Source organism: Myotis yumanensis, unplaced genomic scaffold (genome assembly GCF_028538775.1).
Source record: "Myotis yumanensis isolate MYYU_CA2020_CCGP unplaced genomic scaffold, mMyoYum1.0.hap1 SCAF_8, whole genome shotgun sequence".
Classification (NCBI taxonomy): Eukaryota; Metazoa; Chordata; class Mammalia; order Chiroptera; family Vespertilionidae; genus Myotis; species Myotis yumanensis.
In genome coordinates, this window is record NW_027223759.1 from 42866127 (window position 1) to 42988022 (window position 121896).

The 121896-nt window shown below is 37.9% G+C and overlaps 2 protein-coding genes across 4 annotated transcripts in view; both read left to right on the forward strand.

The window, feature by feature from the left end:
• Nucleotides 1-2615, forward strand: part of ATP5MC3 (ATP synthase membrane subunit c locus 3) — a 3218-nt gene extending 603 nt beyond the window's left edge. Inside the window, exons 3-5 of the mRNA XM_070422713.1 lie at nucleotides 963-1040; nucleotides 1560-1753; nucleotides 2355-2615. Coding sequence (XP_070278814.1) covers nucleotides 963-1040; nucleotides 1560-1753; nucleotides 2355-2469 — 387 coding nt within the window. The 3' untranslated portion in view covers nucleotides 2470-2615. The remainder of the gene's footprint in view (nucleotides 1-962; nucleotides 1041-1559; nucleotides 1754-2354) is intronic.
• A 10127-nt stretch (nucleotides 2616-12742) lies between these two features.
• ATF2 (activating transcription factor 2) lies at nucleotides 12743-121490 on the forward strand. 3 transcript variants are annotated; one of them, XM_070422716.1, is made up of 15 exons: nucleotides 12743-12887; nucleotides 26291-26381; nucleotides 34506-34580; nucleotides 37023-37092; nucleotides 44739-44835; nucleotides 48126-48244; nucleotides 48383-48511; nucleotides 50964-51142; nucleotides 51639-51753; nucleotides 53709-53795; nucleotides 69660-69809; nucleotides 75636-75842; nucleotides 83879-83984; nucleotides 107560-107680; nucleotides 120231-121490. In XM_070422716.1, exons 3-14 carry the CDS (start codon nucleotides 34549-34551, stop codon nucleotides 107649-107651), a joined length of 1383 nt encoding a protein of 460 aa, XP_070278817.1. In that variant the 5' UTR covers nucleotides 12743-12887; nucleotides 26291-26381; nucleotides 34506-34548; the 3' UTR covers nucleotides 107652-107680; nucleotides 120231-121490. The 3 variants fall into 3 exon arrangements, with proteins under 3 accessions (XP_070278817.1, XP_070278816.1, XP_070278815.1); XM_070422715.1 differs by lacking the exon at nucleotides 120231-121490 and having other exon boundaries at nucleotides 107560-107911; XM_070422714.1 differs by lacking the exons at nucleotides 107560-107680; nucleotides 120231-121490 and adding an exon at nucleotides 89790-92348.
• The last annotated feature ends 406 nt before the right edge of the window (nucleotides 121491-121896 follow it).

The following is a 121896-nucleotide window of genomic DNA, read 5'->3' on the forward strand; positions in this document are numbered from 1 at the left end:
CAGGCGCCCGGCGGTGTAGGTCAAGCCTCCTGCGCGCACGCCCTTCCCCCTCCCCACCCCTCGGTCGCGCTGGGGGGTCGGGTGGGCGCGGAGGCGGGGGCGCCGGGAGGGCAGAGGGGCGCCGAGGCCTAGGGCGGCCGCCGTGCTCTCCGGGGCCTGCCTGTAGGTCAAACCCGCTGCTGCAGAGGGAGGGACTTCGCCTCGCCCCGCGTGGGTGGAGGAAGGTGGCGGAGCAGCCGAACCTCTTTCCTCCTGCCTCTAGAATGCCATTTCCATGACCATTTTGGAGGCGTTCGGGGAAGTGAAGACCCGGGGGGTTTGTCCTACGGAGTCCGATCTCGGTGCCGAAGGGGTTTTCTGTGACCTTAGTTTAGTGGACGCTCAAGGGCAGGCGGAGCAGCTGGGCTGGAATATGTCCTTATGGTCAGAGTATTGCACCGATTAGTCTTACTCTGATATGGAATTGCTTACACTGCTTTTTAATTTTATGATTAACTGACATATTGGAATGTCTTGGAAACGGTGGGCGCTCCTATTAACGAATGTGCCGTTTTAAATAAGAAGCTGTTAGGGTGACACTCTTAATAGGCGCATTTGTTGGTCCACTTAAACTTGAAGAATGTGTGGTGTTTATTGTCGTTTTTCTGATCTGAATTGTGACACCACAGTAATTAAAAATTTTAAAAGCCATACATATTTTTAAACTAATTGTTCTTAGTTTTGTTCAGTATATTACAAAAAGCTTATGAAGCAAGCTGTAAAATTTCGTTAGCAACTTTGAAACTATTAAAATTGCTTCATCTATTGAAAATGACCAAACAAGCCAAGATAAGTGTCAGTACAGAAGTCATGAACTTGGACTCATTTTTCTTCTTGCTTTCTTAGAACTCATGGTGCAGGAAAGGTCATTGAAATCTTACCTGTATCCTTACTTATTATGTGGAATTTTCTTTCATTAACAGATCCGAGCTGGATCCAGAGTTGCATACAGACCAATTTCTGCATCAGTGTTATCTCGACCAGAGGCTAGGACTGGAGAGGTAATAGTAGTAATAACAGAAATTAAGTGACACTCCTAAGTAAGTCTTACGGTTTTGACTAAAGTGAAGTGGGTGGGGAAACAACCTCATTAATGAATGGCTGGAAGGCAATCCTTTCTATCTGATAATAAAATGTGCAGAAGATAAGCCAATAAAATAAACTTCTGTATCCAAAACTTATTCACCTGATTTGGCTAAGCAATATAGTCAGTATGTATATTTAAGTGCATAGGCTTGAGTTGTCTATATTTAAGATTATAGTAGCTGCAGTTATTGAAAAGCCTACTCTTACTAAAAAGCATATGCACATACTTTGTTTCTTAATTTTCAACTCTCTAGGGTATAGATAGTGTTATTTTGCCAGATTGGATTTATTTTAAGCCCTTGATTGTGCCACATCACCTCCTATTCAAACTTGGCTACAAAAGAGAGAACTAGTTATCATTTTGACAGTATGGTAATTGAAATAGCTAACTGTGGTGACTGACTTGACCTTTGCCTTTATTTCTTGTTCTCTAGGGCTCTACAGTATTTAATGGGGCCCAGAATGGTGTGCCTCAGCTAATCCAAAGGGAGTTTCAGACCAGTGCAATCAGCAGAGACATTGATACTGCTGCCAAATTTATTGGTGCAGGTGCTGCAACAGTAGGAGTGGCTGGTTCTGGTGCTGGTATTGGAACAGTCTTTGGCAGCCTTATCATTGGTTATGCCAGGTAATTTCAATGGCCAAATAAGAGCATGCTTGAAATAGTTGGAAACTTAGAAAAATAGCTAATTTGTATAAAGTGCCCACTCTATGTCTTGCATTATATTTTAAGGGCTTTGCACACATTTATGTCACTTAACTCCCCATTTGTCCTAGCTAGTAAGTGTCAAAATAAATTTTAACTCAGTTTGACTTCACAGTCTACACTCTTAATTGTTAAGCTATATTGGGAATATAATTAACAGCACATTCTTTAAGAGTCAATTTCCATTTTATTATGTAAGACCTTATTTGTAAACTATCAGATCTTAAAAGGTATAGAACCTAGTTTCATAGGCATAAGAAGAATGGTTGGTCTTCACCCAAAATAGATGAAGACTAACCATTTATATTGACATACAGAGTCAGCTCTCCCCCTTTTCTTCATATGATTAGGATTGAGGAGGAAGGAATGTCAAAGGCAAAGCAAAAGAGAGCTAGACGAATATTCTCCCAGTATTTCCAGTTTACAAAGATCCCCACACTAGTAATCTGATTATTTAACATTTACCAAACATTGAAATTCAAATGATATTTCAAAGTAATAATGTGTTGTGTGTCTTTTTTAGAAACCCTTCGCTGAAGCAGCAGCTGTTCTCATATGCTATCCTGGGATTTGCCTTATCTGAAGCTATGGGTCTTTTTTGTTTGATGGTTGCTTTCTTGATTTTGTTTGCCATGTAACAGAAATTACTGCTTGAAATGTTGGCATTCATATTAATTACGGACGTAATTCTGTGTACCTTACTGTGACTCCGAGCACTATAGTATTGGTGTCATGGAAATAGACATTATTTCCAAAGTCATTTCATTAAAGATGAAAACTTTAATTTTTGCTGTGATTTGTACTTCCCTACATTTAGATCATCACAAAGAAGGACATGCATAGGCAGATGCTGTACAAGTCAGAGGGAACTACAGCCGTTGCCTCACTGATGAAAAAGATCCTAATGTAATTTTTATGGGAATTCTTTTATATAGTGTCTGAACATTGTAAATTATAGGGTTTTTGATTCATTAAAGGAGAAATATTTGAGTGCTTTAAGCTTCTATGAAATATGATTAATGAAACCAAGATAGTTAATTGCTCAAGATGGTTTTGAGTTTTTAAGGGCTAACATGAATTCAATACTTGGAAGCAGGATCACCTTCCAAGAGTAACTTCGCTGGTCTTACACAGCTGGGTCTAAAAACATGTCAGATTTTAGGAATCGAAGCCTTGCTACAGGGGAGTAGAAAGCAATTTTCACTTTTCATTAAGTTATAAGCAATTATGTGTCTATGATGAATCTTATCTGTCTTCTGAGAAACAATCTAGCAGCTAGTTTCTTGCCTAAACAAGGCTCTCCTTAACCAAATATCAAAAACTAAACTGAATTGGCTACATTTTAAAGTCAAACATTGCTAAAGCATTGCTTATCATTGATACTAACATGTTTATAGTAGGAGTCTTGGAAATAAGAGTTGGCTTAACAGTATTTTGCTTATAATCTATACTAATAAAAGGGTAATATGCTAATTAGACCAGGAGACCTGGACATCCTTCCGGACAAAGCCATGGTGGCAGGGCCAAGGCAGAGGCAGTTAGGGGCGATCAGGAGAGGAGGGGTGATCAGGCTGGCGGGGGCGAGCAGGTCAGCGGGGTGGGGGGGGCCAGTTGGGGGTGAGAAGGCAGGCAGGGGCAGTTGGGGTGAACAGGCTGGCAGGCAGAGGCAGTTAGGGGTGATCAGGCAGGCAGGCAGGCAGTTAGGGGTGATCAGGCAGGCGAGCGGTTAGGAACCAGCAGTCCCGGATTGTGAGAGGGATGTCCCAGATTGGAGAGGGTGCAGGCTGGACTGAGGGACACACATGTGCACACACACCCTGCACATATTTCGTGCACCGGGCCACTAGTAGTACATATTGCTTCTTGGTCAAATTTTTCCTATTAAAAGGAAGAAAGTAGTGCTATTATAGAAAGACTGAGTTTTCCCCCATCCTCAGTTTCAGGGTTTTCATGAAGGTTAGGATGACAGTTACTAAACCTACATTTTACTCCTTTAATGCCTTCTGCCTAATTTAATTTCAATTGAGTCATCAATTACCAGGGTTTCTCAAGAGCGCTGTGGAAAGACCACCTCCATCAAAATCACCTACAATGTCTGTTTAAAATAAAATTCCCTAGGTTCTGGACCTACTGAATTGGACTCTTGGGCCATGAGACTCAGCTGTCTGCATTTTTTAGGTTTCCCAAGTAATTTTTGTGCACACTTAGAGAATCACTAATTTATATGTATCCTTCCCACTTTCTATACTGTGAAATGAGTCCACAAAGAGCTAGAGCTAGAACTATTACCACCTTTTGGTTAATCATCTAGTCTATAACATTCTTGGAGCCTTCACTATTTTTTTAATAGTATTACCCAATATTTCAACCCCAATGTAAATTAAAATTATATGATCAAGCAATTCCACACCTTAGTAAATACCCAAAATATTTAAAAACAAGTGTTCAAACAAAAACTCGTGTTCAAATGTTCAGAGCAGCACTATTCACAATAGCTAAAAGGTAGAAAAACCAATTGTCCATCAGCTGGTCAATGGATAAGCAAAATGTATATCCATGTAGTGGAATATTGTTCAGCCATAAAAATAAATGGAGTACTGATACATGCTACAACATGAATGAATCTTGAAAACCTGGGTAAGTGAAAAAAGCCAGACACAAAAGGCTGCACACTATATGATTCCATTTACATGAAATAATCCAGAATAGGCAAATCCATAGAGACAAAGCAGACTCCCGGGGCAGGGGAGATGGGAAGAATAGGGAGTGACTGCTTATGGGTATGGAGGTTCCTTTTGGGGTAATAAAAGTATTTTGGAACTAGATAGTGGTAATGGTTACACAATGTCGTGAAGGTACTAAATGCCACTGAATTGGCACACAAATGATTAAAATGGCAAATGTATTTTACTACAATTAAAGTACTATAACAATGTACGTAGTATAAATCATACCACATTTTTTAAACCTAGGAAAACGTAAATTAACTAGTCCTCTGTTCCAAGTTGGTTTAAATAAAATCAACTTGTATTTTAAAACATCTGTTCTTAATACTGTTTTGGTGGTTGGCTGAAGAGGCCTGAAACTGATTCTGGAGCAGGTCTCTTGCAAGAGGTGTCCCTCCCTGAGGAAATACAAAAGTGGAAAGGAAATACCTGGGCTGTGGCTGCCTGACTTCCATGTTGCTGAGCAAAACAGACTTTAGAAAGTATAATGAAGTATAACCACAGCCTACTTTACCTAGAAGGCAAAGGACATATTAAATGGTCAATATCCTGGAGTATATCTCTACTATACTTTCATTTCCAGTAACAAGTTTCTGACATTGAAATACCTCACTGGAATACATCGACTCTGACAGCAGAAATGTTTATTGTGCACCATCTTATAGGACAGTGATGGTGAACCTATGACACGCGAACTCATTTTTTTGGTTGATTTTTCTTTGTTAAATGGCATTTAAATATATAAAATAAATATCAAAAATATAAGTCTTTGTTTTACTATGGTTGCAAATATCAAAACATTTCTATATGTGACACAGCACCAGAGTTAAGTTAGGGTTTTTCAAAATGCTGACACGCCGAGCTCAAAAGGTTCGCCATCGCTGTTATAGGAGGTACTGCTTCCCTTAGTTCATGAGCCTTACAAACAAATAAGCTTTTCACCAGCTTCTTAGTTTCTGAACAGAGGCCAGTAAGATATTTTCACATCAAACAAGTGAATTCATATTGATAGGAGTTGGGTCTTTTAATAAGTCCACGTTTTCTAGGCATGCGTTCTTTTGGTGTTATTACCTTTCCAAGTTGCAGAAATGTGATATTTTTAATGCATTTGGGATTGACTAAAAATACAGGCTTGAGTGTGAAATGTATATTTGAACTAAAGAGAAACTTGTCGTGTAGCCACAAACACTAGGTATGTATGGAAACAACTGAAACTCAGAATGGTGAGTTCCAGAAGGGGAGCAGTAAGTACTCAGATGTTCAGAGGTGGCAGAAAGAATTTCCACTGATGGAATCCTGTGAAGAAATGTAAACCTCAAGGAACTGGTGAGATGAAGACAGGCCCCAAGAAGGGGGGTTATCTTGGCTAGTGGTTGCATCACGAAAGGTATGTGAGAAATAAAGAGCTGCCTGGGTACAGGAGGGAAGTAGTGTGAGGTAAGGCTGCAAAGGTAGACGGGCCAAATTATGTAAACTGGCAGGTATAAGAGTGTGTGTTTCATTCAGGCGACTACAGCCAGCCTTTGAAGGTCCGAGTTGTGTTTTAGAAAGGTTAATATAAGACCAGTGTGTGGGATGGACTAGGGCCAATAACAATTAGTGGTGGCTATAGTACCTTTGCTGAGGTAATGAGGGCCCAGCCTAAGATGGTGACGATGGTGTGTGTGTGTTTTTTTAAGAGTCTACAAAAGTATCAGTAGGATTTGGTTGTCTAGATCTTGAGAACTAGTTAGGGGAGGAGAGGGTGTGTACATCAAAAAAGTCACTTAATCCTGATGACAACTCTGCACAATTGGGATTACTTTCCAAGATGTAGAGAAAAAAAAATAGTCGCAGTCTTTGAACAATTGCCCAAATCACATAGCCATTAAGTGACAAGGTCAGGACCCAGATTTAGATCTTCCTTGTTTCCAAAGTCCATGCTTTGGTTTTTAGTGATTATGGTAGGGATGACAAGGAAAAAGCTGATTTGGGGGGAATGAGTATTTTGTTATAGAATTTTTTAAAGTATATTTTTATCGTTGACAGTATTACAAATATCTCCCATTTTCCCCCACTTTAGCCCCTCCTCTCAGCCTCTATCGCCTCCTCCAAGTTCACTACCCTATTGCCTGTGTCCTGCATATAAGTATATAAGTTCTTTCGTTTACCTCTTCTCATCCTGTTACAGAATTTTAAATACAAAATTGAAGTACAATCTTACAGAGAGACTTGTGGGCTTGAAAAGAGGAAAGATGGTTTATAGTAAGGAGTAGATGTGCATAAAAGAAGTGCAGAGCAGCAGTTAGGACCCAGCTCCAGGTAGATAACATGAATTTATAATGAACCTACAATTTGTGGTCACTCTGATGAGTGGCTAATGTTGGGTAGAAATGAATGTCATTGAAGTTAAGTTTAAGGAAGAACTGTAGACAAATGAGAAGTAACATTTGAGAACCAAATAAACTATACTCATGCTTCTGCCCTAAGTATTAATTTCTATTAAGGAATTTTAACCAATATGGTTTGATTTGGGTGATAGGTGTTTGGGAGAGGAAAAGGTTGTATTGTTGTGCTACTATCCTCTGCAAAGCCTTTTTAAATAATGTGACTTCTACAGGTGAAATAATAAATGAGTTCAATTTTCTACATGCTGTGCATATGTTAATTTAGCACTTCCGTGGTATAACTTTACTGATAATATTATAGACTTAAGTCCCAAACACAGAGTCCATCAATAATTTGCTCAATTCTTTATTAGGGGCAATTATTTTTCAGATCTAATGCCATCCACCTCTGCCTTGACAAATATAGCAGTTGGATTGTCTCTGTCAGTAGCAACATTATACCTTAGCTTTGATATAGAGATAGTTAATCAGTGGTGGCCAAAACTTACAGGATTTATAAGAAAATATCTTTTTACTAGAGGCGCGGTCCACGAAAATTCATGCAATCGGGGGGTCCCTCAGCCCGGCCTGTGCCCTCTCGCAGTCCGGGAGCCTTCGGGAGATGTCCGGCTGATAGTTTAGGCCTGCTCCCACGGACATCCCTGTAGAAGCACACTGACCACCAGGGGGCAGCTCTGGCCCCACCTCCCAATCGCCCCTCTGCTGTAGGTCACCACTGTCCCCCACTCCCCATTGCTGTCCCCTCCCTCTGCCCGCTGGCACTCACCTTGGCTGGCCTGGCGCCGCCCACTCACAGGCCCCGCCCCCCACCAACTTGTTCCACCATTTGGTCAATTTGCATATTAGCCTTTTATTATATAGGATAGCTTTTTTTTTTTAAAGATCACATGAGTTTATTATACTTCTCTCTTCCTTCTACCCATTACTATCCTACCCTCTTCCTCACCCCCACTGTCCCCAACACATACAAGCTCACTTGTGCATGTGTTTATAGGCTTTCTGGTGATATGAATAGCATAATATACCAGAACATTGCTACTCAAAATGAGGTCCAAGGATCACCAGCAGCAGCATTGGCATCACCTGGGAGTTTGTCAGAACTATGGGTTCTAGAGCCTTACCCCAGAACTTCTGAATCAGAATATGAATTTTAACAAGAATCCCAGGTGATTTGTATATACATTAAACTTTGAGAAGCAGTGTCCAAGAATACTAGATACCATGATTCAGACGCCTTATCTTTCAAAACGCTGTCAATTCATTCACTGGAAAATCTTTCCCCCCTTCCCACAGGAATGTACTGCTAATCCCGTGATTCTTCAAGTGTGGTCTGAGGACTGCTGAGGTTTTCAGGAGGTCCTTCCTTTTCCACTTACATAGCTGTGTGAGACTAGATTCTTGTCATATTCTTCTACCAAAGCAACATATTGCAACAGGTCAAATGCTGAAGAATGCAAATATAGGCATACCTCTATTTTTTTTAAAAAATATATATTTATTGATTTAAGAGAGGAAGAGAGAAGGAGGAAGAGATAGAAATATCAATGATGAAAGAGAATCATTGATTGGCTGCATTCTGCATGGCCCCTACTGGGGACCAAGCCTGCAATCCGGGCATGTGCCCTTGGCCGGAATCGAATTCGGGACTTTCAGTCTGCAGGCCGATGCTCTATTCACTGAGCCAAACCAGCTAGGGCTAGGCATGCCTCTTTTTATTGAACTTCACTTTATTGTGCTTTACAGGTGTTGCATGTTTTACTAAGTGAAGGCAAGACCCTCCACCTGCAAAAAGAATACGACTAACTTTATTGCGATACTTGCTTTATTACAGTGTTTGGAACCAAACCCACAATATCTCCCAGGTATGCCTGTATCTTCTATTTCCCTAGGTCACATCCTTTCAGTTATCTCTTTATAATCCAAAAATTGGCCCAGGCTCCTGGTCAGAATCTGTACTTTCTCCTGACCGATGCTGATAATCTAACTCTTCTTAGAAATTTAGTACTGTAGAGCACCTTTCTCGAGGGAGTTTAAATATTAAAAAGAGGAATTGACCTGAGACTAACCAGGACTTGTAAATCCTAGAGCTTTTGATTGTTCCACATATTAGCGTGAGCTAACATTCTACAACTGACCTTGGCAGACTCCTAAGGGGACCCATGGTTGTTGGCTGCCTTTCAACAACAGCTTTTAGTCAGCACTTCCCAGCCATGGAGATTCCAGGATCTGCTCCTCTTATAGGAGAGTCCCAGGGTTTGCTTCCTCAAATAGCTACAGGTTAGCTGAGTCTTTCAGCCACTGGACAGCTCAGTATTTGAGAGTATTGAGAGGCTGCCCCTTAATATTCCCTTAATACTCATAGCCAAAGGGCAGCTCAAAGCATTTATCTACCTCTGTAGAAATATCTGTAGCTCTCAAGTCCTGTAAAGTCATATAAAAGAATTAAGCTTATAATACTGCATATTATTACACCCTTGCTATATTTTCTCCATAGCACTTACTACCAGTATTTAAATCTTATTTTCATACTAGAGGCCCAGTGCATGAAATTCATGCATGGGTAGGGTCCCTAGGCCTGGCTGGCGATCAGGGCCAATCAGGGCCTTCTGGCTGCTGGCTGGAGCCACTCTTCCCTGGCTACTGGCCTGGGCCTCCCTTTGTTCCGCACCGCCCCCTGGTGGTCAGTGCATGTCATAGCCAGCGATTTGTCTCCTGGTCAAACTCCCAAAGGGACAATTTGCATATTAGGCTTTTATATATACAGATGTATTGTCTCACTTTCCCTATGACAGCCTCCTTCAATGACTTTGTCTTGTTTATAGTTGTAGCCTCAGCACCAGGAATAGTGCCTGACATGTTTATGCTCAATACATCTTGGCTTTAGAGTAAAGAACTATATAGAAACAGAGGATCTGATAGACAGTTAACCCAAGAGGCTGCATCCAAGGTTAGAAGGTAACTAGAAAGAGCAAGTTATTAGTCTAAGGGCCCAGGCTAGTCTTGGTTCCTAGCATAGGAGTTCATGGCTTTAGTATTATGTGGGCCTCAGGTTGACAAATAGACTAGCCGTGAAGGGTAGATACTGAAATGCCAGGCAAAATTCTTTACCCTAGGAGTGGTTCTATCTATTTTTACTGATAACTTAGTGTGGGGGAAACAATATAATGTTGACAAGTCCTCTGTCTAGTGAGTGGGATATGAGAGATTGGAGCAGGCATTGATATGAAAGATGAAAATAGAGCCCTTAGATTCCATTCTCTGTCTCTGGGCTGTTCTCACTGAGGCCAGCATAAACTAATTGGTATGATTTAAAGATAAATACAGCCCTCTAAATTTTTTTCCCCACAAAGCCACACACAGTACTAAATAATACACTGAGTGGCCAGATTATTATGACTGGCCAGATTATTATGACTACCCCATCAGTACTTCATTGACACTTCCAAAAATACTGAATGTTGAAAACTTCCTAAGCAAATACTCTCAGGGTTTTATTATTATTATTTGCATAACTAATTCACTTCATTGTACTGATGGGGTGGTCATAATAATCTGGCCACTCAGTTTTATTTTGAGAAACCAAAGGTTGGGAGTGGGAGGTGGACAATGGTCCCCCTGCACTTGAAATTCTCTGCATAGAAATTTCCATAGTGAGAACAGGCACTGAGAGGTAACTATAACATAGGTCATTTTAGCAATGTGCAGAAAAACCCTGGGCTGTCAGATATAGGAAAAGATGACCTGCCATGGATAGAAGCTACTTAAAATAATCAATTGTAGGTATAAGGCCACACTGTTTTCATCTCATCTCTCTGCTATCAGATGGGTGGATACTCTTGCCTTGCCTTGTCCATCCTTTTCATCACACACACACACACACACACACACACACACACACCTGATCTCACTGGCAAAATTCCAACGAATGCACTGTACTGGGTTGCATCTTGAGGATACCTGTGAAAATGCAGAGGCTCTTTCCCTGAGTCCAAGGCAGATATAAGGGGTGCCCTGGAGTATGTTTAGCTAAAGACAAACTAACACCCTAGCCAGTTTGGGTCAGTGGCCTGCGGACTGAAGATTCCCAAGTTTGATTCCGATCAAGGGCACATGCCCAGGTTGCAGGCTGGACCTGTTAATGTCCAGTGCCATTACAATTTCATTTATGCCGGATACCATTATTGAATTGCAGGTTCATTAACTCTCAAATACTATTCCCCACAGTCTTCCAACAATTTCAGTTCCACTTTGATTTAGAGATAATGTTTGTGAGTAAATTTTATGTTATTCCATAAACTGTATTCATAATTTTGTTATGGACTAGAGATGAGCACTTAATAAATGAAAAAACAAGATACTGAAAAGACTTCCCATTTATCAATAATGCAAATTTTCACAGGGGCCTGATCATACTTCTCAATTTATGCCAATGTGTATTTATTGAACAATCAATATCTATACACTTAACATCTAAATATTTAAGTTGTATAGATAATAATAGAGCAACATTAAAAGAAATAATTTCAGCACTGTACTTATTTTGGTGTTTTTAGGAGTTTATGTGTGTCAGTGGCAAAGAAATAATACAGGGGTGGGCAAAAGAGGTAAATTACCAGCCATCATTACCTAAAAGATAAATCATAAGAAAGGATACAAAATAATAAAGAACACAACACAATAATTAATAAATAAAAATACAAAAATAAACCCTGTGTTTTGGTACTCACAACTGAAAACCTACTTTTGCCCACCCTTGTATGGTTTCTTTTGTCTCTCATGTTAATTTAACATATTAAGCAGTGGGATAATATTGTGGAAAGAGTGCCATTTCTAAGCCATATTCTAATTGTGTCCTTTGGTCCTCTCTAAAATAGTTGTTGTTTTAAGGGTTGAAACTATTTGTAATATTGATACGTATCTATAACTACTAAATAAAGGAAAATTGATAATATAGGATACACCAAAATATGGAAGACTTTCTCTTACAAACAAGTTCTTGCATTGTTTTAAATTACTGTTATAGAAGGCATTGTGTTTCCTTTTACTAGACGCTTAGGAGCCGGAAGAATCTAGTTATAGCTTAGTAAAATTCGAACAAACGCCACTGAGAGCGAAGGCTTTTCCTTTTCTTTCCAGAGCTGACTTATCTGACTTTCCCGCTTTAAGCATATCGGGGGTTTGGGGTTATTTCCGGCAAACTCCGCCTCTTCCAAATCTCAGTTCCCCGACGCTCCCCTTCGCAGGCTTCAGGGTGGCAGGAAGGTGGGCTCAGGCGCGCGGCTCCCACCGCTTTATACCTTCTTCCTACCCACGGCCGGGAAGTGACAAAAACGGAAATACGGTGCTCCCGGGGCTGGGCTGCGGGGACTCGTCCCCGCTCTCCCCCCGGCCACTCGCACCTTCCCTCCCCGCACACGGCCAACTCCTTCCCGCGACCTCCACGTCCACCTGCTTTAGTGCCCACACCCAGCCCGCCCCCAGCCGGCTGCCAATCACAGGCTTCCGCAGGTCCTGTGCTACCAACACACTCCGGTTTTGGCTCCCTGGTTGCGCCCCCTCCAGCTCTGCTTCCCGCCCTTCGTGCTCTTTGTCCAATCACCAGCTACCGAGTGTTCCTTGGTCCCCGCCCCCTCAGTCCCGCCTTCCCGAAGTCCCGCCCCTTCCTTAAACATGATGGAATCACCTGACACGGAGGCGCTCGGTCTGAAAGGCAAGGAGGGGCGTGTGCACGGAGGGGCGGGGCCCGAGGAGAAAAGCGGGGATGCCGGGAGAGGGCGGGGAGAAGGGTTGTCAATCCGATCTCGCGAGAGAGGACGGAAGCCTGTGGGAGTCCGTGGCCTTTAAAGTGCCGTTCAGCCCTTTCCTGCAAGGGTAGTTTGTAAACACGGCGGAGGTCGGGTCTTCCCGGCGGCAGAAAGAAGCATGAATTAGTGACTTAGACAGGTGAGTAGTGATGGGGAGAGGGCCGCAGGACTGGAGACGGTAGGGATATGGAGAAAGCAGGCGCTAACATGGCGACGCCGCTCACCCTGGTCCCCACCCCCCGCTTCCCATCACCTCGGGCGCTCCTGCCTCAGTGCCTGGTCCTCCGGGCGGTTCACGGTGCTGCCACCTCCGCGGCCGCACCGCGTCGGCTGCAGCGCCCGAGCGGCGCGGCCGGCCCGTTAGGTAACTGCTCTTGGTCGGCCCGGCCCCTCCCCGCTCGCGCGCTTTCCTAACGAGGAGGAAAAAGGGATAACGGCTCCTCTTAGACCCCTCCCCCCCGGTTTATCTTCTTCCGTCGGTTCAGAGGTTCCCGGGCACAGGTCGGAGATGCTCAGGTTTCAGGGAGACGGGCCTCCTCCAGACCTTGGATGCAGCAGGAAGAGGCTTGGCTCGGTCTCCCCGCCCCGGACTCGGAGGCTGGGGACGGTGGATGCGATGGTGGCGGGGATGGAGCTGAGGGAGGCGCGGCTGGAACAGGGTCAGGGGTTCGCGCTGCGGGGGACGCGCGTCTAGGACAAATGGTACGGAGGACCCTGGAGTTGGAAGTCGGCCTTTTCTGCCCGTTCTGCCCTCGCACACTCCCGCCCCCCCCACCTCCACCCCCACCCCCACCCCCACTTCTTCCCGGCGGGGCGGGGCTGAGGTGTGGGTGCGTATTGATGATTGTATTCCCCCCCAACCCCCACATTTCACCTCCCTGGATGGACTGCGGAGTCTTAATAACCAGTCTTAAAACTGGTGAAGCCAAGAGCAGGTTATTTCTGTTGGGAAATAACCTGTGTTTTGTATTGAAGCCCTAGGGACCAGAACCGAGTGTGTGTGTGTGTGTGTGTATGTGTGTATGTGTGAGTGTGTGTATGTGTGTGAGAGTGTGTGAGTGTGCGTGTGTGAGTGTGTGTGTATGTGAGTGTGTGTATGTGTGTGTGAGTGTATGTGTGTATGTGTGAGTGTGTGTATGTGTGTGAGAGTGTGTGAGTGTGTGAGTGTGCGTGTGTGAGTGTGTGTGTATGTGTGTATGTGAGTGTGTGTATGTGTGTGTGAGTGTATGTGTGTATGTGTGAGTGTGAGTGTGTGTGTATGTGTGCGTGTGTGAGAGTGTGTGTGTGAGTGAGTGAGTGTGTGTGTGAGAGTGTGTGTATGTGTGCGTGTGTGAGTGTGTGTGTGTGAGAGAGTGTGTGTATGTGTGCGTGTGTGAGTGTGTGTGTGTATGTGAGTGTGTGTTCTGTGTTCACTCATTGAACCGACCCTGGAAGGAGGAGAGGGTGTAGGAGCTGGGGACTATTTGTGTGCCCTCATGTGGTGTGAAATTGTCCGCGTTAATGGGGAGTCTTAAAACTGGTGAAGCCAAGAGCAACACTGAAGTGCATATGATGGAGTAAAAGGATTGCTCCTGATGGATGTTAGGCCTATGGGCTCATCCTTAAATTATAATGTGAAAGCTACAATTTCTTAGGAATTTTAAATCATGGAAATCGTAACAGCGCACGAGTTTAATGTATATATTTGAAATGAGAACAAAAACTCTTCCTCTGAGCACATGTCCTGTTGGAAGAAATTCATAATCACTGGCATTGTCAGCAATAGCCTTTCTAGGCATAATCTTTAACCATGTATCCTTGGCCTTTTGTACCAAAGCTGTGAAGGTGAGAAGCTTGTTAAAAAGTCAATCCTATGGGGTTAAGTGCCCTGAAAGACACCTACAGTAGCAATTATATCTCCTAATTAAATGTGTTACACTGACTGATGAATCCATTGCAAACATTTTTATCAAAATTGCAGGAACACTGATGTAAAGTATGTTAAAAAATAGAGGATCAAGAAACAGAGTCAAGAAAGTTCATGCATCTCCAAGGCCACCAATTGAATTACAATTAAGAGTCCCAGTCTTGCCGTAACCGGTTTGGCTCAGTGGATAGAGCGTCGGCCTGCGGACTGAAAGGTCCTGGGTTCGATTCCGGTCAAGGGCATGTACCTTGGTTGTGGGCACATCCCCAGGAGGAGGTGTGCAGGAGGCAGCTGATCGATGCTTCTCTCTCATTGATGTTTCTAACTCTCTATCCCTCTCCCTTCCTCTCTGTAAAAAATCAATAAATATATTTAAAAAAAAAAAGAGTCCCAGTCTTTATAAAGTAATTATGAGAATCTTCCAAATTTATGGTGTGTATGTCGCTTTCCTAAAACATGTTTAAGGTTGCTTTGATAAGCTGCTACTGCCATTAAGTTTTTAATTATTTAAAATACAATATTGTGATAATTTCGAATTTAGGTGTTAGTATTTACTGACAAGTAAGGAAGGAGTTTTCAGAAAGAGTCGTTTGCATGTGTGTGTTTTAAGGTACATAAACATGCATTCCAGAAATTCCTGCGTTTACTTTTTTACTTGGGAGTATTGGTTTCAAGTGTTGTCGTTTTTTTAATATATTTTTATTGATTTTAGAGAGGAAGGGAGAGGAAGAGGGAGATAGAAACATCAATGATGGGAGAGAACCATTGATGGGCTTCTCCTGCATGCCCCCCACTGGGGATCAAGCCTGCACCCCTGGCATGTGCACAGACTGGGAATCTAACGGTGACCTGGTTCATAGGTCAGTGCTCAACCACTGAACCACACCGACTGGGCTGTTTCATGTTTCCAGTGGTTCTCAACCTTCCTGATGCCGCGACCCTTTAATACAGTTCCTCATATGATGACCCCCAAGCATAAAATTATTTTCGTTGCTACTTGATAACTGTAATTTTGCTACTGTTATGAATCGTAATGTAGATATCTGATATGCAGGATGTATTTTCATTGTTCGCAACACACAGGTTGAGAACCTGTAGAAGTGGTTATTATGTCAGCTCTTTAATATTTTGCAGGCATACTTTTTATTAGTATTTTACTTCAGAGTTTAGAAGCTATATGAATACTAAAAAGTTATATGCTATGCATCAAATGCCTACTACTTAAAACTAGCATTGTCCTAGCTCCGTGGTCGGCAAACTGTGGCTCTTTGGCCCCTTGAGTGTGGCTCTTCCTAAGCCTTAGGAGTACCCTAATTAAGTTAATAACAATGTACCTACCTATATAGTTTAAGTTTAAAAAATTTGGCTCTCAAAAGAAATTTCAATCGTTGTACTGTTGATATTTGGGTCTGTTGACTAATGCGTTTGCCGACCACTGCCCTAGCTGGTTTGGCTCAGTGGATAGAGCATCAACCTGCGGACTGAAGGGTCCCAGGTTGATTCCAGTCAAGGGCACATGCCTGGGTTGTGGGCTTGACCCCCAGTAGGCGGCGTGCAGGAGGCAGCCAATCAATGATCCTCTCTCATCATTGATGTTTCTCTCTTCCATCTCCCTTCCTCTCTGAAATCAACAAAAATATATTTTAAAAATAATAAAATAAATAAAAAAAACTAGTGTTAACTCTTAAGAAATCATCTACATTTTTTTCTACCTAAATTTTTGTATTTTGGAATAGAAATTTAAGGGAGTTTGTGGATCTTTAAAGTCAGCAATAATTGGAATTGTTTTGCATATATTATAAATATATATCATTATATATACATATATACTATTTTCATTTATTCTTTTTAACAACCTTAAAACTGTTATCTTTATTTACATTTTTAAGTACATTTAGTATGCTGTTTTTTTCTTGGCATTTTGCAGTGGTAGTAAAGTGATTAAAAACTTTTTGTAACAAAAAAATGTAAATAAGTAGAATGTTTTGGGGGCAAGGCCTAGTCACCCATGTCTGTATTCTGTATCTTAAAAATAGTGGTTCTCAAACCATTTTTTCTTTCTTGGTATCTAAGACAGATATCTGTATTTAGTTTTCTAAGGAATAGAAAACACTCTCAATACTAGTAGTAGGTTATTACCACAGAGATTCTCAATAAGATTAATGGGGAAAGATAGGGTAGGAATGATAATAATTAGCAAAAGCCATTTGGCAAAATACCAAGTGCATTTTGGCTATTTTGGTAGTATATGATTACCTTCATGTATAATTAACTAATAAATATGTTCCCTAAATGTTCTTTAGTGCCTCTAACTCAGCGGTTCTCAACCTATGGGTCGCGACCCCTTTGAGGGTCAAACGACCCTTTCACAGGGGTCGCCTAAGACCATTGGAAAACACATATATAATTACATATTTTTGTGATTAATCACAATGCTTTAATTATGTTCAATTTGTAACTATGAAATTGGGGTCACCACAACATGAGGAAGGTTGAGAACCACTGATGTAACTGCACCTAAACCTTTGCTATTTCAGTTTTATAGCTTTGTGGGGTTTTTTAATTCTACTGTTTGGACTTCTGTGTTTCCTTTTATTTATTGAACATTTGTTAGAATGTTACTAGAAATCAACTCCAATTTTGCCCTATTAACAAATAATCATTTTCATTTTATTTTTTTGTTAATCTTCAGCCGAGGATATTTTTCCCATGGAGTTTTTGGTTGTTTTTTTTAGAGAGAGAGTGGTAGAGAGAGGGCGAGGGAGGGGAGGGAAGGAGGAGGGAGAGAAAGGGAAAGACAAAAACATAGATGTGAGAGAGACACATGGATTGGTTGTCTCCCTCACTGGACCAGAGTTGGGGATTGAACATGCAACCAAAGTGTGTGCCCTTGACCCTTCAGTGGTTCTCCTGCCAGTGCTCTAACAATTGAGCCACACCAGCCAGGCCTTTTTTTATTATTTTTGTTGCCTTCTAATTTGTGCATGTATGTTATAGTTTTTACAGAATTATAATACAGAATTTAGTTTTCTTTTACTTTTATATCATTAACATTTCCCCATATTATCTACATTTTATAATATTTAATGATTACATGACATTTACCAAATAACAGTTAAAAAGTCCTCAATTTTAAATGCCCAATAGGAAAATAATTATCTTCACTTTTTGCCTACTTTAACAGTGAATTGAGCATCTCTGTGCATGTACTTATTTTGAATTGTTTCCATTGGATACTATTTTCAAATGAGATGACTAGGTCAGAGGATATAAATGTTTCCCCAGTTGCTAATTTTTTGCTTCCCCAAACATTTGAACAAATTTACACCATCAGAATATGAATGCATCAGTTTTATTGTAATTTCACCAACTTTACAGTTGTGCTTATTAACAAACAATTACTTAATTAGGAATTATTAATGGGAATAAGTTGCATTACTTAGCAGTTTGATTTAGTTGACCATATCAATCTCTAGTTATTTGTCTACCAGTGATCTATGTGCTGGAACAGATATATTTCATATTTTATGTCATTTCACTGACTTTTTCTTAAAGATTACTAAAATTTTTGACAGTCTAATAATAATTCTTAAATTTTATGCAGTTTTACATAGATTATATGTGGCATGTCTTATATAATGTCTAGTTTGTTTTAATATAATACTTTATGAACTATACGTAGATTTATGAGCTATTAAAATTCATAATGACATTTCCACATAGGTAACCTTTGAAATAAAGAATATGCATATTATATAGCCAAATTGAGTTATTGCTTCCTCCGTATCATTTTCTGGTACATAGTAAGTATGTAATCAGTGTCTTAGGGAAGTTATCAGGAGCCAGGTTGTCATGGTTCTACCACTTATTGTTTGTGTCACCTCGAGCAAATAATTTCTCTGTGCCTGATTCCTTATCCTTAAGAATAACAATATATAACTTCTAGCTTGTTGTGATAATTGAAATAATTAACGTATATACAATGTTTGAAACACTGTCAGAAACTTAATGAGTACTCAGTATGTGCTGTGGTAATTATTATTGTTAAAGTTCATGCAGACATAATAATAATGTATCACAGCCCCTCCTGGCACATGTGTGGTGTGACTTGAAGGCAGACATCAACCATCTGTTTGGTAGCTTTGGCAATATGGTTGGTTTCCCTAGGAATTTATAATTTGTGGTAGAATTTACCACCTTAGCATTTTTGTAAATCCATGTGAGAAGCTATCATCATTTTTGTTTCATATACACCCATTCACCCCAAATCAGCCTTTTATATATAAAACACATGCAGTATAGCATATCTATTTTGTGATAAAGAATTATTTAAGATTTCCATAAAATCCAATTCTTTTTTTTATATTTTATTGATTTTTTAACAGAGAGGAAGGGAGAGGGATAGAGAGTTAGAAACATCGATGAGAGAGAAACATCGATCAGCTGCCTCCTAAACACCCTCCACTGGGGATGTGCCTGCAACCGAGGTACGTGACCTTGACCGGAATCAAACCTGGGACCCTTCAGTCCGCAGGCCGATGCTCTATCCACTAAGCCAAACCGGTTAGGGCCATAAAATCCAATTCTTATATTTTCTGTTCTACCAACCCCACTTACAAACATTTCAGAGAGACCTTCCATTTCTTTCCCACTATAGTGGAAGAGATGATTAAATTAAAGTACCACATTTCTAATGTTCTTTTGAATTCTTTACTAACTATTCAACTAATATAACTACATCATTAGTTCTTAACCAGTGTCGAAAGTCACTGGTGTCTTTTATCATTGTTAAGGAAGGTTTTTAATGATTGTTGAAATATAGGTGTTTAATTGATGGTTATTTCTGTAGTAATATCTTTTTCACTTCCTTGAATTTTGACATACTTTGAGAGGAATCGAGAGAGGTGACCTTACCATTGTAATGGGCATTGTGCATAATTCATACCCTATCTTATTTGTGTCTTCTTCATACTAAGAAATTATATACGTACTTTTAATAGCAGTGACAACTATGAATTGTTGTAATACTTAGGGAACTATAAATTTGTTTTCTTTTTACTTTTACAAAAGAGGTTTTTAGTAAGAAAACAAAAACAATGATAGATAAGTACATTTTATACATCTACCTTCAACAAAAATAATTTATTGGACATTATTTTATATTATTTTATACTAGTGCCCCAGTGCACGGATTCGTGCACATTGAAATGAAGGTGGCCAGCGGGGCGGGACTGAGTGAGATGGGCTGGACATGTCCTGGAGCCAACTTCCTGAGGTCCCTGCATGGCATCTGCGGAGTGAGCATGGTCCCTCCGTCAGGTGGGGTCCCTTGACCTGGCCTGCAGGCATTGGGCCGAAACCAGCTCTCCGACATCCCCCAACAGGTCCTGAATTGCAAGAGGATGGTTCTCGGGTGACACACCCCGGAACCAGGCTTCCTCCTCTCTGGTTCTGGGCTGTGTCACCCGAGAACCACCGCTACTAAGTCACTGCAGCTTAGCAGCTCCTGTGTTGAACATCTGCCCCCTAGTAGTCAGTGCGCATCATACCTACCGGCCAATCAGACGGTCAGATGATCGCTTAGCCTTTTATATAGAGAGATAATAGATACAATTACCAAATCTAAAATGTTACTAGTAAAAACTTGGATTAGCACTGTTCATATTCATAACCATTAGTCTGTAAGTTCTTTGTATTTATATATTTCCAATGATCTGTTGTAATTTTAAACTATAAAAATTTTAGACTCATTTGCCCTACCTTACCTAGTGATTAGAGGTCTGTGAATAATCAAAACTCACTTTAAAAATGAAATTTAAATTGGACTTATGATTTTTATTAAAGAATATTTTGAGATATGGGGCTGACATCACTATTCAGATATTAATAATGTACTTTCATGAATACAATATTGAGAAAAGTCTGTGATACTCTTTATGTGTCCCATTAACTTTGAGGAATTTCATCAGAACTGTAGTATACTTATGGGAGTTGTGATATGTGTGAAGGACATCTGTCATGTCTGCTGTGATTGGGGAAAAATTAAAAACTGCTGCTTTCCCTGTTAAAGCTGGGCTTATATTTTTCTTATATCTCAGGAGTTTGATTTAATTACATTGATGAACTAAACGTTATGTACCAAATAACGTTTGGGTTAGAGGTTAATGTAAAGATCTTCTAAAAGTTAAACTACACATGTAGGTCTCAGTTTCTAGCTTTAAAAATAAAGAAGGCAGTAAGCGTAGGATTAATTAAGCATTAGGAAAATGTACACTTAAAGTCAAAATAAAATGCAGTGAAACTTCTAATAAACTTACTGGATAATGTATGAGTACCATGCACTGTACTATTTTACATATATTTCACTTATTCTTTTTGGCAACCCTGAAACTGGTATATTGTTTTTTAATAGAGAGGATTGCAGTGAAATCATACTATTTAAAATATTCCTAATAATAGAAATATTGAAAAGGGAATGAATTCCTTCCAGCTCATAGCTGCAGGTTTTCAAACTCTTAGTTTAAAGTTTGTTTGTTTGTTTTTTTATTCTTTTAAAAAAATATTATAATAAGTATTACAAAGGATATTACATATGTGTCCTTCCCCCACCCCCCTAAAGTTTGTTATTTTGTTGTTTCCAAAGTGAACTCTAGGATTAATTCATGCATTTTTGTGGTGCTTGACCAAGATATCCTATATGATAAAAGCCTAATATGCTAAGTGTCCAGTCATCCAGTCGTCCGTTCAATCAATCAAAGCATAATATGCTAATGATATGCTAAGGATGCTCAACTACTCGCTATGACATGCACTGACCACCAGGGAGCAGATGCTGCAACTGGTAGGTTAGCTTGCTGCTGGAGTCCAGCCGATCGGGACTGAGTGAGATGGGCTGGACACGCTCTGGAGCCCTCCCACAGTCCCTCCTTGGCCAGCCAACCTCCCGCATCCCTTCCCCTCCTCGATCATGTACTGGTGGGGTCCCTTGGCCTGGCCTGCGCCCTCTCGCAATCTGGGACTCCTCGGGGGAATATCAGAGAGCCGATTTCGGTCCCATCCCACAGGCCAGGCTGAGGGACCCCAGTGGTGCACGAATTCGTGCACTGGGCCTCTAGTAAGGAAATAATAGCACAGAGAAAACTCTGTCTGTAAGATGGTGATGCCCTTGAAGCCTTGGGACACAAGCTTATCCTCCTGGGCACCTTAGCTTAGGGTCTTACAAAGCCAAAATCAATGTGTTGTCAGAGCTGCATTTCTTTTTTGCAGTCTCTGGGGAAGAATTCACTTCCAGGTTCATTCAGATTGTTGGCTGAATGCAGTTGTAGGACTGAGGTCTCTCCTTTCTTGCTGACTGCCAGCCAGGGCTGGTCTTTGCTGCCCCCCTTCAGTAATGGCAGATCAGGTCCCTCACACACTTGTACTCTATGACTGCGGCTGCTGAATCAGATTCCAGAGGGAGAAAGTTCTCTGCTCACGTAATTAGATTGGGCCCCCTGGATAGATAACTCAGGTAATGTTATTTTAGGATCTGTAATCTTTTTACATCTGCAAAGTCCATTTTGCCATGTAACATAACCTATTCACAGTTTCCAGGAATTTAGGTGCGGGCATCTTTGGGGGACCATTCTACCTACTACACTCATATGCACCTTAAAAGAAATTTGATTTTAAAAGTTGAGAAAAGTATAATTTCTGGCTTTTCTAGATATTGATACCACTATTTTGTAAGTACCCAGTTTCCAGGGTGATTTGATACTATTATTGATTTTAAAAAACAAACTTCACTTTCCATGCCAATAGCACTCTTGCAAACATTGTGAAGTTCCTAACACCCCATCGGTACTTTCTGTAAGTGTGGCAAGCAACCCTACAAAGTCATACAGTACAAGAAGGGCAAGGATTCTCTGTATGTGCAGGCAAAGTGGCATTATGACAGGAAGCAGAGTGGCTGAGGTGGGCAGACTAAGCCAGTTTTCTGCAAAAAGGCTGAAACTACAAAGAAGATTGTGTTGAGGCTTGAATGAGTTGAGCCTAACTGCAGATCTAAGAGAATGCTGCCTATTAAGACATGTATATATTTTGAACTGGAAAAGTAAGAGCCAAGTGATCTAAGTTGCATGTTTTGTTTTATCATGTGACAATAAAGTCTTGATATGTTCACTTAAAAAAACTTGAATTCATCTTTTTAAAAATATTTTTATTGATTTCAGAGAGGAAGGGAAAGGGAGAGAGAGAGAGAGAGAGAGAGAGAGAGAGAGAGAGAAAAACAATGATGAGAAAGAATCATTGACTGGCTGCCTCCTACTGGGTATCAAGCCTGCAAACTGGGCATGTGCCCTGACTAGGAATCAAACCGTGACCTCCAGGTTCATAGGTCGACTCTCATCCACTGAACCTTGACTGCCTGGCAAAACAGTTGGAAACTTTTGTTGTTCCTTTTTCTTATTGAAGTTTTATTTAATTTACACTTCTAACAATTTTACTTGAATCTAGTGTATTTTAATATTTTAAAGTAATTATTGATCATCTTATTGTCTCTGCAACAAATGTAAATTAAACTTTTCAAAGTTTCTTACCGATTTCCCCTTTGTTTTGTTCTCTTGGAGCTCTCTGTCAGGACAATTCATTTTTGGAGAATATTGTGAGAATGGAAATCATTAAATGAGAGTGTTTTTTATTGTTACAGTCATTACACTATGCAATATATCTGAATTCAGAACATTCCTAAATATAGGGCAAAACAGTATTCTTAGAGCCATGCTTTGTTTTAACAAAAATATTTGTAAAACAGGAAAAGACAAGTCTGAGGTTTAATGGTACCTTGATTAATGGAGGCTTTAAGACATCTTAAATTATCTTTTGTTCCCTGGAGGATTTTACAACCTGGAGCAATGTATTTTAATAAGCTTTGATCTGAGAGAGAAAGAGAGAGGTTTCTTTTGCAGTGTGGAAGACTGAAGACTTAAGGAAAGTAGGCAGATCATTTTTAGGAAAGCAAACATAGGGAAGTTGAAGATACTGGAATTGATTTTCTTAAAATGTGTTCAGATGTCTTTTGGAAAGTCTTATATACACCTGTTTGAACACTGCTGCCTGGAGAGAGTGTCCCCCTTTTGCCTAGCTCCCATCCTCTCACAAGGCCAGAAGCCAACTTCTGTCTTCCAACCAAGATTGCCTTTGAGTATGTTAGACTCCTCTGAGTCCATGTCCAAGAAAATTCCTTTCTCAAACTACCTTTTGTGCCCTATTTCTTGGCACAGTATCTACCTTTTTCCAGAATACTTGCCTTGCTATTAGCAGTGTTTGCCCCCTTCAGCAGAGATCCTACCCCTTATCCACAGTTTAGTTATATCCAAATATAAGAAACACATACACGGTAGTCAGGATAGAGTAGAAACTAGAGTCTTCCTTGTTTCTGGTATTTGCATCAGGTTTAAACATACTAAGGCTATTTCAGCCAACTTTATTCAAGGTAAAGTGCAACCCTCTTTCCAGCAGTGTACAATAGGGAAATCTCTGAAGTTCATACATGACCTAATAAAGAGAGAGGAAAGTCTACTTTCCCTTTTAACATCTTGCTTCTGAGTTCACTGCCTTTCCCTAATGCATTTTGTAACTGAGCTTTCTGCCAAGTTCTTACCCAATCTCACCTTGGGCACTCCCATGCTTGCATAATGGTCCTGAATAATTCTGTGCTTTGTGGACTGCTTGAGTGAGTTTACCCTCCTAAAGTAAAACTCTATAGATTGTTTCTTAATTCTCTAGCATTGTTATTGTGGTCTTCAGATTTTCCCCTCTGTCACTGACAGATTGGCCTTGCATATTTAGAGTAGTCCTTGTGGACATTGGTCTTGTTCCTTGATCACTGGGCAGGACTTTCTGCTTTTGAAAGTTCCCTTCAGTAGACTGCTAAGGCAGCTCTACAGGTATCCAGCCATCTCACATTTTAGAATGAAACACTAATTGTCCACTAATACTCATATATTTTTCCTTATTAGCTGAGCATATAGTGAAATAAAAAAAATATATTTCCCAGATTTCCTGCTAGCTGTGGCCATGTGATTAAGTTCTAGCCTATGGAAGGTAAATAGAAGTTTCCTGTGAGATTTCTGAAAAATTTCCCTAAAGGGAGGCTATTGCTTATCTCCTTATTCTCCTTCTTGTTGACTATACCTTGAGCAGTTACATGTTAAGGGTGGCAAAAGAACAAAATAGAAAGAGCCTAGACTACTAATGATCACAGTTCTGGACTGCCTGTGTTTATATGATAGAAATAAATTTCAGAATCATTTAAGCCATTGTTATTTTGAGTTTTCTGTCACTCACAGCTGAACCTAATTTTGATTCAGGTATACAAAAGTCAAGCTGTTTCCAAATAAGAATCACATAAACTAGGTCCCATGGATGTTGTTTCTTCTGTCAGTGTTGGTAGCAATGACAGAAGAAACACTATAACCTGAACTAATCAGATTTAGTAATCCCATTTCACCTGTCATCTATGACTACCTCTTCCTTCTATTATGGTAAAACTAGAGGCCCAGTGCACAAATTCGTACACAGGTGGGGTCCGGCCAGCCTGCACCTATCAGGGTCATTGGCCGGGCTGCCGAGGGGGAGAGGACGCAGGAAGTTGGCATATTAGCCTTTTATTATATAGGATAGGATGCTTCATTTTTCTCCTGTCACCAAGATTCCATTGCCATACTTCCATCCTTAAAATTTAATCCTATCAAACAAAGAGGGAATATGCAAATTGACCATCACTCTGTAACAAGATGGCTGTGCCCACAGCAGAGGTGGAGGATCCCATAACACAAGATGGCTACACCCACAGTAGAGGCTGAGTTCCTGTAATGAGCCTTAATGAGCAATCAGCAGGGACCTGAGGCTGTGTGGTGCTGGGCCGGGGCAGGGGACCTGAGGCTGCGCTCCCCGCCCCAGTGTCAGGCTGGGGGACCTCAGGCCGCGCCCCCACCTGGCAGGGCTTGATGGGGGACCTCAAGGCACGCCTCCGGGCCTGGGCTGGGGGACCTCAGGCCACACACCCTGCCCCAGCACCGGGCCAGGCGACCTGAGGCCACACACCCCCACCCAGTGGGACTTGACGGGGTGAGGCCGGCCTGGTCTGGATCTAGCCCAGTGGGGGTGGGGCCAGCTGGGTCTGGGTCTCACACGATTTCGAGACACACATGGGTGGGCGGGGACTTGACTCTGGTTCCCGTGGCGCACCCCAGACTCTGACAGGAGGAGGATTTTCTTATACATTTTACTAAATTTCTTTTATCTCTGACACTTCTATTATAGAGAAAGGGCAAATAGCAATATTAAAATTTCCTCTAGTTAATTCCCTTTTAATGTGCATGAATTTCATGCATCGGGTCACTAGTACTCTCATAAGTGGCAGTGTACCTGGCATTATGGAGGCCACAAGATAAATATCTTCCTGGAGCATTGAAGACTTTGGAGGGAACCCTAATTTTTATATAAAAATGATAGCATGGAAGGCAAAATTCACATGCATTTTAAAATGTACAATAAAATACACATTTTAAAAATACAGTGAATGGAGTCGAACCTTATGAGGCATTTTCTTTAGATCTCACAGAGTAATGAGTTCACTCTTTTCTGTCTCTTAGAAGGAAACCTGAGAAGCACTGCTTACCTGCCTAGAACTGGGAGATTCCTGGCAGCAGAGTGACCAAAGCTCATGGCCCACCAACTAGAAAGGTAAGAGATTTTAAAGTTTTAGTGCAAAAGTGTCTTTTTATTTTGTGATTGTCTCTCAAATATTACTGAATTCAACAGATGTTTCCAGATGGTAGTCCTCAGAATGCTGGTGTTCTACCATATTGATAAAAAAATTCTAGTAATAAAAAAATTCTGAGGTGCAGCAAATTTGAATTGTCCTTTTAGAGTTACTATGCATAGCAGCACACTGAATACTTACATTGAAGTGTTTAATTTTGTTTAACCCAGAGGCTCTTAAACCTTTCTGATTAGGGAGCCTTCTATATAGTACAGGGTCCTAATATGAAAGTCCCAATTCTCCTAACATTTCATAAGGATAGTAACAGGAATTAATCCGTGACACATTTTCTACATTCCAAAAATATTTCACCCACTCTAAGGCTGTACAGCTAACTAAAATGTCAAAGTTATTTGCTTTTGGCTTAAATTATATCAGCTAAGTTTAGTACCATGATCAGAAACATTTAATAGCACGTTATATATTCAAACATTTACCTTTATTAAACATCTCTGTCATAGCCATGTTGTGCTGATGTTAAAAGATAAAAAGTACAATGAGTTCTGGTCTCAAGCCATTTATAATTTGGTGATGTAGCTTCTAAAAATGGAAAGAAAATACTGATTTAATACATGTGGTCCAGCATACAGAATCTTTCAGTTTGGCCTGGTGATAGACTTTGTAAGACATATCAAGATACACAAGCAAACTGGCATATGCTGTTGTATCTGAATCTGGAGATTCAGATCAAAAGAAAATCTGTATGTAAATGTACATTTACTCTAATTTTGATAAAAATTTAGAAAATAATTTAAATGTACATATGTATTTGAAAAAGTAAAAAATTTTCAGCAGGTATAAGGAGAAAAGGGTGGCAACACTCGATAATTTTTTCTTATACACTGATACCTACATTAAATAATTTTGAGCTACCTGTCTAACTTAAATGTTCAAGTCTACTGATTTGGTTAGAACTATTTCCATAAAATGTAAATTGCATGAGGACAGGTACTGTGTCTATATCATTGTACTCTGGAATCTAGCACAATTCCTCCCCTCCTGCACCCACTCAATAAATATTTATTGACTAAATGACTAAGTAAATGAGAGATCTGTATTTCAGGTTGGGGAGAGAGTGGATGGAGGACTATCAGAGGTGAGTAGTGTTAACTATGAAAGGGATAGGTGAGTGGGAAATGAGGCTGAGGGAGAGAGCTGATTAAAAGCCTGCATAACTAGAGCCAAGAGATGAAGAGGGAAGCATAAGATTGGGATAGGAGGTAGGAGGCAGAAGGCAGTTCATGCAAGGGTCTGGAAACAATGTAAGGATATGAGGTTTTATCTTAAGAGCATTTTTTCATAAGCAGGTCCTTTTCTCTCATTTTGATGGCTGCTGCTTAACTTTAGACCATTATTCTCTTTCCTGAGGTTAGCAGTAGATTGCACTGGTTTTCTTCTGTATAGTATTGCCCTCTCTAGTCAAGCCTTAACACTTAACTTATTGATCTTACCAATATGCCCCTTTCATTATCTAATTCACCTGCTTTAAATCTTTTCACTTTTTTACAGCAGGGTTAAGCAAGCTTTATCTTTAAAGGGCCACAGAGTAAATATGTTAGGCTTTATGGGGACTACATATGGTCTCTGTAGGTTTTTTTTATTTTTATTTACTTATTGATATTTAGAGAGAGAGAGAGGAAGGGGGATAGAGAGAAACATCAGTTTATTGTTCCATTTATATATGCATCCATTTGGTTGCTTCTTGTATATGTCCTGACCAGAGATCAAGCCCTCAGCCTTCGTGTATTAGGATGATGCTCTAACCAACTGAGCTCCCCAGTCAGGGCTCTGTTGCTTATTCTTCCCTCTCTCCCACCCCCACCCAACCAATTAAAAATGTGAAAAACTTTCTTAGCTGAACATTTTGACATAGGGCCCTAGTTTATAACCTCAGAGTGGAGGTGGGATGGGGAGATAAGTATAGAATTGAAACTCCTTGCCAAGGCATTAAAGGCCCTTCAAGTTGTGTTGCCTCTGGCATTACCGCTCTTCCCTTCAACCTATGTTTCTACACGTCAGCCATCAGAAGTTCTTAGAGATCCTTCAGTGTATTCTGCTTTATTGTGCTTTCTACATGGTGTTTCCTCTGCCAAAACATCATCTCTAACTGGCTGATGCCTCTTTCATTGAGAAGACTAAGCTCAGACATTGTTTCCTTCAGTAGTCTTCCCCAACTCTTTTTCTAGGCGTGGCCAGGTACTGTCTTAGTTAGGGGATAGAAATCAGATAAATTCAGGTGAAGAAAAGTAAAGGGAGCTTCACACTCAGGATAGAGAAGACTCTCTCATGACCTAATCATAAGCATAGTTAGGCATCACAGAAACTATGATCCTTCATACTAGCTGAACTGTTTCTCATCTCATTTTCAGTGTCTACTCCATTCTGGAGTATGATCAGTATGAACCTGACAGAAAATATCCACCAGTCCTGAGTATGATTTTGAATCTCTGGTGCCCACCTCTGTTTGGCTGATTTTGTAATCTGATTGGCTTAACTTGGCCAGGTGTCTCCCCTGCTTCACCTGAGCCTGGTATGTCAGAAGCATGGATATATAGGATTGCCCTTTACTGAGCAATCTCTAAGGGCACTGTGGGTGCTGAGGAAGATGACTGCTCCAGTATACTCCTCATTTCCCTATGTTCCCTTAGTGTCTGTGTATATCTTTATAATTATGTGTATTATTTTCACTTGTTTGTCTTTCTCACTAAGCTGATTTTGAGAGCGAGGACTATATATTTCTTATTCTTAATATGGTATTGGGTATACAATAGACATGCAGATATTTTCCAAATAAATTTCATAATTTATTTGTATTAGAAATGTTTGGGAATGATGTATATTGTATTAAACATTTAGTATTATTCTTATTTTAGAAATCTGCTTTGAAATATATTTAAAGGTAAGAGGTTAACAACAATTATAGTTCTATAACCAACTAGAAAATCAGTTAAATTCACATTTTTTAAATATTTTTTTTATTGGTTTCGTAGAGGAAGGGAAAGGGGAAAGAGAGATAGAAACATCAATGATGAGAGAGAATCATTGATCTGCTGCCTCCTGCACGCCCCCTTCTGGGGAGTGGAGCCCTTGATTGGAAGCGAACCCAGGACCCTTCAGTCCGCAGGCCAAGGGTCTATCTCAGCCTTGGGCAAACTGCGGTTTGAAATGAATAAAACTAAAAAAAAAAAAAGACCGTACCCTTTTATGTAATGATGTTTACTTTGAATTTATATTAGTTCACACAAACACTCCATCCATGCTTTTGTTCCGGCCCTCCGGTCCAGTTTAAGAACCCATTGTGGCCCTCGAGTCAAAAAGTTTGCCCACCCCTGGTCTACAGAGCCAAACCAACTAGGGCTAAATTCACATTTTAGAACATAAAGATTTGTGAAGTTAGTCACCAGAAATTGTCTCCTATTTTTTTTTTTTAAGATTATTTACTCACATTATTTTCTAAAAAGTGAATTAGTTTCCTTTTTATTTGTTTTTAATAGAAATGTTAAAGAGCAAATATTTTTGTCAGCTGAATTATTTCAATGACAGAATTCAAAAATGGCATGGGGATATTAATACTGCAGCCTAAAGGATCATCTAACAGCTTTAATGCACATCTTATATTTTTTTAAAGGAAACTATCCTTTTGGACAAATAATTGTCTAATATCACCCCTTGAGATTTTATTCAGATATAGAAATTCTTCTATTATAGTATTATTCTGTTTGCTCTTAACCTTGCAGTACAGAATACAGTTTTTCTATTCTTTGGTATCTCATAACATGAAAGTTATAAACCAGAAACAAGCAGAGAATTGTTAGAGAATCCATATGCTTTACAGTATTTTTCTCATATAACTACTGCTAAAAATTACCTACTAATTATATAATGGTTGTATAGTGAATTATTCTAGTGCATATTATTTATATACAATGTAAACTATAAATTTTTCTTAATTTAAATTTTTAAAAATTTAAGTTCCTTTTTGAAATTTTTTTAAAGTTCAGAATCTTTTAAAAGTAAGTTGCCAGCATGATGGCTCATCATCCCACCCAAACTTTGTTTTCTATAATAAAACATTCTCCTACAAAATCACAATATAACCATGAAAATCAAGAAATTAATATATTACTACCATCTAATTTGCACATCACATTTAAGTTTTGCCATTTATTCCAATAATATCTTTTATATTTATAGCAGAAAGATTCAGCTGGAATCTCACATTGCAGTTAGTTGTTATGTCTCATTGGTCTTTTTCAATATGAAACAGTTCCTCAAACTTTCCTTGACTTCGATGACCTTTGGAGATTATAGGCCAGTTATTTTGAAGAGTTTACCTCACTTTAGAGTTGTATAACACTTTTTCATGACTAAATACATTTAATGTATCTTTGATATGACTATCATGGAAGCGATAATATATCCTTCTTACTGCATCTTATCAAGGCACATGGTATTGATTTCCCCTATTTCTAGTGTGAATTTAGATACTTGAGTAAAGTGATGTTTGTCAGATTTTTATACTAAAAATTACCCTCGGCTTAAATAATTAAAATGTATTTTATAAGGTGGTAGAGAGAATGTAAATATTCTGTCTTGTCAAACTTTCAGTTTATTCTTTTATATCAGCATGGATTAATGGGGTCCTATTTTATTCATGATTTGCGCCATTAATGCCATTATTTATTTTGATTCTCAAATTGTCCTGGATTTGGCCACTTTCTGACTAGATTCATATGTAAGTCCTTCTTTACTTTCTGGCTCAAGATACTCAAAGCCTATCCTGTACTTTCCCTGCCCCAGCCCTGAGATCTGCAAAATTTTAAAGTTCCTTTCGGTGGAGAATGGTATCTAGACATCAACATCTGGGTGCTAAGTGGGCTTATTGCTAAAGGGGTATCCATGCTCCCAGACCCTCTCAGAGGGCACAGCTAGGGAAATATATGCATTGTCATCTATATTCCTGTATTTTTATATCTATACTAGAGGCCTGGTACACGAATTTATGCACGGGTGGCGTCTCTAGGCCTGGCCAGCGATCAGAGCTGATCAGGGCCTGCTGGCCAGGTGCAGGGACCCAGAAGGTTGGCCAGTCTGCCTGGGGGAGGGACCACAGGAGGTTGGCTGGCTAGGGAGAGGGACCACGGGAGGTTGGCTGTGGGAGCGCACTGACCACCAGAGGGCAGCTCCTGCATTGAGCTTCTGCCCCCTGGTGGTCAGTGTGCATCATAGCTACTGGTTGACCAGTCATTCCAGTTGTTCAGTCGTAATGGTCGCTTAGGCTTTTATATATATAGGTGGAAAGTCATGAGTTCATACCAAATCTTAGCTCATACAAAGGTTCATTATGTATAATTATCTTCACCCACAATGTGAATTTACCTTCACCTACTACATCCTTGATAATAGTTACTTTTTCAGTCAATTCCTGTATATAATGAATTACCTGTTGTTAACAGGTCCTCTCCTCCTTACCCAGTAGATATCCTCTGCTTGGGCCTTGATATCTTTTGCTGGAATGGTCCCAACCCTATTCATTACCTCATGTGGATGCCTCCTCACCCTACTTGGGCATTGACATCCCACATCAGTATACATACCCCCTCCATACACTTTCCTCAGCCAACTCAGACTCCCCTCAGGTCCAAACCCTCTTCCCACCCATGGACACCTTGCTTGCCTTGCCCAGGCTCTAACACTCTGTACTGGACTCTCCCTCAATTGCCTAAGCTGCCTCCTATGAAGACACCACTTTTTCCCCCTGGAGGCTTGGCTTTCATATTAATTTTAAGTTATATTCATTTTAAGTTATAAGAAATGGTTCGCCAGTTAATTTCTCCCATTTTCTTCTGTTCATCTTTCCTTACAGTGTTCTTCTTTACTAAATTCTTATTGGCATTTTATATTATGTGTGATTTTAATTGATGTAGAGTTATACAACTGAGTCTTTAAGTCACAAGAGGGTCCTTTGAACTATTTTTTTAAAGGTGGTTTACATAAAATTTTGGTATAATTGGTAGGCATAGAATAGCAAGGTATAATAGCTGATATGCTTAGTGGAGCCGGGTTTACCTGTGGGTAGGCACAGTATAGCAGTTGAAAGGTTCTTGTCTCATTTTTTACCTGGAGTAAGTTATTTCACTTTTGGGGACCACTTTTATAAATTGACTAGTTAAGACCACATAAGGAACACAGTGGAGGTACATGATCAGAAATCTATATCATAAGAAAGAGCCTCTGATATATATTCAAAAAAGAGAATTTTGTTCTAACATTTTATTTTTAATAATCAGCAAAGGAAGCATTTCACAGATAACCATTTTACATGTATGAAAAAGTTCAACCTTATTACCATGTCAAGATATGCAACTTGAAAATTAGGTGGTTTTTTTGTTTGTTTTTTACTAATCTAAAAAAAGTGTTAAAAATAATATATACTGTTGGTGTGGATGTTGAGGAATGGGACCTTTCTGTACACTACTTGTTAAGTAGAAAAATAGTAATAAGGAACTGGAATTTTTATTGGGTGTCTAGGAAATAGGCTGATATGCAGGTAAGGAACTTCTTTTTTAGAGAAAGGGGACAGTTGTAGTAGGGGGGTGGAAAGGATGAGAGAGAAATGTACCAAGGGTTTAATCTCTCAGAAGGCATTTCTAGAACTATCAGAGTGGTCCCTGCACTACCTCTATATTCTTATAGTATTTTAACTCTCATTCTTACCAAAGGAATTTAAATTAGATTTCTGTATTTTTCTTTCTTCTGCTAGACTAAAAGGTTCTCACATGTAAGCACTGTTGTGTTTTTTCTAAAATTTTTGTGTTTTGGCATATATAAGATGTTTAAATGCTTCTGGAACTTAACTAAGTTTAAATATTGTTTTGGTTTTTCAAAGAAATATAGTAATAAAGTGAACTAAACTTATTTGTCTTGTTCATGTCATACAGCTATGTATTCATTCCTTATATTTTATGAGTAAATGTTATGAGCTAGTCACTGTTTTAGGTAGTTAACCCAAAAATAAGTTCTTTGCCCTCACTGAGCCCACATTCTCCTGGTAATGACAGAGCATAACTTTTATAGGTTTCCTTTGGCTTATTCTAGTGTTCTTTTCCCTCTTCTCACAGACAGCATGGTAAAGATGAATGTGAAAGAAGAAATTGAATCTTACCAGATAGAAGTTTTGCCTGGGGCCAGGGAAAAAATTTTCTTTTTGCTATCTCCTATACCACATCACTCTTGACTCCAGGCTTAGAACTGTGGCAATTTGCAGATTTTCTTACAAGAATCATCCACTGTTTCTGAGCAAGACATTCTGTTACCACAATTATAAAAGCAAAATTAATGAAAAATAAAGTTTTTCTTTCTGTACCATTGGCTTATTTAAATAAGCATATATAGTTACTCAGTTCACCTACTAGATGGAATTTCAGTGAATGCAAGATGAAATAGTATTAGCAGAGTTTTAATGGACCACTGACCTGGATAGTTTCAATAAGTCACTTGTCCTAAAGCAATATCAAATAAGTAAGTTATAAAGTTATGGAAGTGAGAACTGCTTATGTAGATCAAATACATTATGAGACAGATGGATTTTGATGAATTAGGCTGAGAACCTCACCACCATGAACTACATTTTAAAAAATTAAAAGCCTTTTAAAATACTTTGAAATACTAGCTCTCATCTTCCTCATCAGACTTCAGAAGTCAAGCTTTTCACCCTTTTAAAGGCTACTCTTTAACCACAGCTGTAAAGGTCAAATGAAATGTTTCTTTCTCTTTTACTCTCTTTGTGGTGGAGTTTGATATATTAATATATATTTTATATATATTTAGTAGTATATAAATGTTAAACTTATTTACATGGGTTGTATTCATATTTAAGAAGTAGCACTGTATTGTAAAGATTCTTAATAGTGACTGGATTTTTGGATGACAGAAACAGTATCATCATTTGAGTATTATTTTTTCTACAGTGTTTCAAGAAATCTTTAAGTACTATTAAGAGTGAAAAACCACTTGGTTTTTTTGTTTTGTTTTGTTTTGTTCAGTATCCTTGCAATGAAAAAAAGGACGTGATAAGTTGTTCAACTTATGAAATTCAAGTTACGTGTAAATTCTGCCAGGTATGTATGCAATATTTGATATTTTTACCCATTTTAATATTTTAGAGTATAAAATTTTTCATAGGTTGTTTCTAGATAAATGTTTTGGTGTTTTTCCATTAATAAGAAAACACTTATCTAGTGTGTTGTTTCGTTGAATATACTATTGTTTTTAAATTATTAAATAGAGCATCTAAATGCACTTAACTATGGTAAACATAAACATATTTTAGGGTTCTGATTTCTCTTAAAATGATTACAAATAAAAATGGTCCCATGAGATAATTTGTAAAAAATGGTTCAAATAGCAAATGGATATGGAAAAAATATTCTAGGTGCTCCTTTAATCATTTCACTTGAACATGTTGATGGCTCTCAAAAAAAAGTACTCCAGCATTTCCCAAATTTGTTTGGCAAATTTGTTTACATTTTTTCTATAATAGCTATTGTCATTCCTACCAGAACTGCTTTGGGAAGCATTGCTCTGAAGAGTTAACAAGCTAGTAGAGAAAAGGCCAGAATTTTTCGTTGCATCAAATACACTTGTTATATATAATTTCTAGAAAGAATGCAAAACAAAAGCCTACAAGTTGATAGAAGGCATAATTGGAAACTTTTTTTTATTTTTTTTTATTTTTCGCTTAAAGTATTACAAAGGGTATTACATAAGTGTCCTTTTTTCCCCCCCGCCCTTGACAAGCCCCTGCCCTCCCTTACCCCCCAGTGTCTTATGTCCATTAGTTATGGTTATATGGGTGCATACAAGTCCTTCGGTTGATCTCTTACTCCCCTCCCTCCTGCCCCCCAACCCTCCCTGGCCTTCCCACTGCAGTCCGACAATCGGTTTGAGGCAGCTCTGCCTCTGTATTTACATAATTGGAAACTTTAAGTCTAAATCTAAAAGTAGGAAATAATCTTGACTCAAAAATGTCTTTTTGTAGTTGTTTTGTTCAAATCAGGACCCAAAAAAGTCACCATATTGCATTTTGTTAGTATGTTTATTAAACCTCTTTTAACCTAAAACAATTCCCTCTATTTCCTACTCTCTTTTGTTTCTTGTTATTTATCTACTAGAGGCTCGGTGCATGAAAATTCATACACTGGGGGTGAGGGGTCCCTCAGCCCATCCTGAAGCCTCTCACAGTCCGGGAGCCCTCAGGGGATGTCCTACTGACAGCTTAGTCCTGCTCCCCGTGAGGAGTGGGCCTAAGCCGCAGTCTGGCCTCCCTCTGCAGCAGGCAACCAGGCCTATCAGGGGAAGGCACTGCCCCCATCACCCCGCTGCTGCTGCCACTGCCGGCCCTCGCAGTCACTGCGGCTTTGTCCGGAAGACGTCCGGTCTAATTAGCATATTACTCTTTTATTAATATTGATTGATGAGACTGGGTAGTTTGTCCTATAGAATTTAGCTAATTACAACCTGGTAGTGTTGTTCAACATGTTTTTCTATCACCTATATTTCCTATAGCTGTATCTACAGAGGCTTAATTATGTTAAGTTTGACTTTTTTACTCCTAAGAGTATTTCATCTGTTTTCTATTACATCATATCAGGAAACATGTAATTTTTTTTTGTCCCACTTTTAGTGATGTTAATTTAAGACTGACCAGTAAGTTTAGGTGCTATCAGCCCAATTCAACCATTATAAAGTTCCCATCACTTTTTTTCAAAATGGTTTTACCAGACATTGATGATAGTTGCCTAGATCAGTGGTCGGCAAACCAGCTCGCGAGCACATGCGGCTCTTTGGCCCCTTGAGTGTGGCTCTTCCACAAAATACCGATTTCTGCACATGGGCCATGAAGTTTCAATCGCACTGTACGTGCGCGCCTGCACGTGGTATTCTGTGGAAGAGCCACACTCAAGGGGCCAAAGAGCCACATGTGGCTCGCGAGCCACAGTTTGCCAACCACTGGCCTAGATCTATTATTTTATTAAGGGTTAAAGTGGTGATTTTCTAGCTGTAGTATTTCATTCTTTCTGCACTTTACTATTTAACAGGTAACATTTAGCCTGATAGATCAGGGTTCCTACCCCCCCTTTTTTTTTTAATCCTCATTCAGGGATATGTTTATTGATTTTAGAGAGAGGAAGGGAGAGAGAGAGAAGAGGGAGAAACATCCAGCGGTTGCCTCCCGTACCCAACCCTGACCAGGGATCAAACCCACAACCTGTGCCCTTAAGTGGAATCAGATCCCCATCCTTTTTGGTGTGCAAATGGAGCCATCTTGGCAGGGGCCCTATCTTTTTCTTCTATAGTATAAAATCTGCATGTTTACATTTAGTTGTCTACTCATAATAAGATAGAAGATAGGGTTAGAATGTCACTAAAGTGTATCATTTCACATTTGGATAGAAAAGGTAACAAACTTAATGAAAATAAAAAATATTACATTTTAAATTATTTTTGAATTAAAAATCTGTACTGTAAAACATTAACCATCTCTTAATGTTTTACTATAGGCAATACAAGGACCTGTGGAATATGAGTGATGACAAACCCTTTCTATGCACTGCCCCTGGATGTGGCCAGGTAATATATAAATTACTTTAAATCATTTTGTGTATTTATATTTGTTAAAACACTGATGACAGTATATGTTGTCATTAAAAGGATTTTCTTACAATGTTTTATACAGTTTTGGAGTTAAAGAAAATAACCCAGAATAATTTGGGGAAGGAATTCTTCTTTTTCTCAGTAGCATTATCTGAGTTTTAAAAAATTCAATCTAATATTGAAAAAAAGTTATGTCTTATAATGGAAAGATGAAAACCTGGACAAAATATAGGGTTTAAAAGTATTTTAATTTGACCATTATTGGTTGAAAATCACTGTAAACTGCCTAATTGGAAATTAGATGTACATTATCATATATGAAAATTATTTTATTTGCTAAACTCTTATGAAATTAGCTAATACTTACCTGAGAGTATTACTAATGTGTTAATGTTCTTAAAGCTAACGTCTTTAATACGCATGTGTGGAAGCATTTTCAGAAAATAATACTTAGTGTTGTTTCAGAAATATTTCAGTGTTTTGTAACAGGCTGTTAAATTATTAACTTATGCTATTATAATTATTCTAATATTAAAATAACTACAGGTACTAAAGAATTAAAGAATAAATTCAATGTGTAGTGAAATTACAGACTACTTAAATAGATAAATTATAAATAAAAAATAAGTGTGAAAGTGTTTTATTGTGGTATATCACATTTACTCCTTGGACTTGGTACTGAGTTAAATGGACAAAGAGGTGGTATTACTCAAGTCATCCATTTTGCTGGAGTGGATTGAACAGACACAACATGATTCTGTAATACACTGGATTATAGTAAACACAGTATGTTGCTAGAGCCAGTTTTGCTATGTTGTTCCAGGAATTATTCTTAGAAACTCAGTCTCAAACAAGCCCTTATTCATTCTCCTATTCTTTTCTTAAAATAGTAAGAATTGTTGTTATCTCATGATTGATTCTTTACTAATACACATGCCATTTTTAATAAAAAGTATTATTTAAATTTGCTTAAATTCAGCAGAACAAAAGGAAACCTATTGCTAATAGAAGAATATATACGTGTATGTATATCATAAGAGATTGTTTCTTAAAAGACCTTTCTAATATTATAAAAAGGAAAATATTAAGGAGTTAGAATTGTTTTTAGACTCTCTATTGTGAAGAGTTAACATTCATACTTCCTCCTACCTCTTCTTTCATTTCTTGGTGTCTGATAATTTGTTTTTTACATTGTCAAGGTTTGTAATACATTTTGTCTAATAACCTGTAATTTCCATATTTGCTTATCTTCTATATTTAAATAGTATAGATAGAGAAAAAGGGAAGAATTAAGTTTTAAGGCACTGTGTATTTAGAAGTCAGAAAGAGGAGGAGAGGGAGGAAGTAGGATAGAAAGCTGAGAAGCAGCAAACAAGAAAATTGTGTCCTAGAAGTCAGGTAGAAGAAGTGTTTCGGGGGGGTGGGGGGGGGGGGGCAGAACAAGGTAGTCAGGTAGTTGATAGGAAAAGGTGAGAAATCAGTATTTACTATTGGATTAAGAAATATGAAGATTATTAGGTGAGTAGTTTCATTGACGTGGCAGTGACAACAATGTGATTGCAGTAGGTTAAAGAGAAAATGGGGAGGACCAGAAGTAGAAAACATTCTAAGACAGCTCTTTCTTGGAGTTTAGCTTAAATGGAACAGAAAAATATAGTTGGAGAAGGATTGAAGATGGAGCTTATTTGTTTTGCATTGTATAGTGGGAATATCACAGCATATTTGACCCTGCAGAGAGAGAGACTGTTACAGGATTGGGTTCCTTACGTAGGTAAAAGAAAGGACGGGATCTGGTGCTCAAGTAAAGGGACTGGCCTTAAGTATTAAGTAGACCATGGGCAGTTGTTCTGTAGTAACTGAAAGTAAAAAGGGAGGGTAGAGGTTTGAAAAGTTTGAATAGAAAAGAGAAAGCATACAGACAGACATATTTCCTTCAATATAGTCACCTTAAAAAACAAAATTACATTTCTGTTTATTCCATTGCACAAAAAAATTACCTTTAGAAGCTATGGCATGCTGTTTTAAATAGACTTAGGGGTGGCAAATTTTTAGCCTCTTATATTACTTAGGATGCTGATTAGGTCAAAAAGTCAATCTAACAATAGCTTGAACAGTTTGTTTTTCATGTAACAACCCAGAAGTAGGAGTTCTAGGGCAGGCTGACTGCTGTCCTCAACATGTGAATTCCATTTTTAGGTCCAAGATGGCTGGCCTAGCTCCTGCCATCAGGTTCACATTCCCGCAATAAGGAGGGAGAAGGGGAAACGGCACACACACACACTCACCATTTTATTAACATTACTGGAAATAATGCATATAATTTTCATTTATTTCTTTTGGCAAGAACTCAATCACATGGCCACCTTATTGCAAAGGAAGCTAGAAAATGTAGTCTTTTTCTGGGCAGCCAAGTACTCAACTAAAATTGGGAAATTCCTTTGGGAAAATTTTGAGTAATAGAGATTGAGGGACAGTTAGCAGTCCTTTTCATAGTTTTCAGAGATGATTTTTCATTTGGGGGCTTAGCAATAAGTCATTTGGAGCCTGAATCTGGTTAACCTGGGTACAATAAGTCCTCACTTAATATTGTTAGTAGGTTCTGTAACTTTAAGTGAAACGACATATAACAATCATAGACAAAAATGAATGCAAGACCATTCAAGGACCTGCTGTAATGTTTTTAAAGTTGAAAACAAAGATTTCAACATCTGGAATTTAGTTGTCAGTAATGTATCAGTGTTGGTTTCTTAGTTAGGGGTATACCATACCTATTATTTATCTGTGTCCAACTTGTTTCAAATAGTGTTTGAGAAATTAAAGGTTCATATACTAGTTTTCATAACAATAAAAACAATATTTTTAACTTAGCTAGCCACTGTGCTAAGAAGGTTATGTGGATTGTCACTTAATGCTTCCAACAACTCTATGAAACGGGTGGTTATGGCCTCATTTCTTTGAGTCACAAAACCAGGAAGTATTGGAAATAAGTTTGTACCCAAGCCTATCCTTGTGTTCTGTCCATAAATAGAATGTTCAGGCCTTAAGGTATATTTAAATACAGGTCTTTGTATTTGTTATCTTTCAATTAACATAGTTTTTATTTCCTCTTTATAACAAAAGTTTCACCAAAAATGTTGACAAGCTTAAAATGGCAAAATAAAATCTAGAGAGGACTTTGTTAACATTAGGAGCATTTCATAAGTCCTTCTCCCCTTTTATTTTTTAAAACAAAATTGGGACCTTACTGCATCTACATAGTTGTATATTTATCAGTATGCATATTACATTGCATGTATTATAAGCATTTTGTGCGTTAATTGAAAACATGGGTTTAAGCTGCTGTGTCCTATTCTATTGCCAGAGCATGTCCCATAATGTATTTACTCATTCCTCTATTATAGACTTTTATAATTTTATAACTTATTAAATTTGTATGATTTTCATATAATTACATAATATACAATTTTATGAGTATATATAATATAACATAATTATATATAGTTTTATAATTCCAGAATTACAAGCAATAGTGTGATGAAATCCTTTATATGCATCTCTAATTAATTTCTCAAAATACATTCTTAAAAATAGATTACTTGGTCAAAATGTATACACAGTTTTGAAGTTCTTCATACATTTTGCCATACTGTTTTTAAAAGCTAAGCCAATTTTTATACTTATAGTTTATTTAAGCACTGGCTTCATCATAAACACTCCAGTTTGGGGTATTATTACTTCTTTTTTTGTGTGTGTGCCTGTATTTATTCCCTAAGGGATTTAAAATAATCTCAATGTTATAATAATATCTTATAACGGTTACTGATCAAAATAGTAACCTGGCTGCCATGGTTAGGTTGCTCGGTTGAAGTGTCATCCCATACACCAAAAGGTTACAGGTTTGATTTCTGGTCAGGGCACATACCTAGGTTGCGGGTTCAATCCCTAGTCCAGGCGCTTGGAGGAGGCAGCTGATGGATGTTTCTTTTTCTCTGTTCCTCTCTAAAATCAATTTAAAAAACATATCCTTGGATGAGGATTAAAAAAAATGTAACCTGGCTAATGTTAGCATCATCCATTTGTTAAATCTTTCTAAGAACAGAAGTGGAATAGTCTCTCTTTAGATTCAAATAATATTTCCTAGGAAATCAAAACTTTAACTGGTATTATCCTGGTGGCTTTATAACTGAGTTGTACCTATTTATCTGTTAAATAGGAATAATAATCTATGTCATGTGTGTGAATTAAATGCAGAATGACTGATTTCTTGGAAGTTAATTCTAGTGAGTGTGTTCAAGTGTTCATGCCTTTGAATAACAGATTTCTCTATATATCAGAGCTTATATTGCTTTATTATAAAAGCATCTGATTCACATCCCTTCAATCTATCAGGTTGCCCTTCCTTTTTTAACCTTTTAAGAGAGATGATTATCCTGTCCTACCTTTCTTGACTTCTTTTCTCATTGTTTATTCAGCTATATGCTCGAAGTCTTGTTTAAGACAGTACTGTGCCCATTTCGCATTGGATTTGTGCTCTTGTGTTCTCAATATGTTGTTATTGCTAGCAGTATCGTTACAATTTTATTCAATGCATATTTTTAGAATAAATTTTTTAAATTTGCCTGGGAAAGCAATTCAAACATTTTGCAAAAAATTTATTTTAGCATGTAGTAGCTACTTTTATATAAGTATTCATTGAAAAGATGCGTTTTATTTATTCATACATGTATATATATATATATATATATATATATAGGGAAATAATACAAGAATAAAACTGATGTTTTGTGTACTCTTCAACTGCAAACCTACTTTTGCCCAATCCTGTTATATATCTTCTCTTGGTGACTATCTTTTTTTTTTTTAAAGAAATCTTATTGTTGAAGATATTATGTATGTCCCATTGCCCTCTCCTGTCCTTCCCTCCCCCCCCCCCCCCCCCCCAAGCCTATTGGTGACCACCTTTTGACAAGATTGCCTTTTGCCGCTGTCTTTAAGTTTCTTGTTAGAGGTAAATAAATTTTCTTATATGACAACCCAAGTTAAACTCACCTGTTATCAACTGCCAATTTTAGTGTATTTTATCCAGGTATATAAGTGATATCATTATGTGATGAACAGTTCTTTATAAATAGCATTTAGGTAAATTTGATCTGGAGATCGAACATATTTGTTTCATTTCCCCTTTTAATATTAATATGACCCAAAATGTTTTTTAGGGTCTTTTTAGCTGCTCCTTTTCACTTAGGATCCATCTTGGTGCCATTTTCACATGTTTTGTACAAAATGTAATGTTATTTATTCTATATGTAGTTGCTCTTTGATTTGAATATTTGTGGTCAAGCAATCCAAGCAGAAGATATTGGTAGAATAAAATTCCTGGGAGGTAATTTTCCAAGTTCTTATGTATTAATTATGCTGACTTTGCTGTTTTGAAATCTAAGACCTCTATCTAACAAATACATTCACTTACCAATGTTTACTGATTCTCTTCCATGAAGAAGTCACATTGTTAGGTTATTTGTAACAAAATGAATTTTGCTTTAAGATACATTTAGTGTGAAATATAAGACATGTACTTTTAAACATGTAATGCAAAGTTAAAAGCAATGAAATAATGCCAGTATACTGAAGACATGTCATTCTAAAGAGCTTTGTTATTCAATAGTTTGTCAATTCTCCAAATTTACAAGGGATCCTTAAAATGTAAAGCATATGAAAATAGCACTTGAGTGGGGAAAACTGGGTTATGGTCCCAGTGCTTATAGTTGCTGCTTAGTAAATGTTTGAAGAGTGAACAAATGAATAAATTAAGGGATAGGGGTACTGTTGCATCTGAACACTCGCCTTCAATAGGTCCATAAGCAGGTTCTGAAAAGGGGTGATATAATAATAGACATTTTTCTATTGGTGTATATAGTAACCTAAAGACTGACTGGTAAACCATACTTAATATGATAGCAAAATATGGCCAAATCAAATAAAAGCTTAATTGACTTCACTGAACATCTGTGGTTTTGGTGGTTTATTTTTGTTTCTTCTTTAGACTGGGCTTGAAGATTCAGCTGTTTAGTTGTAAGGAGCTCATTCTTTTGAACATTTATTAAATACCGTATGTTAACTTTGGGGAGCTCAAACAAATAGCTCAGACTACTTACAAGGACAGGCATACAAAATAATCAATATAATATTGATAGGTACTATAACCAAGGCATTATGCAGGGCATAATGGGCATTAATGAGAGAGATTATCATGTACAGAGTGAGGATCTGGTTGGTTTGAGGATGATACAGGTAGATTCTCAGTGTCATACTTTTAGAATAATTAGAAAACTTTAGAATAAAGAGCATAATGGTAAGAAATGTTTCATTCTTTTACATTGTGTACATTTTATATGACCCCTGTTCAGAACCTGCTTATGGTCCCATTGAAGATGCATGTTCAGATGCAACAGATTCCACAAGGGAAGGAATCCATGTTGATGGTTTAAGGCAGTGGTCAGCAAACTGCGGCTCATGAGCCACATGCAGCTCTGTGGCCCCTTGAGTGTGGCTCTTCCACAAAATACCATGTGCGAACGCACATGTACAGTGCGATTGAAACTTCGTGGCCCATGCGCAGAAGTCGGTATTTTGTGGAAGAGCCACACTTCAAGGGGCCAAAGAGCCGCATGTGGCTCGCGAGCCACAGTTTCCCGACCACTGGTAGGGAACTAAATTCAAATATTATAATTTTAACATCCCCATTTGTAGGGACATAGGGAGTGAGTGAGTTTAGATCTCTTAACTTGGCATTTTATAGTTAGTTATTGCTCTGAAATAACAAAGAGTAAGTGCTCCCAATTTTCAGTTATAAGAATTACTTAGTAAAGAGTATCTTCATAAAGGTTGATGTCCAGACATTCAGGAGATATTTAAATTATGCACTTATTATGTTGTAATCATTAATGTTGCCTTTGGCATGCAGGACCTATCCAAGTTAAATGTAGCTTTAAAAATAATTTTGCTTCACTTTTAAGAACTGTGGTGGGGGAAAAAAATCAATATTTTAAGTAAAATTTTTTTATTTTAAAATTAACTATTATTACACTGGTTGCTATTTCTTCACTGAATTGTGACAGAAGCATTCTTTTTATATGTGGTAACATAAAGAACCTGATTTACTTCTTAAATCATCCAGGTGTAATATTTTTATAAGAAAATTCTCATTTTAAAAGTGGTAAGTAACCTGAAGTCTATGTAAATACAGTACTTTTTTCAAAAGTCATTGTATCACAGAGCATATATTTTTATTGTGATATGGCAGAAATTAATAATGGTATATTTTTAATGTCCAGTGAAATTTATATAAAGTTTTTTTGCCTCAGGTTTTGTTTTTATATGCTCTCAAGTGAGCTGTGAGACCTAGTAATATATCAGCATTGCTTATTCTTGGGTAATGGGTTTCTCTATGATAACTTGAAATCTAGTATGTTTACCTATACTAACAATAGATTCTTTTATAGTTAACAGACTGCTATTTCATTGTTAATGGTGGTTTTACATGTTGTGGAAATGAATTTCCTTATTTTACTTATTTGATCAAATTGAAAATCTTAACTATATTTTAAAACTTTTTGCCACAGCGTTTTACCAACGAGGATCATTTGGCTGTCCATAAACATAAACATGAGATGACACTGAAATTTGGTCCAGCACGTAATGACAGTGTCATTGTGGCTGGTTAGTATATGCTTTTATTAATAGCTTATATACATATTTCACCTGGAATGTGCACAATTTTTGTGTATTCTCTGTAAATAATATAGTCTGGTGATATTCCAATGACTTCATTTGCAGTAAATGTTGGCAACATGTATTTTACCCATTACATATCCATGTTTCCTTCTGACCATTCATTTCACTTCTTGTATGGTTTTCAAATGTAGATTTCAATGTCAATTTTGTGGAAGTTAATTAGAAACCTGGGAGCATTCATTCCCTCTCCAAAAGTTTACATTTAATAGACAATTGAACTAATGTGATGTTTAGTTATTGTTTCTTTTAGCCGTTCACACCTGGTCTACAGTGCTGTGTGAAGATAGAAAATGATCACATTCTTCCTGTTGGAGAAAGAGCACTTAGCCGACTTGTTTATTAGGATTTTTGTTTCTATTTCCTTGGACTAAACATCCATGTTAGTAAAATAACTCTGAATACTCTCCTAAATTTAGTCGTTTTTGTATGTTGATCCTATGAACATACAGTATCACCTAAGCAGATGATTATCTTTCACAATATGTGAAAAGAGAATATACATTGGTTTATTGTCCTCCATGCTGTGTTAGTTGCTCCTTTTTTGGTACTTAAATATATATAAGCACACATCTGTGTATGTGTACACACACATAATATGAATAATTTTACCATATTTTACATATTTTTTAAGTATTGTGATAAAATGTTTATATGAAGTCTAATATATTTATATAAATTTCAGACTTTTAGTATCATAACCACAGATTCACATATCACAAATATTCAAAATAACACTAAATTTTTTCTTCTATAAAGCTTAGGTTATACTCTTTGTAAATCTGTATTTATATCTAAATACTGAGTATTATTTTTTTTTAAATATATTTTTTATTAATTTTTTACAGAGAGGAAGAGAGAGAGATAGAGAGTTAGAAACATTGATCAGCCGCCTCCTGCACACTCCCCACTGGGGATGTGCCCGCAACCAAGGTACATGCCCTTGACCGGAATCGAACCTGGGACCTTTCAGTCCGCAGGCCGACGCTCTATTCACTGAGCCAAACCGGTTTCGGCAATACTTTATTATTAATACTTTAAAATTATCACCCGAATCTAGAGATCAGTTTTACATATGCAATCTTTGGACCAATAATGAGGCAAATATTATTAGGTGGTTCTTCTAGTACTTTCAGCATCAAAATTTTTGTAATGAAAAAATTAGAGGTAACAAAAATTTGGTAAATTAGCAAAATAATTTATTTATGAAAAATGTAGGGAAATGTTCAACCTGTCTTCAACTCCACAAGTAAAAGGAAGCTAAAAAGAGTGAGGTGTGCTTTTCTGTAGAGTGTCATATATCAGATATTATAAGCTGGAACCAGAAAACAGTCAAATAAGCAGTATAACACCAACAACCTGGAAGGGTCACTCTCCTAGGTATGAAAATCTTAGCTTCTCTAAAACTGACTGTCTTAGAGCAATATCTCTCTTTGTAACTTTAACTCAAAAGTGTTTGAGATTGCTTTCTAAAAACTACTTTTCTATCTGCATTTAGTACAATAAAAAAAATAGAATACATTCAGACACAGTACTTGACCATTTTTTTACTTATGTCAAGGTGAGTAATTTAGCATTACTATGTAAATAGAATGCATGTTGTATGTACTATATATTTGATGATCAACAGTCATAAGCCATCTGCATGTTTAAACAATTGTGCCTGTGTTGACTTTTCTCAAGCCTGATCATTCCAGTAATCACTGATGAATGTGATTTATGCATATACATTTTATTTTTAAGACTTTTCTCTCTCTTTAACACAAATTAGGAGCCTTCCGTTGAGCTTAGATAGATAAACCTTTTAAGTGTGAACAGAAGACTCAAGTTTATATTCAGTTTACAGATTCAGTCATGTTAGACCTAAGCTGATGCATGTATGCTGGGTCCTTATATAATATGATTTTAGAAATCTTTTTGGGGGTTAGGGTCTATAAGTTGCAGACTGACTAATAGGTAAAAGGATGGTGCAATAGAGTTCTTTAGTAATTCTGATAATAATAATATCTGAGATAGGCCTACATTATGTGTAATATGACAAGTAGGTTATTTTAATGCTAACTATTTATATATAGTAAACATTCGTACTCTAATGTCATGTTAGTATATGTGTGGGGGCAATGATAAGACAGTAAGTAATGCCCATTTTGGAGACACAGTAATTAACAAATGTATGAATATTAATTTCACAAAAGATTTTATTAATATTTTAGCTTAAACTAGGAGTCTTTTTTTAAAAAAACTAGGAGTCATCTTATACTTTCATTTTTCTTAGGCTAGATTGGTGATATAACATATAAAATTGATGCCCTAAAAGATGTAAAAGATGACTAGAATTATAATGTACTACCAATTCTGATCTATCTGAATAAATAGCCTTGAGAATAATAAGATTTAATAGGCAAAATTAATAAATTTACTATTTTTTAGTACATGTGGACCTTGTCATTTGTTCTATAACCAACACGTACATGTATACTAATGTAGTGCATGAGTTAATGCACATAGCATGAGTAATGTTCAAATGTGAAAATATTTCAAGTTTTTAAAATGTAAAGTTGAAGTCCTCTGCTGCCCTAGAAATTGTGCTAGAGCATTCCATAGATATGGAACTCTTCCATAGCTAACTCCTCGTACAAGCTTGAAAAATGCATTAAAATAGAAAATTGTCTTCAATAGGTAGTAATGAGGAGGGTTTTATTTTAGTTTGTTTTTGTTATAGGGCTCTTATTTTAACCTTTTTTTCTTGTAGTATTTTGATTTACCTGCTAAAGATTGTTTTATGTTAAGCATGCTTTCGTAATAGATTATGAGCACTAGTGGAAGGGCCAAGTTGAATGTATATTCATGCTCTTGTCTAGTTTTCCCCAAACTGCATGTATTTTAAACATAATTTTTAATGTAAATTTTTAAAAATCTTATGTTGACTGATGATGATAGTTGATCTCTGAGTAGAGGATGTGTATGTCACTCTACTCAGAAGGTATGGACTAAGGAACAAGAAGGACTTCTTTCATGGTTCATAAACTTTGAGGAAATATCTTGAACTGCAACAAAAACTTAACCAAATTTTGTTTGCTTTAAAGGAAAAGGACTTTCCAAAGAGAAAATTAACAGCTGATTGAAGCAGTCCTGCTAATTTGTTAATTTATTAGGTGTATTTTAGGGTTCTTTATGATATTTAAATCTATATGATTGCTTCTTGACATTTATTTCAGATCAGACCCCAACACCAACAAGATTCTTGAAAAACTGTGAAGAAGTGGGTTTGTTTAATGAATTGGCAAGTCCATTTGAGAATGAATTCAAGAAAGCCTCAGAAGATGACATTAAAAAAGTATGTTGTTCACTATGATATTAAAGAGTACTTCTCACAGAACAACAATTAAAGTTTATATTTCTTTTTATTTTAAATACACTGATTGGCTTTATTTTTAACTCCTAACATTTTCTTTAATGTTTATGTTTATCTTAGATGCCTCTAGATTTATCCCCTCTTGCAACACCCATCATAAGAAGCAAAATTGAGGAACCATCTGTTGTAGAAACAACTCACCAAGATAGTCCTTTACCTCACCCAGAGTCTACCACCAGTGATGAAAAGGTTAGAAATTTGTATTTATGGTAGAAACACATACTAAGTGGAAAATTAGCTTCCCAAGTAAGGATTAATATTTGATCTACATAAGTAATAAATTGTACATAATTTAGTGTCAGGTTATATGTGAAAGCCTGTGAATAGTCAGAAATTTCAAGGAAAGAAGATTCTAGTTTTATAGATAATTAGCTTTTTGTTACACACAGAAAATTTATAAGGGAGAACAGCAGTCACTTTAGATAAAACTTACTTTTTAAAGGATATATAAATTTATAAATTTAACTTAAATTTTCTGGGTTTTGCTATTTTATTTTTAACTACTTATATACAGTGACAGTTTAATTAAGAATCTTTACAGTGAATATTGAACAAAGGTTATTTTGGCTTTTAAGGGTTATGGGCATAGTTACTCATTCTCAGCAATGATCTTCGGTATCAGCACGAAGATGATGATGATACTGTTTTAGTACAGGCCTTTAGTAGGTGTTTTAGGGCCTCACGTCTGAATCTTGAATAGCCTAGTAACTTGAACCACCTGGCTCTCATCTTAAACTTAGTATGTCTAAATTAGAGCTCTTGATTCTTTCCACAGTTTGTCCTATCTCAGTATATTTTCTCCTAATCCATCTAGTTTCTCAAGCAAGAATCCTTAATTATTTTTCTTTTCCTTCACACTGAAATCAGCAGCAAATCTTATCAGACCTACTTCCTGAGTATATCCTTCTATCATCTTCTGTCTTCAGTGTCACCACTTTAGTTCAAGCCATCTTAATACATTGTCACTTCCCTGCTTGAAATCATTCAGCGGTTTGCCATTGCATTTAAGGTAACTCACACTCCTTCCATAGCCCTCATTGATCTGGGTTTGTCTACCCATCCAACCTCACCTCATGCCACTCTCTGGTGTCTTTATCAAATATTGCAAACTTTTTCCTGCCTCAAACACATTACTCATAGTGTTGCTTCCTTCTTACTATAATGATCTCCTAATCCTTTCAGTGTCAATTCAAATAACCATTTTCTCAAAGAAATTCACTTTACTTCACTGTACTATCTAAAGTAGCCAACTCCAACCTTCTTCCAGTTAATCTTTCATTATTTATATCATGTTGTACTTTTACTCTACAGCATATTTCAATCTGAAATTCTTTTTGTTTTACTTGTTTATTGTCTGTCTCTTCTTATGACTGGTCCTTGAGAACATGTTGTATATTATTAAACTTGTTGAATGGGTGAATTTCTAATAGTATTAGTTTATCTTTCTATGAAAAATTGGACAAACGTTATTTAGGTTTTTAAAGGGTTATGGGAATAGTTACTCATTCTTGATAAGATTTTTGATAAGTGGCAACATAAAAGCCAATTCAAAGTACACAGTTGACCCAGTTTTTATACTAACTAACTAGTTAGGAGTTCTGGATAAGGCCCTTAATCTCTTTGTTTCCTAATATGTAAATCTGGGGAAAAGACCACCTATAAGGTCCTGGCTAACTCACATAATTACGTAATTATGTATTTTATATTCAAGGTATCAATATTACTTGACCATTGGATACTGAGAAATCATTGATAATGGATAAATATTTGCATTGCTTTAAATTAAAAAAAATATTTCTATTATTGGATATGTATAAGCTGTAACAGTCTCCCTAGACCTCTTTTCTTCTTTTTTAAAAATTGATTTTAGAGAGAGGAAGGGAGAGTAAGAGATACATTGATGTGAGAGAGAAACATCAATCAGTTGCCTCCTGTATGTGCCCTGACTGGGGATTGAACCCACAATCTTTTGGTGTATGGGATAACACTCCAGCCAACTGAGCCACAATGACCAAGGCCTCTTTCCTCTCTTTATAGTATAGTGATAGAGTAGAGCTAGGCAATCTCTTCTGGATTTTAAGTTCTATGATTCCTGAGAACACTTTGTATTTTTTTAAAATGTATTTTTATTGATTTCAGAGAGGAAGGGAGAGGGAGGGAGAGATAGGAACATCAGTGATGACAAAGAATCATTGATTGGCTGCCTTCTGTACACCCACTGGGGATTGAGCCTGTAACCGGAGCATGTGCCCTGACTGAGAATTGAACTGTGACCTCCTGGTTCATCAACCGATGCTCACCCACTGAGCCACAGCAGCTGGGCTGTATTTTTATCTTTTACTAAAATTCTCATGGAATCATAGCCAAGTTACTCAGCCTGACTTACTTCTGGATTGATAGGAAAACAAGTTGTACTGATAATACCATTCAGATGTTTTTAAACTAAAATACGAACATTGCATTTGAAACTTTACAGCTGCTTCTAAAATTTTCTTGTAATTAACTTTAGATATTTACTTTTGGGGGTATTAAGTATCATCCTATGGACACTTTTCAAAATGTGTTATTTTCTGTTCATTAAGGTACATGAATTGACTTGCATTTTTAAATTCCACCCTTTCTCTATCTCATTATTAAATAGGAAGTACCATTGGCACAAACTGCACAGCCAACATCAGCTATTGTTCGTCCAGCATCATTACAAGTTCCCAATGTGCTGCTTACAAGTTCTGACTCAAGTGTAATTATTCAGCAGGCAGTACCTTCACCAACCTCAAGTACTGTAATCACCCAGGCACCATCTTCCAATAGGCCAATCGTGTAAGTGATTTGGGCCAATCATTGACCTGTTTATGAATTAAGTTTTTGTTGTTTTATAGTTGGAATTGTGACCTTAGTTTTGTGTGTTTGTCATATTCTGCATGCTTTGATTTTTAGAAAAGTACTTGTGTAGTCATATATATGTGCGTGTATATTATACATACATACATATGTGTATATATACATACATACATATATGTAATTAGAAAATAAGTACCTAAAACTTAGATGGTATTTCTTTTACACAGGTAGCTCTTAAGAGCTTTCTGATAAGGATTTTTCTTATTTAATATATTGGAGATTGTCCTAAGTAAATCCACAACTTTTTCCATTTTTTCTTGTTATTTTTTCCACACTGCTACATGCATTATGCATTTTACATGCAATTAAAAATAAATTTTGCAGTTTGTTTTGCATTGATTAGAAATTTTTTTTAATGCTACAGTAATAGGAATAAAAATACTCTTTTTAATTTCCCTTTTTTTGTTTTTCTTAGTCCTGTACCAGGTCCATTTCCTCTTCTATTACATCTTCCCAATGGACAAACCATGCCTGTTGCTATTCCTGCATCAATTACAAGTTCTAATGTGCATGTTCCAGCTGCAGTACCAGTAAGTTTGAGATATAGACTATTTACATTTTTCTTTATAGCAAAACTTATCTTTGTAATCAGAAAATACCTTTGGGCTGTTTAATTGGTTTATGAAAATGAATTCGACAAACTATTTATTAGTGGCAAGTAGTATTTCCTCTTTGATATTTATAGTAATAACATGTACCATTCAAGAAAAACGTAATTGGATAGAAAAACATCTTTTTATTCTCCAAAAATCTTAATTGTTTTCCTTGTATTTTTAATACTGAGAACATTATTCCTAGTCAACCCATTTTAATTTGACTTAGATTTGTAGAATTCAAATATTAACACAGATTTCTATTCTTTAAGAGGATATTTATACTAGAACACTTGTCATGTAACTCCATGGTATTTCAGATATTGTAGAAATTGTTTATAAAAACACTCTTTGTGAATTTTATGGTCAAGTTGGGTTTATAGAATTATTTTTGCAATTCAAGTACATGAAAATCTAAACAGTCTAAAACAATAGTTAGTCCCCCACTTTTCTAATGGGAAAATAAAAATAAAAAAGTTGTTTGAGGGCCATGTTAATTATATAAAATTTAAAAGACATAGATAGTAGTTAAATATCTAATTATAATATTTAATAATTTAGTGAATATTTAAAAGCACATTCTTTAGAATTATGTAAGTTAGAAATAATGCCTTTTCCCCTATTTTCACATTCATAAAACAATTTTATTCAAACTCTACAAATGTGTCTTCAGTATTAAAGTTTGCATCATTAGAATGACTTTTTAAGATATCTGGCACAATTTTCCAAAACACATTATTTTCGATTTTACCTAAGAAATTTCAATATAATACTTTTTGAATTTAGTATTCTCTTTCTGGAAGTCTTATCCCAATTTCTAATATTAAATAGGAAGTACCACTGACACAAACTGCACAGCCAACATCAGCTATTGTTCGTCCAGCATCATTACAAGTTCCCAGTTCATATAATAAAAAGATAGTTTCTTTTTTCACCTTGTAGGTACATATTTCTGATTAGTACCATATAATCATTTATTGCATAGCTTTTAAAAAAATTTTTTAAAGTCTACTTATAGTAACATTCAACACTTTTGGTGAGAATATTCCCCATAATATTACTGAAATTAATGTTAAATATTTATTTTCATTAATTAATTCTTCTAAGTGCTGTTTTAAAGTATCCAGGATTAGCATTGATTGAAATCATCTTGATTATGTATGTGCTCTTCAAATAGAACTTTGCTCTTTAAATTCATTATTTGAGAGACTTTTTAAAGACTAAATATAAGGTGACTACTTCCTCTTTTCTGAGGATATTTTTGAAGGGGAAACTTTCTTGCCCTGCATTTGAGATTATGTGTTATCCTATGAAATGTAACTGATGAAAGAAACTGAAATGAAAAAGAGGTATACTTTAGTTACACAATAACTAATCACACAGTGTTGATACTAGCTCAAAAACAAAAGGCAAAAAACAAAATGGAAAAATCTGTTCTAGGTTATTAGAGAAATTAGAGGTTATTAGATTCTTTTTTTGTATCATGCAGTATATTAGTATATTAGGCTATTTTTATATATTTTAGAAAAGCACAATTCAGTGTTGAAATTATTTTTCATGCCTATTTGTCACAAGTTTTGACATTTTCTTTCACCTCAGAATGTAAGTGTGACAGATATGTGAGAAGTTTTGCATCAATCACTTTGAATGCTGTGAGTTTCTATAAGAAGGAATGATTTTAAAAAATTGTGAAAGTTGAATAAAGATTAGCAAAGCAAATGTCTTAGAAATTGATAACTTTTGAAAGTAAATCAGGATGTAAGATCAATAAGGATTTAGATATAGTTTCTGATTTGAAGTCTCAAATTATTATAGCAGCCATTGTGCAAATAAAGTACAAATCTCATTTTTAATATATTTTCTAGCAATTATTTTTAACATCTTTTTCATAGCTCGTTCGACCAGTCACCATGGTGCCTAGTGTTCCAGGAATTCCAGGTCCTTCTTCTCCTCAACCAGTACAGTCAGAAGCAAAAATGGTAAACAATATTTTATTTGTTCTGTCCATTTCTTGAGCTGATTTTGAGATTTTTTTTTTCTTGTCTGGTTTCTGCCTGTATTTTTTTAAGCAAACTATCCTCCTGGTGGAGGCTATGAATATTAACAGCTGAAACTAGGTCTAATCATCTGAACGCAGTGCTGATAAGTGGTTTTAAACAGTGATATACATTTGTAGAACAGTATTGACAGTAATTTTGAAATAGTACACAATTAGTCACCATTGCACGTAATATATAAAGGAAAACCATATTTTTGAGCTGTGTTTCAGATACTGAGAAATTATTATTGTTTAAGGAAGGAACGGCAGATTAGGAGTCAGGAGACATGTGTCTTCATTTTAATCCTAACCCTGCTATTCATTACCATTACCAGGCCACTTTAATTTTTCTGGACTCAGTTTCCTCATCTGTAAAACAAACAGATTAAACTTAGATTTCTGGGGTTTCTCTTAGCCCCATCTCCTATAAATTTGCTAGTGTTCTTGCTAGAAGACCTGCAGTTGTTGCCCTTTTTTTAAATTCTACCCTTCATATGTCTTAAATTCCATCTAATGTCATTACTTAAAATGACTTTAAATCCTACTTTATATTATATATAAATGAATTCCCTAAGAGGCTTTGTCATAATCCCTGAAGGATAACAAAGCCAGAATTTTGAATCATGGCTTTGCAGAGAAAAAATGTTTCCTCTTCTCACTTAAGTTGTGAACCTTTGAAGCAAAGGGTAGTAAGACTTAAGAAAGTCTTAAATGTATATCAATTCATGATGCTCTTTCAGATGATATTCCCAAGAATATTTTTTGGGATTATTCTGCAATTAGGTGTGCTCAGTGACATCACTGAGCTAACTCAGTGTGTGGTCTATTTTATTAGCTGCCCAGTTCCCTAACCCTGGGCTTCAGGACCATGGTAAACTGACTCTGTGGTTTGTGGGGTGAGTGTGAAGACAGCAGTTTTTTTGAGCTTGCACAAAGAAAGTGTGGATTTCCATCACAGCTTCAGGAAGAGACCTTACAGGGCCCATAAGCCAACAGATAAGGGAATAGAATATACACCACTCACCTTTGCATTATGCCATGATTCCAGAATAAGAATGGAGTGCCTTTCCTTTCCCTCCACTATCAGCTTGTAGGGTAGCCAGCAGCTAGGCTGGTTTTCCAAAATGCTATACAATACAGTGCCTCTTCTATGCATTGTCATCATCATCTTTTTTAAATCAGTGTGATTCTCCCTTTTACAGTCTAAAATACTTCAGGGCAGTTTCTTCTTAACAGCAATTAATGAATGTATCATTAGGAAATCCTATATAAAGAGCTAATATGCTAATTAGACCGAATAGCTGAAAGACCTTCCGGATGAAGCCAGGGCTGCAAGGGCCAGCCGAAGCTTCGAGGGCCGAGCCCCTTGCACGAATTTCGTACATCAGGCATCTTGTCAATAGATAGTTACTAGGCACCTGTTATTTGCTTCACCTCAATGTTAGTCACTATATTAACTATACAAATTTATACACATAAAACTATTCTATATTGCAAGGCTTTAATTTTTTTATTGCTAATCTCCATTAGTGAAAATAATCAACCTGAAATTGTCACGTGATAACTTTTTTAAACAATAAAACTTACACACCATCTAAATGAACTAAATAGGTGATTGAGGAGTGCAAAAATTAGCTGGTTGTTGATGGTGGTGAGAAAACTTGAAAATCTGAGAGGGAAATGTGTCACATAACAGTATGTTTAGGTCAAAACTTCGGAAATACTAAGATATTTCTTTACTTGATAGCCAAAGAGCTTCACTGGGAATGTTTTTTATTTACAATTTTTACTTTAAACATATCGTACTAATAAAAAATTTATTAGTGAGAACTGAGAATAGAAATGGGAGCTAAAGAGATCATATTGTGCATTGCATCTAAAAATATTTTTACATATTCAGTGGGCTTCCTTTCTTACAAATTAATTCAAACGGAACAAATCAAATTAAAAAAAAAACTCTTGACTTACAAGAGTAGGCCATATTTGTAGAAACTATTAAATTTAGCACTTCCCTAAATAACTTTCTCTATTAAGTCACCAGGAAATTAAATTAATAAGAATAAAAGCGTTTTGTGTGCTTGTATATTAAAAAATACCAAAGCTGTAACATTCACAGATTTATATATGGAAAACAGTCATTGATGAAGGCCCCCAAAAAAGCATGGGGAGTCACAGGTTGGCGCACTCAAATTTAATGATCCAAATATTTCTTATTAGAAATGTGCTAATGTGAAATAGCTATATTTAGATGATTACCTATTTGAATTGGGATAATAGATGTTGGTCCTTTTGTAATTAAATAAAAAGACTCAGAAATTAGTCTTTCCTTTTTGAAACTTTTCATTATGGAAAATTTCAAACGTAGACAAAGTAAACAGGATAATATAATGAATCCCCACATACCCATCACCCACCTTCAATTATTAGCAGTATAACTACTATTTGTATTTTATCTATACCAGAGACCACTCCCTACTCCCATTCAATTATTTTTAATAGGCTTTTTCAATGTAAAATTTACATACAATGGAATGAACCAGTTTTAACTGTATAGTTTTGATAAGTACATTCATGTAACATCCTTATTATGGTATAGAACATTAACCTCTACCCATAAAGTTTATTTTCCTTCCCAATCAGTTCACCTCCCCCCACCGTTCTGATATTTGTCACCAACAATTAGTTCTAGAACTTCATGTAAATGGAATCAATATATATTGTGTCCACCTCAGTATGCGTCTGTGAGTTTATCCATGTTGTTGAGTGTATCACAGTTTGCTTCTTTTTATTGCTAAGTTAGTATCCATTGTATGAATAGAATATACCACAAGTTTTTATCCATTCTCTTGTTGTTGGGCACTTGCATGACTTTTAGTGTTTAGCTACTGTGACTAAAACAACTATGCACATTTTTATATGACTTTTTGTGGATGTATATTTTCATTTGGTCTATCTACCAAAGAGTAGACAGGTATTCATTTAACTTTATGAGAAATTGCCAGAGCTTTTTCCAGAGGTTTACATTCCCACAAGCAATGTATGGGAATTCCAGTTGTTCCCACATTTTCCCAACATTTGGTTTTGTTACCATTTTTCTTGTAGACATTCTATGATCGTATAGCAGAATCTTGTGGTTTTTATTTGCATTTCCAGTTTGACTAGACTTTTTTGTGATATATTTTGCCCATTTTTAGATTGGGTTACTTGTCTTTTATTGTGTTATATGAATTCTTTCTATATATACTAAAGACAAAATTTTTACAAATATATTCTTAGTCTGTAGCTTGCCTTTCCTTAGTATATTTGTACTATTATTTTTGTAAATATATTTTTATTGATTTCAGAGAGAAAGAGAGGGAGAGAGAGATAGAAAAACATCAATGACAGAATTGTTGATTGACTGCCTCCTGTACACCCCTCAGGGGATTGAGCCCACAACCTGGGCATGTGCCCTGACTGGGAATCTAACTGTGACCTCCTGTATGCTCAACCACTGAGCCATACCAGCTGCGCTATTTGTACTTATTGTTTGCTAATGTTATTTTTAATATTTCCTTTCACCTACTTAATTGGGTTTAGTTTGCTTATCTTTTATTAGCTTCTTAAAGTAGAAACTTAGATTATTGCTTTAAATCTTTTTACCTTTTAATATACGCATTTAAAACTATATTTTTCTCTGCACACAAATTTGATACTCCATATTTTAATTATTCATTTTCTAATTTCCCTTGTGATTTCTTCTTTGAGCTATGGGTTATTTAAAAGTGAACTGTATAGATGGATTTACACAGTATTTACTGTTGTGTCTGTCTTGTGTTCAGCATAGTGCTTTTGAGACTTACTGATTGTTGTATATTTCATTCCCTTTATTGCTGAGTAATATTTCATTGTATAAACAGATCATAGTTTGTTTATCCACTCACCTGTTGATGAACATTTGGGTTGTTTTTGGTGTTTAGATATTATGAGCTAATCTGCTATGAACATTCTTGTACAAGTATTTGTGGAGAAAGATATCTTTTCTTGGGTAAATATCCACTGTGGAGTTTTACTGTTTTTATCTGTATGACAAGAACGATACTAGCTGAACCAATTACTTGCTTTTTAAAATTTGAAGAGTAAGGCTCTTTTGACAAAATCACTCTAATGTAACTATAAAGAAAATTGTTTCAAAACTTTGGGAAGTATACTTTTAGTTATTTATCTTTATTTATCATTTACTTATTTAACAAATATTTATTAAGGTCCCATATGACAGTTGGGGAAATTTTAATATGACCTGGGTATTAGATGATATTAAGGACTTGCTATTAATTTTGTTAGAGCATTAATGCCATATGGTGACTATAATTATTTTTTTAATCTCCAGGCATACTGATATGTGGTGAAAAGGAGACAGACAGGAAATTATATAATTTCTGGCAGTAGAAAACAGAACGATGTGATAGAACAGTGGTTACAAACTAGAGGTATATTGGACATATTGGGTTCAAAGTTATATTTTGTTTGATCTCTGTGTGTGAAAACTTTTCATTTGTTACTAATTTTTACTATTTCCACATGAAAATCTAGATTTCTGGCTTCTCTTGAAGTCTCAAACAATCTGCATTTCTTTTTTTAAGTTTTAAAGAATTTAATAGTCCTGTATAAGATGTATTTATCTAATCAACTAGATTTATATTTAAGCCCTTTTTCTAATAAGATATTTCAGAATTATTTATCTCCTTTTTTTTTCTATTTCAATATTTTTAATAAATCCATTTATATAAATTCTAGAGCAGGTAAAACTAATCTATGATGAAAGAATATTAAAATAGTGGGAAGGAACATGAGAGAAGGTTCTGGGGTATCGTTTTGATTACACAAGTGTGTACATTTGTGGAAACACTGAATGGTACACTAACAATTTATTCATGTTTTTTATCTATATTTCAGCCTCAAAATAATGTACATATTTAGTTGAATATGTACATTTGCTACTTACTTAAAATGCACCAAAAAATAAGTTGGCTTTATGAATGATGGATAGAGAGAGAGGTTTGTGAACAGTGTGTGATAAAGCAATATAGTAAAATGTCAATAGGTTGTAGTGGTGGATATGCAGATGTTTATTGTATGATTTTTCCATCTTGGGTATATAAAAAATATATAACATTTTTTATAATAAAATTTTGAGAAAGACTCCATAGTGTTTTTCAAAAGACAGGGAGAAAACGGACTAGCCTGAGGATATACATGACAAACTCTCTGAGATACTTGCTGATCTGCCTCTCTAGTTAATTTTGGATGAACTGACCTCCACTCCTAATTCTTGTGTAAACAGGTAGCTTCTTGACAATATCAGGGAGCATCTACTTTTGGATCTCAGGTCTCTTTCATTTTCATAGTGCTCCTTGTCTATATTAGAATAAGTGGAATTGGAAGCAGAATGAGAAGCAAGACTTTATTTTCCAAGGTTCACAAACAACAATAATTATTTAGAAGAAAATATTTGTTACCTACCCTTGAAGCTCAGGTACCTATTTGGCTTATAACTTCCTCTGGATAATTATCTCAGTTGATCTTATCTGGCTATTATCTCAATCTTCATAACTGTAATAGGTGATATATATGGCTAATATGCAAAGTGTCTCCTTGGGAGTTCAACTGGGAGAACCAGAGTTCAATTGCTCGCTATGACGTGTGCTGACCACCAGGAGGCGGCACGGAACATGGCGGGCAACCAGCGGTGGCAGTGGGGTGCTGAGGAAGTGAAGAAAGGAGGAGGTGGGGAGGCGGGGGGAACTGTGTGGTGGTGGCACAGGTGGCAAGGGAAGGAGGAGGCAGGGAGGCAGGGAAACCTGATCGGCCCTGATCGCCAACCAGGCCTAGGGACCCTACTAGTGCACAAATTTCGTGCGTTAGGCCTCTAGTTGTTTTATAAATACAATTTAGATTAAGTAAAAAGAAGTATATTTTATAATTTCCAAATATTTTGAAGCTTTTCTCTTTTATGTTTTATTTATTTATATTTTAATTACAGTGGTTTGGTAACATACCAACTTTGATATATTTGTCCTTTGTTTCCATTTTCTAATATATCATAGCTCTCTGGCTAGTTTGTGAAAACAATAGATGTTGCCATGCTGTTCAGGTAACATGAACTGGTAATAAAATATCAATTGCCTGGAATGCTAAAGGAATTCTGATTGCGTTTATTTTATTATACAGAAATTATTTTATTTCACACTTCACTATTGGTTTGATACTTTTACCAAATATTATTAGTCTGTTTACCCTGTCTTAGTAACATAGAATAAACATTATTCAGTATCTGTTTAAGAATTTTTAGTGCTTGTATGTCATTATCATCAACATCAGCTATACTTACATATGGTTAGGACAAATGAATCTACCAACCTTAGGGCTTAACCAGAAATAGTTTGTTTTTATAAATTCATGTTTATATATTTTGCTTCAGTCTCATTTAACAGTTATTTCTGTTGATTGTTATTTATTTAACAAATATTTCTTGCATATCAAGAAATTCAGATGTAATCTGACATTTTGAGATTATTTATTTACTTATTTATGCAAATGTTGTCCGTGATCATCAAGAGAGTCAAGAAAGTCTTACCTTCCCTGGCCTGTGTGGATCAGTTGGTTGAGCATTGTCCAATGCACCAAAGGTCGCCAGTTCAATTCATGGTCAGGGCGCATGCCTGGATAGCAGGTTCTCGATCCCCATTAGGGGGCATGCAGGAGGCAGCCAATCAATGTTTCTCTCTCACCTCGATATTTCTCTCCCTTTCCTTTCCTCTCTCTCTGAAAAGAAAAACCTATTTTTTTTAAAAAGTCTTACCTTCTTACCTTTAAGAAGGCCATTATGTTTTTCAACAGGTACTGACAGGATTTTATATCAATTAGATGTTTTTTGTTTTCGATTTTTTTATTCCCTTGATGGTGACTTTTGTGCACAAAAATTATTTTTTCAGGGGCTACTTTTAAAAAATAATACTAGATTTATTAAAGTTTAAAATTTAGTTCTTTTATAAGTTCTCAAGACCAATTTACAAATCTAGTTATGTAATTATCACTTTTAAAGAGCTTAAAACATAATGTTAAACATCTTTATTAAACTTTATAACTTAATATATCCCATTTTCTCTATGGGTACCTCAGTTGTCTAACAAACTTTTCCAAGTACTTAATAACCTTTAAATTTAATTTAACTTAACAGATATAATAAGGCATGGTTTTTATTTTTTTTAATCTTTATTGTTGAGAGTATTACAGATGTTCCCCATTGCTTGCCTCCACCCAGTTCCTACCTCCCCCACTCCCACTTCACCACGTTATTGTCTTGTCCATGGATTATGCAAACATGCATATAATAACCAAAGAGGCATGGTTTTAAAAATATTCTTGAATGATTGATTTAGAGGCTTAATGAGATTATTTTAGCTCTTTAACTAAAATCACAGGAATAAATCAATCTCTTAACCATTTTAAATTGAAATCCAAGGATATTCTGTTATTTTAGGTACTTTTAGAACATAAAATACCGAATAGGTACAGATTATTTCTAAATTTGAATTAAAATGTTTGTGGAGGACCGAGCAAGATGGCGGCATAGGTAAACACCGGAGACTGCTGCTCCAAACAACCACTTCAAAAATACAACTAAAAGACGGAACGGACACCACCCAGAACCACAGGAAGGCTGGCTGAGGAGAGACTCTTCAACTAGAAGGAAAGACAGCAGCATTCCGAGGCTCAGAGGAGGCGAAGTGTGGAAAATTTAAAGGTGTGGAGGTGCGCGCGCCGGGCGGGCTGGTGGCTGAGGGCGCCGCTGTCGTTTTCAGTCGGGAGTGAGTCTCAGACTCTGAGCTCCAGATCCGGGCGAGTCTCTAGGGACTCAGACTCAGACGGGAGAATCGGGATTGTCCGGCATCGTTGGAACGTGAGGGCAGCTTTCTCTCTGAGGTTTGCAGCGGCTGCCGGGGTTCTGAGAAGCAGAGCCTCTGGGAACGGGACTGAGAGCAGCCATAACTGCTCCCTCCACCCGCCCTGTTGATCCCGCCCTGCCCAAGCCCTGTGCAGAGCCATTTGCCGAATTGCCTCAGGCAAAGGCTAGATTAGCACCTCCCCAGAGGACAGAAGTTTTCCCACAGCTGATTCTCACAGCCAGTCGGCCTGGTGGTCAAATCCCTCTAGTATTAACTACAACAATCAAGGCTTAACTAGAACAAGACTGCGCACAAAGACCACAAGGGGGTGCACCAAGAAAGCATAAAAAATGCGGAGAGAAAAAAACATGACAGAAATGGAGGATATAGAGCTAAAAAACGCAATTTTGAGGGCTTGCAATAATGTGCTACAAGCTGCCAATAAACTTGATGAGAGCCTCACGAAAACTAATGAGACCCTCGATGCTATGATAAAGAAACAACTAGAAATTAAGCATACACGGACTAAAATAAAGAATATTATACCCAATAGCAGACCAGAGGAGCACAAGAATCAAGCCAAAGATTTGAAATGCGAAGAAGCTAAAAACACCCAACCTGAAAAGCAAAATGAAAAAAGAATCCGAAAATACGAAGATAGTGTAAGGAGCCTCTGGGACAGCTTCAAGCACACTAATATCAGAATTATTGGGGTGCCAGAAGATGAGAGACAGCAAGATATTGAAAACCTATTTCAAGAAATAATGGCAGAAAACTTCCCCCACCTGGTGAAAGAAATGGACTTACAGATCCAAGAAGCGCAGAGAACCCCAAACAAAAGGAACCCAAAGAGGACCACACCAAGACACATCATAATTAAAATGCCAAGAGCAAAAGACAAAGAGAGAATCTTAAAAGCAGCAAGAGAAAGAGACTCAATTACCTACAAGGGAATACCCATACGACTGTCAGCTGATTTCTCAACAGAACCTTTGCAGGCCAGAAGGGAATGGCAAGAAATATTCAAAGTGCTGAATACCAAGAACCTACAACCAAGATTACTTTATCCAGCAAAGCTATCATTCAGAATTGAAGGTCAGATAAAGAGCTTCACAGATAAGGAAAAGTTAAAGGAGTTCATCACCACTAAACCAGTATTATACGAAATACTGAAAGGTATCCTTTAAGAAGAGGAAGAAGAAAAAGGTAAAGATACAAATTGTGAACAACAAACATGCATCTATCAACAAGTGAATCTAAGAATCAAGTGAATAAATAATCTGATGTACAGAATGAACTGGTGATTATAATGAATCAGGGACATAGAAAGGGAATGGACTGACTATTCTTGGGGGGGAAAGGGGAATGGGAGATGTGGGAAGAGACTGGACAAAAATCGTGCACCTATGGATGAGGACAGTGGGTGGGGAGTGAGGGCGGAGGGTGGGGCGGGAACTGGGAGGAGGGGAGTTATGGGGGGCGGGGAAAGAGGAACAAATGTAATCTGAACAATAAAGATTTAATTTAAAAAAAAATGTTTGTGTCATAGATTTATTTTTTTAAGCTTCAGAGAGCTAAAACTAAAAAGACTTAACAAATGAAGAAATGATCATCCCAACTAAAGAAAATCGAAACTAGGTTCATATCCCAGTACACGGAAATTTTGAAATTTCTCAATAACCAGATAAGTGGTCATGGGACTTGATTCTTTCCTCCATCAGTGATAGAACTCCAAATCCATGCTTTCCAAATGAGTGGTTCCCAGTCACTTCTATACATTTCATAATTAATTTTTCTGACTGTTAACCAGTCTCCAGCCCCCTAATAAAACTTATAATTTCTTCTTTCAGTACTTCAGTTGGATTTTGCTTTGTTGTTTTTTTCAGATCTCTGAAAATACGTAGAACATCCTCTCTGTTTGGTTCTGCATGTCTCTTTAGGATTCATTTGACCTTTGTGGTCACAATCTGTGAATGACATGCTAAATACTGTAGCAGTGCTGATTCTACTAAAATGACCTGTGGCTTAAAAATAATGTAAGAGAAACAGCAGCATTGGAACACGTAAAATGAGTAGCCCATGTAGCTGAAGAGAAGAATATTTATATTCTAAGGTAGTTAAGGATGCTTTTGTGGGGCCCTGATTTTCAGAAACCTAGTGCTTATAGGAAGATATTATGCACTGTGTTTGTGTCCACCATAAATATTGACATGAGATCCTCCTTTTCTACTAAAGCAATTTCTTCAGAGCAAGCGCTTTTTTAAATTTATTTTAAGGACTCTAAAATAAAACTTTGGAGAAGTAAGAGTGGTAAAAAAAAAAAATGTAGGTGGGGGGCCACAGATATAAGATTATCTAGTACTTTTTTAAACTACACAAAAATTTGTAGGACCTATTTTCTACAAAATTGCACTCTATCTTACCAAAGTTAGGTATAGGGATTTTGTTTGTCATTAAACACATAAACCATAGATATTTGCTATTTTTGTTACCCTTCTGATAGAACAGTTTTCTTATGTAATATTTGTAATAAAAAAGTAAGTCTTCTGAATGTTAATCATCTAGGAGTTTTGTTTAAGATGTGGTAAGCTACCTAAGTGGTATTCTCCAGAATCATTCCTTTAAGACTTGTGTGACAAACTGAGAAATATCTTTAAACACAGTGGGTAGCCAGTAGGCTTTCTGCAGGGGGTTTCTACTGAGAGCTGACAGAGGGCATCTTGGCAAATGTTCAGAAACGTACATTAACTTAGTTAGGCCCTGCATGGAACCTCATGTTCAGCAGAATTCTTCTGACCTGCCTCTGCATGCCAAGCTAATCAGCAAACACCTAATGAGCCTGCTCCAAAGAAGCAGACTCTCTCCCAACCTACTTCATTTTCATATGTTCTCTGGGGGGAGGGGAGACAAGACTTCATGAGGACTGATGATGCTGCAAAGACCACAATAATGATAATTAACTTGCTGAATTTAGAAGATTATGCTGTTAATTAGTTGCAAAATAAAGATAAGTAATAGAGCAGCAGATGGTAGGATAACACCCAGGAGAAGGAGGGTTATTACTCTGATGAGCTTTTGTGGCACATATGAAATATGGATCTGACTTTTTCATAAATTGTTTCTAGAGAACATTATGTTTTTTCTTTGTACTATGATGGAGTAGTTTGTTCCTACTAAGTTCTGACAGATGTGATAAAATTTATTTTCAATAATACAACATATAACAGAATTTGAATAGCAAATTATTTTTAGCAGATTACCTCTTAAAGTGAATGTCAGATCAGCACAACAATCTATCTCTGACTATCTCTGTAGGAAAAAAAACGTTTTTAATATAGTAGTTGAATTTTGCATCGCTGAAAACTAATTCTAAACATTAAAGCTTTAGTCTGCTTAGAATTATAGAAATAAAGATATTTTCATTTTCTCCCAAACGAGGTATATATCTTTAGTTTAAAATTAAAATTATGTCAGTGTTTTATTGTACATGTTGGAAAATATAGACTTTTAAATATTATTTAATTTTGTTGAATTTTCAATCTTATATTAAATTTATTGCAAGAAATTTTGATCTTAGCAATGGGTTGACCAATGTCTGATTTCTTATTGAAACCTAATATGCATAGAATACTAAATATTAGACAAAAGCTCTAGTTTGGAAAACTTTTGTTTAAAATATGTTTAGTGAACTATGAGTCAACAGACAGAATTCCTTATCCTGGCTCTGCTTCTAATTCAGTCTATGATTCTGGGGATTAACTTCACTCTTGGGCCTTCATTTCTTTGTCTGTAAGGTGGTGATTGGACTGATTGATGTCCAGTATTTGTGCTAGCTCAAAAATTATATTGTAAAATAAACATCCATTATATTTATATTTTTTAAATTAATTTTTGAACCAAAGTATTTGTCCTTCTTTAAACTGTCTCTAGCAAATATATATATATGGGTGGATTGTAGCTATCCTAATACAATTGTAAAATTTATATGGATCATATTTAGTGACAACTTTTTTACCCAACCCATTCTAATTATTTCTGGTTTACATGTATATTTATTGCTGTTTTAAAAAATCTGCATTTCAGGGCAGTGTTAATTAACCCATGAAAATCTTTTTTTAAAATTTTATACTCAGTGGCACACTTTCCAAGTCAGACTCATTGTAATCAATGTAACAGCATGGAGCAAACATTAGAGCTTCTTCACTGGATGAGTACTGTATACCCTGGGGCAGTCAAGAGAGGATAATGAATGAATACTGATGCTGTTCTAAGTGCTCTGGAAGGTAGTTACTTGCCCTACTAAAGATTATTCAAGAGAGTGATGTTTATGTACTTCAGAGTCTCCTATGTGCAGTTACTATATTTCATTAATTCTAAGAGTTAAGCTCTTCCCTATAAAACTTTAAATGCTCTTCAGTTCTGTTTTCTACCTAAGGACTTAAAAAAATATTTTACCAATACATGATTTTACCAAGTTTCACATCTCAACAGCTACTTATATTTATGCACATTTTATATCCAGAAATGAAAGCCCTAACCTAACACTAGTCTGGGCACTGTTTATTGTATTTTGATGTCTAATATTCTGTTTTTAAAAGATATAATTATGCAGAGTGACCACCTCCCCAGATTCTCCTCCTTTGTTCTGTTTATATGACCCACACTTTTAAACTCCTATCTTTCTACTTTTAATTCTTCTTTGACCATTTAGCCTAAGCATTCCCAAAGCCAACTACTGCTTTGATCACTTACCTGATTTTAGTTTTAGTTCATCCACTGCCACATTATCCCAAGTTTCTGTTTCTTAGTCACTAATGTGGTTGTTTCTGGTTGTTTAAGAAAGAAGAAAAATAAGGGATGAACTAAGAATTGTACATTATCTGAATTCTGAAAGATGCAGTGTATTTACATAATAAAATATGTCTGAGGCTAAACCAGTGCTTAAGATGACCCCTAAGTTAATTTTTCCTAAGTACATTTTGAAAATACAAAAGTGTAGGAATTCTCCTGATTCTTTGGCATCACCACCCACACATTTATGCAAAGAAAATAGAGGCCATTTTTGAAGAAATAAGGAAGCTGACATTGGAGAAATCCTTTTATGAGTCAGGTACTTTTGCATATTATACTTAATCTTTACCTTAACCCTACAAGGAAGTTATCATTATTCATTCCCAGTTTTACAGATAAGGAAACTGAGACTCAAAGATTAAATTATTTGTTCAGAGTCACATGGATAGTTTGAGGCAGAATTAAATTCTGAACATTGTCTTTGCAGTTATGTAACATCTATACAAATATGTATATAGCATACATTATATATACTAACCAGTGAAGATACTATGACTTTACATATTGTAGTGCTCTTGGCAGTTCATAAAGAAGTACTCTGTCAGGAAGGAAGGAAGAAACCTACCTGATCCTCAGTGTGGCTTTAGCAGTTGCAATATCAGACTTGGCAATCCTAATCCTTTGTGGTTGTCTTTTGAAGCAGTAAGCCATCCAGCCTTATATATATTTTATTGATTTCATAGAGGAATGGAGAGGGAGAGAGATATATAAACATCAATGATAGAGAATCATTGAGTGGATGCCTCCTGCACGCCCCACACCGGGAATCGAGCCCACAACCTGGCATGTTCCCTGACCGGGAATCGAACCATGACCTCCTGGTTTATAGGTCAACGCTCAACCACTGAGCCCCACCAATTGGGCCAGCCTCAGATTTTATATCTTGATCACTCCTTGTGTTTTTTTTTTTTTTTAAACCCCAGGATTTGAACTAGCTTAATGGCTGTGTGACTGGGCAAATGATCTCTGATTTTCTAATCTGTCAAACTGGGATACTGTCCTATTAGAAACTAATTGAACACAACATGAATGGATCTCAAGTACATTATACTAAAGGAAAGAAGCTGGATTCAATTCCATTTACATGGTAGTCTGGAAAAGGCAAAGTTTTCGGGATCAGAAAACAGATTAGTGGTTTTCAGAGGCTGGGTGTGTGAGGGGAGAATGACAGGAAAGGAGCATGAGGGAAATTTGGGGGATAATAGAACTGTACTGTATTCTGACTGTAGGGGGTGGTTCAGCAACTATATGTGCTTGTTAAAACTCAAAACTGTACACTAAAATGAGTTCATTTTATTGTAAGTAACTTATTCCTCAGTAAAACTTTTTTAAACTGCTGACTTTGTTCTTTAAATCATACTCAGAATCTACAATGATTAGTAGTAAAGAGAAAATGTCCACTAACCAATTGTCCAGGTATAATTATTGCCTAGTGGAAATTTTGTTAATCTTTTCATATATGCTTCAGTTTTTAAGAGATCTGGATCATTTATAGAAGGTAAGATATGCATAGATGAAAATAAAGAAACTTCAAATTTTTGAATAGTTGTCAAATTTTCTAAATTGTTCTTAGTTGGCATCAATGAAAGCAGTTGTACTGGAATCATTTATTTGGGAGCCTTTTTCAAAAGTTCTTCTCTCTTACCCACCCCTTTCTGCTATATCCAGGGAAGGGAGAGAGAAAGGTTACCAAGAATCTGTTTTAGCATGTAACATCCAAGCAGTTAACTTGTAGAAAGTTTGGGAAGCACTGGATAGATTGCAACACACTTCTCATACCAATATTTGTAGCCTCTCTCCTAAAATTTGCACCTGAGTGTGTATCTTAGGAAAATGTAATTGACATATTTCTGCATCAAATGTTGTGAGAAAACTTTATTTTGGGCTCAAGGACTATATCTCAGTTAATAAAAATATTATCAGCAATAATAATTAGAGGTCTCCTAGGTTCCTGAGGTCTCTTTCATCACTAAGATATATAATTCAATTATAGTATGCTAATTATTTCAAATTTACAGATCATAACAATAAAACTACCCCCCAAAATCACATGTCATGTTCACTGAAGAAACCAATTTCTATTTATTAGCAAATGTATGTGTTTTTCATCTATGACACAAATCAATAATGTACCAGCTGCTAAAAGGGGTGCAAATAAATATATATAAGTCAATCTCTGCTCTTAAAATGCTTACTGTCTGATTGGGGAGATAATATATCACATATGACACATTTTTGCTGATAAAATAATAAACTTTATTCAAATTGTGTCTTTATGAAGAGGTAGCCATAAATGTCTAGGGCCTCATTCTAACACTAGACCTGCCACACTCTGACAGTGGGTCAGGTACAGTCCAGTTAACTGGTGAAATGGAACATAGTGGAAGGGATAGACTTAGATGTAGATCTGCTTACTGGAGACTGGGAAGACTTAAGGGAGACAAAACCAGCTGTAGGTTCTCAGAGGAGGTTTAGCCTGACAGATAGTGTAGTGGCCTAAAGAAAAAATGCAACATCAAGTCATTGTCACAGTAAGCATTGACATTAGAGTTGCTTGCAGGGATCAGATGGCCCATATCTGGAAAAGAAGAGATTTTTGGTCTAAGAGACTAAGAACCTGAGAATATTGGGATATAGGATACAATAATGGGGTGGGGGAAATGGGTGAAAGTGTACATAGTTAACTTCTGTTGTTTATTTTAGTTGAACAGTTATTTTCAGTCAGTAGTGTTTTTAATTTTCACTCTTTCTCAAAATTGATTAGGAACAAGAAAGTTCAGAATTCTCTAGTAGTACTAGACAAAAAGACTCAGGGAAACTTTCCAAAGGTCCTTTTGTTTATCTTATTGATATTTATAGTGATCTTAGTAATGCAATGAATTATGATTAATCAAAGCTAATTTTGAAGCTGAATGAACTTATGCCTTCCTTTACAAATATCTCTTTTGTTTGACCAAAGAGTATGTTAGGAGTTGGATTTGGGTGGAAAGTAGAGAATTTTTAAAAAATTGGTGTTTGCATTTCAGAGATTAAAAGCTGCGTTGACCCAGCAACATCCTCCTGTGACCAATGGCGATACTGTAAAGGGTCACGGTAGCGGATTGGTTAGGACTCAATCAGAGGAATCTCGACCACAGTCATTACAACAGCCAGCCACATCCACTACAGAAACTCCGGTAGGTGTGTTGTTTTTATCATTCAGCACTGTATCATCCTTAAAAAAGCAAATACAGTGTAACTTAAATGACTATATACTTTGAAAAAAATTATTTCTGGTTATATTGTTATTCCAAAAGTATATCAGAAATCTTAGAAAAAGGTAGTTCAAATATTAAATAAATAAAATCAGTCCAGTCCATCAGTCCATCGAGCAGTTATTACTGCATAGAACACCCTATATGTATGTGGGTCTGACATAGCACAATATCCATCAGTACTTTTAAGGAAACATATTTGCTGTTGATTATATTCAAGTAATGTATATATGTATTACATTACTCACACAAATAAAACAATTATTTAATTAAAATTTGTGAAACATCACCAAAGGAAAAGATATGCGATATAGCAGTCGTTTGTATTAGAGGCCCTTTTTACTTCTCTCTAGTTCTGGACTGCCTGTTAGGTGATTGATATTTCTGTATGTCTACAGTATATTTCTATAGTGTAAAGGGTTACTGTATTTCTGTTAAATGTTTCAGAACTCAAGAGCTTCTATCTTCTCTACTTAAAGAATTAGCATTGGCATTAAAAAGCAGAACTTTCCATTTAAAGAAACACAAACAGCAAATTTTATTTTATTTTATTTTTTTTATTAAATTTTTATTGTTCAGATTACATCTGTTCCTCTTCCCCCCCCATAACTCCCCTCCTTCCAGTTCCCGCCCCACCCTCCGCCCTCACTCCCCACCCACTGTCCTCATCCATAGGTGCACGATTTTTGTCCAGTCTCTTCCCACATCTCCCATTCCCCTTCCCCCCCCCCAAGAATAGTCAGTCCATTCCCTTTCTATGTCCCTGATTCATTATAATCACCAGTTCATTCTGTACATCAGATTATTTATTCACTTGATTCTTAGATTCACTTGTTGATAGATGCATGTTTGTTGTTCACAATTTGTATCTTTACCTTTTTCTTCTTCCTCTTCTTAAAGGATACCTTTCAGTATTTCGTATAATACTGGTTTAGTGGTGATGAACTCCTTTAGCTTTTCCTTATCTGTGAAGCTCTTTATCTGACCTTCAATTCTGAATGATAGCTTTGCTGGATAAAGTAATCTTGGTTGTAGGTTCTTGGTATTCAGCACTTTGAATATTTCTTGCCATTCCCTTCTGGCCTGCAAAGGTTCTGTTGAGAAATCAGCTGACAGTCGTATGGGTATTCCCTTGTAGGTAATTGAGTCTCTTTCTCTTGCTGCTTTTAAGATTCTCTCTTTGTCTTTTGCTCTTGGCATTTTAATTATGATGTGTCTTGGTGTGGTCCTCTTTGGGTTCCTTTTGTTTGGGGTTCTCTGCGCTTCTTGGACCTGTAAGTCCATTTCTTTCACCAGGTGGGGGAAGTTTTCTGCCATTATTTCTTGAAATAGGTTTTCAATATCTTGCTGTCTTTCATCTTCTGGCACCCCTATTATTCTGATGTTGGTACACTTGAAACTGTCCCAGAGGCTCCTTACACTATCTTCACACTTTCGGATTCTTTTTTCATTTTGCTTTTCCAGTTGGGTGTTTTTTGTCAAATCTTTGGTTTGATTCTTGTGCTCCTCTGGTCTGCTATTGGGTATAATATTCTTTATTTCAGTCCGTGTATGCTTACTTTCTAATTTCTTTATCGTAGCATCGAGGGTCTCATTAGTTTTCGTGAGGCTCTGCTCAAGTTTATAGCAAGCCCTCAAAATTGCGATTCTTAGCTCCATATCCTCCATTTCTGTCATGTTTTTTTGTCTCCGCATCTTTTATGCTTTCTTGGTGCACCCCCTTGTGGTCTTTGTGCGCAGTCTTGTTCTAGCCAAGCCTTAATTGTTGTAGTTAACACTAGAGGGATTTGACCACCAGGCCGACTGGCTGTAGGAATCAGCTGTGTGGAAAACTTCAGTCCTCTGGGGAGGCGCTAGTCCAGCCTTTGCCTGAGGCGATCGGCAAATGACTCTGCGCAGGGCCTGGGCAGGGCGGGCTCAACAGGGCGGGGGGAGGGAGCAGCTATGGCTGCTCTCAGTCCGTCTCCAGGGGCTCTGCCTCTCTGTCCCCACAACCGCTGCAAATCTCGGAGGGACCGTAGCCAGACAATCCCGCTTCTCCCGTTTGAGTCTGGGTCCCTAGAGACTCGCCCGGATCTGTAGCCCAGAGTCTGAGACTCACTCCTGATTGAAAACGACAACCGCGCCCTCAGCCACCAGCCCGCTTTGCGTGCGCACCGCCGCACCACCGTACCTTTAAATTTTCCACACTGCGCCTCCTCTAAGCCTCGTAATGCTGTTGTTTTTCCTTCTAGTTGAAGAGTCTCTCCTCAGCCAGCCTTCCTGTGGTTCTGGGTGATGTCCGTTCTGTCTTTTAGTTGTATTTTTGAAGTGGTTGTTCGAGGCAGCAAACTCCGGTGTTTACCTATGCCGCCATCTTGGTTTTCCCTTTCGCTTCTCAACAGCAAATTTTAGAATGCCTCCTAAGCATAGGTATTTAGATAATTACATTTTATCTTTATGAAACTTACAACAAAGTGGAATGTAGTTGTGGTTGTCATCCACTAAACAACTTTACTAAGTGTCAGAGATAGGGAAAGTAAGTAAGTGTGTTTTAATGTCATAATTCAGGGGTTAGCAAGCTGGCCCTCAGGCCAAATGAACCCCAGTGCTGTTTTTCTGTATGGTCTGCAAGCTAAGTATGGTTTTTACATATTTAAAAGAAAAGAGCCGAAACCGGTTTGGCTCAGTGGATAGATCGTCCGCCTGCGGACTGAAAGGTCCCAGGTTCAATTCCGGTCAAGGGCATGTACCTGGGTTGCGGGCACATCCCTGGTAGGGGATGTGCAGGAGGCAGCTGATCGATGTTTCTCTCTCATCGATATTTCTAACTCTCTATCCCTCTCCCTTCCTCTCTGTAAAAAATCAATAAAATATATATTAAAAAAAAAAATTAAGAACTTTAAAAAAATAAAAAAATAAAAAAAGAAAAGAAAAGAAATGAATATAATTTATTTTCTTATACTAGCTATAGTTTCCATGGATCTAACTTTTATTTATATCTTTACATTTTATTATATTAGATGAAAGCTCCACTGCTGTATCTCCAGTTTCTAGAATAGTGTGTGTGTGTGTGTGTGTGTGTGTGTGTGTGTGTATGTATATTTTTTAATGAAGTGGAATGAATAAGTCAATGAAAGAAGGGAGAGGAGGAGGTACATATGCCTCTAATTAGCCTCGAGTTCTCGTTAGGTGTAAAAATATAACAAATGTAAATAATAGCTTTCACTTACAATACTTGGATTTAGCCTTTGCTGTAGTAACTGAGTTGTCAATTTTAAATAAACAAAAACTGTTCTTTCTTATTCAGCCAAATGAGTAAAATAAAAAGTAAAAAAAACCCTGCTGTAAGTTACAAGGATGAAGTAAATAAAATATTTCAAGGTTGCCGTTTTTGAAGTCAGCCATAGAAATATTTTTCCAAAAGATTAACTTGGAATTATGTACATAAAATAATCTAATACTTGATTTTTATTATAATTAAAATATAGTATAAATGGAATAATCCTTATAATTTTTAATGCTAGTTATTTGGAAAAGGAATTAAATCATAACCGTGTATTTTTTGGAGTTCGTAGGATGAGAAGTAGTTTGGTGATTTTCCTGCAAAACTTACCTTGATCTTATATATAAAATTTTTGCTTGTTATATAGATAAGGAGAAAATAGAATTTTTATTTGTTTACACCATTTTAAAATATAATTAATTATAGGTAAAAGATTGTTTTCAGACTTCTTTGGATTATGGGCCTGTGGCCACAAAGTGACTGTTTCCTTTGCACTATTTCCAAGAGTTCATTTCATGTCTCAATATTCAAGTGTTCTGTGGTACAGTTTTGGGATTTGTAAGAGGGTTGGAGTTATTTATTGCTCTATAGTGCTAGACACTAGACAATATCACTAACAAGTGAAGATTTCTGTCTCTGACTGATGTGAAATACCAGGCCAATCCTTTGAGGAATTGGGGGATGAATTAAAATGAAAATCTGGGCTCCTGTGGGATCCTACCCACCAGGAAAATAAGCATTAATGAACCTGACCCTTAGAAAAAGGCTTACCCTAAATTCCAAAAACTGAAGAAAAGCTGAGTAGAGTCATGTGCCACTAACAATGTTTTAGTGACGGACTGCATATATGGTGGTGGTTCTATTAACAGTGATGGCGAACCTATGACACGCGTGCCAGAGGTGACACGCGAACTCATTTTTTTGGATGATTTTTCTTTGTTAAATGGCATTTAAATATATAAAATAAATATCAAAAATATAAGTCTTTGTTTTACTATGGTTGCAAATATCAAAAAAATTCTATATGTGACATGGCACCATGGTTAAGTTAGGGTTTTTCAAAATGCTGACACGCTGAGCTCACAAGGTTCGCCATCACTGTTCTGTAAGATCACAGTATATGCTTACAAGCAAATGAACGATGAAAAGGGGGCGGGGGGAGACAAGCAAACTATCATAGATATATTTCTGAAAAGAGTTACACCTCCTCAACATAGCCTCAGGCAGGTCCTTCAGGAGGTGTTCCAGAAGAAGGCATTTTTATCATAGGAGATGACAGCTCCATGGGTGTTATTGCCCCTGAAGACCTTCCAGCGGGACAAGATGTGGAAGTAGATGGCAGTGAGGTGGTGGTAAAATCTACACTAGTGTGCCATAGTGTCCTAGGCCTTCACATGCACTCACCAGTCACTCACTGACTCACCCACAGCAACTTCCAGTCCTGGAAGCTCCATTTATGGTAAATGCCCTATATGGGTGTACCATTTTTTTTTAATCTCTATTTTTATTGTACCTTTTCTATGTTTAGATATGTTCAGATACACAAATACCATGTGTTAAAATTGTCTGTAGTATTCAGTATAGTAACATGCTGTCCAGGCTTGTAGCCTAGGAGCAATAAGCTATACCATGTGACCTAGGTATGTAGTAGTCTGTACCATCTAAGTTTGGGTAAGTGCACTCTATGATGTTCCCACAACAAGGAAATTGCCTAACAATGCATTTCTCAGACTGTATCCCTGTCATTAAGAGGCACCTGACTGTATACCAAAGTATGTACATTCACGCCTTAATTTTAGAGAAACCCAATTTTTAAAATATATATATATATATTTTTAATTTCAGAGAGGAAGGGAGAGGGAGAGAGAGAAACATCAATGATGAGAGAGAATCATTGATCGGCTGCCTCCTGCACGCCTCCTACTGGGGATCGAGCCCGCAACCTGGACATGTGCCCTTGACCGGAATCAAACCCACAACCCTTCAGTCCACAGGCCAATGCTCTATCCACTGAGCCAAGCCAGCTAGGGCATAGATAAAACAATTTTTAAAGAAAATTTACAGATTTAAAGTAAATGTGATTTCCCATAGTGAATTTAAATAAGCAATTATTAAATTTTTACTTTAGTACCTTATAATTAGTTTTCAAAGGATTGAATAACACCTTAATGTAATTTTAAGAATATACTTGGGAAAATGTAAGATTTTTATATGATCATTTGTATTGCATTTTCAGTTTCTTCATTTTATTTCTATATAAATGAAAATATTATAGAAACTTTAAAGACTTTATTTAATATAGTGACTTAGTGAGAATCTTATTGTAGCAGTGCTCATTTATTTCAAGGAATTTGTTAAACCACTGGGTGATTTTCACATTGCCCCAAAACATTGATATATACAATGAGACTTAGTTAGTAGCTCTCTCCTTTTGCCACCCTTAACTGCCTGTGTTAAAAAACTTCCATTTCTGTTTATTACAGGCTTCTCCAGCTCACACAACTCCACAGACCCAAAATACAAGCGGTCGTCGAAGAAGAGCAGCTAATGAAGATCCTGATGAGAAAAGGAGGAAGTTTCTGGAGCGAAATAGAGCAGCAGCTTCAAGATGTCGACAAAAAAGGAAAGTCTGGGTTCAGTCTTTAGAGAAGAAGGCCGAAGACTTGAGTTCATTAAATGGACAACTACAGGTAGGGGGCATACGTGTAAATTTTTGTTTTATGTATTTTAATAATTGTGACTACAGCTCTTTCCTTTATTTTTTCTACTTAGCCATCTAAATATTGTAGGACACAATATTGGGTGTGTGTATGTAAAACCTAACTTTATAAACTTATTTGGATACTAAGATAAAATAATATAAAATTTTCAGTACTGATACAATGAAGTAATTTAAAATATGTGTTTAATTGTATAGTGCAAAAGTACTTAAACTTTAAAAGTTGTGATATAAAGTTCAAAGAATTTTAAAATTAAAAATATCACTGGTATTTCTCTTTTCATGTTCAATTTTTGGTTTATATCACAATGATAAAGTTGCATTAGTAGCAGTTTTGTTTTTAAGTCCTTTTGTTCTTTGAATTATAAATTTTGTTTTGTTTTGTTTTATTTAAAGTGAATATAGTGCTCAAGAAAGGTGCCAGATTGACAGCTTTGGAAACTGAAGGACTCTTATTATCCACAGAACAGGTACAATATGGCCAGTGGCAATAGAAATCATTTTATGCTGCCCTGCCAATGTGCCTCAGATACATTTCTTAGGAACTTCGTGGGTATAAAGGTTTAAGGCTCCTTCCTATTCAGTCTTTGGTAAGATTTCCAATGGGGGAGCACCAAATCTATTTTCTTCCTTCTGTTTTTTGTTTTGTTTTTCTTTTTTTTCTTTTTTAATGTTGTGAACATTCTCCAATAAAATCTAAACTACCAATCGATGAGCATCAACTAGAAAACTGATGTTAATGAATTGTAGTTATTGATCAGTCTTCTGAGTTAAATTATTCCCAGTTAAAAACAAATCTTTGTATGTAATTATAATTGATGATGAGAACTGCTCTCTTCTTAAACCTTTCTATCTTTAAAGATATCACTAATATAAATGTCTATTTAAATGCTTGGGAAAAAGTTTTTAGCATCAGGAATAGCATTTAACCTGTAATATAAATTTTATAACCTAAAAATTTTTCATATGTGAGGTAGACATTTTTTAATACTGTGTTGTGCTTTGAATATTGGCATGTTAGTTTAGAACAAATTGTCTTATAAAACTTATTTTAACCATTTAGAAAAAATTTAAAAATGATATATCACATCACAGAGACTTCACATATATACTTATATACCAGGGTATACTAAGAAATTATTATATTATCATCATCTGATAAATGAATTCTTAAGAACTATTTTCATAAGTTTTTAGAAAAAATGTATAAATCTTTTTCCCTCATAAATTCAGTGAAACAGATTATAGGTACCAATTTATTTATACAACTATAAAAATGTCTATTCTTTACCAGGTATCTCTGTTACAATATTAACTTTAAAAAACTATTTTAAGTAATTTTTAAACTAATTTTACTATTAAATTTTTAAATATTTATATTAACAAAGTGATTTAAGAATATACAGACAGTCCTCGGGTTACGTTGGACTCGACGTACGTTGTTTCGTGGTTACGTTGTCATCTCCCATTTATTTATTTTAAAAAAGTTTCATCATTTTGACGTATGTACATATGTGCTTTATGTTTTTTATTATTTATTTACCACAAGTAAAGGTCAGGAATTGTTCTCTTTTAAATATTTTTTTACTGTTTCACTTCATTTCTGCTGTGTATGTGCTCCATGTGAGTGCCATAGGTGCTTATATAGGTGGGTTCCGACTTAGAGCGAAAATCTACTTATAGTGGTATAACATTAAACATACCATTCTTTGTTAGCCTCAGTTGTCTTGTCCAGAGAATAGAGATAATACCTGCTAGTCTATTTATCTGGGTTGTTGCATAAATCAGTTGAATCAGAATGAATGCAGGTATTTTTTAATACATAAATATTTAATTTTAATAAAAATATTACTATTTTCCTTTGTCATTTGGCTTACTTACCGTCTTAAGAAGTAAAGATGACTGAAAACTATAAATGTTATATAAATACATGGTCTCATTTACAGGGTGTTGTTGGACTTGAAGTTTTCTGCTTTGACCCAACTTTTAGCAATATTAACAGCTTTTAATGAGATATTACTGTTTCCTTAGTTATACTGCAGAACTGGTCACTATTATTAATAATACTGATGCTTTATTATTGGAAAACCTTGGAAAATTCAGTATTCAAAAATAAATGTAATCTTTACTTCATTAATTGCATGTTTTTTCCACCATGCAAACTATAATTAAAATGTCATTGTAAAATGTGTTGCATTTTTATTGCCTACATGAGGTAGAAATTTCTTGACTGGAGGAATAAAGGCAAGATTTATCTAGGTACAAGTTAGCTAGCACATCATTTTCAAAGCATAAAACTTAAATAGAAGTCAAATTCAAGAAATCACTAAATTAACTAAAGTTATATTCAACTGTAGAGGTTAATACTTCAAATTACAAACAGAACAAGTAAAATCAGTATTTTTTATCATTAAAAACTGTGATGATGGCATCATAGTTAAATAAGAAAGTGTTCTCAGTTTTAGGGATACATACCAAAATATGAAGATAGGCAAAATGATACGTTATCAGGGATTTTCTGTAAAACTAGAGGCCCAATGCACAAAATACGTGCAAGAGTAGGCCTTCCTTCCCCCCGCCTGCCAGTACCAGCTTCCCTCTGGCACCCGGGACCCGGGCTTCCCTCCGGCCGCCTGCAGGCACCTGGGACCCGGGCTTCCCTCGCAGCCCCAGCTTTGTCGGGACGTCTGGTCTAATTAGCATATTATGCTTTTATTATTATAGATACTTCTGCAAGCCCAGCCGGTGTGACTCAGTGGTTGAGGTCTCTCAATCCCCATTTGGGAGTCTGCAGGAGGCAGCTGATCAATGATTCTCTGTCATTGATGTTTCTATCTCTCCCTCTCCCTTCTGCTCTGAGGTCAATAAAATTTTATTTAAAAAATACTTCTGCAAAAAAAAGAGAATAAGGTTCATTTGTATGTATTAACCTGGGAAAATGTCTGTAATACATTGTTGTGGGCAAAAAGAAAGTTGCTGAAAACAGTCTAAACATCCATCAGTGGATGAGTGGATAAATAAATTGTGGTATATACATACAATGGGATATTATTTAGGCATAAAAAGGACTTAAAGTACATGCTAAAATGTGGATGAACCTCCAAACATGCTTAAGTAAAAGAAGCTATACACAAAGTCACATATTACATGACTCTTTGTATGAAATATCTAGAGCAGATAAATGCATAGAGACAAAATGCAAATTGGTCATTGCAGGAGACGGGGGAAAAGGAAAGGGAGAAACTGGTTAATGGGTAATGGGTTTTATTTTAGAGTGACAGAGATGTTTTATAAGTAGACAAAGGTGGTTGCACAATATGGTAAATGTACGAAATGCCATTGAATTAATTCACTTTAAAATGGTTAATTCTATATTATGGGAATTTCACTTCAATAAATTACTCAATAAAAAGTTAGTTGCATACTAAAATATATACCATAAATCTTTTTCATTAGTAAAAGGTTTATAGTTAAGTTAGATGGATAAATGTGTAGGTATGGAAATCATATAGTAATGAATCTCTACATATAGGTAAAATTTTAGGAAAGACATGTACCAGGATGTAACAGTAGTAAAGAGAAGAGAGGGTATGGGGAAGCATGGATGGTTTGGGAAGAAAAGGCACTTCAATTATGACTTTATTATTCCAAGTGGATATGTGATTTTGATTTTTATTGTTTATGGTTATTTGTCAAACAAAATAAAAAGTTTTAAAATAGTGACAGACCATAGTTTTCAGAGTGTGAAGAGTTAACATGTTTATAGTAGATTCAGGGAGAAAAAAAAATTTTTTCAGTCTCCCAACAGCAAAACCACTAGCTGTGAAGAATAGAATGACTTGTAAAGAAAATTGAATGTAAAAGAAATAATTAAACTGTAGTTTATGTGAACACATTCATCAGTTCTACATTTTTTAAATAATCCTTCATGTGACATACAGGCTTAGCTGATTGGTGTAGTGGGCAGTAATGACTCATGGTTACTTATATATTACATAAAATAAAAGATTTAATGAATGTTGAGGTATGACTGTTAATATTTTTACCAAACACATATTAGATTTTTAAAAATATTAATTATTCAACCTTATTGCCCCAGTCATGAAATTTAACTATATTTTAGCTTTCTAAAATCATTGCTAAAAAGACAATTTTATCAAATTGTATTAGAAACATTTGTGATAATATAGACCAAGAATTGGGTGCTGTTAATTATAACATATTTTTAAGGTAATACATGATTTTGTTGTCTTTTATTTAAAACTAGTAGCCCAGTGCATGAAATTCATGCGGGGGGTGGGGGGTGTCCCTCAGCCTGGCCTGCACCTTCTCCATTCTGGGACTCCTCGGACATCCCTCTCACAATCCAGGACCGCTGGCTCCTAACTGCTCGCTTGCCGGCCTGATTGCCCACAACTGCCCTCCCCTGCCGTGACCTGCCTCCTCTGCCGTGACCTGCCTCCTCTGCCGGGACCCGCCTCCTCCGTGTGAGGCGGCGGAGACGCTGGGACTGGCCTCCTCCACACCGCATGGAGCCACAGGACCCCCAGGCCTCACCATATGGAGCGGCCACCGGGCCCCGCCTCCGCTGTGCACGTGGCCATCTTGTGGCAGCCATCTTGTGACGACATGGCACACGAGGGCCACCTAGGCTTTTATTAGTATAGATGCTTTTAACCTCGTATGCCTTTGTCTTTCAGTTACACTCATTTTGGGGGTTAGTTTTCAGTTTACAACTTCAGCATGTTTCCTCTATGAACTAAAGTCAGACTAACTCAACAATTACTCTGTGGATAAAACTTGGGAATTTTGTTGTGGATTGCTTTTTTTATAAAAAATCTTTCTAAGCCTTTACTTTCTCATCAGTCAAAGTCATGAAATACTTTATAAGTGAGAGAGGATATAGAAAAGTATTCCGTAACTGTGCTATGCAAATACTAGTTATTATTCTGTCATTAAGCATAAGTGCTTAATCTGTGCAGGGCATGTTATTAGACACAGGGAATATAATAGTGAAAAAGACATTGTCCTTGAACTTATAAAATTTGTGGTCTAGCAGAGGAGACAAACATGAAGCAAGAAATCAAAGTATGAGAAGAAGAGACAGGTCATTCACGTTCATTTTGCAAAATATTTTCAAAATAGAACCCCATCATCTATATTTCTGTTGTAGACAACTATTTTATTCTCAAGTGTAGGTTTTGCATCCATGACAACCTTTGGAACTGTGTGGTGAGAATCTTGATATTTGATCATTGATTTTTCTGAAGACTAAACATGAGAAAAATTTGATCTTCAGCAATGAGAAATTCCCCAAAGAAGAAATCATCTAACATTATTTCTTTAATTTTGAGAATAGTGGCTGAACTAGTAAGTTATAGATCATAAATTTATGGGATGCCTATTGTCATCAAGATGTGGCCAGATATCCGTGAGAAATTTTGACTGATTAGTCTGATCTGATTTTATCAGTCTGATCTGCTGCAGATAAACTGTAAAAAAAACAAAACAAAACAACTTGTTTATTAGTATATAATTTTCGAGTAGCTAAAAATAGAATGGAGCAATGGTAAGAAAATGCCAAAATAATTTACATTTTATTTTAAACCAGAATAATAAATTTTTCAGCATTGCTTTATCTTAACAAATAGGTTTTACTTTGATTAGAAAAAAAATCAATAATTGCTCACATTTGAATGAGACTTGGACATTTTCAAAATGTTTCCATGTCCTTTATTTCACTTCGCCTCTTTTTGGTATTTTTTACCTCCTGGACATAGAATTTCCATGGTCCTCTCTAAATATAGCTATGTACTCAGTCTGTGCCAGCCTGTGCTGTGCTCTGGGGATTCAAAGAGCAAGATAATCTGCCCTTGAGAAAATCCCAGTCTGGCAGGGGTGGCAAACAAATAAACCAAAAATTAGAATCCAATGTCCTAAGTACTGTGTTAATACACACACACATATAAGTATATGGGGTTGTGGGAACAAAGAAATGGGCATCTCACTTCTTTTTCTTTTTTTAATATATTTTATTGATTTTTTTACAGAGAGGAAGGGAGAGGGATAGAGAGTTAGAAATATCAATGAGAGAGAAACATCGATCAGCTGCCTCCTGCACCCCCCCTACTGGGGATGTGCCCGCAACCAAGGTACATGCCCTTGACCGGAATCGAACCTGGGACCTTTCAGTCCACAGGCCGATGCTCTATCCACTGAGCCAAACCGGTTACAGCCTCAATTCTTTTTCTATGCAAACTTATGCTGTACTGAGTTGACTTAAAGATGAGTAAAATAATTAGCAAGACAAAAAGGAAAGGACAGATTTTCTAGTTAGAGATAACATGTGTTTAGTTAGCTATACAAATTTTCATTTTTATAGTAAAAATGATTAAATATTGGTTATATCATAGGTTCACACTAATGTGTAGAGTAGCTACAGGTACCAGATTATAAAAGATTGTGTATGCTTGACGTACCCATCCAGCCCTATGTAATATTTCAGAAATTAATGAAAGAAACTTGTAGACACAAGTCTCAAAATCAAGCTGACACAGCAGACAGGAAACTTTCTTGGAAGGTATATATTGGGTTATTCATAAAATGGTTTCTCATCAACTGTGTCATTAATAAAGAGCTATACTTAGCAATATTGACACTGATGCAGTATTTCATAGAAATAAGTTTCCTAAATAACAGTTTATTTTTAAGGCAAAACTTTTGCTTTCCCTTTTGTACTTTGATCACTCTAAACCCATTCTTGTCTCAAATAGAATATTCTAAACAATTTAACCTTTTTATTAATGGTTCAGTTTTATTATGAGCATCAATTTTTGTTTTGTGCTTTAACACAGTGTTGCAGTTCATTATTATTGGGGTGTGAGGAACTATTTGACCCAACAGACTTGCCTTTAGATTGCTTAATTTTTATTCTTTTGATTTTTTGTTTGTCATTAATCACATCAGGAGACCTAATGAGTCTAATGTGCTAAATTATTTTACATTAAGCTTTCTGCATAAGAGACTCAGGGGTGGAAAATGAAGTGCCTGAGCTTTGTGTACACCCTTTTGCTATATTTCTTCATTTAATTTTGGGTTCATGGATGAAATCTGCATAGTTAAGGTTAATGTAAGTTAAAATAAGTAGAGGTATTTGTAAATTAAGATTTTTATGTTATCAATTTGTTAAATTCATATTATTTCTAACTCTTTAGCATTGATAATTATCACTAATCTATATGTCTTTAATATTTTTGGATGACCCAACAAAATTAACTGGATTCTCAATTTGGAACTTTTACAGAGAATTTTCCAGATTAATGTATCCAATACAATAGCTGACTTGCTTTTTTTGTAATAAGGGATAGTACAAATCACCATTGATTTATCAGATTTAAATTTAGATGTGTCCGAATTGTCTAGGTCAAAGGCAACTCTGCCTTTTAGATATTACATCTACTTTTTTGGTTTCGTGTCCAACACAGTGTCTTGCATTGCATTCTAGGTATCTGTGATTCCTTGGTTATTGTGGTTTCCCATAAGGAGCTTTTCCAAGTTTCTTAGAAACTTGATTGAGTTTTCAGGATAAATTTTTCATTTTCAAGTGAATAGAGGAGTAAAAATTCATCCTGACTTCCTTGATACCTTGATATCTCTAATTATTCAAACAAAAGAACATGTAATGTACATATAATAAAAAATACCTTCAATAGGTAATCTCTAATATGTAATAAGCAGCTTCAAGACAAATGGTAATATAAAAACTTTGAAATATGTTATCTAGTTGTGTTATCTTAAATTTTTATAAAAGTTGCAGTTTTTATACAATTGCTAAAATATAAAATATAAAAATGTACTGATTAAACATATTTAAGCAGCATATTTTGTTTATCCTTTGATATTCCGTTAAAGATGTTCAGTTTTCATTATCTTAACCTTCCCTTGTTTTAAACAGTAAGAAATGTTTAATCTGATGCTGGTAAGGTACATAACTTGTCTCTTCTCCAGAGTGAAGTCACCCTGCTGAGAAATGAAGTGGCACAGCTGAAACAGCTTCTTCTGGCTCATAAAGATTGCCCTGTAACAGCCATGCAGAAGAAATCTGGCTATCACAGTGAGTAATGTTCCATTACCTACAGCCTTAGGCTACATCAGTGAAATACTGCCACAGTGAACCAAGCTTCCATCAAAAAACAGAGACTGAAATTCCTATATTTAATATAAAATATCAGACTTCTACAAGGTTATTATGGAATGGGGTATACTTCTTAGAATCTAGATTTTAAAAAATTTCCTATTTCTAGCTTTTATTTTAGGGATTACTATGGATTAGCAAAATGGGTTAGTTAATAACTTAAAATATACTATAAATACTGATGATTATTTTGTTTATCACCCCAGTATAACACTTTGTCTTAGATTGACATGGTAAAGCATTTCCCGTCCAGCCTTTGTTGAGTAATGATGTGTATTTTTTAAATCAACTGTCTTTACTAAAATAGGGTGTCCCAAAAAATTTATACACTCACTTTGAATCATCATAGTCAGTGTTTATTAAAATACATTTCCTTTTCAAAATTGAGCTATCAGCTGTTAAAATGTGTATACATTTTTTAGGGGGACACCTGTATGTAGTATCTATTTACAGTATCAGATCCTATTGTTCTTCCTTAGATATCAACATTGTGTGTGGGGTTTTTAATTATTGTGAACCTTTGTATTGAATCTTCTAGTTAGTCATAAAAATGCTAAAATAGAACATTATCTGCTTATCACTTTCCTCTTAAATGTTTTCCCTAAAAATGAGGTTCTTCCGTTTTCAGCATTTTAGAGGTTAATTGTGTTTTTTCCTTCTTGTAATGTCCTTCTTTTTGGTAATATGCACAATGTTGGAACCAGCTGTAACTCTTGAATAAATGGCCTGTCCATTGTACATAAATTTGTAACAAATAACAGAGCTGGGAATGCATTAGGCAACATTCATAATACATAACCCACAGCTTTCGTTTTTATGAGTTAGAGGTATTTCAGGATATTTGTAAATGTGAAGATTGTTTCAACCATATGTATCCACTTTATTTTAATTTGCCAGTGTCAGTGATTCAAAAGAAAGAAACATTTTATATGGGATGCAAACTGTTCCTCAGGTGCTCAAGATAAAACTTAATGGCCACCATCTTCACTTGTAGTCATTGTAAGCAGTTTCATCAGAATGGGCAATATTTTTTAATTTAAAAGATTCAGTAGATTTAGCAACTCTATTGCCATATATAGAACATTGATTTTTGTCATTTTGAGCAAATAAATCTCAGTCCTTTGATAGCTAATAATTTTTTAAAATCTTTATTGTTGAGATTATCACACGTCCCCTTTTTTCCTCCCATTGCCCCCCTCCACTTGGTTTCCCCCCTCCACTTAGTTTCCGCCCTGCCGCAAGCCTTCACCACCCTATTGTCTGTGTCCATAGGTAATGCATATAAGTTCTTTCATTAATCTCTTCCCACCCCCCACCCCCTTCCCTTTGAGATTTGTCAAATCTGTTCCATATTTCCATGTCTTTGGTTCTATTTTATTCATCGGTTTATTTTGTTCATTAGATTCCTTGTTTGTTTATTTTGATTTTTAGATTCAGTTGTTGATATGTATTTATTGCCATTTTATTGTTCGTATTTTTTACCTTTTTTTCTTCCTGCTGCTCTTTTTGTTAACTGCTTTTCTCTTGCTGCTTTTAAGATTCTTTGTCTTTAACCTTTGGCATTTTAATTATGATGTGTCTTTGTGTGGGCCTCTTTGGTTTCCTCTTGTTGGGACTCTCTGCTTCCTGGACTTATAAGTCTATTTCTTTCACCAGGTAGGGGAAGTTTGCTGTCATTATTTCTTCAAATGGGTTTTCAATAACTTGTTTTCTCTTCTCCTTTGCCACCCCCATAATGCGAATGTTGGTATGCTTGATGTTGTCCTAGAGCCGTGGTTCTCAACCTACCTAATGCCGCGACCCTTTAATACAGTTCCTCATGTTGTGGTGACCCCCAACCATAAAATTATTTTCGTTGCTATTTCATAACTGTAATTTTGCTACTGTTATGAATCATAATGTAAATATCTGATATGCAGGATGTATTTTCATTGTTACAAATTGAACCTAATTAAAGCATAGTGATTAATCACAAAAACAATATGTAATTATATATGTGTTTTCCGATGGTCTTAGGCGACCCCTGTGAAAGGGTTGTTCGACCCCCAAAGGGGTCGCTACCCACAAGTTGAGAACCGCTGTCCTAGAGGGTCCTTACTCTATCCTCATATTTTTGGATTCTTTTATCTTTTTGCTCTTCTGATTGGGTGTTTTTTGCTTCCTCATATTCCAAATCATTGATTTGATTCTCAGAATCTTCTACCCTACACTTGAATTCCTGTAAATTACTCTTTATTTCAGTTAGTGTATACTTGATATCTAGTCATTTTGACAGGATGGTGAAGCACATTGTGGAGTAAATTGAGCCCATGTAGAAATATGTTTGGAGTTTGTATTAACAAAGATTGCTGTAGGGATGAGGCCTTTTGGGCTCCCATCTGATTTAACGTAATTTCATATAGAAGCTACTGAGTTCAGCATTATAAGTACATGGTTTTCTTAAGAGAGTTACCATGAATTTTGATAGTATAGTTCAAAAGTAAATGTATAATTGATTCTATAAACTAGAAAGAAAATTAACTCTTTTTGCATTCAATTCAAAAATATCTACAATTTTTAAATCCTAGGTAACTTATTAGATAATTCCAACAGCTTTCTCTCTATTCTCTAGGTAGAATATGTTCAGCAAATATAAGCCAATTTTTCATTTTAGTCAATAATTTATAAAGGTATTTTTAATGTTTAGGTGTATGGGTTTATGTCCTATACCCTTAAATAAACTGACTGAAAATCTAGATGAATAAGTTTTTAGTGAATATCTATTATACTATGTTGTGAGAATGAAATACATTTTTAATTTTGGGAACTATACCTACCTTTTTTCCTGTCTAGTCATCTAGATAGTCAATTAACAAGTATAGTTGTAGCATAAAATTTGTCCTCTTCAGCTCTGGGGAGATAATTGGATTTTGTAGAAATTTTAAAGTAATGTCTATTTTCAAATTTGAAGTCTTTGCAAAAATACAACTTCTCTGTTGTTTAATAGTTAAGGTAAATATAGAGATTGACTAAGTGAATATTTAAATTTTATAGAAAATATGGGGAAATTCACAAATACCTAACACTGTTAATCATGTTGCACACAGCAATTACTAATGGTGGTGAGCTGTAGTGCTAATTCTTTCAAAACATTTGAGAGAGAAAACTAAGGTTTAGTAGAAATTAAGGAATATTACAAAATCTTATGGGTAAAGGTGACAGTTAAAGTCACACTGTCACAGGGTCACAGTTTTAACCCTCGGTCATGGGAAAACTGTGACAGTTGGCACCTTAACAGTCAAATAGTATAAAATGTGAATGAAAATATATTTTCTAAATGTTTGGATTCCATCAAGAATAAAGCACAAGAGTGATCTTATTGCCATTAAGTCATATTCTCTAGATCACTGAGCATAATTAAAATTATATAATAGTTGTTTCTATAATCATAAGTGGGAAGGAAAGCTTCTTGGTCCCAAATATCCTTGAGAACTTATATAGTTGGGGCAAAGGTAGGTTTACAGTTGTGAGTACACAAAACAGTTTATTCTTGTATTATTATTATTTATTTTTATTATTATCTTCCATACAAACAATTGTGAACTTACTTTTGCCATACCCTATATTTTCAGTATTGAAAATATATATGAACAGAGGTAGAGAACTTTAAAGAGTCAATTGTCAAACAGCTAGTTTCTTTAAACTTTTATAGGCCTGAAAATGGCTCTTGAGTGCCGTAAGATCTCTTGCATCTGTCTGGTACTTGTGATTATACTAGTAATTTTTCTCCCCTCACTTTCTGGAAGTGGATATGGGTGCAGATATATCACATTATAAAGGTATTTATAAACTTTATAATTACAAAATTTATAAGTGAGTACCTGTTCTTTGTATAGATTTGCGTTACCTAATTCTGAAAGACTGGAGACAATCACTTATTCCTTAGAATGTACTGTTTAATTTTGAGTCATTTCCTTCACTATATATTTACATTTCCTTATTATACTCATCACAGATCAGCCTCTTTATTTTTGAAAGCTGGTGCATCCCTAGAACTTAACCTTGAGAGAAAGGTCAGTTTGCTGTCCTGTTGAAGATCAGTGGTCACATCAACAAAGAGGGCTTTTTAGTAGTCTCTGATGTTTTCTTTGAACACATAACTATTGTGTTGGCCATTGAAATTGTGTTTTATAACATTTATTGTAATTTTAAAAGAATTACTGTGACTTTTTTTATTATAACTTGAGGTCAAATTTTTATCCAAGGAGGTGGTTTTGCATTCATAGCAGATTATGGAGAAGATGGGATTCTTTCTCACTTATATTTATTAAAACCTGCTTTCCAAAAATCAGTGAGTTGGGGGCAAGTATGTCAAAATTCCTAAAAATTACTATATTTAAGAAAACTCTCAGAATAAGGAATTTTATTTGAATAAAAGTTGTGTTTTGTGGGGTTCCTCCACCTCCGTCTTCCATATTATAAATCATAGGATAAGTTCTGCTTCATAGGGTGCAGACCTTTTAATAATTGACTTTCAGAATGGGGACTTAGCCATTGAGAAGAAGGCCGGTATGCATTCTCAGATTTGATAGAAATACTGCTTATTGTCTCTTCTAAACACTAAATAAAAATTATTTTAATGCCAAGTGAATAAAACAAGGTGCAAAAGAATATATCCAGTATGATACTGCTTTTAGAATGTTCATTAGTAAACAAGCTAAACAATATTGTTAGGGATACATACCTACTTGGCAAAACTTCAAAGAAAGAATACGGAATGGTTAAAGAAATAGCAGATGGTAATTATCTTTGGTAAAGAGAGGAGCTGCTAGGAAGCATCAGGGTTACTAAGGCAATATTCTCTTTCAGAGTTGGGGACTGGGTTCATAGGTGTTTGTGTTGTCATTGTGTCTCATAACTTACATACACTATAACTGTTCTTGTGTTGTGCCTATCAAATTTTTCACTAAATGAGATTATTGGATTATTTTCTGTAATAAAAAATATATGGGAGATTTGTTATTCAAAAGCCTACAAATTGGTAGATTTATTTTTATAAATAGAAAGCCCTCTCCTGAATATATTTAATTGTAGACTTTTATGTAGATTTTTATTTGAATCTCAATTAATTCATGCAACTATAACAGCTGGTGGCATTTAAATTCTAAATACTGCTTATTCTCATGTGTCTGCATCATTAGAATCAGGTGTTGTAATCACCCAGTGCTGCAGGAGATGGAAAGTCAGCTAGAATAAATATAGTTCTGGAGACTGCAGAGGGAATAATTTGAAGATGTAATTTGTATATAAGAATTCATTTTGTTTATGCATGTGGCAATCCATTTTTTTATCTTTTAATAAGAATGAGATGTAGACAAACATTGGTTTTGTTAAATGTGTTGTTTGATAAGGGTTTGATTATAGCGATAGGGGTCTTTCTCCCAAGTTCCTACCCCAGTTTAACTCTATTTAGCACATATTTCTTCAGCTCTGTTCTCTGAGGCACTGGGTACCCAGATGTTTCCATGTGTGTGGTTGTGCTTTTGTTTGACCTGTTGGGGATAAAATGCCCACTTCATGTCTTACAGCCACCTTTCAGTTACTCAATTCCCATCATACTGACTTTTCTAAATAACTGATTTTACAGAATATCTTGTCGCTTTTTACTCTGTATATGGACTCAGCCTACTGAAACATTCTTACAGTATTTTAAGAAACTGAGCAATTTTTCTTTTTTCCACTCAGCTGCTGATAAAGATGATAGTTCAGAAGACCTGTCAGTGCCAAGTAGTCCACATACGGAAGCGATACAGCATAGTTCTGTCAGCACATCCAATGGAGTCAGTTCAACCTCCAAGGCAGAAGCTGTAGCCACTTCAGTCCTCACCCAGATGGCGGACCAGAGTACAGAGCCTGCACTTTCACAGATCGTAATGGCTCCTTCCTCCCAGGCCCAGCCCTCAGGAAGTTGATTAGAAACCTGCAGTGCAGCAGTTTTAGATACTCATTAGTGACTTCAAAGGGAAATCAAGGAAAGACCAGTTTCCATTTATGCGAAATCTGTGGTTGTAAATTTTTTTTTTTACTTGAAATTAAATTTGGCTCTAAAGTTGGGGTAGCAGCAGTTGATGATCAGACTGAACAACAGTTTTTATTCTCTGGAAAAAGGCTGATTTTGCTTTTTTATAAATATTGTTAGATTTATTAATTTTTCTGTGCTCAATGTATAAATTGTATTATAATTCATTGTGGTTTATTTCATTTTTAATTTGGTGGTGTTTAATAAATGGGGGTGTTCCTGAATCTCTCTTCCCACTTCCATTTCTTTTGACCACCTTTTATCCCTCAGCTGTGATGGTAATATTGTTATATCATTTATACCAAAGTTCTGCTTAAATCCTTATTGACTTTGTACGTTAACAAAGTCATAAAGCACTAGCAAGAGAAAGAAAGTTGCTTTTAACCTTTTTGCCTTTTATTTTGCACATTATGCAAAAGGAAGAACATTAGAAAACACTTTTTGAGTGAAAACATGGTAGAAGACATACAGTGCTTTTATGCACACTTAATCTTAAACTAAATCAAGATCATGAATAGTGCATTTTTCTTTGTAAAGATTTTAAGTAAACATGAATTTTGGAATCCTTTATCATTTCAAAAATGACTATTTTTCAAGTTTTAACTTCAGTATTTTAAACCTTTTGTTTTGAGGCTAATAAAATATGAAATTATATAATGTACAATACAGGGTTATCAGATATCTAATAATTTTTTGAAATTAGGTTTTTGGGTGTTTTTTTTCAGGTTTCAGGTTACAAACTGAGAAGTTTATGCATAATCAAGTATGGTATAGTTGCCAGAAAAGCCTAAAATTACTACTTAGAAAATTTAAGACTGTTTACCCCCATTGTCTTGTACTTGCAAGCTAACTTGTACTTATTCTTGTGAAAGCACTGTCATCTTTTAGTAGCAAATTTTGATAACGTTTCTTGTGGGGAAAAAATCAGTATCTATCTTTAGAACAATGTAATTATAAAGTGGGAAGCAAGAGTGAGTGAGAGAGAGTATTTGTATGTGTGCGTGTGTGTGTGTGTGTGTGTGTGTCTTTCAATAGTTTATGCCAGCCATCTTTGCTTGAATGTTTAACGATGCCTTCAGTGTGATGCTGGCCAATAGGTGATTGCAATTTAAAACGTCATTACTGTGCAGGCTTGGATAACTAACATTCCATGATGTAGTTTGTTTCTGATGAGATGATTGTAGGTACACTTTTCTCATTATCCAGTCATCTGTGGGATACTGAGTTTTCTAATGTGCCATTATCTATTTTTATTCTGCAGTTACGTTCAAAATACAGTACAATATTTTAAAATAGACTAAATTGTTAAAAATTTAAAAGTAGTAGATGTGTGTAAGAGAACTTTGTAAAATAGTTATGAGTCCTACCCAGTAGCAACTTCTGGCATTCAAGCAGGATTCCATTATGTAAATATCTATAATGCATTTATAATAAGTTGTGTAGTTTGTTCTGCATCCATACTACACTCTTTGCTAAAGTCTCAGTGCCATCTCCTAATGAGACTGACATTTAAAACCTACATGGAATATCCTTGACAACTCAAGGAAATATCTCACCTGCCTAAATTCCAGACTGGGAAGCATTCAAATTATACAAATGACATTTTAGGACTTTTAAGTTATGAAGATAATAGGAATTTTATTTTTGGTTTGTTAAAACTGAGAACATTTTAGTTGATAATTCTACTTCTAAATTTTTTTAAATTTTTAACTGATTTTATAATTTTAAAGTAATCAATTTCTAATCATGATTTTTCCATAATTATGCTAAGGAGTTGATCTCAAAGGCACAAAATATGAATTTTGCAAGAAGGCTATTTTTATTGTAGTTTGGATGGGTTAGGAAAAGCCTCAATTTTTCTCTCTCCTAAGTCCTTTGGTGCATTTTCCTTTCATTTTATTATTTATGCAAGTTAAAATTCTTTGATAACAGGAATTCTTGCAACTGTAAAATAAAGCTACATAGATGTAAGAAGTCATGTAAACGGTTAATGAGCTTACCAACGTTAGCAAAACTTTCATTGTAAATCAGTCTGTACTCAGCAAATAAAAATCATTATTAGTTGTATAAACACAAATTCCATTTGGACTGTCAGGATGTCACACTACTTCTGTACCTAGCATTTTGAGTCCTTATATTTGCAATGTTACACAAACTGTACTATTTTCTTTCATGTGCAGTTTGCATGAGTAAACCATCAGAGAATAAATTCTATCTTTAAATTATGTTTATAATTGGCTTGTTCTTACCTATCTTTCATAAAGTAGCATCAACCTGATATTTTTTTTCCTTCAGGGCATTTATCACCTGAGAAGAACCTGATACTCTATTTCTGTGATAAAATTTATTCATTCTCAAAGACCTTTTCACTGCAGGGTGCTCAGGACTTATTCCTGTTTCTCAGCATTCAGTTTAAGCCCCATTCATGTACAGTGAATTTTTAATTCAGGTCCCTAACCTGAAACATTCCTTCAAATTCACCCACACACAGATCCACCAGCCTTTGGTGTGTCTTGGTGCATCCCTGACAAAACATCTTAAGTATACTAGTAACATATCCAACACTGAACTATTGGTCTTCCCCGAACCCTACCCTCACATAGAATCCTCCCACAGTCTTTCATACGTTCACTGATGGCAACTCCATTCTTCCAGTTGCTTAAGCCAGAACAACCTTGTCATTCTCATTTCCCCTCTTTTCACAGTCCACAGCTAACTCGTTAGGAAACAGTTTGTTTACTTTCAGAATAAACCAGAATTCAGCCACATCTCACCATTTACACTGCAATCACCCTGGTCTGTGCCATCATTTCTCACCCAATGTATAAACCCCAACTGAGAATCAAACTTTGGTGTACACAACAGAATGACGCTCCAACCAGCTAAGCCACCCGGCCAGGGCTCCTATCACATCATTTTATTCAGTGAATGAGTGCTACTAGGTGCCAGTCATTGTTCTAGGCTCTTGGAATACACCGATTACCAGGACCCAAATATCCTGCCTTTGTGAAGCTTGCATTCATTCTACATGGCAGAGGAGGGCGTGTGTTGGGAAACACGACACAGAATGTACCTTGTGTGTTATATGGTATTAGAAGTGGTTAGTGCTGGGTGAAGAAAAAGACTAGTTTTGCTACAGCATATAGAGTGATCTTTCAGTCTTGTCTCAGATTGAACAAATCTGAAGATACAAAGAATCATGGCTGTTTTTTATTTTAAGGTACACATTCTGACACGTGCTTAATTTGGATTATGAGGTTATATAGACCCTAAAGGCTCAGAGGACAGGTTCCAGGCTATGACTTAGATCTCAGAGGGCAAAAGAAGCTGGAGACTAGGACCAATTGATGCAACTGGGGTGCAGGACCATTTTTGGGGGTGACATGAAAGTAAATAAGGAAGAAGCAATTCCTTTCTCCTACCTTCCAGTGTCCCTCCACTGCCTCTTCTTGAAACTTACCACGAAGTCAGCTGACGAAGGAGAAACATAGTTTGCAGAGCCACAATCCCAGCGCCAAAAACCAGCGTTTAGAAGGGTGGGAATGCATCTGAGCGGTGACAGCTCAATAACCACACAACGGCTTTCCCAGCCTCCATCCTCCCCGGGTGGGGAGGTGATGGTGGCCCAGCTCATTGGATGAATGGAAATCACACGTGCAACCCCTGGGTCATCCATCTGTCCCCTCTTCTCTTTCCTTGGGCTGCAATGTCCAGCTAGAGGTGAGCCACGGGGTCACACAGGTGAGGTCAACACCTTACAGATGGCGGAGCAATAAGATTAAAAAGACCCAGGTCCCTGAAAACACTGAGGCACATAATGAAAAGAAAGAGGCTTAATTGGGCTTGTTGAAACTTTAAGCAGTGGTTCTCAACCTTCTGGACCTTTAAATACAGTTCCTCATGTTGTGACCCAACCATAAAATTATTTTCGTTGCTACTTCATAACTAATGTTGCTACTGTTATGAATCGTAATGTAGATATCTGATATGCAGGATGGTCTTAGGCGACCCCTGTGAAAGGGTCGTTCAACCTCCAAAGGGGTCGCGACCCACAGGTTGAGAACCGCTTCTTTAAGGCTTTATAGGGGGCAGGAAGAAAGGAAAAAAATTAATATAGTGGAAATCATGAAATTGAGGGAAACAAAAGTAGAGCATAAACATACAGTTGGGTGACAAAGCAATCAACCTTTAACTCTATTCGAGACGTGTAACAAGAAGAAAGGTTGAAAATAAAGACATGAAAAAAGATATGCTGGGAAATGCAAACTAATAAAATTAGAGGTCAGACAATATGGATATTGGGCAAACTAGCGCTCAAAGGATGCAGTATTAAATGAGACAAAAAACTATTTAAATTAAGATGGGGAAATCTATCAAAAATATAAATAAACCTCATTCCAAACAACACCTCACCGAAATGTAAGAGAGCATGCCATGCATAAGCTGGCTCACAAAATATTTTAATTCTTGGAATTGAACTTAGCTTGTTATACAACCCAATTTCAATTCAGTGTGATGCTAAAGCGATTCTTCTATGAGACAGACTAGCCAGAACCTGAGAAGTGCATCTGTAATCACAGGGCCACTACCCCTTTGACTCTATAGCCCAGTGGTTCTCAACCTTGGCTGCACATTAGAATCACCTGGGAATCTTTTTAAAATCCTGATTTCTGGGCCTCATCCTCCGGAAATTCTGTTTCTTTGTTACTAATGTTGTGGTCCCACCCCATAACAAAGAAACAGACTTTCCGGAGGATGAGGCCCAGGAATCAGGATTTTAAAAAGATTCCCAGGTGATTCTAATGTGCAGCCAAGGCTGAGAACCACTGCTCTAGGAGAATGGGTTTTCCCGTGAAGGGGTGAGTAGTCCCGCTGGGAAGAGCTCCGCCCACACAGTGACCAAGCTTTGGGAGGGAGAGAGAGGTGTCCCGGGAAATGGGCGGCTGGGCCTGGGACGCTGCAGGTGAGCGACCCCGGCTCAGCGGGGCTGAGCGTGAGGCAGGGCCTGTGGAGAAGTGGATGCTGTTGCTACTGTGTTGCTGCTTTGTGCTTTTTTTTTTTTCCTCCTGTAGGTTATATTTTCCATGATCCCTAAACCATCAGAAAAGCCTGCTTAAATGTTCCCACCTGGTTTCAGCTTTCGCTCCGGGGCGGGGCGGGGCGGGGCAGGTGCAGGGAGAGAGCAGCACCCGCAGGCCGAGGTGGCCATCCGGCCTCGCTGTGGCCTCCTCGCTCCCACACCTCCCCAGGTCCTCCCGGGCTCCGTAGCCAGGCGTGGCTGCCGTGGCGGTGGCTGCGCTGCCTGCTCTGAGTCTGCAGTCCCTGTCACTCTGGCCGAAGAGGCTCTGGGCCCGGCACCTCCCCACCAGCCCACCTCCCGCGGGGCCCACAGCCCGGGCAGGGGCTCCTGCCATAGCCAGGTTTTGTTCTTTGCTCGTTTGGTGGGGCTGGGGTATTGATTGTTGATTTAGAGGAGCTCTTAAACTGTGTAAAGGGGATATTGGAACCACCGGAGGGAAAGGCCCACGTCCACCAAGCAGGTGGCTCCTCGAGTGCAGTGCGGTCCTGGGGAAACGCTCGCTTCCCACGTCTGGCTTGTTTTCTGCCAACTGCTCCCAGGCAGCCCTCCTCCGGGGGGCGCGGTGGGACCCTCGGGCTCTCACTGCGGTGCGGGTAGGTGAGGAGCTAGCGCACAGGTGACTGCGGGGCTTTGCTGGGCCTGTTTCCCCCTGGGCCACAGAGGAGATGATCTGCCCTTGGGGTTGGGAAGGGGTGGGGGGAAGAGACCCAGCCGACATGGGCGCTCAGAGCAGAGAAAGAGTGGGCGCTGAGGAGCACGGGATGACAGGAGACGACAGATAATGGGGGTTCATTTGGGAGGTTTGGGGAGACAGTAAAGATGGCTGTGAAGTCTGGGTGGAATGCGATGGGGTCCCTGTCGTGTCACGCCCACTCTTCAGCAAGGTCCCAGAGCCTCACAAAAGGTGAATGTGTTCGGGATCCTTAGAGGGGGGAGGGGGAGGGTTTCTCATGTATTATCTCATTTAATCTTCCCATCGGGCCTGATCCTCAGGGAGGGGAACCCTGGATTACAGGGACCCCCAGCAAAAAGGTGGTGCACTTAAATGGTTAGGCAACGTAGGAGAGCTTGATAAAGGGACTGATACGAAGGGGTGGGCAGGGCAAGAGGATGTGCAAGTGTTGTCACTGGAGCTAGTTCTTCGGGGCAAGGAGTGGGTAGATGGAAGCTCGGAGGGAGAGAGCTGCGCGGAGGGGCTGCCTGACAGACCCGGGGACAGCCAGCAGAGAGCTGAGCCGGCCCACAGTGACCCCAGGGAAGAAGGAGGCTTGCCCAGGTCATAGAGCCGGGAAGTAGCAGAATTAGAGTTTGAATCCAGGTTGGACATAGAGGGAAAGGAAGGCTTTGAGTGGATACTATTTCTAATGAAAAAAAAAAAAAGTTATTTTACTTAACTAATGTTCTCAAGCTGGGAGTACTTTTATAAGTAATCCATAATTTGGGTTTTAAACAAAGTGATTTTAGTAATAAATTTATTAAAGAAGACTCAGTATGTCTAGAATAGGAGCAGTAGGCACTGTTAAATAAGGAATTTAAAAGTCTAGTATCTTTAGTTTAAAGGAGAATTTGACTTTTTAAACATGAATTTTTTATTTTAAAAGAAAGGTGCAAGAATTGTAAATAAAAGTGATTTCTCACACAGGCAACAACTCATACTTCTCTCCTGTGTCAGGGCTTGCCTCCTGCATACTCCGTTCCCAGGTCCTTCCAACGGGAGAACAGAAAGACCTAGTCATTTCCGCTTCATTGAAAGAAAAATGAACAGTGTGTATAACACTTGAGAAAAGCAAACTTTTCATTTTTACCATAGCGGGTCTAGAAAATTGGAATTAGTAGGAAAGCAAATATTAAGGCTGAAATGCAGGTGGTAATGTTTACTTTTCAGTACATTTCCTTCTGAGATAGGAGTCAAAAGAAATGTTACTTTCTAATTAATTGAACAAAACACCACCTAGTGGTAGTATTTTAAAAGTGAAGAGAACATATAAATTCTAGAAAATTTGAAATGGAAACACTATCAGTTTATTTTAGCAGGTAATTATTAGTTTAACATTAATTTAATATTAAAATATACAAGGGCTTACATAGGTGGGGTTTGTGTGTGTGTGTGTGTGTGTGTGTGTGTGTGTTTTGTTTGTCTGTTTTCTTGGCTATAACTATTAAAAGCTAGACAAATAAAATCCTGTTGCATCAAATATCACTGAATACTCCTTTCTTATGGAGGCCTCCCTAATGAGGTGCAACTATGTGTCTGCAAAAGTAAGAACTACATGCTACATATTACACTGAGCACTTTAAATGTATTATCTCATTTAATCTTCCCAACAAATGCACGAATCAGGTTCTATTTATTTCTTATGTTTTGTGAATTAAAACACTGAGGTTCTGAGCAGATCATTTTCTCAAGGGCACACAATTAGAAAGTAACTGAGCTAGGATTCTGTAATGGGGTAATGTTTTCATAGTAAATTATACAACTTCTATTTCTTTACCCTACCTCTCACTCTAACCATCAAGCAGAAATAGTTTTCTAGGTGCATGACCTACAGAGAAACAATTGAAATAGTTCAGAAAAAAAAAAGAGGTTGTAGCTCAATTTTGACTTTCAAAACAGGTATTTTAAAGCCCGTGGTACAAAAATAGTAATGAGAGGCCTGGATCTCTACTGTAAGAACTAAGCACTTTAACTCGAAAAGGATTCTTGCTATGCCTCCTAGCACTGAGAGGTAAGCTTGGAGAATGAATCACAAAGTGTACCAAGAACCATGGAGAAGAAAAAATGCAAAATGTGAATACAGGCCCTGCTTCCTGGTTTGGAGAGGAACTTAGAAGGCTTTGGGGGGGATGAGTACTCAACACATGAGGGCCTGTTCCTTGACCACCACTTTGAGGTCAACTTTATGATGCCAGGGAGTGACGATGACCAGCAGATAGCTTGGGAGAAATTCAAAGCAAATGAGGTTGTTGCTGCTCTCCAGCACCTGGCAACGAAAGCCGCTAGCCTCCTGGAGATGCCTTGTGTTTGGAATGGCGCTAGCACAACAGGACCCCAGGAGTCGGCTTAGCCTGGACAGGACAGCTGTTTAGATGAGTGTGCCCATGGCAGCTTCACAGAGGCCCAGGCTCTCCAGAACGGGGCAGGACATGTAGCTAAGAGCTCCTGGACTCCAAAGGAGAGGCATGGAAGTGCTGAGAAACTTGGCAGCCTGGAAGAGTTGGTGTTTCAGACTATGGTGTTTCAGAGAACCTGAGGCAAGACTCACCATCACAGCGGAAGAAGCCCGTGTACAGTGATCAAAGGCCCGGGGGCTCTAGCACACAAGGGGGACGAGACCTCAGGGGATACCAGCGAACAGGATGACAGCTTCCTCATTGCTGTTATGTAACTTGAAGTTCCCTCTGAGCCAAAATGTCGATTGGGAAGAAGGGAATGGAGGTGGCAAATCCGCTGAAAGATGGGACGTCGTGCCAAATAAACACTTGGAAACTTAGCAGAGACTGTGCTTCGGAGCGAGGGACTTAGGAGAGGGGGAGGGAAGAGTCTAGGCATGGAACTGGCAGGTCATGGAAAAACCCCTCATGCCACGCGTCCTCCGGAACTCTGTTTTTCCTGCTTTGTTCCTTGGTGTCCAACTTGCTGAGCTTTTACATGTATTTGAAACCAAGAAACTTGAGAGCTACCAAAAAAATGAGCCGAATGCTGGCTCTCAGCAGACAAGCAGGTGTGCAGCAATCACAGGAAAGCCTGCTCTTGCACAACCAGATCGGCAGCCCACCGCAGGTCAGCCCGGAGTGCTGGGCTGCAGAGCCTGCTGTGGCAGTGATGAGTGGTGTCCCTGGGATCTGGGGACAGGAGCTCAAGCCTCACAGAAGGGGAGAGTGGGCGGCAAGCACTAAAGTGGGCAGAAGAGACCAAGAATAGAAACTAGCCTGGGCTGGTTAGCTGGCAGGGTCACCCTTTAGGACAATGGGAAGCTGCCACTAGTTCTGTTACCCCTGGGCACTTACTGCACTGTTGGCCCAGGGAATGCTTTCTCAAGGACCCCTTTATCTTTGCATGGCTGCTCAGGAGTTAAAGCTGCAGGTGGCAGCATCTGAGTGGCCCAGCTGCCCATGCTAACTAACTCCCAGGGGATGGCGAGAGAGGTTACCTGTCTGCTTCAGATGCTGTAGCGGGAGATCGTTCCCCACCAAGACTTATGCAACGGAAGACTCTCCTAATCTATAATAATAAAAGGGTAATATGCTAATTAGACCGGACATTCTTCTGAACATCATTCCGGATGTCCTTCCAGACAAAGCTGGGGCCAGAGGGGAGCCAGTGCCGGCAGCCAGGGAAAGGAAAGCCTACTCTTGCATGAATTTCGTGCATTGGGCCTCTAGTGTAGAAATAACATTCTGATGCTGGGTACCCAGAGGAACTAACAGCAACCCCCACCCCTGACCTTAGCTAAACCAGTGCAATCACAGCATCAGAAACACCGGGGAGGAGGTGGAACCTGCCTTCCAGCCTGAAGTGGTCTGGGAGATGCAGGAAGACTTCACGGACGTAGGTAGGAATGATTTTAAATGTGTTTACATTTCCACTGGGCAAGGGCGCACTGCAAAATGCCTTGTAGGGAGTCCAGCTATCCCCTGCTTTTTGAAAGTTCATGTCACACCACTTTTTTGCTAAAGACCACCATTTAGTAACTGTTTTCGTTAACGGAGAGGATTTTCACTTTTACAACACAGGCAAAGGTTGCATTCAGCATTTGTTTGCTCCCGGAGCAGCAGGAGTGGCACCGTTTTTACTGCATGTTAGTGTTATTTGATACGATTTGGTAGGTTTTTTAGGGGGACTGGGAAGACTCCACATTTTTTCATATAAATTAATGGTAATTGCTTCTTCGCTTTACGCCTAATTCAAAAGTTTTCACGGGAAGCGCTCTGCTTTGGATAGCAGGGGAACCGTACTTGACGAAAGTCACGGTTGACATAAGAGGCCAGGACGCTGAAGCAGCTCTGAACTCTGAGGCTGGGCGCTGGCCCGGGGAGCTACCCGCGCTGAGCGCCTGTGCAGGCGGAGGGTGGACGCGGGGTCCACGTGCCGGTGCAGGTTTCCTCCCACTCCCCTCTCCCGGAGCCTTCCCTGGCCGAGGCTCGGATTCCCACTGTGCGGGGATTAGCTAAAGTGGGCGCAGGTGCAAAGGCTAGTGTGGATTCTCCAGGTAAGAGTGGGGAGGGGTGTTCCATCAGGGAGGCAGTTCTTGGTGCATCGCGATGGGAGACTGGAAACAGGATGACAGCTTTTTCATGTCTATCCACAGTTTGGCTCAGTGGATAGAGCGTTGGCCTTCGGACTGAAGGGTCCTGGGTTCCATTCCTGTCAAGGGCATATGCCCCGGTTGCAGGTTCGATAATCATTGATGTTTCTATCTCTCACTCTCTCTTCCTCTCTGAAATCGGTTGCAGACTCCTCCCTGGCCCGAGTCCTGGTAAGGGCTCCTGCAGGAGGCAACCAATCGATGTGTTTCTCTCACATTGGTATTTCTCTCGGTCTTTCCCTCTCTCTTCCACTCTCCAAAAATCAATGGAAAAATATCCTCCGATGAGGAAAATTAATTAAATACCAAAAAACAAAAAAAGAAATACTGAATTCTTAAAAAAAACAAACAAACAAAAAACCCCACATTACTGGGCCAACGATTTGCATTTCTAACAAGTTCCCAGATCAGTGGTTCTCAACCTTCTGGCCCTTTAAATACAGTTCCTCATGTTGTGACCCAACCATAAAATTATTTTCGTTGCTACTTCATAACTGTTATGTTGCTACTGTTAGGAATCTTAATGTAAATATCTGATATGCAGGATGGTCTTAGGCGACCCCTATGAAAGGGTCATTCGACCGCCAAAGGGGTCGGGACCCACAGGTTGAGAACCGCTGTCCCAGATGATTTGATTCTTCTCTTCAGGACCACACTTAGAGCTCCACTCCCTCCACCCGGGGACGTGTGTGCGCGCATGTGTGTGTGTGTGTGTGTATCCACCTTACTTGCCCCCCCCCACACATACACACACAAGGCATATATAAAGAAGAAAAGCCCATTAGCAGAATTAGCAGAACAATTGTAATTTGTATGAAATAGCCAGTTACTTGGCTGATGGTCTTTAAATTCTGGCTTTCTGTTGTCTGACCCAGAACCCTTTGGTCAGTCTCTGTTTCCATCAAAGGGTCAACAAAGTTATAAACAGATTGGATCAGTACGTTGGCTCTCTGAGACTACGAGTAAATCAATCGGTACTGACTACTCAGAGCTAGAAAGAATCTGTATGCTTTTAAACACTGGAAGACTCCTATTTTGACAGAGAGGAGTATTGGTAAATTGCTTTGAGATTCTCAAAAGGAGATTAACCAGTGTTAAAATTTCAACTGAGTGCATTTAAAGATCAATGTGGCTTTATTCAATGATTCATGAATCGGGCAGCATCCCATCTAGCGGATAGAAAGGCGTTCCCAAGAGCTACAGAAAAGGGAAGGTTTCTAAGGCTGAGAGGGGACAGGAAAAGGAGGGTTATTAGCAAAGAGTGGGTTGGTTCAGGCTTAGGTAACCGACCTATGGGGGGTGGGAGAGGTTTATTGGGGATTATCTCACTAGTGCTGACCAGGTAATTTCAGGTTGACTGGTTAAGGGTTACATTGCTGGGAGAGGGGCTGAAGATTGAGCTTCATCACCAAATGGCCAATGATTTCATCAACCATGTTTACATAATTATACCCCCACAAACACCTCTACACCACGGTGCTGACAGAGCTCCCAAGTTGATGAACACATGAAGGTGCTGGAGTGCTTTCCTGAGTTCCATGAGCCATTCTACCAAACCTGGAATCTGAGGAGGGAGTTATGGGAACTCCTGATTGATAGCCGTTTGGTTGGTCAGAAGTACAGGTGACAACCCAGGGCTTCTGACTGGGCAGTCCTCTGGGGCCTACGCTAACTCGGGTAGAGAGGGCCAGCATTGAATTGTGGATTACCCAGTTGGGAAGTGGGAGAATCGATGGGTGTGGGAAAAAGCCAACACATTTGGTGTCAGAAGTGTTGTGAGTAACAACAGATAGAGCACATTTAATAAATGTAAAATTAACCACCTAGAATATGCATTTTTGTTTTTATATTCATTTTCTGAATCTAGGAAGTTTTTCATAACTTTCCATATATTCCAGATTATTTTACAATTATTTTATATTGCTCTTATAATTAAAGAAAGCAAACTCCAAAACAAAACAAAAAATTGCCAGGGAAAACAACAATAGAGGTTCAAGGGGTTTAAATGATTCACTGACTGACCTCTCTTGCTGCCTCTATTTGGATAAACAGTTGTAATTAATTAAGAATTTCTGTATTACAAGATATTTACTTTTCTTCCTACAAACACACATATATTAAAATGTCCATGGGCTGTTTTTCACTGCAATTTGAGTCTACAATGTACAAGAAATAGATTTTTAAATAATAGTCTTTCAATGTACTATCGGTATATATGTGTGTGTGTGTGCGTGTGTGTGTTTATGTACACACATACATATATATGAAGAATATACATACTTTGTGTAAAATATATATATTCTTTTTCAAAAGCAGCATGGAGGTGGAGTAGTGTTTGGAAACAAGAGAAAGGATGTGTGTGTTTTTTTGTTCTAAAGAAAAGTTAAACCACTTTCGCTGTGGAGTAAACAGTAATTCTGGTCCCCCTGACTCATTTTCATTCCTTTGTGTTTATTTCGTGTGGGCTCTGCCAGCCAGCAGTGGTTCTGTAAGCAAATGTTCTGGCAATTCTTCCTTTAGAAAGAAATGCACTCGCAGATAGGATCTGCGCTCTTAGCTCTGTCTTCTGTGCCTCCAGGACTGAGAGGGAAGTGACGGAAATGAAACACAGCGATTAGATGAGTTCACGTCTAACCTCTTCTCAGAATCACCCCAGGGCAGGGCCAGTGCCTTCTCCGGCTCCTCCCAAGGCTGTGGTGTGAGTCTGCGCAATAGTGAAGGTTGACTCTGCACTAATAGCATGGGCACAGGCCCGAAGACAGGACCAGCTGCGAACAATCTGCCCTGGGAGGCAGCCCTGGCTCTTTCCTCTCCCACTGGGCCTTTAGGGCAAAAGGCAAACGCTGTATGCAGCTGCTTCTACTTACCAAAAGTTGCACTTCGTTGGTCTACTAGTGTTTGGTTAACCTCTTTATATCTAACCTCCTTTATATCTAAACAAAATTTCCAAAAAATAGTCACGTCATTTTAGGGTGTGGAATGAAACAAAGCAGTCATGTATGATCCCTCCCTCCCACAGTTAGGATTCTTTGTTCATGTGTCCCCAAACTGTGTTCACCTAGCTCCTCGGGGGGTCAGGGACTTTGCAAGGCAGTCCTCTCCATCACCAGACAGCCCTCGTGGGTAAAGAGCAAGTCCTTCCCCTAAGCCCCTGAACACAGTCTAATTTTTGAATGTTTTATGATAGTCTTGCCATTCTACCAGCTCAAAATGAACTTGTGTTCAGCTCAGGGTCTGTCTTACGTGAACTTCTGTTAAACCATCTTAGGTCCAATTATTTGAGCCAGAGTGTGGGACTTGACTTAATATGTGCCTGGTTAAAGAGTAAAAAGCTGCTTCTCGGGAAGTAGGCCTTTCATTTAAGATTCCACAACTAATAACTGAGGTTTCAGCATACCGATCCTTGATAGCACATCAATGTCTGTTTCAATCTTTTTTATTTTTATTATTTATTTATTTTTTATTGATTTCAGAAAGGAAGGGAGAAGGAGAGAGAAATAAAAACATCAATGATGAGAGAGAACCATTGATCGGCTGCCTCCTGCATGCCCCCTACTGGGGATCGAGCCCGCAACCTGGGCATGTGCCCTTTACTGGAATCAAACCTGGGACCCTTCAGTCCAACTCTCTATCCACTGAGCTAAACCAGCTGGGGCAAAGTCTGTTTCAATCTTGACTCCATCATCCAAAATATTGTCAGCATCAAAACAAAGAAAAACAAAAATTAAAAAGCACTTCCACGAATCAGGCATTAAGTCAGTGATTCTCAATCTTTCTAATGCTGCGACCCTTTAATACAGTTCCTCATGTTGTGGTGACCCCCAATTTCATTGTTACAAATTGAACATAATTAAAGCATAGTGGTTAATCACAAAAGCAATATGTAATTATATATGTGTTTTCCGATGGTCTTAGGCGACCCCTGTGAAAGGGTCGTTCGACCCCCAAAGGGGTCTCGACCCACAGGTTGAGAACCACTGCATTAAGTGCTTTTTAAAAATTAACTAATTTAACCTGGTGAGTGTTGCTCAGTGGTTCAGTGTCAACCCATGAACTAAGGCAGTGGTTCTCAACCTTGGCTGCACATTAGAATCACCTGGAATCTTTTTTTTTTTAAATATATTTTACAGAGAGAAAGGGAGAGGGATAGAGAGTTAGAAACATCGATGACAGAGAAACATTGATCAGCTGCCTCCTGCACGCCTCTTACTGGGGATATGCCCGCAACCAAGGTACATGCCCTTGACCGGAATCTAACCTGGGACCCTTCAGTTCCCAGGCCAACGCTCTATCTACTGAGCCAAACGGGTTTGGGCTGGAATCTTTTTAAAATTCTGAATTCTGGGCCTCATCCTCCGGAAATTCTATTTCTTTGTTATGAGTGGGGCCACAACATTAGTAACAAAAAAACAGAATTTCCGGAGGATGAGGCCCAGAAATCAGGATTTTAAAAAGATTCCCAGGTGATTCTAATGTGCAGCCAAGGTTGAGAACCACTGAACTAAGGGGTCAGGATTTGATTCCCGGTCAGGATGCATGCCCCAATAGCGGGCATGCAGGAGACAGCTGATCAATGTGTCTCTCTCATTCATGTTTCTATCTATCTCTCTATCCTTCCCCTTCCTCTCCAAAATCAATAAAAACGTATTTTAAAAATAAATTAACTAATTTGATCCTCATGAAAACTTTATGTGGTAGGTCCCATTATCACCCAAATTTTAGGATTGAAGAAACTGAGACACAGACATTAACAACTTGCCCGAAGCCACAGAGTTGACAAATGGCAGAACTAGGATCCACACCCAGATAGTCTGGCTTCAGAACAGGTGTGTTTGGCTACTATGTCTCTCAAAGCAACCTCTCCAGTGTTCTGCCATCTACAGATTTATAAAAATGTTGTTGACTTTAAGAGTGTAGTACTTTATTTACTCAGCACTTGCTGAGTCCCCGGCCTTATGCTTGGCCCTGGGTACGCATATACAGGGCAGACAAGGGGAAGGTTGGGGCAGAGTAATTTCAATCATAAGTGACAGAAGCCTGGCTCAAACTGGATGAAGTCACAAGGGGGATTTATTGGCTCATATAGCCAAAGTATAAGAGGAATCCATCTTGGTTTCGAGGCAATAGGATCAGAGGCAAAGATGCTGTGGTTAGGGGGTGGGTGCGATTTGTTACCAGTAGAGGATGAGGGAAAGCCTGCCAGGCAGGGGTCAACAAGAGCTACTGAACAGCAGATGGAAGTCTTGGTTACAGGTGTGGAGGCCTATTCTTGCTACCTCAAAGGTAAAGGAAATGCATTGGAAGGCACGGGTGGTGTGTAGAACCATAAAATCCGCTAAAGAACCAGGGTCACTAGTTTGAGGGATCCAAGGAGCATGAGATGAACTGGCAGGCGCCTTCCCTAGCATGAATGAGCACCAACCTTCCCTCCACCCGCACCATGTCTCTTTGCTCAAGATGTTGAGATGCCTCTGCATACCTATTAGAATGGCTGAAATGAAAAAGACTGACCATAGCAAGTGTTGACAAGCATGTGGAGGGACAGTTCTCCTACACTGTTGGCGAGAATGTGAAATTGCACAACCACTTTACAAAACACTTCTCAAAAATTTAAAAATGCATTTATCATCTGACCCAGGCATTTTACTCCTAAATATGTACCCACGAGGAATGGAAGCATGCGTGTCAAGACTTGCACGTGAATGTGTATAGAACTTTGTTCAGAATGGCCCCAAACTGGACACAAATGAAATGCCGCAATAAAAAGGAGTGAACTCTGATGCACCCAACGGCATGGGTGAGTCTAAATGAATTATGCTGCATGGAAGAAGCCAGTCAAAAGAGGCTACACAGGCCATGGCTCCATTTCTGTAAAATTCTTTAAAACGACCACTAATCTACAGTGACAGAAAGGAAACCCACAGTGACAGAAGGAAGTCCATGGTCTTCCCGGGGAACAGCTAGCTAGAGGAAGGAACTACAAAGGAGAATAATAAAACTTCCGGGGATGATGGATAGGTTTACTGCCTTGAGTGTGGTGATGGTTTCATGGGTACTCAGATGTCTAATTACATGAAAGTGTACATTTTAAATGTGCATAATTTGTCATATGTCAATTATACTTCAGAAAATCTGTTTAAAATGTTCTCTGCAGCCTAGCTGGCGTGGCTCTGTGGTTAAGTGTCAACCTGTGAACCCAAAGGTCATGGTTCGATTCCAGTCAAGGGCACATGCCTGGGTTGTGGGCTTGATCCCCAGTGTGGAGCGTGCGGGAGGAAGCTGATCCATGATTCTCTCTCATCATTGATGTTTCTCTCTCTCTCTCTCTCTCTCTCTCTCTCTCTCTCTCTCCTCTCCCTCTCCCTTCCTCTCTGAAATCAAACAAAAATATTTTAAAAATAAATAAATAAATAAAACGTTCTCTGCAGTCTCCACTACAGGCTTGGGGAAAAGGTGATCTTTCTCCTCTCCACGAATCACTATTGGAGAAATTATGAAATGTGTGCTAATTTCTTAGTGTGTCTTTGGTAAGTTAGTCTTTGAAGGTGTTGGCTCTAGTGGAGGTGGAATGCTTTGGGGGAATGCGGCATTTAGTTAGTTAATGGTTTCATACACCCAACTCATCCCTCACAGGAAACTGGTAAACGACTACATCAGAATGTTTATCTTTGTAGGAACACTCAAAATCACTGAGTTCAACAGGGACATGTAGTAAGTGGTGGTGGTGGGGGGGGGGGGGGGGCGGTTGGAATTGAGAATCAAAGAAGTAATTTGCCTACAGTTATTTGGCTGGGTTTTTTTTAAAAATCACGATATAATTAATTAATTTAAAAATTATTTTATTTGGCAAATGACAAGCCCCCTCAAAATAAAGTCTCACAGCAATCTTGTCTGGTTTTTTGTTTGTTGGACTGGTTTCTGCTTCTTCAGTCATCTCTGTGACTTATCTAATCTAGAGATACCCTCTCCCACAGGAAAAAGGGGTGGGAAGGATGTGGCGGGCACTGGGCTGCGAGCGCCCTTCTGAATTCAGCTGTTTCTCCACCAAAGGTCTGGACAGAATTCCTGGAACACGGTGGCCTGGTGGTGGCTCCCATCCTCGTGTCAATGAACCGCTGGGGAGAGTGACCATGTCTGGCTGATTCCCGCCCGTGGCCTGTTTTTGTCATTGGTAAGAAACAGCAACAACAACAAAACATATAACCAAGGGGAATTTCCAACAAGCAGATAAACATTATTTAAACAGCAATAGTCTTCCAAGTCCTTAAAGCAATCTAAGATGTAAGACATCTGGTTCATTTCAATAGCAATTTTGGTACAAGCTCAACTTTTTCCTTCAAATTTGGGAACAATTTTTGCAATAAAATATGAAATAAAACAAAGTGATAGTTCTATGGTATACCTGACACAAAAATGAATTTCAGATGTATGGAGCACTTAAAACCATAAAAGTGCTAGAATAAAATATAGATGGATATGGATTATACTTCTTTTATGGTATATGTTCAATGCATGCCCTCTGTTCCCTTTAAGAGCTGCTCTTTCAGCCCTAGCCAGTTTGGCTCAGTGGATAGAGCGTCGGCCTGCAGACTGAAGGGTCCCAGGTTCGATTCCAGCCAAGGGCATATGTCCAGGTTGCGGCTCAATCCCCAGTAGGGGATGTGCAGGAGGCAGCCAATCAATGATTCTCTCTCATCATTGATGTTTCTATCTCTCTCTCCCTCTCCCTTCCTCTCTGAAATCAATAAAGATATATTTAAAAAAAAAAAAAAAAAGCTGCTCTTTCTCCACCATTCTCACCTCAAGAGGAGCCCCCCAGAGCTTGTGTCTCTAACACTCCCTGGACACAGCTTATTCGTTTTAATTTTTTATTTTTTGGGGGGGAGGGGTCGGAGAGGTAGGCCTAGCTACTAGATGTGTAAATTAGCTTCTCTTTTTCATGAGTCAAAACTGGGGCCCAGAGCTGCTAGTCCACTTGCCAGTGGTGCTGGAACTGGGGTGGCCACAGTGTGGATAAACAATTTATCAGAGAAGAATGAGGCAGATGCTTAGAGAAGCAGAGAGGAGAGAGCAAGTAAGCTGAGAGAAATGGGAACGATGCTTTGGTTCCAGGTAAAGCTTTGGTTCCTGATTCCAGAATCTCAAGTGACCTAGTTAAATATCCTACCTCTAGTTTAAATCACAAGTATTATAATAAATTCCCCTTTAGTAAAGCCAGCTTCTATGTATGCAAATAAGAAAGCCTAGACTGAAGCAATAATCTTGGAAAAATACTTTCCAATTATTATATCACAAGCAGAATCCATAAAGGAAACTTAAATATATATGTATGTCCTCATAAAAATAAAAAATTTCTCTACCGAAAAAAATGATAAGCAGGATTAAATTAAAAGAACAATTGGGGACAGAGAACTACATTTATATGACAGACAAAGAGCTACATTCTTAATATCACTGAAAATTCAGAACAAAAGGTAAATATAATAGAAAAATCAGCAAAGCTCTTAAAATAGGCTGTTTCTAATAGGAGAAATACAACCAATTTATATATAAAATGTTCAAGTGCAAAAGAAACCAAAATGAAATACGCTTTTGGTCTAGCACAGTGATTATCAACCTTTTTTCTCTCATGGCACACAAACTAATTACTAAAATTCTGCAACACAACAAAAAATATATTTTTTGCTGATTTGAAAAAGGGGCGATAATTTTGATTTGTTTACCCCAACGGCTATAGTTGTGTTGACTGTTGTCAGTCTTTTATTTGACAATCTAAGGGGAAAGAGGTCAGTGCCCTTGACTGAATATTGCATATTCTTAAAAATTCTTACGGCACACGGTTGAAAATCGCTGTCTAGCAGATAGGCAAAGTCTCTCAACTGTTTCGCACTTCTAATTTTGCATTTACTATAGTCTTTTCTTAACAGAGCCACCAGAGGGCGCCTTTTGAACACATCAGAACGTGCCACTCTGTCTTTCCAGTACCTCTAATGGCTGTTCATCTGGTCTAGAGAAAGCCACAATCCCCCGGACCACATAGCAACCCCCATTACCTCACTAGCTGCATCTCCCCCCCCCACCCCCCCCACCCCCCCGCTTGCCCTCTGCACTCCAACCTCCAGCCTGGTGTTTGTTGAGCACACCAGGTGTGTTCCAGCCTCCAGAACTTGCTGTTCCCTCTGCCAAAAATGCTCTTCCCCCAAATATTATCACGCCTTGTTCCTTATATCCTTCAAGTCTTGGCTGAAAAGTTACCCTCTCACTGTGCTTAAATGGATGTGCCGCTCCCCCTGCACTGCCTGCCTCCCTCCCCAGCCCCTTTATATGTCTCTGTAGCACTTACCACCTCCTGGTACACAATGCAACTTACTTATTTTGTTAATTGTCTGTCTCTTCACACGTAGAATTCTAGCTCCATGAGGGCAGGGATTTATCCACAGCCCTTATTAGTACCTAGCCAGGCGCACCACGGACACTCAATAAACGTTTGTTGAGTGAATGAATTTTAAAAAGGATAACATTAGTGTTGTGCGGAGTCTGGGAAATGGTTACTTTCATACACTATTGATGAGAATGTAAGTTGGTGCAAGGTTTCTGAAGGATGATGTGGAAATAGGGATCAAGAGTCTTAAAAATGTGCATCTCTTGTGTAACAGTTTTACTTCTAGAGACTTATCATAAGAAAATGATGTGTTATTTAGAATCCTTTGGGTTGCACAACACAAGAAGCCCCTTGTGCTAGCTTAAGTAATAATGGTGGAGTGATTGATTACAAGGATACATCATAAGCCGTGTTACAAAGGAAGAAAGGGAGAATGTACTCTGTGGGACATCTAGACATCTCTGCCACAGCCTCTGTCTTAAGTCAGGCTCCCCAGAAAATATGCAGAAAGTTTAGTGGGAAGTTCGGTAAGGGAGTGAGGAAAGGAGGGCTGCGCGGAGGGCAAGGTGGAACTGGTTGCTGTTGTAATCAGTGCCACAGGCAATGCCATGGACTGTCCCATACGAAAGCCTTTGTACCCACATATCAACCAAGCATTGGATGCAGGCTGCTCATGGAGAGGGTGTGTGACCCTCCTTTGGTCCACGGACAAATCCTGGGGAATTGCTGTTACGATCCATCAACAACAGACGTCCCAGCATCTGGGGGAACAGGTACCGCACCTCTGATGGGGAGAATCTGGGCAGCACACCAAGCATCTACTCTCTCTACAGAACTTAAAGTCTGCATCTTTCCACGCCTTAGAGTAATTGGAACCAGACACTTGGATGCTGTCAGGGCTCTCTCTCCCTCTCTCTTTTTTTCTCTGCAACTCTTTCCCTCTAGACTGTTTTTGTCTCTTATTCCATGTGGTCAAAGATCATTTCCAGCAGCCCCTAACTCAAACATGATGGTTTCATCCTCAGAGAAAGGGTAACTGGATGGCCTGGCGCGGGTCAGTGTTCATTCACGCCCCTACCCCACGGCCGTGCTGGGGGCTGAAGTCATGTTGTAACCATTTGGATGTGAGGAGGCAGAGAAGGAAAGGGCACATCCGTGCTTGCATTTGCCGCATCTACAGAGACAGAGAAAAAAATCTCAAATGTGAATCGTGGTCATTTTTTTTGTAGTGGAAATTAACAATGGTTTCTCTTTTTTTAATACACATTTTTGTAATTGTTATATGTAGAAAACTATGTAAAATAATGTTTTTCTAATTGAAAACAGTTTTTAAAAGGGAAAAGCAGGCACGTGTCTGGCTGTATGCACATAAAGCGCCGCTAGCTATCGGGTATAGAAAGACTGTTTATATAAAATATTATTTTCTTGAAAGGGGTGTGGAAAAAAAATGTGGCTTGACTTTGCAAAGCTTATTTCACTGAACTGCAAACAAAGGAAACGTGGAAACGCAGTTATAATTAACCTTCCTACATCTGGAGTCCTCCATCAGGCACACTGCTGTCAGTACAAACCTTAAACACACCTTCCATTTGCTTTGCCGTGATATAAGCACTGGAGCAGGGCCGTGTAAGCAGTGGCCAGGCTGCTACCAATATCCCAGCATGCTCCCCACTGGGAGGTCCAGCACATAGCAGCCTATTCGAAATCAGTGTATCAGCTTTTATTTTACATTAACATATTCAACTTACATTTGCTGAGTATCTTCATGCTGGAAAATATAAAGAAAAACACAATAGAACCCTACTCTTACTGAGCTAAGGATCCAGTATATAGAAAGGTAGAATGTGTGTGTGTGTGTGTGTGTATGTGTGTGTTATTCACAAGTGTATATATTCACAAACATATATTTTATATATTTGCACATATATTCAATGATAATAAAATGTAAAATGTATTTAGACTCATATTTGAGTTTGAAACACAGATTTATATGGTGGTTAAAAGAATGGGTTACTTCTGGGTGGGGTGGTTTCATGTAGAATTGCATTTTAAATGATTGTTTTGGGACCTCAGCTGAGCAAAATCATCTATACTAATAAAAGGGTAATATGCTAATTAGACCAGACATCTTCCAGATGACCTTCCAGATGTCCTTCCGGACAAAGCCATGGTGGTGGGGCCGAGGCAGAGGCAGTTAGGAGTGATCAGGCTAGCAGGGGAGAGCAGTTAGGGGGATCAGGCAGACAGGCAGGCAGAGGCAGTTAGGGGTGATTAGGCAGGCAGGCAGGTGAGTGGTTAGGAGCCAGCAGTCCCGGATTGTGAGAGGGATGTCCCAGATTGGAGAGGGTGCAGGCCAGGCTGAGGGACACCATCCACCCCTGTGCATGAATTTCATGCACTGAGCATCTCTCTCTCTCTCTCTCTCTCTCTCTATATATATATATATATATATAGAGAGAGAGAGAGAGAGAGAGAGAGAGATAGTAAATATTTTATATTTATTGGGGTGACATTGGTTAATAAGATAATATAGGTTTCAAGTGCATGTTTCTATGATACATGATCTGTGTATTGCATTGTGTGCCCACCATCCACAATCAAATCATCTTCTGACACCATATATCTGGCCCCATTTACCATTTACTACCCTCCCAACCCCTTCCCTCTGGTAACCACCATACTGGTGTCTGTGTCTATGAGTTTCAGTTTTATATTCCACAAATGAGTGAAGTCCTATGGCTCTTATTTTTTTCCGACTAGCTTATTTTGGTTAGCATAATATTCTTAAGGTTTATCCATGTTGTCGTTGCAAATGACAGTATTTCACCTTTTCTTATGATTGAGTAGTATTCCACTGTATATATGTACCACAACTTTATCTAGTCCTCCATTGAAGGACACTTTGGTTGTCTCCATGTCTTGGCCAACTAAATATATATTTACTCTATCATTGTATACATTTTGTTTTGTTTTAATCAAGCACCTGTATTAGCCTATTCCTATACTGTCACAGACTGTACAGGCTTAAAAACTAAAAGCAGGTCCTAAAGAAGAACTGGCATTAAGTATTTTCAATTAAATGAAACTCTGAGTCCCCAGTTTGAGGGAGGGAAGAGCGGGGCGGAGTCTGAAGGCCTGGATGTCTGGAGGGAGGAGGAACTGCAGAATGCAGATGCTGTCGAGCCTGACTCCTTACTGTAAGCGATGCCTGGGGCTGACCCTGATTACAGTAAGACAAGCCAACACCCTTTTTTCCCTGAAGGAGATTGCATTGTAACAAAGGGAAATGGAGAAATGAATTAGCTATTTCTTTCCATGAAGTAGTGGGATAAGAATGTCTGTTGAATGATAGAAAGCCTTATGCTTCCCATCACAGTGGGGAGGGAGACAGCTTCAACTGAAGGGACAAACTTAATGTGCCCAGGGACTGGAAAAGGGCAGAGAACCCAGAGGCAGGGCCATGCGGAGTGAAGACCGGATCTGAGAGCCTTTCTCATTCTGGGTGTTTTCTTCTTTTTGTTAGAACCAGCACTTGATTTCACCCTGTCCCTGGAGGCTATCTTTCTCTAATTGGCATTGTTCCTCAGAGGAAACACAGGGAACACAGGAAGACATACCTAAGACAGCCCGTTTCCCTTCACTGCTCAAGAGGTATTAGGCACTCACAACGTTTTTGAAGCCTAGGAATCGGGCTAACCCAAGCTCAGAGAACAAGGAGTATTGATAAAGTCACTCATGGACACAATAGACACTCAATAGGAAGTTGTTTATTCTACCTCAGATTGGAATTTTAAAATCTGACACTCATCTGCTGAAGAACCTATTATCTTTGGACCCCTTGTCAGTCCTGGGCGAGCCGTGTCTGGGCGTTCTGGGGGCACGGATAGTCCAATGAGAGGCAGCTTCTAAGGACCCCTTTCCCTTCTCCTCTTCCTCTCTCTACTGCTTGGCCAGCTGGCTCCCACCAGCCAGTGTTATCCAAAGAGATTTGAGGGCAAGAGCTGCAGGTTAACCCTCTCCAAGAATTTTAAAAATTTAACCCCACCCCAATTATATAATGTTTCTTTCCTTGGGCCTGCACAAAACACATATAAAAGATTTTTATCAAAACACTTTGCAAAAATATTGAGTTCATAATAGACATGTTGTTTGCTTTATTAATTGGATTTTACCTCTTTGTGTAGCTTAGCTCCTGGCACATTGTCATCACCAATAAATGTTTTGTCAAGTGAATAAATGTTTAATTTCTAAACTGGATTCAAATTGGAGCATCAACCCTAAACTCAATTATTTATTTATTTATTTTTCTTTATTGATTAAGGTATTACATATGTGTCCTTATCCCCTCATTCCCCCTCCCCTCATGCCCTCACCCCCCTGTTGTCTGTGTCCATTGGTTATGCTTATATGCATGCATACAGGTCCTTTGGTTGATCTCTCCCTCTTACCCCCACCCTCCCCTACCTTCCCTCTGAGGTTTGACAGTCTGATCTATGCTTCTCTGTCTCTGGATCTGTTTTTGTTCATCAGTTTATCTTGTTCACTATATTCCACAAATGAGTGAGAGCATGTAATATTTATCTTTCTCTGACTGGCTTATTTCACTTAGCATAATGCTCTCCAGTTCTATCCATGCTGTTGCAAATGGTAAGAATTCCTTCTTTTTTACAGCAGCATAGTATTCCATTGTGTAGATGTACCACAGTTTTTTAAGCCACTCATCTGCTGATAGGCACTTAGGCTGTTTCCAAATCTTAGCTATGGTAAATTGTGCTGCTATGTACACGGGGTTGCATATATCCTTTCTGATTGGTGTTTCTGGTTTCTTGGGATATATTCCTAGAAGTGGGATCACTGGGTCAAATGAGAGTTCCATTTTTAGTTTTTTGAGGAAACTCCATACTGTTCTCCACAGTGGCTATATCAGTCTGCACTCCCACCAGCAGTGCACGAGGATTCCTTTTTCTCTGCATCCTCACCAGCACTTGTTGTTTGTTGATTTGTTGATGATAGCCATTCTGACAGGTGTGAGGTGGTACCTCATTGTCGTTTTGATTTGCATCTCTCGGATTATTAGTGACTTTGAGCATGTTTTCATGTGTCTCTTGGCTTTCTGAGTGTCCTCTTTCAAAAAGAGTCTATTTAGGTCCATTGCCCATTTTTTGATTGGGTTGTTTATCTTCCTTTTGTTAAGTTATATGAGTTCCCTGTAAATGTTGGAGATTAAACCCTTATTGGTGATAACATTGGCAAATATGTTCTCCCATGCAGTGGGCTTTCTTGTTGTTTTGTTGATGGCTTCTTTTATTGCACAGAAGCTTTTTATTTTGATGTAGTCCCATTTGCTTATTTTCTCTTTAGTTCCATTGCCCTAGGAGCTGTATCGGTGAAGATATTGCTTCGGCATATGTCTGAAATTTTGCTGCCTATGGAGTCTTGTAGGATTTTTATGGTTTCCCGTCTTATAGTTAAGTCCTTTATCCATTTTGATAAACTCAATTATTTTAATAGCAAAATATTTGTTTATGATATTGGGCTTATCCTATCTAATAAAAGAGTAATATGCAAATTGACCATCAATCCAACACACAAGATGGCCACCCCCATGTGGACACAAGATGGCCTGCAGGGGAGGGCAGTTGGGGGCGACAAGGCCTGCAGGAAAGGACAGTTGGGGGGGACTGGTCCTGCAGGGGAGGGCAGTTAGAGGTGACTGGGCCAGCAGGGGAGGGTAGTTGGGGGCAATTGGGCCTGCAGGGGAGCAGTTAGGCATCGATCAGGCTGGCAGGGGAGTGGTTAGGGGGCAATCAGGCAGGCAGGCAGGCAGGCGAACGGTTGGGAGCCAGCAGTCCTGGATTGTGAGAGGGGTACCAGATTGGAGAGGGTGCAGGCTGGGCTGAGGGACACACCCCCCCATGCACGAATTTTGTGCGCTGGGCCTCTAGTTTTTACAATAAAAGGTCCTCAATGAGCAAACTATATCAATGTAGTTGAATATGCCAATGATAAAAATGTGTCTGTGGCTAGACCTGTTTACAAAGAAAGGTGGTGTACTCTAGTTAACCAAGTACTGGAGTTGGGAATCCAAAGTCTTAGATTCTGAGGTCTACACCACCAGTTTGCCATGAGGTTCAAATGGGAAGAGGTAAGCACAGGATGTCACACCATTCCTGGCACTCATTTTAAACTGGGGACAAAATTTATTAGAATTTTGTCTTGGCCATCTTTCTTACCATCTTACCTTACATAATGAATCCAAATTCCTAGTTGCCTCAAGTACATGTAGAAAGATAGAAGAGTTGAGATAACATAATACACATCAATGTGACAGGTTGGCCTTATACACACGTCCCCAACTTACATGTTTAGTCTCTCCTCCCATGAGTCCTTGTAATAGCCAAATTGTCCTAGCTGGCATTCTTCTCAGGATTTTCCACCTCTTTCCTCAAGACTTTTGTCATGCTTTTCCCTCACTTAAACCCCACCTCTTCCTTCCTTGTGTTGGCCTAATTTCAGTCCATACTCTAAGTACAGCTTCATCCCTTATAAAGCCCTTATCCATTTCATCAGCTAGAAATAATCTTTCTCTCCTCTGAATTTACACAATATTTCATCTGTACCCCTCTTGTGGGCTTTGTCATTGTCTTGTTTATATCTTATCCCCAGGGGTTGCAAATTTTTAAAGATTTGATTACATGTATGATTCATCTTTGAGTCTTTTGCCAGAATCTAGCACAATGCCTGGTATAACATAGGTACCCAGTTAATATTTGTTAATTGGATGAAGGATGGATGGATGAATTCCAGTTGGTGCATTGTCCTAAATGTGTAATACAAGATCTATTTTACCGCAGTATACAAAGGAACTTTAGGAAAAATCCCCCACAGGGGTAGACCAGGTTTGAGCCTCGATTGTGATTTTAAGCATAGACATATACCGCTCTCTTTTTCACTCTGTTATTTAATTAGAGATTGTGTAATTCTCTCCCAGAGTTCACAGCTATTTGGGGGATTTATAACTCACAATGTAATTAACTCGAGTAAGTCATCCTATCGTGGACACCCACATTAACCAGGAAAACCATGGCCATGTTAGGGAGATTTGATTTGTAGCCAAATCTCCTTATACCCCCATTGAAAACAAAATCTGGCAGGAATCCAACTGCTCAAGTCAAATAGACATTTAGCTACACTGTGCATTAGCTATGCCTGATGACCTCAGAAAAACACACAAATGGAAATGCTGGCTTAGAGCACTATAATATGATTGTAGTTCAGAACAAAAACGTACTTAAGAGCAGCCATAATCTCTGTATTTTATCTCATGTGTATTTGAAAATGTATTTTAAGCCTATAAAAATTTCCAAAAGATCTGCTATACTATTTACCAGGAAAATAAAGTATTCTTTTAAACATGTAGTCAAAACAAATGAAAGACAGACCTTTTTATCCTTTTTTTTTTTCTTAGCCATGCCAAACCAGAGGTCATTTTAACACGTCAAAGTAAATTCTATCATAAAATTAAAAAAAAAAAGGACCTATGCTTTTAGAGGATTCTAACCTAAGGTTTGTAGTAACAACTGTGGTTCCATCACCTACTGAACTAAATTTTCCTCTTCAAGCTGAGCAATTAACAAGAAATCTATTATCCTGGGTTAGGAATAGAAAACCTTTTTATTCTGCTTTTGAATTCAATTTCTCTCTCTCTCTCTCTCTCTCTCTCTCTCTCTCTCTCTTTCTACACACACACACACACACACACACACACACACACACTCACACACACACTCCTTCTACAAGCAGTTTCTTTTCGCTTTGGAAGTGATATAAGGGCTGAGCAAGCACTGCTCAGCAGTATACAGTTCCTCGGTCATGCCAACCCCAAATCTGTGCCTGACCAGTCAGTAGCACGTCCTCATGAGCATAACTTTGGTGGGATTCCTTCCTGCCCTGTGTCAGGGAACTGAGCAGGTTTTCAATTCTTAAGTGTTTTTCAAATTTTACTTCATTTCTAAGATCCAAGATCACTCCTATGGATATAATTCAGGCACCCTCTGGTGGTCAACAGAACACCATTAAGTCTCCTCAACATTACCTTGCGTGATTTAAGCTTCAAGGCCAATTTTATAGCATATGACATAAGTATTCTTTTTGTTTTCTTAAATAGTTTGATGGTCTAAATCTTTACGTTTAAGGCAAGTGCTGCCTCCAATACCTGGTATGTATATATGGCCTTGCCCTATGAATGTGCTATCTACAAACCATGGAATGCCATGCCAATATCAGGGACAGTATCCATTAAGAAAGCCTCAGATAAAAGAGGGGGGAAACTCACTTGGATTAAGTGTTTGAGGAAAACACTGTTACAGAAACAAATCTACTCTGAATAAATTCACATTATGAACATAAATACTTCAACTGGTGATGTAAATATAGGCCAGGGAGAATGTCACATATGGTGGATATTTTAAATAAAAAATCTGAACTTTAACCAGCATAACTGAGGAATAGAACATGTTCCTATCACATTAGCAGAAATATGCTTTGTAATTTTTTTTCTTCAACAGCAAACTTCTGCACTATTTTGGGAACTGTGCTAATAGTCCTGGGATTGCTCGTGTTCGAAGCTATGTTGACATGATAAAGTGCTATAACTTTAACTTGTTATTGTGAGGCAGAAACCACCTCATTAATTTCTACTTCATTCAACACCGAGGAACAAATCAATGTTTACCAATGGGAGTGAATCTAGAGGAGTAACAGGAAGAAAGCAAAGCACTTGTCATTAGTTTGAAATGTAGAAAGAAATTTTAAAGGGTTTTAAGTTCTGTTTAGTCAACAAAACTTAAAAATAAGAAACCATTTTAGTCAATTTATAATGGATTTTTTAGTGCAGACTTTAAATGTTGATCCTGTTGAACCTGAAAAAAGGGTTGCTATCTATTCAATAAATATAATGTTAGTATAAGATATTGTAGATGAAATCACAGTATTAATGTTTTAATAAAATATGGCTTCCTTATTACACTAGGTATTTATGAAACTGTAAGGTCTGACTCAGACTTACTAGATATACTAGCACTTTAAATATACTAAAGAGTCAAATAAAAATGCCTTGTTTTACCCATAATCCAGTTAATTTAAATATTTTTATTTATTTATTTATTTTTATTTTTTTAAAATATATTTTATTGATTTTTTTTTTTTTTTTTACAGAGAAGAAGGGAGAGGGATAGAGAGTTAGAAACATCGATGAGAGAGATTGATCAGCTGCCTCCTGCACGCCCCCCAGTGAGGATGTGCCCGCAACCAAGGCACATGCCCTTGACCGGAATCGAACCTGGGACCCTTGAGTCTGCAGGCCGACGCTCTATCCACTGAGCCTAACCGGTTCGGCTAATTTAAATATTTTTAAATATCACAGCATGACAGCTAAATCCAGAAGGGACATTAGGGATAACCTAGTCGCATCCCTTCATTTTACAAATGAGGTGAAGAACCAGAGGAGTAAAACATTTGTCTAAAAATGTAACTAGTTGGTAACAGAGCAAACAAATCTGGCTCTTCTGGGTGCTTGTATATCAAGGGCAAAATGAAATTTTGAGTGAAAGATAAATGTTTTGAAACATCAATTCATTCATCCCCCTTTCTTATAAACAATCTAAGGCACCACCCATAATAATCACCCCAAGTGGTGAAGGCCCTTCCTCACATTGACTCTGTAGCCATAAGGCTACTGTTTTATTTCCAGCTCAGTGAGAAAAGAAACACACTCTATCCCTCATCAGGTAATACGCCATTATAAAAACCAATGCTCTTTTCAAGACATAGCATTCTGATCAAGTATAGGAAGCATTTTGTTAGGCCGTGGTCGGCAAACTGCGGCTCGCGAGCCACACACGGCTCTTTGGCCCCTTGAGTGTGGCTCTTCCTAAGCCTTAGGAGTACCCTAATTAAGTCAATAACAATGTACCTACCTATATAGTTTAAGTTTAAAAAATTTGGCTCTCAAAAGAAATTTCAATCGTTGTACTGTTGCTATTTGTCTCTGTTGACTAGTGAGTTTGCCGAGCACTGGTTGGTGAAAGCTGAGCAGAATAGAGGGAAAGAACTGATGTGACCCGGGTGGTTATGGGAAGGAGGGTAAAGAAGCCAGAAGGTTAAGGATGGAGCTCACTTCTCATTAGCATCGAAGGGAAACCTGGGGATACAGGAACCTGGAAGGGAGTGTGACACAGAAAGGATGGAGGGACAATCTGAACACAGTAAAATAAATTACCACCGAGGTCTGAATCTAGTCTTTTCTACACTCACTGAGAATTCTCTCTTCCCTTTCAAGTTTCTTCCACACCATAGAGAACCCACACAAAAGAGAACGGGAAGAAGCGTTGGATCAGAGTTCATCTTGAAAGCCACCATCTCTGGCCTTGAGTGTCTTTGGTCCACTGATTTCTACTAAGGCCCATGAAGATTTTCACCAGAGAAGAATGATTTTATGGCTCATTGTGGAGTACATGAACATACTCCTTTCTACACCATTTGGGGAGTATGTTTTCTTTTTTTTTTTTTTGGAGGGAGTCCATTCTCAATGTTTTTTTCCTTAGGAACTATTTCTTAAAATCAAACCCAATAGTAAAAAATCACCAGAAACCAATGAATAGTTCAACAAAGTTAGATTTATTATATTCTCTCCCTTGTCTTCTCCCTCCTGGGTGATTGTACTAAACCAACCAATACCAATGCATATGTGATGAATAAGGATCATTTACAACAGTGGTTCTCAACCTTGGCTGCACATTAGAATCACCTGGGAATCTTTTTAAAATCCTGATTTCTGGGCCTCATTCTGGAGGCAGCCAAGGTTGAGAACCACTGAAATAGATGAACCTGGTGTTCGATGAATAGAGAAGAAAGCAAGAGACATGGCTGACAACCCAAGATTCCGCGTGGGAATGGAAGAAGGAATGAAATAAGACAAGCCCAACATCTTATCTGTCCCCACATGTTAGTAGTGCTGAGTCATCACCCTATATGGTTTGGCTAAGTGGATAGAGCATTGGCTTGCAGAATAAAGGGTCCTGGGTTCAATTCCAGTCAAGGGCACATGCCTGGTTTGCAGGCTCGATTCCCAGTAGAGGGCATGCAGGAGGCGGCCAATCAATGGTTCTCATCGCTGATGTTTCTCTCTCTCCCTCTCCCTTCCTCTCTGAAATCAATAAAAAATATATTTAAAAAGAATGAGTAAGAGACCTTCCTGTCCTTGAGGAGCCCACAATCTAACTAGAAAAGAGGATCAGAGTGGTTATTTCCATCCAATATGACTAGAACCATGACAGAGATAAGCACAGGGTAGCACTGGGCCCCAGGGGAGGTACCTCACACAGACAGGAAAAGGGAATTAGAAAGACTCTCCTAGAGTACATGCCCTTGACCAGAATCGAACCTGGGACCCTCCAGTCTGCAGGCCGACACTCTATCCACTGAGCCAAACCAGTCAGGGGCGGCTCTTCTCTCTTCTTTTTCCCTAGTGGTTCTCAACCTTCCTAATGCCGTGACCCTTTAATACAGTTCCTCATGTTGTGGTGACCCCCAATTTCATTGTTACAAATTGAACATAATTAAAGCATAGTGATTAATCACAAAAACAATATGTAATTATATATGTGTTTTCCAATGGTCTTAGGCGACCCCTGTGAAAGGGTTGCGACCCACAGGTTGAGAACCGCTGCAAGAAGGAAAGGAGAAAGGCAGAGGGTTTTGAATCCGTACCAAAGGGAGGGAAAAAGAACTCTATTTGGACACAGAGCAGTCCAAGTAAGACCCCAGAGGCTTAGGGTACAAGTTGGGGAATTATGATGTGCTCCAACCATAAAGTAAAAGAAAGATTGGAAGGAGATGAGGTTGGAGAAAGGGGTCCCAGGCTGTCCTCACATGGAAGTCATTACAAAGCCTCTCTTTCCCACACTCCCTCCTCACTCTTTTTCTCCCTTTCACCAGGTTCATCT

Bases quoted from the DNA above. Each gene is read 5' to 3' on its own strand.
- ATF2 (XM_070422714.1), top strand. From the start codon at position 34,549: ATGAAATTCAAGTTACGTGTAAATTCTGCCAG. The intron at 48,512-50,963 runs GTTAGAAATTTG...ATTATTAAATAG, and splicing joins CTACCACCAGTGATGAAAAG to GAAGTACCATTGGCACAAAC. The intron at 69,810-75,635 runs GTAGGTGTGTTG...TGTTTATTACAG, and splicing joins CATCCACTACAGAAACTCCG to GCTTCTCCAGCTCACACAAC.